General features: G+C 64.5%; 14 protein-coding genes and 2 non-coding genes across 39 annotated transcripts; 9 read left to right on the forward strand and 7 right to left on the reverse strand.

The window, feature by feature from the left end:
- Positions 1-525: 525 nt before the first annotated feature.
- Positions 526-12,366, forward strand: VWA5B2 (von Willebrand factor A domain containing 5B2). The gene is made up of 22 exons (XM_065674432.1): positions 526-706; positions 4,182-4,337; positions 4,712-4,873; positions 5,185-5,398; positions 5,515-5,669; positions 6,105-6,236; positions 6,358-6,482; positions 6,601-6,777; positions 6,860-6,970; positions 7,082-7,284; positions 7,567-7,681; positions 7,764-7,949; positions 8,051-8,201; positions 8,277-8,554; positions 9,695-9,920; positions 10,003-10,350; positions 10,427-10,564; positions 10,641-10,760; positions 10,988-11,065; positions 11,193-11,262; positions 11,437-11,536; positions 11,735-12,366. Exons 2-22 carry the CDS (start codon positions 4,199-4,201, stop codon positions 12,341-12,343), a joined length of 3,837 nt encoding a protein of 1,278 aa, XP_065530504.1. The 5' UTR covers positions 526-706; positions 4,182-4,198; the 3' UTR covers positions 12,344-12,366.
- Positions 12,367-12,772: 406 nt separating this feature from the next.
- ALG3 (ALG3 alpha-1,3- mannosyltransferase) lies at positions 12,773-15,833 on the reverse strand. Its single transcript, XM_065674427.1, has 9 exons — positions 15,589-15,833; positions 15,237-15,336; positions 15,004-15,151; positions 14,690-14,850; positions 14,435-14,555; positions 13,918-14,123; positions 13,584-13,661; positions 13,260-13,403; positions 12,773-13,155 (listed from the first exon to the last, which is right to left on the reverse strand). Exons 1-9 carry the CDS (start codon positions 15,737-15,739, stop codon positions 12,966-12,968), a joined length of 1,299 nt encoding a protein of 432 aa, XP_065530499.1. The 5' UTR covers positions 15,740-15,833; the 3' UTR covers positions 12,773-12,965.
- Positions 14,952-21,688, forward strand: EEF1AKMT4 (EEF1A lysine methyltransferase 4). Its single transcript, XM_065674428.1, has 3 exons — positions 14,952-16,018; positions 16,943-17,226; positions 19,682-21,688. The coding sequence occupies exons 1-3, from the start codon at positions 15,847-15,849 to the stop codon at positions 19,979-19,981; spliced, it is 756 nt and encodes a 251-aa protein (XP_065530500.1). The 5' UTR covers positions 14,952-15,846; the 3' UTR covers positions 19,982-21,688.
- On the reverse strand, positions 20,927-24,906 carry CAMK2N2 (calcium/calmodulin dependent protein kinase II inhibitor 2). 2 transcript variants are annotated; one of them, XM_065674429.1, is made up of 2 exons: positions 24,654-24,906; positions 20,927-21,221 (listed from the first exon to the last, which is right to left on the reverse strand). In XM_065674429.1, the coding sequence occupies exons 1-2, from the start codon at positions 24,820-24,822 to the stop codon at positions 21,019-21,021; spliced, it is 372 nt and encodes a 123-aa protein (XP_065530501.1). In that variant the 5' UTR covers positions 24,823-24,906; the 3' UTR covers positions 20,927-21,018. The 2 variants fall into 2 exon arrangements, with proteins under 2 accessions (XP_065530501.1, XP_065530503.1); XM_065674431.1 differs by having other exon boundaries at positions 20,927-22,211.
- A 5,307-nt stretch (positions 24,907-30,213) lies between these two features.
- Positions 30,214-33,628, reverse strand: LOC136011895 (mitochondrial ubiquitin ligase activator of nfkb 1-A-like). 2 transcript variants are annotated; one of them, XM_065674425.1, is made up of 5 exons: positions 33,553-33,628; positions 32,377-32,516; positions 32,055-32,142; positions 31,856-31,976; positions 30,214-31,667 (listed from the first exon to the last, which is right to left on the reverse strand). In XM_065674425.1, the coding sequence occupies exons 2-5, from the start codon at positions 32,491-32,493 to the stop codon at positions 30,971-30,973; spliced, it is 1,023 nt and encodes a 340-aa protein (XP_065530497.1). In that variant the 5' UTR covers positions 32,494-32,516; positions 33,553-33,628; the 3' UTR covers positions 30,214-30,970. The 2 variants fall into 2 exon arrangements, with proteins under 2 accessions (XP_065530497.1, XP_065530498.1); XM_065674426.1 differs by lacking the exon at positions 33,553-33,628 and adding an exon at positions 32,923-32,997.
- Positions 33,629-33,706: 78 nt separating this feature from the next.
- ECE2 (endothelin converting enzyme 2) lies at positions 33,707-41,955 on the reverse strand. Of its 2 annotated transcripts, XM_065674423.1 has the most exons (19): positions 41,852-41,955; positions 40,133-40,219; positions 39,587-39,731; positions 39,171-39,386; positions 38,953-39,077; positions 38,670-38,816; positions 38,526-38,591; positions 38,175-38,363; positions 37,619-37,761; positions 37,376-37,490; positions 37,026-37,136; positions 36,735-36,833; positions 36,538-36,615; positions 36,239-36,342; positions 35,815-35,925; positions 35,409-35,476; positions 34,656-34,846; positions 34,479-34,574; positions 33,707-34,369 (listed from the first exon to the last, which is right to left on the reverse strand). In XM_065674423.1, the coding sequence occupies exons 1-19, from the start codon at positions 41,891-41,893 to the stop codon at positions 34,193-34,195; spliced, it is 2,310 nt and encodes a 769-aa protein (XP_065530495.1). In that variant the 5' UTR covers positions 41,894-41,955; the 3' UTR covers positions 33,707-34,192. The 2 variants fall into 2 exon arrangements, with proteins under 2 accessions (XP_065530495.1, XP_065530496.1); XM_065674424.1 differs by lacking the exon at positions 37,026-37,136 and having other exon boundaries at positions 41,852-41,933.
- A 1,449-nt stretch (positions 41,956-43,404) lies between these two features.
- Positions 43,405-50,568, forward strand: PSMD2 (proteasome 26S subunit ubiquitin receptor, non-ATPase 2). The gene is made up of 21 exons (XM_065674422.1): positions 43,405-43,587; positions 44,004-44,060; positions 44,415-44,579; positions 44,827-44,948; positions 45,308-45,532; positions 45,630-45,788; positions 46,073-46,217; positions 46,419-46,479; positions 46,770-46,916; positions 47,100-47,206; positions 47,609-47,736; positions 47,814-47,901; positions 48,280-48,442; positions 48,533-48,634; positions 48,722-48,867; positions 49,079-49,162; positions 49,294-49,462; positions 49,561-49,655; positions 49,812-49,938; positions 50,021-50,139; positions 50,221-50,568. Exons 1-21 carry the CDS (start codon positions 43,453-43,455, stop codon positions 50,401-50,403), a joined length of 2,727 nt encoding a protein of 908 aa, XP_065530494.1. The 5' UTR covers positions 43,405-43,452; the 3' UTR covers positions 50,404-50,568.
- Positions 50,569-51,134: 566 nt separating this feature from the next.
- Positions 51,135-69,486, forward strand: EIF4G1 (eukaryotic translation initiation factor 4 gamma 1). 7 transcript variants are annotated; one of them, XM_065674414.1, is made up of 33 exons: positions 51,135-51,240; positions 52,342-52,402; positions 53,643-53,751; positions 53,851-53,937; positions 55,429-55,602; positions 55,933-56,032; positions 57,770-57,882; positions 58,951-59,043; positions 59,118-59,184; positions 59,530-60,411; positions 61,495-61,583; positions 61,789-61,969; positions 62,332-62,465; positions 62,720-62,857; positions 63,048-63,221; positions 63,296-63,493; positions 63,743-63,889; positions 63,984-64,220; positions 64,301-64,405; positions 64,817-64,970; positions 65,072-65,172; positions 65,270-65,372; positions 65,477-65,579; positions 66,182-66,438; positions 66,533-66,648; positions 66,797-66,969; positions 67,130-67,255; positions 67,348-67,429; positions 67,649-67,747; positions 67,870-68,004; positions 68,086-68,167; positions 68,239-68,379; positions 68,497-69,486. In XM_065674414.1, the coding sequence occupies exons 3-33, from the start codon at positions 53,677-53,679 to the stop codon at positions 68,676-68,678; spliced, it is 4,848 nt and encodes a 1,615-aa protein (XP_065530486.1). In that variant the 5' UTR covers positions 51,135-51,240; positions 52,342-52,402; positions 53,643-53,676; the 3' UTR covers positions 68,679-69,486. The 7 variants fall into 7 exon arrangements, with proteins under 7 accessions (XP_065530486.1, XP_065530490.1, XP_065530491.1 ...); XM_065674418.1 differs by having other exon boundaries at positions 65,489-65,579; XM_065674419.1 differs by having other exon boundaries at positions 62,738-62,857.
- On the forward strand, positions 61,628-61,704 carry LOC136012422 (small nucleolar RNA SNORD66). Its single transcript, XR_010611721.1, has one exon. It is a non-coding gene; the product is annotated as a small nucleolar RNA SNORD66 (small nucleolar RNA).
- On the forward strand, positions 62,902-62,974 carry LOC136012423 (small nucleolar RNA SNORD66). Its single transcript, XR_010611722.1, has one exon. It is a non-coding gene; the product is annotated as a small nucleolar RNA SNORD66 (small nucleolar RNA).
- A 1,700-nt stretch (positions 69,487-71,186) lies between the features above and the next one.
- Positions 71,187-76,325, forward strand: FAM131A (family with sequence similarity 131 member A). The gene is given in 7 exon segments (XM_065672628.1): positions 71,187-71,325; positions 71,327-71,370; positions 73,017-73,141; positions 74,007-74,100; positions 74,377-74,559; positions 74,843-74,971; positions 75,373-76,325. Coding segments are annotated over 7 exon segments (1,071 nt in total). The 5' UTR covers positions 71,187-71,269; the 3' UTR covers positions 75,813-76,325.
- A 1,205-nt stretch (positions 76,326-77,530) lies between these two features.
- On the forward strand, positions 77,531-79,320 carry LOC136011902 (heat shock protein beta-7-like). The gene is made up of 3 exons (XM_065674438.1): positions 77,531-77,717; positions 78,399-78,550; positions 78,972-79,320. Exons 1-3 carry the CDS (start codon positions 77,573-77,575, stop codon positions 79,158-79,160), a joined length of 486 nt encoding a protein of 161 aa, XP_065530510.1. The 5' UTR covers positions 77,531-77,572; the 3' UTR covers positions 79,161-79,320.
- Positions 79,283-92,151, reverse strand: CLCN2 (chloride voltage-gated channel 2). 4 transcript variants are annotated; one of them, XM_065674437.1, is made up of 24 exons: positions 92,050-92,151; positions 87,524-87,671; positions 86,892-87,023; positions 86,650-86,778; positions 85,774-85,907; positions 85,619-85,696; positions 85,435-85,513; positions 84,719-84,844; positions 84,567-84,651; positions 84,339-84,440; positions 84,171-84,255; positions 83,938-84,093; positions 83,500-83,569; positions 83,234-83,344; positions 82,784-82,997; positions 82,553-82,686; positions 82,281-82,432; positions 82,098-82,203; positions 81,959-82,032; positions 81,061-81,111; positions 80,510-80,548; positions 80,205-80,309; positions 80,047-80,133; positions 79,283-79,965 (listed from the first exon to the last, which is right to left on the reverse strand). In XM_065674437.1, exons 1-24 carry the CDS (start codon positions 92,098-92,100, stop codon positions 79,759-79,761), a joined length of 2,655 nt encoding a protein of 884 aa, XP_065530509.1. In that variant the 5' UTR covers positions 92,101-92,151; the 3' UTR covers positions 79,283-79,758. The 4 variants fall into 4 exon arrangements, with proteins under 4 accessions (XP_065530509.1, XP_065530506.1, XP_065530505.1 ...); XM_065674434.1 differs by having other exon boundaries at positions 86,892-86,985; positions 92,050-92,139; XM_065674433.1 differs by lacking the exon at positions 81,061-81,111 and having other exon boundaries at positions 92,050-92,145.
- Positions 92,152-94,266: 2,115 nt separating this feature from the next.
- CHRD (chordin) lies at positions 94,267-108,889 on the reverse strand. Of its 10 annotated transcripts, none has more exons than XM_065674445.1 (24): positions 108,767-108,889; positions 102,027-102,294; positions 101,570-101,673; positions 100,961-101,087; positions 100,409-100,555; positions 100,193-100,313; positions 99,220-99,316; positions 98,978-99,137; positions 98,757-98,903; positions 98,156-98,238; positions 97,918-98,065; positions 97,714-97,820; positions 97,513-97,629; positions 97,270-97,426; positions 96,930-97,171; positions 96,727-96,840; positions 96,245-96,457; positions 96,064-96,157; positions 95,865-95,921; positions 95,649-95,752; positions 95,390-95,492; positions 95,132-95,286; positions 94,901-94,994; positions 94,267-94,752 (listed from the first exon to the last, which is right to left on the reverse strand). In XM_065674445.1, the coding sequence occupies exons 2-24, from the start codon at positions 102,148-102,150 to the stop codon at positions 94,685-94,687; spliced, it is 2,883 nt and encodes a 960-aa protein (XP_065530517.1). In that variant the 5' UTR covers positions 102,151-102,294; positions 108,767-108,889; the 3' UTR covers positions 94,267-94,684. The 10 variants fall into 10 exon arrangements, with proteins under 10 accessions (XP_065530517.1, XP_065530516.1, XP_065530520.1 ...); XM_065674444.1 differs by lacking the exon at positions 108,767-108,889 and adding an exon at positions 104,268-104,546; XM_065674448.1 differs by lacking the exon at positions 108,767-108,889 and adding an exon at positions 104,268-104,545 and having other exon boundaries at positions 98,763-98,903; positions 98,978-99,119; positions 100,409-100,546.
- Positions 107,935-111,624, forward strand: THPO (thrombopoietin). Of its 2 annotated transcripts, none has more exons than XM_065674450.1 (6): positions 107,935-108,242; positions 109,183-109,632; positions 110,458-110,585; positions 110,671-110,757; positions 110,956-111,120; positions 111,224-111,624. In XM_065674450.1, the coding sequence occupies exons 1-6, from the start codon at positions 108,140-108,142 to the stop codon at positions 111,404-111,406; spliced, it is 1,116 nt and encodes a 371-aa protein (XP_065530522.1). In that variant the 5' UTR covers positions 107,935-108,139; the 3' UTR covers positions 111,407-111,624. The 2 variants fall into 2 exon arrangements, with proteins under 2 accessions (XP_065530522.1, XP_065530523.1); XM_065674451.1 differs by lacking the exon at positions 107,935-108,242 and adding an exon at positions 108,809-108,967.
- A 338-nt stretch (positions 111,625-111,962) lies between these two features.
- Positions 111,963-114,105, reverse strand: POLR2H (RNA polymerase II, I and III subunit H). Of its 2 annotated transcripts, XM_065672629.1 has the most exons (5): positions 113,945-114,100; positions 113,559-113,642; positions 112,760-112,853; positions 112,567-112,650; positions 111,963-112,439 (listed from the first exon to the last, which is right to left on the reverse strand). In XM_065672629.1, exons 1-5 carry the CDS (start codon positions 114,015-114,017, stop codon positions 112,322-112,324), a joined length of 453 nt encoding a protein of 150 aa, XP_065528701.1. In that variant the 5' UTR covers positions 114,018-114,100; the 3' UTR covers positions 111,963-112,321. The 2 variants fall into 2 exon arrangements, with proteins under 2 accessions (XP_065528701.1, XP_065528702.1); XM_065672630.1 differs by lacking the exons at positions 112,567-112,650; positions 112,760-112,853 and having other exon boundaries at positions 113,945-114,105.
- Positions 114,106-128,152: the final 14,047 nt, after the last annotated feature.

Consider the following 128,152-nt stretch of genomic DNA (forward strand, 5'->3'; position numbering starts at 1 on the left):
ACACCTGGGTTTGGGGTGGATGCTCAGCATCCTCCTGTAACCGGTCCTGTTGTGGTGGTCTCAGGGCAGCTGAGACCTTCCCTAGGGAAGCTGGTTGTGAAATTTGTGGCCCGTGGTATTCGTACTGGAGAGCTCAGCTGACTGATGGAGTTTTGCCCTGGTTTGTTTGGGGGGACACAGGGAATGGCTACATGTCCTGAGCAGCTGAACCCCGTGTTTGTGGGTGCACAGCACCACCCTGGGGTCTCACCAGCGCCCAGGTTTGGCTGGACATTGCCATGCTGCGGATGCAGAGCAGCCCGCAGGGTTGGGCTCTGCTTTTGGCCGGTGCCTGTCACCCTCTGGGCGTGCTGGCCACCCCCTGAGACCGCCAGCGCCACCCGTGAGAGCATCTCCCGGCCCTCCCCGGGGTGGAGGTACCAGGGAGTGTGTCTCTTTAATGAGGCTGGGCTTGGAGCAGCTCTGCTGCTGGCACGGGGAGCGAGGGATGGAGCGAGGGCGGTGAAGGAGACAGTGCCAGAGAGGGAGCCTGCAGCAGGGAGAGGCGGGGAAGGACCGCTCATCCCCCCTGGGTACCGCAGACCCCAGACCGAGGGGCAGAGAAACCCACGGCAGGGCAGAGAGCTCTGCGGAGGGCAGGACCCAGTGGGTGCTGAGCCGAGCCTGGAGCCCCTGTGTCATCCTCCTCCTCCTCCTCCTCCTCCAGGTAAGGGCCAGGGCGGGGGGGAGTCTGGGGCCTCGGGGAGCCGGGACCCCGCGGGTGTTCTGCAGTTCCTGCGTGCCCCGGGGTCGCACCCCCGCTGTCGGGGCAGCCGCGGATCGCAGGAGGGTGAGAGGTGGGGGGTGAGGCAGCAGGGCCACGGAAGTGCTGAAATCACCGCCCGGCACGGACCCAGCTGGGCTGGCGCTAATAACTGCTGGGAATGTGCCCCAGGATATCCGCAGCTCGTCCCTGGTCCATGCCACAAACATCCCGCGGCCGGAGGAGCAGTGGGACCCCTCTTTTCTGCTGTCCTGCCGGGATGTGCCTCTGCCGGGGGAAATCCGTGGGGCTGGGACATTTGTTTTGGGGGTGCCTGCGTTAGGGTGCATCGGGGGCGAGTAACTCCTGCTCCCCGGCACGGGGCTGGGCTTTTCCAGGGGTTTTAGCGGCTCGGGGGGTGGGGGGGGGGGGGGGGGGTTCGGAGTGGCGAGAACAGCAGCACAGGTCCTGGACACGGTGGTCCTGGATGCAGTGCGTGTGCCAGGGCACGTGTGCATGCATGCATGTGTGCATGTGGGGCAGACTACTCTGTGTTTCAACTTCCCCGCAGACGAAGCACCAGTGCCAGCCAGGGAACAGCACCCCCTTCACCCCTTCACCCTGTCCCCTTCGTCTACAGCTGCCGGGGAAATCCCTTTCCCCTCCACTTCTCCTCTTCTTTGGGCTCTCTGCAAAACACGCCCCACGGGCACCGGGCAGCAGCGCTGTCACCTCCTGCTTCTGTGGCCTCCTCCCTGCTCCAGGAGTTGGGATGGATCCTGCTCTCTTCTTGTGCCCCAGCCCAGCAGAGGGATGCGGGGATGTCCCACAGGCAGTGAGGGAAGCAGGGGTAACTCAGCAGCAGGAGGGGCAGCAAAGTCTCCTTGCTCCAGGAGCTACTGCAGAGGTTTGGGCTCCTCTCCTTCCATCCTTCTCTTGTACTGGCCTGTGCATCTGTCACCAGTGGAAATTTCCATTGGGTTTGCCTGTGCAGGGGCTGGCCTCCTGCTTCCCCAGGGTGAGGAGGGACGAGGCGCCCACAGGCACGGGGCTCTGCGGGCGGCTGTTGCTGCAGCAGGTGAAACTCTGACTTCTCAGGCAGCTCAGGAGGGTCGGCTGGGCGGAGGTGCCTGGCTTGCTGCAGCAGCCTCACTGCAAACCCCAGCCTGCCCACGGGTGAGAGGAAACGTGAAGTTATTCTGACCTGCTGGAGGGTTAGCTCCTCCTGGCCTTCACTGAGGGCCTTTTGCTGCTGCTGGCATGGCGAGCTGCCCCCAGCCCCATTCCTGCTGCATCCCCCTCCATATCGGGGATACTGCTGGTTAAACTAGCTCCTGTGGGCAGCAGGTGGGAAGGGAGGAAGAGGAGGGAGCTGTGAAAGCGCTGGCAACCATGCTGGGGACAGGGAGGGGGTTGGGGATGTCTTGGTGATGCCATGCTGGCAGCTGGGGACAATTTGATGCCCTGGAGGAAGAGGACGAAGAGGCCAGAATGAGGACCATCAGGTCTGGTTTTATTCATTACCACAGGGCTTAGAGCAGGCAGCACAAAGCATAGCAGGGACAGATGGGTCCTGTTTACTCTGCGAGTATAAATGTAAAGGGAAGTGATAAAAAGCAGCCAGGACGGCTTCTCCAGTAAGTCCCTGGTAAACAAGCTGGCAGTTCCCCGGCCAACGGGCAGCATGGCAAATAGTAGGCATGTTGCTGAGCATTAAGTCGGTGCCTTGGGAACAAATGGAAGGACTTTGGGGTGAAATCCATCTTTAATGGCTCAATGTGGGTGGGATGGGGGAGTCACCGTCCGCAGGGCCTGGCTGGGTGCTGTGGTCAGAGCAGAACCCGACTGATGGTGTTCTCAGCAGTGGCATGGCTGGTGTAGAGGGAAAAACAGCCTGTGCAGGGACCCTGTGCTGCCTTGTGTGGTGGGAGAGCAGTTTGGGGGGCTCAGCATCCTGCACACAGGGCGGAGGATTGATGGTAGTAGGGAGTGGTTGGGTGAGCAGGACCTGCAAGCATAACTCTGCGATGCCAACTGAGCACGTAAACAGCTTCCCTCCGGCATAATGGACTTACTTTCCTGGGGTGCAGCCATGTTGCTAATGTACTTCCCTGCTTCTCAGGGGCTCTCTGCCTCACACCAGCCAAAGGCTCCATCCTGGTGCTGCCTCCAGGGATGTAGCCCTGCTCTGCTTTCAAGGATGCTCTTGAGAGGTGCATCCTGTGACCGTGGGCAGAGGCTGCCCTGAGCCTCCTGTTTCCAAATGCTCGTACAAGCTGTTCCCAGGATGAAGGCCACCAGAGCGGGGGTACCAGATGGTTCACTTGTACCTGGCCTTGTCCTTGCCCCAGCCACGCTGCATGTTGGAGCACCAGCACACGGCGTGATGCCGGGACATTGCTGCTGTTGGGTTGCAGGCACTTGGGGTGGGCAGGGGATGCAGCAGAGGTGCAGACCCATGCCTAGAGCAGGACCCCACACACGGTCCATGGATAGGCAGGGCTCAGGCTGACCCAAATACTGCATGTGAATATTTGATGGCACAGGCTGGGGGAATGTTGGAGAGATGCCTTGGCTCTAGGCAGTCATTTGGGATGCTGCTTCCAGGTGGTTTTCCAAAGGGAAGAGAGGTGTGGAGTGGGTTGGTGCCCTGGCTGGAAGGCACCCGCTGCCACCCTTCTTCCGGCAGCCAGTGCCGAAGGGCGGGATGCTGGATGCATCCATCTCTGGGCAAAGCATTACTTGCACTGCCGCAGACAGCATCGTCCCCCCAGCCGAGCTCCCCCCCTGCAGTGCTTTCCCCCCTGTGCCTCTCTTCCGTGCAGCGCTGACCTTGTTGTTAATTATTAAACCCCAGCAAACACTGCTCAGGCTTTGTCCCACATACACCGTGGGCTCCTCGCCCTTTGGGTTTTGTTTTTTTTCAACCAATTACCCTGGTAACCTCTGTGGGTGGATGGAGATGGGAGCAGCAGATGCTCCTCTCCCAGCCAGTGCAGGAGATGGCCTGAGGAGGCTCTGGAGCCACTGAGCTGCTGTGGGGTGTCTGAGAGATGGGCTGCATGTGGCTGTCCATTACCTGTCCTGTCTAGGAGTCCCTGCTTGCCTGTCGGGGCTTGGGGCTTGCATGTAACTGCTGCTACCCATGGGAGAAGACATTTCACTGCCCAGGTTTATTTACCTCTCAGGTGGAAGAGCTTTCTGCAGGCTCCTGTGGCTCCAGACCTGGTTTGTAGGTGGGCTGGGGTCCAAGCAGAGACCTGGGTCCAGGCCCATGTGTTTCGTGGGTGCTGCAGAGCAATGCCTCTGGAATGGGGAGGGCTGGGGACCTGCTCCCCTCTTTGCGGGCTGGGCAGATGGAAACGAGTCGCATGCAGAAGCCTTTCCGTGGCAGACCCTGTCCCTGAACACCCAGCGCCTGCCTCCCCTCTGCCCGCAGCTGCCTGCTGAGGGACAATGCCCGGCCTGTACGTCCTGTCCTCCTGGGAGCCTCTGCCCCTGAAGAGCTCCAAGGTGAAGGCTTGTGCCAACGGGTACTCCCTGAGCATCACTGCCCACCTCACGTACACCAACCCCCACGAGGAGCCTGTGGAAGGTAAGGGGGAGCTATGGGGGCTGACAGGGACCTGGGCTGCCTGCACAGCCCCCTAGAAACACCCGTGCTGGAGAGCATCCCAGCCCCACACCTTGCTCAGTTTGGAGAGTAAAGGCGGTGCGGTGGTGGCACCAACACACGGCATCGCCCTGTGGGCAGGAGAAGAGTGAGTCTGAGCAAACCCATTCCCGTTGCTGAGGAAGAGGGGGATTTCATCCTCCCTGCCCTCCAGGCTAGTGAGGCTCTGGGTCCTCCCTGTGTGTTGCCCGTGCACCTAAATCACCCTGCCAGTCAGAGCGCTGCTGCCATGGGCCCTACTGTGCCACAGCGGGGTCCACACCCGGACCTGCCTCGGGGCTCTCTCCTACCCACAGGCGTCTTCATCTACCCCCTGGAGCAGTCGGAGGTGGTGGCCAGCTTTGAGGCGACAGCGGGCAGCCGGCGGGTGACGTTCCAGGTCCAGAACCGGCACCGGCTGCAGGACTGCTGCCTCCAGTGCATCCCAAACCCCAGCCAGCCGCGGCACTGTGCCAGCGGTAAGGGCTGCTGCACAGGTGGTCCTGCTGGGCCCCCCTGGCTGGGAGGCTCAAAGGAGCAGGAATGAAGCGGCGGGGGGATATGAGGGGCTGACAGCCCCTGCCAGGCCACCCTGGTGCCTTGGAGGGGGGCTTTGGGGTGGAGATTTTAGGCTTTCCTTTCCCCTCCCTCCACCTCTCCTGGGGTTTTACCTGTCCCTTCACACGGCCCTTCTTACGCCTGCACTCTTGCCCCTTTGAGAGTAGCTACTGCAGTTAATGGCCCCTCATTTCACACACCACTGAGCCCAAACCATCCCTCCTCTGCCCAGGCCACCTCGTCCTGGACGAAGATGTGGAGCGCTCCACCTTCATCATCGTCACTGGCACGCTGTGCGCGTCGCAGAGCCTGTCCATCACCCTGAGCACAGCGCAGGAGCTGGCCACGCTGCCACATGGGGCCCTGCGCCTCCTCCTGCCGCCCGTCCTCACACCCCGCGTCCCCGCCGACCCCGAGAGTGAGCCGGCAAGCTTGTGTGACGACAGGTTGGCCCTATGGTGATTTTCATGGCTTCCTCAGTCTCCGCCACGCCGGGGGGGGGATGCCGATGCTGAGCGAGCCGGGGGGGGAGCGGGAGCCATCACCACCTCTCCCCTCACAGCCCCACCAGCTGTTTTGGGGGGCCTGGTGCCCGGAGCCAGTCCACCCCCGTGGTGCCTGTGGAGAGTGTGGACGTCTTCCGAGGCCGGACCTGCAACCCTTTTCCTTACGAGTTTGCCTTCGAGCTGCTGGTGAAGGGCCCTTGTTTGCTGGCAGGTAGGGGGGCAGCTCAGGTGGTGGAATTTGGTTGGGCAAAGGCTCCCCAAGACGTGGACACTGTCCTGCTGGTCCCTCCGTGCTTCTAAGATGATGTGAGCCCCCTTCCCCCAGCCTCATCTTGTATTCCCTACATGCAAAGAAGCCCTTTCCCCATCCCACCCCCAGGGCTGGGACCCTCCAGAGTCACCCCACAGATGGCTCTGGGCAGCTCTGGGTCAGCAGCCTCCTTCCCTGGGAGATTTGACGGATGGGTGAGAGGATGAGAAAGGAGGGGATGTGGGTCAGCGGGGACGCAATCCTGGCCCCTGGCCCAGTTAATCCCATTAGAGCTGGCAGTGAGCAGCCGCGGCCACAGTGCCGGGTCCAGCACAGGCGCAGAGCCCAGCAGGGGGGCGGCTGAGGGGCTGCCCTGCTGCCACCTCCTCCCTGCAGGGCTGGAGAGCCCGTCCCATGCCCTGCGAGCCGACGCCGACCCCTGGGCCAGCTCTGCCACCACCACCTGCGTCACCCTGGCTGAGCCCCACCGCTACGACAGGGATGTGGAGATCATCCTCTACCCCTGCGGTGAGGGGGGACGGTGCCCTCGGCGGGTTCGGGGGAGATGGGGCACTGCCCTGAAAGCATCTGGAGCATCCCCCAGCCCCCTGCAGCACAGGGTGGCTCTGAACATCCCTGTGCCCCACAGAGCCCCACCACCCCCACCTGGTGATGGAGGACGGCACCATGACATACCCTGAGTACGAGGCCCTTGTCCGGAGCCGCCGGGATTACATGCGGATTGCCAGGAAGGACAGCAGCGGCGAGAGACAGGTGACATGGCATGGTGGAGAGGAGGAGGAGGAGAGCAAGAAGCGGTGGGGTGTGGGTGAGGAAGACCTTGGCATGGGCCAGGGGGTATGAGAAAGCCCCTGGCCTGCCTGGCTTGCAGGTGGCTTTTGTGCAGAAGCGTTTCCACAAAGACATCTTCCCCAACCCCGTGCTGATGCTGAACTTCTGCCCGGCGGTGGAGGGTGTCCCCGGGAACCTGCAGAGCATCACCCGCGAGGTCCTCTTCCTCGTCGACTGCAGCAGCACCATGAGCAGCCCTGACCTTGACAAGGTCAAGGTGAGGCACAGCCGTGGGGTCAGGGATGCTCCCTGGGTGGCCAGTCCTCAGCAGCCCCCCCTGGTCCCCACTGTCACCTCAGGAGGCTTTGCTGGTAGCCCTGAAGAGCCTCCCGTCGGGAACACTGCTCAACGTGGCCAGCTTTGGTGCCGATGTGAAGCCGCTCTTCCCGTCCAGCCGCCTCTGCAGCAACGTGAGTGCCGTCTGGCAAACCTGCGCCAGCCCCGCTCCGGCTCCCTGCTCCCCGCTGTGGGTCACGGCGTGAGCCAGGGACCGCTGCGAGCCCGGCTCTCCCTGCGGGCAGGAGACGCTGCAGCGCGCCTGCGAGCACCTCGGCCGGCTGCGGGCAGACGCGGGCAGCACCAACCTGCTGGCGGCCCTGCGCTGGGCGCTGGCGCAGCCCCTCCACCATGGCTACCCCCGCCAGCTCTTCCTCTTCACCGACACAGCAGCAGGCAACACAGGCAGGATCCTCCGGCTGGTGCGCAGGCAGGCCAGCACTGCCAGGTATGGCACTGGCACCGTGACGGCGTCTCCTCCATGTCCCCTGGGCTGCTCCCAATGATTTCTCATCCTGCAGCCCCAAATCTCCCCTCCACCAGCGCTTCACCCATCGCATCTCCCAACCGCACAGGCTCAGCTTCCCCCAGGATTGCGCTAACCTGGCACGCAGCTGGGGTGGCACTATCAAACACCCCTACCCATCCCTGCCGCAGGGCTCATCACTGCGCTGCCCAGCCCCAGCAGCGGCCCGGCCATGGCTTCCCATTGCCTGGCTCTCTCCCACAGGTGCTTCAGCTTTGGCATGGGCCCGAGGGTGTGCCGGCGGCTGCTGAAGGGCATGGCCAAGGTGAGCCGGGGCCACGCTGAGTTCCTGAGCCCGGCTGAGAGGCTGCAGCCCAAGGTAATGCCCAGGCAGGGATGGAGGTTGTGGGGGACACGGGGGATGCTGTGGTGCCTGACACTGGCTCCTCTCCCTGCCCCAGCTGATCAAGTCCCTGAAGAAGGCGATTGAGCCCGCCGTCAGCGATGTCACCATCGACTGGTACGTCCCCGACAGCATGGAGGCTCTGCTCTCGCCCACCGAGTTCCCAGCCCTCTACCCCGGCGACCGCCTTGTCAGCTACTGTGTCCTCTACAGCATCGCCCGCTTCCGCAGCAGGCGCCCGCAGGCACGACCCGCACTGCCCTGGCACGGGGAGGACGGCACGTTCCCGGTGCCGCCGGCCTCTCTCTGTGCCGGGCGGTGACAGTGGTGCCCTCTCACCACCAGGGCCGGGAAGGTCCTCGCCGGGGCTCAGCCTTTCCCTCCCAGGAGGATGTGCCCAGCCCCGGGGAGAGCTGCCAGCCGCCCCGGGGCACTCCGGGATCCGGGGACGTCTCCTTTGAGCTCCTCGCCGGGAGCACGGAGGCCTCGGAGCGGAGTGAGTGGGGCTGAGGCTGGGGCAGGGGTCAGGCATGGGGGCTGTGGGCTGACGGGGTGTGCATTTGCCGGGCAGGTGTGGATCCTGCGTCAGGGGGAGACATCTGGAAGCGGATTTACCAGCCGTCCTACATCCAGGAGCAGTACGTCCTGACACACTGCTCCGTCAGCACCGACCGCAGCCGGGGGCTCCTCTCGCACAGCTCCACCAGCAGCGAGTCCACCGGCTCCCGGGACGTGGCCCCCGAGGTCCCGGGCACTGATGCCACCTCCCAGCAGGGCCAGAAGAGCCTGTCCCTCTGCGAGTCCTCCACCAAATCTGCCCCACTGCCCTCTGCCCCGGCTGGCACCAAGGTAAGAATGACAATGGGGTTCAACGGCTCATGCATGAGGGGCTGCTGCCAGCTTACCCAGGGTCTCACTGCCCTGCCGTGGCTGGACACGTGCCTGCCAGGCTGGAAAATGGAGTGCTGCAGCCTGGGTTGTAAGCAAGGGTCGGCCGTGAGAGCCACAAAAAGGCTCCTCAGGTGGTTTTGCCCTACTGGAATGGGATGGCTGGGGACCAAAGAGGTGGTCCCCCAGCTTCCCCAGCCAGTAGTGAGCTGGGTGACTAACAGACCCCCTGGACAGCTCAGCTCCTCAGTGATGCTGCAGAAATCAAGTGAAAATAGCTGGGCCAGCACCAGGTAACAAGCCTGCCAAGCCGGAGGGGAGGGTTGGGCTGGCTAAGCTCCTGTCTGGCTCCTTCAGCCCTCTGCCAACACCACCTGATGCTTCGTTAAGTGATTGGTCACATCCCTGCTGCTTCATACTTGGGTCTGAAACCCAGCCAGGTCGCTGTGGTGGGGAGAGACAGTTCCCTGGGTGATGCTGGCCCTGAGGCCAGGTGAGGCCAGCCGTCACCCGCTCCGGGACACGCTCCTTCCTGGTGACATGGGGCTCCTGCCGCACAACAGCACAGCTGCTCACCTTTGCTGCTGAAATGTCAAGCGTAAGTGATTTCCTTGCAGTGTAAACGATCCTCCCCCAGCTCCCCGCTGATGGGGTGAGAGGTGGCATGGGTGCTGCTGCCCTGCCATAGCTTTTAGGTGAAGGACCTCACTGCGGGGACATCACTCTGCGCTGGGGACTGCATCCCACTGCAGCGTCATCCCGCTTGAGCAGCAGTGCCAAGGCGCCCCACACACAGACACAGAAAAATCCCTGCCAACTCCTCCTGCCTGGGCGTCAGCTTGAGTCAGCCCCAGGGATGTTTGCAAACTCCTGTCTGGGTGCCATCGGGCCTTCCCACGTGCATGAGGAGCTTGGCGAGCATCACCCACTGCCCTGGGAGGCCGCCGGGTGCCATCCTGCGGAGCAGTGGGGCTGGGTGACGGCCAGCAGCTCCGGCCAGCAGCCGGCTGGGGCTGCAGGTGCCCTATCACGGCTTGGCGCAGTCTGGGCTCTGTGCCGGTGTCTTTGCCAGGCTGGCCGTCAGCCTTGCCCCCACCGCAGGTGATGATGGCCCTGAGCATGGAGGAGCTGGCACGGCGGAAGAAGGCGCTGGCACGTGCCGCCCTGGCCAGCCGCAGCTTCTCCTCACCGCACGGGGAGCTGGACGCGCACCGGCTCTACCGAGCCCTGGAGAAGGTGTCACAGAAGAGGAACCAGTCCCTGGAAGGGCAGCTGGATGAGCTGGGACCCCAGGGACGGCAGCTGCAGCCCAGCGCAGTGGAGTCAAGTGTGTGCCGGCTCTGGGGGAGAGCGGAGGGGACGGGGCCTGGTGTCCCTGCCGTGCTGAGCCCACGTCTTGCTGTTCACAGATAACCTCCTCTCACCCACCCACCTGGACTGGGACATGCTGGTGGAGCCCTCCTACCTCTTCAGTGCCTCACCGGTGCCCGAGCCAGGCGAGCCCAGCCCGGGCGATGCCAGCCTGCCCCCGCGCTGCCAGGTGGTGATCCATGCGCTGCGGGCTGGCAAGCCGGTGTCCTGGGAAGTGACGGCCTCGCTGGAGTCAGTGATGCAGCCCCGGCTGGAGGGGCCAGGCAGGGAGGACCGCCCGCAGCGGGCGGGCAAGGCCTGTGACAAGCCGCTGCACCGCTTGGCAGCACGCTCCGTCATTCGGGACAACGAGAACGCGGCGCAGCGGGAAGCCGAGCTGGAGCAGGGTGGGTGCTGGTGTGTGCGCCCCAGCCCCAGCACCGCCCGGCATCTGCCCACCTCTATCTGCTTTGTCCTGGGCAGGTTTCGCCCGCCGGTTCCGCCTGAAAGCTGTGCAAACCAGCAAAGCCTGCAATGTGCCTTCTCTCTACACCCGCCTGGTGCCCGTGGATGGTGCCACACAGGCAGCCCTGCCCGCAGCCCCAGAGGTGTGGGGCACAGGTACAGCCGGGGGCCTGGCACGCTGGGGAGGGGACGGCGATGGGGCAGCGGGCTGAGGTGGCACCGTCCCTTGCAGCCGGTTCGACCAGGCAGTCACGGGCGACTGCAGCAGGGAGCTGGCACCACAGGAGCTCTTCAGCAGGCCTGGGCCAGCAGCGGGATGTGGAAGAGCTGGATGAGGCTCCTGTCACCGCAGGTACTTGTATCGGCTTGTGCTCCCCAGGCAGTGCCTGAGCACTGGAGTCTCTTGGCTCATGGCCGAGTGGGGCATTGTCCTGGCTGGAACACTGGATGCCCGGGAAGAGTGATCTGCCCCATGCTTGGGAGATATGGGGGGGGAGCAGCAGAGCAGCCCCTGGCAGCAGCTGTGGGCCATGAGGGTCTTGGGAGCTTGGGGTCCATCAGGGCTTCGCTCTTTTGCAGAGCGAGGCGAGACCCCCGCGTCTCCAGCCAGCATCTCCTCCCCTACCTATGGCTGGGAAAAGCAGAACTTCTTGAATGGTGAGTCCAGGGTGGAGGGGGCCACGGGCTGGATGGTGGGGAACAGGGGTGCACCCTGGGTGCCAGGGAGCAGGATGCACCTCTAGGTGCACCATGACCTCTCATGCTCAGTTCTCCCCGCTTGCAGGGCCTCCATCCAGCCCTTCCACCACCTCCATGGGCTCCCAGAAATCCACAGAGAGCATCACTGGCTCCAGGTGAGGCTCCGGGTGCAGCTATGCGAAGGCCCAAACATTGCAGGGAGAGGGGGACGGTGCTGCTCGTCCCATGTCCCCTGCCAGGTCCAGCAGAGTAAGAGGGGTTGATGCTCCAGCCCCTTCCCTGCAGCAGGCAGGAATTGTGTGTCACAGTTCTCACCTGTACCCCTGCAGGTTTAGTCTGAGCAGGCGCAGGGGGCCCAGCCTGGCGCTGCGCCTGCAGGGCCTCAGCCCGGAGACCGAGCGCTCCAGCAACCACGACTACCTCCCGCTGGTAAGGACCCTGTCCCCATCCCAGCCTGCCGGGTTGCAGCCGCACCACTCAGGCAATGCCTGGCAGCACTAGCACACAGCACACTGGGCACTGCCTGTGCCCCAAGGACACTCCTGCAGGCCAGCCAGTGGGTGCTGGGGGCCGCAGTGGGCGCGTGCCCCTGCCTCCCCCCCCCAGTCACCTGCCCCGCTATTGCAGGTGCAGCTGCAGCAAGCCAGGGGCCCTTTCCAGCTCACTGAGAGCTTCTCTGACGTGGTGCAGATCCCGCTTGACCGCCTGCGCCGGGCCTCCCCCTACGCCTCCCACCGCGCCAGCCTCAGCCCCGTGTCCCCAGGGGCCAGGAGAAGCCTCCAGGCAGGGCCCGGCAGCGAGGAAGGCGAGGAGCCCGCCGCAGCCCCGCAGCCCAGCTCGCCCCCATCCCAGAGCACTTGCTCTGAGGTGCCCAGTGCAGCTGTGTGGGCACAGGCAGACAGCGGGCACGGCTCTGAGTCCGACACCGGCCCCCACTCAGCTGCTCCCTCCGAGGCTGGCATGAGCTGGCAGGACGTGGGGCCGGAGGACCTGGAGAGTGCCAGCTGGGCCACGGCGGTGGCCTTGGCATGGCTGGAGCATCGCTGCGCTGGCTTCTTCGAGGAGTGGGAGCTGGTGGCAGCCAAGGCGGACGCGTGGCTGCAGGCGCAGCGGCTGCCCGAGGGGGTGGACGTGGCCTGCCTCAAAGGGGCGGCCAGACACTTGTTCCTGCTGCTGCGTCACTGGGATGAGAACATCAAGCTGAACATGCTGTGCTACAACCCCAACAACGTCTGACAGCTGCCAGAGGGGCCAATAAAGGTGACCGGCTTCACGCTGCATGCACAAGTGTCTCTGTTATGGGCAGGGAGGCGTCAGCCCTGTTCAGGTCACACTGGGGCTCACCACAGCCCTGGGGAGGAGGTCACCCCCTTCCCAGCCATCTCCTACAGGAGGGAGCATGCAGGAGACTAGGAAAAGCTGTACTGGAGGGATCAAGTACAGCTTTGGGCTGCATCAAGGCGATTCAAACCTTGAGGCAAAACAGTTCTGCAGATCCTCTCGCAACCTTACCCCAGAGGCTGCTCCCCTGTCCTGGACAGCACTCTCCCAGCATTAGGAAGGGATCTCCCACAGGCTCAGCAGCTGCTCTGCCTTCCCACAGGTGGGGCAGACCAAGGCATGGCCATCCAGACACCATCATGGCACAAAGATGCTGCAGCCGGAGAAGGGCACACTAAGCCCCCTTTATTGGGGAAGTCCTGCCTGCCAGGGGTCCCCACGCTGCCCCCTTTGCACAGTTCCAGGGCTCGCAGTCCCTCCTGGGATGGCGGAAGGCAGCCTGGGAGCCAGGTGGGGAAAGAGCAGGCAGAAGAGGCAGTCCCAGAGGCCATTCCCCATCCTCCGGCTGGCTCTGCTCTCACTGGGCCTTCTTGGAGACAGCTGCGGGCCTCCTGCTTGGCGGGGGGGTGTGTGTCACCGGCGGGGGGGCTGTGCCGTACCACAGCTGGAGCAGGACGAGTCCGTGGCAGATGTGGAGGGAGAGGGAGCTGCAGACCGTGGAGGGGTAGGTGTTCCAGCAGAGCTCGATGACACCCAGCAGCAGCACCCTGCAGGGGGGGAAACTGTGGGTCATCATCAGGGGGACACAGCAGCCCGCTTGCTCCCAGACCCCACCAGCAGATGAGTGGTCCCCCTTCTGGGCAGCACGTACTTGGGCATGTGGGCAAGCTTGGCAGTAGGGGTGCACCACAGTAAGTAGGGCAGTGTGTGGAAATACCAGACGTAGAACTGGTAGTGCAGGGAGCGGCTGCAGCAGACCCCCAGAAAGTTGGAGGAGAAGAGGACGAAGACGATCTGTGCACTGGCGTTAAGGGGACAAAGGCAGGGGGCTGGAGGTGCAATGCAGCAACAGGTCCCAGCTGTACAGCACAGCTCCTCCCCCCAGGACAGGACGGTCCTAACAGCACCAGGATGAGCTGGTGCTGTTCACCCTGTCCTCTCCCCTCTTTCTTGCTGCCCACCCTGCCAAAGGATATTGTTGACAGTCAAGGGAGGGGACGCGTGTTTCCGTTCGGCGGGGTCCTTCAGGAGAGCCAGGATGCTCTCTTTGGACCTGAGGGGGAAGCATAAACATTGATGTCAACAGCTGCTGAAATCCCTTCCCCCCGAACCTTCCCCTGTAAGCCACGCTGCCTGAGCAGTGCTCTCCCCAAAACACGACAGTAACTTGCCCCTACTCCTGCCTGCAACCCCAGAACTGTAGCAGTGTGTGGGCAGGGAAGCCACAGACCCGTATCCCGCACCATGGGGGCTGACTGAAATGGGGTTCCATGGGGGAACCAGCACCCATGGGGAATACCGAGTCTCACCTGTGCCACCGGTGCAGTGCAAAGAGCCCCAGGCCAGCCAGGTGAGCCAGGAGCAGCATGGCATGGAAAGCCCGATTCTGGAAAACCTCTTCTGGGAGGAAGCGCCAGTTTACTGTCCATTTGAACTGGAACTGGCGGCCCAGGTCGAAGGAGCGAGTCAGGTACCCCACAGGGTTCACCAGCAGGAAGGGCAGCCCCAGAACCACCTGACAGAGACACACCAGCAACCTCGCAGCAGCTGCAAGCCAGGTCTCCATCACCCTTTCCACCTCCCGAGAGCCCCAGCAACAGGGACAGCCAGCCAAAGATGGGAGCCCTATGATTTAAATAAGTTGTGAAGCTCCAGCTTGCTGCATGGGGCACACTCAGATGCTGGTGCCACTGTGCATCCACCCAGAGGCCTCCAGCCCCCAGGACACCCAGACAGGATGTTGTGATGCAGGCAGGAGAGCCCTCCACCCCTTGCTGATGGGGCTGCCAGCCTGCCCCTGCAGTGATGTCTTGAGCAGGGACCCACCTGGAGCAGGGCACAGATGCAGAGCTTGGGGATACAGCCCCAGAGACCAAACTGTTGGAGGAGGAGGAAGAGGAGTCCTGGTGCGAAGAGCAGGATGTTCATCTTCACGGACACAGCCAGGCTGAGTGGGAAGCTGCATTACCATGGGTGCCCAGGCAGCCCCTGGACCAAGTGCAGCCTCCTCCCTGGTGCTGAGCTTGTTCACACACACAGCACGCCATGGGGGGCAGCCACCACCTGACCCCAGACCCTCACCTGAAGAAGAAGCATCCCCAGGACCAGCGCTCCTCCAGGAAGAGGTTGATGGCGAGGAAGAGGATGGCCATGGCCACCGGGTCGTTAAAGAGCCGCAGGACAAAGATGGAGTGGATGCGGTAGGAAGCGCAGCACATGAAGAAGAAAACATACGGGGGGACCTTGCGGGGGACAGAGAGATAGGAGGGCAATCAGCAGCCTGTCCCAGACCGCTGGCTGCTGCTGAGCCTCTCCACACCTCCGAAGCCAGCCCTGACTTCCTGCCCTGTGCGAGGGCTCAGCAGAGCAGGACAGCCCCCCCGGCTCCAGGCTACCTTGTTGGTTCGGCAGTAGATACGGAAGACGAGGAGGAGATTGAGGAGGTAGAGGCCGGCGAAGAGGTACTGTGCCAGGCGGATGTCGGTGCCGCGGCCCGTGGCGTAGTACAGGCCCAGGAAGATGTAGACGAAGCCGGCGGGGTAGCTGTGGAGAGATGGGAGTGAGGAGCCAGGCCCTGCTGCCCCGCTGGGACCCCGCTGCGGGCAGCTCGGCCACCCCCGTCACTTACACCAGCGGCCCGGTGTCGCCCTTCAGCCGGCTGTAGTCGAGGGTGCCGTTGGCAAACCCCTCCACCTCCTCCATGTAGGCCTTCCAGTCGATCTCGGTGTCTGCGGGCACGGCGGGGCTCAGGCGAGGGGCGCTGGGGGCACGGCGGGGAGGCTCCGGGGCTCCCGGCCCTGCCCCGCCGCTCTCCCCCAGCCGAAGCCCCGCGCGTCCCCCCCGCGTGTCCCCGGCCCCGTCCCGGCCCCGCCGCCGCCGTGCCCGGGCGCTGCTCTCACCCTGACACCCCGCGGTGCCCAGCGCCCGCTCCGACCCCCCCCCCCGCCCGCCGCGGGGCCGGGCCTGGCTCGGGCACTCACAGGGGACCCTGCGGATGACCCACAGGTTGACGCCGCCCTCCGCCAGGCAGAGGCAGGCGGCCACCAGCGGCGTGTAGCTGGGCTCCAGCAGTGCTGCCCGCCGCTGCCGCCAGGCCCGCCGCAGCACCGCCGCCCCCCGCCCCGCCGCCATGGCCGATGCCGCGCCGTTCCGCTCCGTTCCGCGTTTCCGGCCGGAGCGCTTAGCGCGATGCAACCGCCGATGCCGGAAGGCGCACGTGGGGCGCCTCCCGGCCCGGCATGGAGCGGCGGCACGCGCCCGCCGCCAACCGCCGGTACCGGCAGCGGCGCTTCTGGGACGAGCTGTACCGGCAGGGGGGCGCCGAGCCCCGCGAGTGGCTGGGGGCGCTGCCCCGCTTCCTCCCGCACCTGCAGCCGGAGCTGCGCCCCGCTGACCGCATCCTCGTCCTCGGTACGTGCCCGGTGCCCGGTGCCGGCCGCGCGGGCAGCGCTCAGGGTTCTATCGCCGGGTGTGCTGGCGCCGGCCGCGAGGGGGCGGTGCGGCACCGGGCCGGTACCGGGGCAGCGCCCTGCGCGGCGGGGCCCGGTACAACCAGCCCATAATGCCACCTGCGGGATGATCCAGCGCTGATCCGCCACCCGCCCGGCAGGTTCAGCCGCTCCAGGCGGGCGGGATTAGGCGGTGTCATCACCGATCCTGTTAGCGGATCAGCCGCCGCCAGCTGCGATTAATGGCCCCCAAATCTCCCCCCGCCCCCGAGAGCCCTCTCGGAGTCGCTGAGCCCCGGCGGAGCGGCTCCCCCGAGGAGGTGAAGGGAGGGCAGAGGGACTCTCCCCGTGCCTGTCACACCGGGGACCCGTGTCCTGCTAGGGCCCGGCTGGCACCGGCTGAGTGGGATGCTGGTCCCCTGGGACAGCCGTTCCTCTGTCCTTCTGTCTGTCCATCCCAGTTAAGTCCCCCCATTTTGTGGCACGCTGCCCTAATTTGCTCCTGGTGCCAGCCCCACAGCAGGCTCGGGGGGGGGGGGGGGCCACAGTCATCTCCTGCCCCACGGCACCGAGGGAAACACTTGGGACCCCCTCCCACCACCAGCAAGCCCAGCGCTGCCTGTGCATCCCATCCGGGTGGGGTGTGCGAGGGCTGCTCTCCCCCTGCAGCCCTGCAGAGCCAGGAGCCCAGTGCACCCACCCTGCAAGAAAAGGGTAATTAGGAACTAGCCGAGCACTCGCTAGTTAACGGCAAGGTGATGACCTGCTCCCTCTCTAGTTGCCCTAGCCCACCCACGCCCTTCTCTGGGTCTAAAGGCATGCGGTTGGGGTGCTGGCAGCCCCTCCATGGGCACCCCACACCCTGGCTGAGCAGTGCCCCACACAGGCTGCGGCAACAGTGCCCTGAGCCACGACCTGTACGAGCTGGGCTACACCGACGTCACCAGCATCGACTACTCGCCTGCCTGCATCGCGGCCATGCGCGCCCGCTACGCCTGCTGCCCCGGCCTGCGCTGGGCTGTCATGGACATCCGTGCCCTTGCCTTCCCTGATGCCAGCTTCGACGTGGTGCTGGAGAAGGGCACCCTCGATGTGCTTATGGTGGAGGAGACCGACCCATGGAATGTCTCGCCCCAGGCAACTGCCACAATGCACCGGGTCCTGGCAGAGGTACAAGGTGGAAGGAGCTGTGGGGGGGGACGACAGAGGGTGGACCCCATTCCCATTTTGGGTGGGTGAAGGTACAGAATATGTCAACACCCTGCTTCCCTGTGGATGCTCCAGCAAGTGCCTTGCCCCCCACCCCCAGCTGGTGCTATCCCCTCTGCTGCCCTGTAAGGGGGCACCTGGGGGGCTTCCAGCACCCTTTAGGGTGGTAGACCCCCCCCCACCTTCTCCCCTGGGAGGTGGATAGAGCCAGGTGTGTCCCTGGAGACCCTGGGTCCTGCTGGGTTGGGGAGGACCTGGGTGACCCCTTTCTTTATTTGCACCCTGAATATGAAGGGGTGGCAGAAAAAGCAGACCTCATCCTGGCACGGGTGGGTGTAGGGGCACCCAAGGGTGCCTGGGGGGGACCTGGAGGACACACCGAGGTGGCTGTGCCTGCCCAGGGTGAGGTGAGGACTGCAGGGCTGTGACAGGCGCTCACCCCTCCCCAGCCCAGCTTCCATCTCATTAGTGGGGTCCCCAGCACTCATCTGGTCCGGGGTTGCCATGGCAACCCCCGTCAGCATCGACATGGCCTTGGCGTTGCCACGGGGATAGGCGATGCCTCTGGGCCCTGATTAATTGGCGGTGTGGGAGGCAGGGAGGGGATTGAACCTACCCTGGCGCAGGGTGTGGGTCATGGCAGCCTGCACTGCCCTGCGGGGATAACTGCGGGGGGGGAATGACCACTGTGCCCCATGGCACCCCTGGCAGCAGCAAGGGGTGCTGGGGTGCTTGGGGCTATTTGCCCCCCATCCTCTCTTGCTCCTCTGAGCCCAGGTGGGAGCAGAGCCCCAGTGCTGTGGGCAGTGGGGCTGTCCTCACCACCCATGCCTGGCCTGCCCACAGTGCTGCCTGTCCTTGTCACTCGGCCAAACAGCAAAGGATTTAGTTCTGGGTTTTTTTTCCCCGTTTCCCTTTTTAATCCCCTGCTCAATCCCTGTGCTCCCCCAGCATCGCTGGGCACCGGCCTCCACCCGCGGCTGGTCCCTGCTGGCCCTGTTCCCGGGGAGATTCACTGGCTGCTCCCACCCGCTCACTGCTTTGCCAGGCCCTGTGCAGGGGTCCAGCAGTGGCCGGCACCCCCGTTCTCACTCCCATCCCTCTCCTCATGGCAGGGGGTTCATAGCCTCTGTCTTGCTGTCCCTGGGAAGGGTGGGGAGGGGCAGGGACCCAAAATGCACGGGATACATGGGTGATAGGGATGCAGAAATTCACCCTGCCTGCGGGGATGCCTCAGGGACACCCCTGTCTCAGCCATCAGGGAGCTGTGGGGGGGATGTCAGAGGGGGAAGCAGCCCCCCCCCCCCGCGCCGGCTGTCGGGTGGCAAGGTTTCCTGCACCCATCTCTAAGCAACGGCCATTAGTGCTCTGTTAATGAGGATGGGATGCAGGATGCCTTGCTTGGCTCCAGCTGGAGATCCCTGCCTGCCCCCAGCCCTAGGGACCCCCATGCATCCGGTGCTTTGCAGGAGGGATGCTGAGCTGGGTGCTGGGGGGGGAGTGCAGGGACATGCTTTCCTTTTCCTGACCAAAACCAGTAAGGTTTGGTTTGAAAGCCACTGCCGCAGCAGGGGGGGAGGGACACATACAGAGGCTGGCTGTCCCCTGTGTCCGTTCCTGGCCCCAGCCAGCTCTGAGCTGTGGAGCTTCCCAGCAGGATTAAACCAGAGCTCGGGAACCCCGCTTGGCCCCCAGCCCTCTCTCCTGCTGCAGTGGCTCTTTGCCCTTGCGGGGGGGGAACCTGGGGGTGTCCCTGCCTGGGGCAGGGTGCCGGGGGCGGGGGGCGGATGGGGGGCTGGCCACCCGCCTGCCCCAGGCACTGCTTTTGCATGCCGAGCACGCGAGCACTGGCCATAAAAGCCTTTTGACATTGGATAAAGCCAAGCAAGAAAATTGATGTTCTTTTCCATCCTGTTAGCGGGGGCTTAATTCCAGCAGGGAGAAAATGGTGATTAAAAGGGTCAAGTCCTTTCCTGTCCAAACCTTCCCCCTCCCACCTTGGATGCTGGGTGTTGGGGGGGGGGTGGCACTGGGTACCCTGAGGAGGGGTGGATGGGATGGGGGTCCCGTGCTGCTCTGGGAGGGTCCTGTGCCTAGGAGGGTGAAGCTTTTCTCCACACCGGGGTTGGGTCTCTGCTGTCTGCTGTGCGTAGGGGTGAAGAGTTTTGGGATGCAGGGAGACATGGTGCATGGGGACCCTCATTCCTCATTGCCACTGGGCTGCAGGGGGTCTGGGGACATGCCAGAACCAGGGTGGGTGTCTCTGGGGTGAGCGAAGGTTAGGGGGTGTGATGGGAGAGGCTGGGGGGGATCTTTGGCAGATGGTGATGTGGGTCCCTGGGGACAGGGCTGTCTGTGCAAGGGGGGTGAACCTCACTGTGTCCCCCACCCCGTCCTGGGGATTCTGCCGCTGCAGGTGAGCCGGGTGCTGCGCCCAGGGGGCTGCTTCCTTTCCATCACCTTCGCACAGCCCCACTTCCGCAAGCCCCACTATGCCCAGGAGGCCTTCGGCTGGTCCCTGCGCCATGTCACCTGCGGGGACGGGGATGCCGGCACCTTCCACTACTTCCTCTACGTCATGCGCAAGGGGCAGCCCCTGGAACCCCACGACCTGGCCCTGGGGCGCCATCTGCACCAGCCCCCCCCACCGCCCGATCCACCGCCACCCCCTGCCCCCCCCGACGATGAGGACTACCTCCTTGCCATCCAGCTGTGACCCAGGGGCTTCCCTGGCCTCCCCCCACCCAATAAAGCCTTAAGCTGCTCCGTCTTCATGGGTGGGGGACGGGGGACCAGTGCTCCCTCCCCACCCCACAAGCTGCCCAGTGATGTGAACAATGGGGAGAAGGGGGGGGGGGGGCTGGCCCCCTTCTGGGAGCAGCAGGATGCTCCAGGGTGATGCTGTGCCCCCTCACGGCCCTTCCCTCGCCCAGCTGGAGCACAGCCAGGGCTCCGGGCTTTTTGGACAGCAATGAAACCAAACCGGGTTTAATTCCACCCATCCATCTTGCAAAGAGCAGCTCCCTGTGTCCCACACACCCCGCTGGGGGCAGCTGGGCTGGGGGGTGCCCAGTGTCCTGCACCAGGACCCCTGGACCATCCTCCCTGGCCATGGGGCTGTGCAAGGACACCACGTCCTTGTCATCCCCCAGCAGGGTGGCAGGGGGTCTTGGGATGGGTTGTGCCATACATGCCTGTGTACCCCCTCAATGCCCACTTCCGGATGCAGTGACAACACTGGGGTGCCACACGCCTGGTCGGTGTCTGCCCGTGCCTGGGGCTAGCAGCACAGCGACACGTGTGTGCTGGGGCTGGTGACAGCCGTGCCACCGCGTGCTGGTGGGTGCTGGCATGGCAAGTGGCACCACGGGTGTCCCCACTTGGGCACCAAACCCCCTCGAGGTTGGTGACCCTGATGGGGGGGCGCAGAGGGGACCCGTCCTCGGGGGGACAGCGGTGACACCAAAGAGGCAAAGCTGCCGGGCTGCTATTCCTGGCAAAAGGTGTAAGTGGGTCAAGCGGTGGCTCCCCCTGCACCGAGAGCTGGGGAAGGACTCCGGGCTCAGCCCCCCGCCCCGCCATGCCACCCCATCCCACCGGCACCCCGGAAACCTGCCGGCACCCGGCAGGGACAGAAAGGAGCAGGCAGTGCCGGCCTCGCCTCGGTACATGAATGTATTTTATTCATCGCATTTTGTTCACCAGTACAGTGAAAAATGGCATTTAAATTTACAATGGATCATTCGTAGAACATCATGACACAAGTATCTTTTTTTTTTTTTTTTTTTTTTGCTTTTTTTCGTGTTTTTTCCTTGGTTTTGCTTTTGGTTTGGGATTTTTTTCGCGGTGGTGTGGGGTCGGTTTTCTTTTTTGCGTCGCAGTCTCCATAAATGCCACTCGCAGGTTATTGAAAAAGATGGCGAGTTCCTCATGCACATCTGACCCCCGAGAAGCCTCTTCAAAAATAAAATTAAATTAAAGTACAAAATTAAAAACAACGACTCGGGCCGGTCCCTGCCCCCCCCCCGCTCCCCCCGCACTCGGCGAGGGGCCGGTGCCCGCCGCTGACCCGGTGGGCTCTGCCCGGTGCTCCGGGAGGGCACTGCGGCGGCCGGTGGTGCTGTCCCGCTGCCGGGGCTCGGGCCGGGGGTCCCCGCGCTCCTCCCCACGCCTTTGGCTTTCCTCACGCTCCCTCCATCGCTCTCGCCCCCTTCATTTCCCCCCTCCCCTCGGTTTTTTCTTCTTTTTTTGTCTTTTTTTTTTCTTATGGAAAAAAATATGAACCTTTTTTTTTTTTTTTTGGGGTTTTCTTTTTTTTTTTTTTCCTGGTTTGCGTGTTTGTTTTCTCGGTGCGGTTACTTCGACATCTCAACGTCAGCAGATCGTTTTTAACAAATATTCGGATATAAAAATACAAATATGAGGAGTTTCTGTTTAAAAAGAAGCGTGCCGGAGTGGTGGGGCTGACCCTCGGCCCCTGCACCGGGCGCCCGGGCCACCAAGCTCATGCAAAAAACGATGGAGCAAAAAATGTCTCTGGACAGCAGCGCTCCCCGCTCCGCTCGTGGGGCCGGGGCCGCCCCGGGGTGGGGGGGCCGCGCCGCGGAGCGGGGGGCTGGAACCCCCCGCACCCCCGGGGAGAGGGGGGGGTGTCTTTGCCCAGGGCGGGGGGCTCGGCGGGTCGTCCCTCTCCCGGGGCAGGGGTAAAGTGCATGGCTGGGGGGGGTGGTGTTGGCCGCAGAGCCCCCCTCCCGGGCCGGGGGAGGGGGGGCACTGGCTCGGCCTCCCCCTCCTCGTCGGCGGTGCAGCCAGCATGCGGGGCCGGGCGGGCTGGGAGCGGGGCACGGCCGGCGGGTCCTGGCGGCGGGTCCCGGCTTACACCCCCGGCGGCGACTTCTCCGTCATGCCCTTGAGCACCTCGTCTATCCGGTCATCCTCGATCACCACTGCGGGGACAGGCGGGGGGCTCGTGGGCGAGGGGACGCGGACCCCGCTCCTGCCCCGCACCCCGGCTCTCGCCCCGCTCGCCACCCCAGCAGGGCTCCAGATGCGCCCACAGACGTTGGGGAGCAGGGCCAAGGGGCTCAGGTGGGTGCAGTGGGGATGGGGGGGGTGCCCCCCTTCTCCTGCCAGGTTTGGATAGGGCAGCACCCCCACTCCCCCCCCCGCAGCCAGGCGGCCGCCTCTGAATGAGCGGTTTGGGAAGGGGGAGCAGGAACAGACCAGGAAGGACCCCCCCTCCTCTCTGCGGCAGGCGCTGATGAGAGCAACAGGACTGGAATGGGTAATGACCCAGCGGGGGGGGCACTGCTAGATCGGCGAGGGGAGCAGCCAGACCCCTGCCAGCATCACCCACTACACAGGACACCCCCCACCATCGGCATCAGTGTCGGGGGAGCCAGGCAGGACCCCAGCCCTCATCGGCATGGCAGCCTGCACGGACCCCCAACACCGCTATCAGCATGAGGGGCTGGACAGCCCCCTGTCAAAATCACCCTCCAGACAGACCCCCCCTCAGCATCACTGGCTGGGCCACCCCCCCCCTTCCACCACCATCACCAGTGGGAGGCTGCACAGACCCCATCAGCATCACTGTCAAGGGGCTACACAGACACCCCCTCGCCCCCCAGATCACCATCACTGGTTGGGCAGGTCTCCCACAGCACCATCACCCTCGGGAGTGGAGGACCGAACCTCCCCCCATCATTACTGGGGTGGTCAGCAACCCTCCCCATCTCCACCCTGGGGGTGAATTGGCCAGACACCCCCCCCTCAACACCAGCATCTCCGGGGAACAGCCATAGCCCCCCATCACCAGGGAAGGAGATCTGTCCCCCCCATCACCCCCGGGGGGTTGCTAGACCCAGAACCACCATCCCAAAGGGGGGCAGGTGGAGCTCCCCCGACTCAGGGCTGAGGTGTATTTATGCTGGGGGGGGGGGGGGGGAAGCTCTGCTGCCCTCCCCTTTTGCCCCTGCAGCTCAAAGAGGGGTGTTTGCCTATAGACGTCCCCCCAGGCAGGTGGAGTGGGGGCTGCAGGGAATGTGGGGGCCATTCTCGGGGTCCGTAAGGCATCGGGGAGGATGGACGGTGGCAGATCAGGGTGCAGGGGAAGGGGGGCCGTTTATTTGGGTTCTAATAGAAGCAGGGGAGCTGCTGAAGGGGTCTCTGCGGCAGGGAGTAAAGCGGGGGTGGGGGGGAGGAGCAGGACACACACAGGCTCATGGAGTCCTGGGGCGACAGTAAACGGGGGGGGGGGGGTGTTGTTGATCAGCATCACTGGCAGCTGCTGGTGGGGGTCTCTGCGGCAGGCGGAAATGTGGAGGGAGAGAGGGTGATGGAGCTGGAGGGGCAGCCCCTGGTGATGGGGGGGGGTGTTTGTTTATAGGGAAAGGGGGGAACAGTCCGGGGGGATGTGGGGACAATCCCAGGGATGCTGAGGAGCAGTGCCAGGGGCTCCCGGGGGCACTCGCAGAAGTGCTGTGGGGCAGCCCCAGGGATGCTTGGGGACAGCCTCAGGGGCAGCCCCAGGGATGCTGCAGGGTAGTCCCGGGGGGAGCCCCAGCCTGCCAGGGGTGTGGGGCAGCGCTGGGGGAACAGCGCTACGGTCTTAAGCTGGGAAAAGGGGCTGCTGAGGTGTTGGGGTGATGCCGGGTGCCATTTGCAGAGCTGGGGATCCCAGGGATGCCGGGGGGCAATGCCAGGGATGATGTGGGGCAGAGCTGGAGATTCTGGGATGCCGGGGGCAGTGCTGGGGATACTGGGGGGCAGTGCCGGGATGCTGTGGGGCAGTGTCAGAGGTACCCAGGGGACAGTGCTGGGGATGCAAGGCAGAGCTGGGAGTCCCAGGAATGCTGTGGGGCAGTGCCGGGGATGTAAGAGCCAGTGCCGGGATTACCGGAGATGCTGTGGGGCAGCGCCGAGGATGCTGCAGAGCAGATCCGGGGGATGCCGTGGGGCAAAGCCGGGAACACAAGGGCAGAATCGGAGCTCCCGGGGATGCTGTGGGGCAATGCCGGGGGTGACAGGGATGCACTGGACAGTGCTGAGGATGTCGGAGATGCGAGGGCAGAATCGGGGGTCCCGGGGATGCTGTGGGGCGGCGCTGGGGATGCAAGGGCCAGTGCCGGGGATATGGGGGGCAGCGCCGGGGATGCTACAGTACAGATCCGGGGGTCCCGGGGCAGAGCCGAGGATGCAAGGACAGATCCGGGGGTAGCCGGGACGCGGTGGGGCAGCGCTGGGGGTGCAAGAGCCAGCGTCAAGGGTGCCGGGGATGCTGCAGGGCAGACGCCGGCGTCCCGGGGATGCCGTGGGGCAGCTCCGGGGCTACCGTGGGGGCTGAGGCGGGGGTCGGCGGGGGGCAGAGGCGGGGGGCCGGGCGGTACCTCTCTTGGCGCGGCCGATCTGTCCCAGCTTGGGGGGCCGCTTGCCCTGGTTGCCCCCGAAGAAGGCGTTGGTGTCCTGCAGGCGGCAGCTGAAGGGCAGCTCCCCCGCCTCGGGCTCGGCGCCGTAGCGGCCCACCTTGTCCTCGCCGTAGGGCAGCACCTGCGACATGGCGGGGCCGAGCGGGCCGAGCCGCGCCGCGCCGAGCCGAGCCGGGAGCCGGTCTGCGGCGGCGGCGGCGGCGGCGGGGAGGAAACCCGGGCGGAAGGATGAAGTCATGCATCCGGGGGGAGCGGGGACCCCCCCGGCGGGGGGCGGCTCCGGAGCGCCGCGGCCCGGCCCGGCCCTGCCGGACAGGGACGGGGACCCCCGCGGCTGCTGCCCGGTGCCAGCCCGGTCGGGATGGGGACGCGTCCCCCGCCCTGGCTGCAGCCGCTGCCCCGAGCCCAGCGCAGGACGGTCCCTCCGGCACAGCCGTGCCGCGGCGGTCGCCCCAGCCCGGGGGTGCCCCTGACCACGGGGTGCCCCTGTGGAGTGGGGATCCCTTGGCACAGCCGGGTCAGACTGGCTGGGGACCACCAAGCACAGCCAGGCCCTACCCGAGCACACCGAGGTGATGTCCAACAGAGCCCCCAGCACCATGCTCCAGTCCTTTTCCACCCCCAGCCCTCCTCCAGCAGCCCAGCAGGCTCGAGCCCCCCCGAACCGCCTGGCCAGCTCCCACCCCGGGTCTCCCCAGCCAGGTTGTCCCCACTGGTGCCTGTTGCCCAGCACCCAGCCCGCACTCCCTCTCACAGACTTCCCAGTTTTGGGGCCCTCCCTTGGAGCCACAGCAGCTCCAGCCCTTTCCAGTCCCCTTGGCCCCCACATGTAGGCCCCTGCACATGCGTGTGCGTGTTTGTGCCCTCTGCATGTGCTTGCAGGACTGCGGGGGGCACACGGGTGTGATTCTGCAGGTGCTGTTGAGTGTGACCCAGATGGAGACCATGCCCTGGGATGCCCCTTGCTCCATGGGTTGCCCCTTCCCTGGGCGTTCTCTGTGGACAGGGGGAAGAAGGGTCATCCCCCATGGGGGACTTGCCATGGGTCAGCAAGGAGAGAGCCACACAAATAGCCTCAGTGTCCCCCCAAAGCCCTATTTGTGTCCCCTTTGCACATCCCTACCCCAGCTTTGCGCTGGCCCTTTCTGCCTGCGTTTTCTGCTGCCAGGACAGCGGCGGCACTGACTGCCATTGGTGCCCCTGAGCAGCCTCACCTGGGATCCCCCATCAGGGTCACCTGGGGCTGGCTGGTCCCTGGACTTGGAGTAGCGGCAGTGGCTGGTTGGAGAGGGCCATCCTGTCACGGGGCAGCTCTGCTCCTCATGCTCCCCCGCATCCAGGCCCCACTGCTCACCTGGGTGTGCTGGGTGGTGGCAAAACCAAAGCCTTGTGTGGGAATGGCAAGTACCAGCCCCATGAGAATCCGCCTCTGGGTGTTTCAATGGGGCAAGAGCGGGATTTTTACAGACGGTCCTGTGGTCCGTCTCTTCCATGGCCTGAGATCCTGTCGAAACGTGCTGCAGAAGAGCATCAGCTGGGCTGGTGCATGCAAAAGGGCAGGTACACCTATTTTGGGAAAGCTCAGCCATGCCTCTCCCTTTGTGCCCTGCTCTGCAGAACGCTGCTCGCCGCCATCCCCTCCCAAAGCAGGGACGGGCGGCAGTGCCTGTTCTCCTGGCAAGGCAGTGGGTGCCTTTATCCCTGCCTTTGCTGCGGAACCGGCTTGAACTTTTTCGTGTAACGGCTTCTGCTCCCGCGAAAAGCGCCTGGGAAAATAGGCGAGAGGCCCACGCTGAGATGTGCCCTGCTTTCCCCACTGCCAGCCCCACGTGCCGCTGCCGTGGGCAGGGACAGGCAAGCCGTGGCACGCGCGGGGCCGCGGATGAGCAGGAACAGGAGCAGATGGGGCTGTGTGGGATGTGAGCAGGGCTGGTGCTGCGCACCGGGAGGGCTTCCAGCCCGGCAGGCTCCTGGGAAGGGCTTGAGAGAGGTCACCCCGGGAAAGGCCCCGCTTCCCTCGCGCCTTGCACCCCGGGAGCTCCCTGGCTTGGCTATGGGACATGGGGAGCTCTGTGGGGCTGGCTGGGTCCGGGGGGGGTGGGAGGGACCTCCACCCAGGAAGAGGGCTGGATTCATGCCAGCACGGCCGGGCTGTAGTGAGACTGGGCAGCACTACACCTCCAGGCGCCTCGTCTCTTTGGGACATCTCCAGCCGCTGTCTCCCCATGGGTGCTGCTGGTCACCCCTGGGAGGGGGAAAGGCACCAGGGACCTGAGTGTGGTGGGGGTGGAGGAGGGATCCCACCCTTGCCCCTCATGGAGAGCCAGACTGAGCGCCCTCCTTCCCTGGCTCTCATCCCACCTTCATTATCCGCCTTTTAGCAGCCACGTAATCTCCTTTCTCGCTTCCTTTGCAGACTTTTGTCCAACACAAAGCCAGCTCCAGCGGCTGTGGGAGTGGGAAGCTGGTGGCTCTTCCTGCCCTGGCTCCGTAAAGCTGGGCCACAGCCCAGGAGCTGGAACACCTTGAGCTGATGCAAGGGCTGGGGGCTGGCCATGACCAGTGTGGTGGGTATGGGGCCAGGCGGGGGGCAAGCAGCCAGGCTCCCAGCCACAGTGGGGCTGGTGATAGAGATGATGCTACATTGCCTGGCCTGAGGTGATGCTCTGGGAGCCCACTGGTGCCTGCTGTCACTCAGCCCCACAGCTGGATGCTGCCCCTGAGCCCTGCACCCTTGGTGGGGATTTGAGTGACAGCACTGGGTGCTGTGATGGAGGTGAGGGGTTTCCCTGCAGTCACTGGTGCTTCAGGTGATTTTAGAGTGGAGAAATGTGTGGTGGGGTGCGTTCTGCCCTGGCTCTGCAGGGAGCCCCAGCGGCTGGAGCTGGACTGAATGGGAGGGATGAGTGGTCCCTGAGGCCTGGCAGGGCTGCAGTCAAGCGACCTGTCAGGCAGCGGCCGGATCACAGGGGCCTTAGATGAGGTAGGAGGGCATCGGCCACCAGACCTGGGGCTTTCTCTGCTACAGGTCTGGGAGCTCACCAACGCCATCACTTCTAATGCCTCAGGGCTGGTGGCTGCAGAGGCATGCCTGGAGGCCGGCTCGGGTGCCTCCATCTGTGCTGCTTCCAGCCCTGCCAAGAAACGTGAAATGGCACTTCTGCTCCACGGCAGTGGCAGCCGTGGTCCGGGGGCCTTGCGAAGTGCCAGCCCCCCACTGCCAGCACTGCCGAGCTCCCAAAGCACTCATCCCCAGCCTGGTGTGGGACACTGGCAAAGGTCATCGGCAAGGGCAGGGTTGTGTCCATCCTTGGCTGCTGCTGCTGGCTCTCAGTAGCCAAAGCCCAGATGGAGGTGCTGCTGTGTGTGCTGCCTGTGCTGCTGTAGGGCAGCTCCCTTATACAGGCATTTTGGGTGAGCGGAGATGTGCAGCCAGACTGGGTGCAGGTGGTGGGGATGGCCAAGCCTGCTGATGGTTGTGGAGGCCCTAGTAATCATAGTGAGGAGGTGGTGGGGCACAGGGGACAGGCATCCCGCTTGGTAGCTGTGGGTCAGCCCAGGGCAAGCATGCAAGAACGGTGTGCTCCTCGCCCTGGGCTGTTCCTCCCCATAGCTGGTGATGTGGGAAGATGAGGCTAAAAAGCCCTCCCTTGGAGGGACAGTGCCTTCCCTTCCCAGGGAGAAGGGCTCGAGCCTTTGCAGGGCAGCCAGCCAGCAGGTTGGCACTAGTGAGACGAGTTTGTCTGCCTTGGTGTGCAGGCTGGCTTTGGGAAGCGGGGGCTCCCGAGGGGAATCCAGTCGCTAAGTCGGGGCAGGTGGAAGGGGGATGTAACTGTCCCCATCCCTCACACGAGCTGCCCAGGGCACAGCTGCGGTCCCGGTGATGCCAGGGCTGCACCTGAGCGGGTGGAGCACTCTCAGCACTCTGCCTGGGGCAGCGACTTTCTTTGTGGAGGGTTCCCTGCCCAGACCCGAACAGCCCTGCTGGGGCGTGAGGCTCCATCCCCGTCTGTCGCCACATCTCGGTCACCATGACAACAGACAGAGAGACAGGCGGGAGTGGGCTGGCAGCCCTGGGGGGTATGGATGGGGCCACGGCCATGGGCTGGCACCCACGGGCACCCTGCAGGGTGCGTGGGTCCCTCTTGGGCCCTGCATAGTGGGGCGGAGGCTGGGCAGGGCTCAGTGCAGGACCGCGAGCTCCCTGCTCCAGACCAGAAGACCCTGAGGGACGATGGACAGCAGGTTCGGCGGCGGTGCGGGCTGCGGCACGGCCGGACAGCCCCTGTGCCGGGCGGTTTGGCACGGCCGGTCTTTGGCTGTCGCCGAGCTGAGCGGTTGAGTCACGCTGCCGCCCAGCCCCGCGCCAGGCAGGGCTGCTCAGCCGGGTCCAGGCCACCGTGGGGCTGGCGGCTCCCCCGGGGGGGCAGAGCCCCCCGAGGGGCGTGGGGTAGGGCTGTTCCCAGCGTGCGGTGGTACCCTCCCTGTGAGCAGGGATGTGTTTGTTCCCCGGGCAACCGTGGCCCCCCTGTGGACAGAGGGCAGCGGGGGCTGCGGGTCCCTCTCTGGGTGTCCCTGTCCCCGGGTGGCCGCAGGGCCCCGGGGAACGAGGTGAGCAGTCTCTGGAGCACGGGCACCCGCCGCCCTCCCCGGCCCACGCGCGCCAGCAGCTCTTGGCACACGGGGAGTGTGTTCCTGGCAGCCCGGCCCTCGCCCATCTGGTATTTACCTCCTTCCCGAAATCCCTCCTCGCTGCGGGGGGGTGCCCGGTTCCGGAGCGGGGGGAACACCCGGGCCCCACTGCTCACTTTGCAGTGTGGCACTCGCCATGCTGGCATGGGGAAGAGGCTGAGCTGAGACACTGGGTGGGGTGAAGGAAGGGAGCTACACGGACACCCCTACCCCAGAAATGCACATGGGTCCCAGGAGGTTCTGCTGGGTGTTCTGGGGCATCATTGCTGGCTGCAAGCTATGGGGGCAACACCACAGGGGCACCTTTGCACCAAGCATGCTCCCTGCCCCAAACTGGCAGCAATGGGGGCCCCTGCCATGGGAAGGGGCATCATCCCCTCTTACCCCAACACTGGTGTCTGGCTGCCAGTGCTGCCCTGTTCCCCTCTCCCTGCCACCCCCCGATAAATCCTGGGTGCCCCAAAGCCGCAGGAGCCAGGAGAGCCCGTGGGTTGCCTGGGCAACTGCAGCCAGGCAGTGATGGGGAGCAGTCCAGGGAGCAGTTGCCATGGAGACCAGAGGAGCACGATCACCTTGGCAACAGTCCTGTTTTCCCCCACCTCTGGGGCTGTATCCTGAGGTGATGCAGTCCAGCTGGGGGTCCCCTGCCCACCACTGGTGAGTTTGCTGAGGCCAGCCCTTGACTGGGGATGGAGGTGACGGCACTGACTTGTCCCTTCTCCCTTCCTCCCCACCCCCCACCCCCCCCAACCCCCCCCGCGGGAGAGCCTTGGCTCTTGGCACGCCCCTCCAGTCCCCCGGCTTGATGGTGCAAAGGAAGAGGCGAGGCCAAGCTCCACTCCTTATCTTTATCACTCCACACACCACCATAAGCTGTGCCTGCACTCGGTCCCAGCCAGGAGGCAGGCAGGAAAGCGGGGTGCAGCAGGGGCCAGAGGCATGGGCAGGCTCTGGGGTGCCCCATGGCTCAGCCCCTGCTCCAGGGGAGAGCAGGGACTCTGCAGAGACGGCGGAGGGACGCTCTCCCTCCCTGGGCAGCACTGCAAATGGTGAAGGGGCACACTTCATTGCCACCAGTCCCTGGGTGCTGGGCATGGTCTGGGCAGTGGCTGTAGGCACATGGGACAGGGAGCACGGTGGTGGCAGCAAAGTGTGCCACTGCGGTGACTCAGGGGGAACTGGGTCTCTGTCACTCCACTGTGTCTCACCAGCCCTGGTCTTACCCCTGCCATGCTCCTCATAAAGCCACACACTAGAAAAACAAAAGTCCCACACGGCTTTGGAGGGGTCAGGGCTGGGAAAAGGGGCACCCCAGCATGGGGCAGGGGACTTGGCTCTTCAGCTCAGGCACCGAGCATGTTCTCCCCAAGCCTTCACGTTGGGGGGGCAAGGGCTTCTGGCAGAAAAAGGGAGCATGAGGAGGCTGTAACTCCCCACCCTCCCAAAAAGACAGGGGGAGGCACACCAGGACCCCTCTCTCCCAACAGGAATCACACATCTGCACACAAGGGCCCAGCTGAGATTACTGCAGGCCCCAAGCTTGCTTCGCTTTGTGTTAACAATCTCTGGCTGCCCCCCAGATGTTCTCAGGCCTGGTAGAGGGGCACCACGCGGTCAATGGGCCCCCGGCAGATGGGGCAGAGGCGGGCAGGCAAGGCCTGGAAGCAGCGGAAGCAGCAGCAGATGTGGCCACAGCCCAATAGGACGCACTCGCGGGGTCGCGACAGGCAGATGACACAGGAGTCCTCGAGCCCCCCGTCCCCGGCCTCCTCGCTGTCCAGCTCCTTGTCCTCGCGCTGCTGCCTGAGGCGGGCACGGCGGAAGGCACGGCACAGGGCGTGCAGCAGGACGGCCAGGCCCACCACGGCACACAGCACGGCCGCCCCCTTCCAGAGCCCGCTGGCAGACTCCAGCTCCTCCAGCACCGTCTGCCAGTCCCCCAGGCACAGGAAATAGTCGCCCCCCTGGGATGGTGGCTGGAGGTGCAGGGAGCCGTCGGGGTGCAGAGCCAGCTCCCCGATGCCCGTCAGCCCAGCTCCCACACGCAGCAGTTCCTCTGTCTCCAGGATGCCCTTGGGCTTCTCCCCACTCAAGTACTGCCCCAGCAGGTCACGGAAGCCGTGGGCCGGCTGCTGGAACCTCTCGTACACCACCTCCAGTGGCAGGCAGATGGCTCGGAGCGGGCTCTCCACGCTCACCTGTGTCACCGCCTCAGCGTCCGGCGAGGCCAGCAAGAAGGGGACAGTGTAAACCTGCTCTGAGAGCACCCGCTCACTCTCGCTCCTGCAAGCAGAGAGCACAGCACAGCGATGTGGACAATATGGAGGAACTCTGGACTCCTGGGGCAGAGCCAAGGGTAGGGACTAGAGCCTTTAACCAAGCCAATTTCTGCCTTGCTGGTGGCCCCAGCGTATGGGGGTTTGGAAACACCAATACAAGCCTGCCCCCCTGCTGTCCCTCCCATTGCTCACCAGCTCCGGGCCAAGCTGTTCCAGACCAGCCGATGCTCTTTCAGAAGCAGCTTCTGTATCACACCCTGCAGCTTCTCATGGTAATGGCTTGTCAGTGCAGCCTTGGCTGGCAGCACTATGCCTAAGGACAGGGGAATGCATTAAGGTTAAAGGAGGGCGAAGCCTCTGTCCCCAGTGTGAGGCCACAGGGTCTCCTTACCTTCCAGAGCAACATAAGGCAGGCACCTCCCATCAGCCGCAGACACTAATGCTGGTAAATCATCATCAACCTGGAGCTTTGGAGCCTCCTAAAAGAGCAGAGATTGAGAGTGAACCCGGGCAGGGGCAGCCGGGCTGGCAGGTGGGTCATACATGGCTTTGTGGGGATCTCTGGCAGCATGTGACCTGCTTGGTCCTAGGCATCGTGACATCAGTAGAAGATGCAGCAGGCTGCAGCCATCAGTGAGGTGCGCCCAAATCAAAGGCTCTGGGCAGCAGGGAAGGGACAGTGGGGGCTGAGAGCATCTGAGGGACAGGGCTACCTGTATGCGTGCCACGACTCTGGTTTTCTTCCTGTAGAGGTAGTAGAAGAGGCCGGAGAAGGCGAGGCTGGAGCCCAGACATAGCAGCTCCCCGGGCGTAACGAGTGGCGCGTCCATGGTGCCAGGCTCGGGCAGCACGCCTGCAAGGTGAGCGTGTTGGCTGGAGGGCAGGGCAAGGCACCGGGGCAGGGATGTCCCAGCGTCCCTGTCCCCAGCGCAGGACGCCCCACTGCCCCCGTCGCCAGGACACTGCTGCCCTAGGGCCAAGCCTGTCCCTGGCCCCGGCTGGAGGCAGTTCAGCTCCAGCACCCACAGGAGCTCGGCAGCCCCGGCCCGAGGCACAACCCCTCGCCCAGTCGGGTTCCAGAGGCGCCCTTTTTGCTCTGCACCCAGGGTCGGGCCGGGGCCCAGCCCCCGTGAGCCAGCCCAGGCCCTGCAGCCAGGGTGCCACCTAGCTCCGACACCCGCAGCTCCGGCCCAGCACCCGGCGCTGTCCCGGACCCCCGGCCCGGCCCGGCCCGGCCCGGCCCCGCCTCAGCCGCTCACGCCGGCCCGGCCGCGCTGCCCCCCGCAGCCCCCGAGGCTCCCAGGCCCGGACCCCGGCCCCGCCGCGCTGCCTGCTGGGAAATGCAGTGCGGTCGCCGAGGCCAGGCGGCGGGGCGAGCCGCGCTTGAAACTACAGCTCCCAGCGTCCCTCGCGCCGAACTACAGCTCCCGTCGGGCTGTGCGCAGGACTACAACTCCTGGCGGCCTTTGCGAGCCGCTGTTCTATGCTCCCCGCGGGTTTCGGGGGTCCCAGTGCACACGGAGGGACCGTGTGCAGGGCCGGGCCCCCGGGCAGGATGTCACCCGGGCCCCCCCCCCTAGGGGCAGTGGGTCCCCGTGGCTGGTCTTTACACCGGCGTTCCCTTTCCAACGGGGCTGCGGGGCCGTTCCAGCCCGGCTCCTGCCCTCGGTGACCCGCAGCCGTCTCGGGGCAGGGCTGAGGGTCAGCTCTGCAGCTGCTGCCTCCTTCCCCGCACGCCTGCCCCCCTCCCTCTGCCCCTCAAGACAGCTCATCCCCTGCTCCCAGCCCTCGGTCCCTCGGATGTCTCATCTCCCGCTCCCCGCCCTCGGGATGTTTCATCTCCCTCTCGTCCCCCTTCTTTTGAGTCACCGCCCTGCTCCGGAGCCCACCTCTCCTGCCGCACCGGCACCGGCACCGCCACGGACGCGCAGCCGCCAGAGTATGTGGAAACTGCTTTTAATCGCCAAATAAAGTCAGCAACAGCCACCCACAGCGGAAGGCACCAGAGTCCCCGCTGCCGCCCGCTGGTCCCAGCAGAGGTGGATGGGGAAGCCAAGCCGGATCGGGAGGGGACGGGGGGAGAGCGGAGTCGGGTGGCCCCCAGCCTCCGTCTCCGGCAGGTCGGGGGAGCTCGGCTCTAATGCTCTCCCTGGGACCCCTCTGCCTGCCCGCACGGGGTGAACGTGGCACTGGGGGGGGCTGCGCTGTGCCCGTCTCTAGCACATCAGGGTTGGGGGCAGAGCTGCGTTTTGGGGGCGCTACGGCTTCTCTGCCGGCCATGCCCGGCTCCAGGCTGTGGATGGGGCTGCGGTGGGTGCCCGGTGTGTGCTGGGGAGGGGGGCAGAGATGGGGCGAAGAGGCGCGCGGTGTGTGCACGGTGGGGACCACGATGGACGGTGACTCGGGGAGCGGCCGCGCTCTCTGCCTGTGGGCCACCGCCGGCGGCCGGCGAGGGCGGGGGACACACACACACACACACAGAGAGAGAGCAGAGCATCGTCCCCTCTGTCCGCAGCCCCCTCCCCGTCCCTACCACACCTCGCAGTGCTTGCCGGGGTTCATGGGGGAGCCCAGGGGGCAGCCGAAATGTTCGACAAAGTCCCTGGAGTTGCTGAGGGTGCCGATGACGCGGTACTTGTCAGGGCTGTGGGGGTCGGTCACCAGCCCTTCGTGGGAGCTCTCGGGTGTTCGGACGGAGCACCACACCTGACGGGGCGGGAGCAGCCTCAGGGATAGGCAGGATGGATGGGGGGCTGCGGGGGGCCTCTGAGGGGCAGGGGAAGGATGGGGGGCCCACCATCTGGCTCTGCCCTACCTGCGCGAAGCCCACGAAGAAGAGCTGGTGGTTGGTGAGCTCCAGCGCTGGCAGGCGCTTCTCCTCCCCGTTCTTCTGCAGCCAGGATTTGTACGCCTATGGGAGAGATGCCCTGAAGCCTCAGGGAGGCACGGACAGACAGAGGGGGCCACATCCTCTCAGGACAGTGACACTCACATTGTAGGCTGCCTTGAGCCCGCCGTTGTCAGCTATGTTCTCTCCCAGCGTCTGCCGGCCATTGACCTTCTCGCGGTGGACGGTGTAGCGACTGTACTGCTCCGTTATGCACGCCGTCCGGTTCTTGAAGGCCTCCAGGGAGGAGTTCTGCCACCACGGCCGCAGGTTGCCCTCCTTGTCGTACTCCCGTCCTGTGGGATCATCCCATGGGTGGGACCAGGGGACACTGGTGCTCTGCAAAGCCCCAGCTGCAGGGGGTCCTGAAGCAGTGTAAGACAGCCCAAGCGGACACCGGAAGACCTGGCACCTTGGGTCCATGCCCAGGGGAGATAACCTCCCACTATGCCTGTTCTCTGCACGCTCTGGCTGGAGCTCAGCCTGTGCTCGGGTCCCCAGCCGTCCCCTCATGTATCCCCACTGTCCCAAGCCAGATTTGTCACCCCAAATTCCCCCATTGATCCCATCTCAGCACAGAGTAGAGCGGATGTGAGAGGGACGTGTCCCGCACCCCTCAGGGACGAGGATGAGGGGGGCTGCAGACACCATGTCCTCACCAAGCGGATGGAGCGAAAGCTGCACAGAGAAGCCTGGGGGAGGTATCGGCAGGTGCCACCTGGGGAGACAGGATGATAGAAGCGGGGGCCAGGAGGGCAAGAGCACGCATGATGCAATGGATGGCAAAGCGGAACCCCCATGAGTCCGTGGCACCCCCCCACATCGGGGGGGGGGGCAGGAAGGTGATGGGGGTCTCACCTTGGTCATCGAAAGCATGGGTCAGCTCGTGTCCCATCACCACACCGATGCCACCAAAATTAAGGGCTCTGTGGGGCCACAGGAGAGAGATGGGTAAGTGCAGGAGAATGATGCCACTGCAGCCTGCTGTGGCCTGAGCACCCCCTCCACAAATGGCACCCCATCTGTGTTCAGAGGACCCAGTGAGCCTCTGCTCCAGCTGGCACCTAGCTGGGAATGAGTACTGTTGGGGACACAGGTGGCCCCAGAGGTGGTTGTCTTGGCTGCAGGATGTAAAGCCTGGAGGGGCCCTCAAGCCTCCCAGGGCTTTGCTTTGTGACTGTGGGGGGCTCTGTGGGGTGCTGGCCCTGACCCAGCCCATGCTCCCCCACCCGAGGAGATGCTTCCATCCCTGTGCCAGGCTCACTTGGGGTGGTTGCGGGCGTAGAAGGGAGCCTGCAGGATGCCAGCAGGGAAGACGATCCCGTTCTTGGTGGGCAGGTAGTAGGCATTGACGGTCTGTGGGGTCATGCTCCACCTGGGGCAGGGAGGTGGGACATGGGCAGGCAGGGATGTGTCCCCTGTCCCCACTGCCCCGCCACCCTCCTGTGTTGTCTCCCACCATGGGTGCCCTGTGCTGCCCTGCCCAGGGCTGGCACCTTTACCCTCGCCCATGACCAAAGGATCCTGTCCTGTGGACAAGCCAGAGGCACCCCGGGGGACATACAGTGCTGCACTACCCCACGGGGGCCCTTCCCGCAGTGGAGCAGTGCCACCCAGGCCATGCTGGGGACAGTGCTGTGGCACTGCCAGTGTCACATCCTCTGCTCCCCCCGGGCTCTCTCCCTTACTGGTCGCGGTTGGGGGGTTTCCGGAGCTGGTCGGCCATCACTTTGGCAGAGAAGTTGTAGAAGTTGAGCATGTTCTGGAAGAAGGAGTCCTCCGAGACCTCGTACTGGTGAGGAGGAGGAGGGATGAGGAGGAGCCCACTGGCTGGTTCCCCCCACCATGGCTAGGATGCGCTTGGTACCAGGGTGACTCCACACAAAGCCCCATCCCAAATGGGTCCCCCAAAAAGGGACATTGCCCTGCCAGGACTTGGTATAAGGAGAGGCTGCAACCCCTCCCCACAAGCTGGGTGCTCTCCTACCCCATCATAGACATCATCCAGCTCCTTGTTGTCCAGGATGAAGTCAGGGAAGCCTATCATGTCATAGATGGCATCCGCCTGTGTGGGGAGAGGCCCTGGCAGTGAGATGGAGCTGAGGGCTTACCAGGACAGGGGGAGGTCTCCCACCTGCGCACACCATGTGTCGTGTGTCGTCCCCCCCCCCGCCCCCCAGTCACCTTTTCCTTTGCAGCCTGTCTGGTTGCCTCATCCATCCAGTCCAGGTGGTCCAGGGACCCCTCAAAGGCTGCCCGGATCTCGCTGATCATTTCCTCAGCCTGGGGAGGAAATGAAGCCCCTCTGTCCCCACAGCCCCTTGGACAGGGACAGGGTGGGCAGAGTGGGACCTTTCCAGGGCTGGGGGTCCCATTTCACTGCTCCATGCTTTCTAGCCCTGGCGTATGGGTGGGGAAGGGGAGGAATTCCCATGAATGCTGATGGGGAAGGGACAGGGGAAGAAGTGTCCTCACAATAGCTTTGCTGTCCCGGTCGAAGGTAGCTTTGACAAAGAGAGAGCCCAGGGCAAAGCCCAGTGTGTCGTCTGTGTTGGAGATGCAGGTTTGCCAGCGAGGTGTGCAGGACTGTGGGAGCAAGATCGGGGTCTGTGAGACCCCCAGTCCCCTCCCCTGCTTCCCTCCTTCACCCAGCCCAGCTCTGCCCCCTCCCCAGGGGGGAGACGCTCAGTGGCTAAAACCCCCACCCCAAAAGATGATCCCTGGCTTCCCTCTGCAGCATCCAGAGCATCCCAAGGGCATCCCAAGGGCAAAGGTGGTTCTGACTTCTTCCAGGCTGAGGGCAGAGGGGGCTCTGTCTCTGTTACCTTCCTGGTGCCATAGAGCGTCTCCAGCAGCCTCTCCTGGGCTGTCTCAAAGCGCTGGTCCAGGCTGGAGGCCGTCTTCTGCACCAGGTTCCAGATCAGGTAGTTGTTTAGGATGCTGCGGGAGCAGAGCGATGCTGTGGCTCACTATGCGCTAGCCTCCAAGCCACCGGTGAGCCCACGGCGTGCCCCCACCATAGGGACAGCCCCAAATGGGGCCTGGCCAGCTGCTCAAGGGGGCCTCACCTCCTGTCAGTGCTATTGATGAGGTCGGAGACCTGCTGCAGGTAGGTGTCCCCATACACCACCACAGGCTCTGTGTTCGCCAGCTCCAGCGGGGCCAGAGCGTAGGACAAGTAATCCAGCCAGTCGATGGTGGGGGCTAGGACCTGGAGGGGACGTGGGGACACAGCACTGAGGTGCTTGGCATGGCTCTGCCCCATCCTGCCCAGTGCTGGGGGAGCCTCTGGGGCAGGGTCTGGGCTCCCTGGGAAGGCCCGAAGGTCCCTCAGCACTCCAGATCCCTTCTCTGCCCCAGGCTCCCTTCTTGTGCCTCCTTGCTGCTCTCAGTGCTGCTCTCAACCCCCCACCCTCCCCCCCATGCGGGTTGGCAGCTCCCCCAAATCGTATTGACCAGAGGATGAGCCCTTCATTCCAGCACCCAGAGCATGTCCCAGAACAGATGGGGCTGCCCAGGGTGTCCTGAGAAGGGGGGCAGCAGCTTGGACCCCTTGGTGTCCCACTGGACAAGCCCCACTCGTGTCCTCAGAGGGTTCCCCAAGCCGCGCTGTGCCGTGCCTACCTGCAGCTCTGCAATGCTCATCTTGTGGTAGATCTTCTCGTCATCCCGCCGCTCAGCCTGGGGCACAGTGATGTTGGCCAGCTGGGTTTCAAAGTCCAGCACCTGCTGCATCTGGAGGCGGGTGGGCTCCGGGACCCCCCCCAGCAGTGTGCCCAGCTCCACCATGTAGTCCAGGTATGCTGCCAGGACCTGGTGAGACCCCGAGCCCACACTCAGCACTGGCCACAGCTCATTCCACCTCCCTGAGCACTGTGACACCCAATGGGCAGGGTGCAGGTGCCTCCCAGCACTGCTTGCACCCCACTGCTGTGGGTTTCTCCCAGTCGCAGTGTGCCCTGCGCCCAGCCTCACCCTCTCGTTGGCGGTCTTGTTCAGGTAGTAATCCCGGGATGGGAGGAAAAGCCCCGACTGGTCCACCTGGAGGGGGGAGAGGGGCAGCACGGGCAGCGCGGTAGGCCCCCGGTGCCCGCCGCCCCTCCGTGCCAAGGTACCAACCTGGATGACGTTGCTGTTGGAACTCTTGGAGTCCGGACCCACGTACACCGTGAAGAAGGGGGTTGCCCGGTACGTGCCTGACACCATCTTGAGTACCTCCATGAAGCCGGTCTGGTTCCAGGAGCCAGTGATGTTCCACCCCCCGATCTGCCAGCAGATGGACCCAGTGCCTCAAGGAGGGGTAGGATCCGACCCCGAGGGCTGCCCCCTCTCCGGTTACATGAAAAGCCAAGTGGGAAATGTGCTGGGCTGAGCTCAGCTCACGCGTGGATGGCTGCCCCACCTTATCGATGAGCTCTACGAGGGGCTGGGAGCCCAGCTCCTCTATCCTCTGCTCCTTGAGGCAGGACAGGTAGTACCGCTGCGTCTTCCGCTCCGCCTCGCTGCTGGAGTTGAAGGTGGTGTTCTCTGCGGGAGGCTGCGGGTCAGCCCCGCGGATGCTGGGGCTCTGCCTGCCTGCGCCCAGAGGTCACCCCCCGCCGTGAACCGCGTGGTGCCCACCTAGGAGATGCTTCATGATGGCCTGGTTCTGGTCCCAGATGCTATTGAAGGTGCTCCACTTGGAGCGCCCATTGGGCAGCGGGTTCCTCTTGATCCAGCCCCCGCACGAGTACTGGTAGAAGTCCTGGCATGGATCTGTCTCCACATCCAGGGCCTCCAGGATCTTGCTGGCCACCCGCACGCAGGCATCCGTCAGGCACGTGCTGTGAGAGGGATCTGGCAGGGAAGGCATGCCCAGGGCTGTGCGCATGTGCCGGGGGAAACTGAGGCACGGAGCTGGGACAAGACCTGTCTGCACCCAGGGGTGGGCAGAGCACCCAAAGCGGGAGCCCCGAGCTGACCTGTACCTCCCCATCCTGCCATGTTCCTCCCAGGTGTGGGAATGCCACCGCCACCCTGGCAGGGCCTCTCCCTACCTCTGCGGTACTGGATGGCCAGGGCGACGACAACGATGCCAAGCATCAGGGCCAGGAAGATGGCGATGACGCAGAGCACCAGCTCCAGCTGGCTGCGAGAAGCCAGGCGGCTCAGCAGCGGCCCCGGACCCTTCCGAAACCCCACCTGGGCAGGAACAGGACCTGCAATTGTACCACGGGGGGACCAAACCTCGCCCCTCCTGCTTCACCCTCCCCACTCCCATGCCTGGCTCAGCTGCATGATGAGGTGCAGCATGACGAGGTGGGGACCAGGGCATCCCCCCGCGGGTCCCCAGGGCACCAGCCCCGGCAAGCTGGTAGTGGGTGCTGGTGACCCCCAGCCACAAGGAAGGACAGTGGCCCAGGCACACTGCTGCGTCTTGGCTGCCTCCCAGCACATCCCTGGGGACAGCCAAGGCTGGCTTGGCTCCCAGCTCTGCTGCTGCTGCCCCCCACTCGGCTGCAGGCAGGTTCTGGCTGAGGGTGAGGAGAGGGGCCAGGGAGGATGGAGAGGGAAAGGATGGAGGGGGTCGGGGCAGACCTCACCTCCATGCTGTCGGGAGAGGCGCTGCCATCCCCCGCTGGCTCCGACCCATCGTCTTCCTGCAGTGTGGCACGCTTGTAGTCGGGCATCTGCCGAGGGAGGCAGCGGGCTAAGACGAGGGGTGGGGATGGCTGCCCCCCGCCCTGCCCCCCCTCCCGGCTCTTACGGCGACGGACGGTGCCTGCCCAGCAAGTGCACGGGGGGCCGGGACAGCCCCTGGCCCCCCTCGGTGTGCCTCTACCTCCCCCAGAGGTTGTCCCCAGTCCCCGGTGGCTCCGGGGAGCACGGGGAGAGCTGCTGGTGAGGGGCTCAGAGGCTAGCGCCCGAGCATCCCTCCGCGTCGCCATGGCATCTGTGGCATCAGCCCTGCAGACAGGTGCCACATCGCCACGGAGACGTGGTCCCCGTTGCTGAGCAACCGTTGCCTAGCGCTGCTGTCTCACCCCTCCTCCCCTGCCTGGAACTTTCCATGCAGATGTGCACCGTTCCGAAACATCTGGAAACACCTCCTGCCCTATTCTGGCCCAGGGCGCAGGGTCGAGCCCATGCAGGCAGAGACTGTGGGGTAGAGGGGGCACTACAGGGGCTGCAAGTTGACAGGGATGGGTCCCCTTTCCTCCTGGCCTGCAGAGCAGCTTGGCAGGGGCTCTTTGCACCGATCCAGGCATGAGAGCTGCCAAGGATTCAGCCAAGAGGAAAGTGGTGGAGCTGAGCCAGCAGCTTTGGAAGGGGGGATAAGCTGGAAGAAAAAGCTGGAGGCTTTGGTTGAAGAGAATCAGCAGTGCTGCTGGTCATGAGCCATCCTTTGGCTTCAGACTGATCACCCGAGTGGGTTGCAGCTCTGTGCTGCAGGCTATGGTGGATGCCCTGGGACTGCCTGCAGGGCTGGTATCAGAGACAAGGAATGAGCAGGAAGGATGATGGGTAGGGGGTGAAGGAGAGCAAGTGCCCCATGCCCAGCTCTGCCCAGTGCCACACCACCAGAACACGGAGGGGGCTTCACCAAGGGCTGCTGCAGTGGGAGGGTGCGAGGCTGGGATTGACAGCTGGCAGAACCCCCCCGCCGAGCTGTTGGGAGGGACAGCTTGGCATCCTGTGGGAGCTCAGCCAGCTGGGCACCCCCACACCCCCAATGCTCCCCTCTCATCACTCGGGTGGTCCTCATCCTCCTGGGCACCAGCTGGCAGCACCCTCTCCCCAGCACCTCTTGGCACCCTCGAGGCACGAGGAGGACGTGCTCCTGGAGCTCCTCTTGCCCACTCTGTGGGGCTGAAAGCCGCAGGAGCAAGGCTTTTCTGCTCCTTCCAGGAGCGCTGCCTTGAGGGGCACCCTACGAGCAGCATCACTGTACCCCAGGTGGGCTTCATCCCCGGCAGAGCAAGGTCTATAAACCACCCCAGCTCCTTCTGCCCAACCACAGGCAGGGATTTAACGTGCCTCTTTCCCCTTCTTCCCCCCACCGTGGGGCACGGGGACCCTCCAGCCATGCAGTTCCCCCAGTCCCGGACCCACACAGCCCCCTGCATCCCACAGGCTCTTGTCTCCCGCAGCCCCTCCAGACCTTCCATCTCCCTGAGCCCTTCAGCCCCGGGGCTCTCCTCTGCTCCGACCGTCCCCCCCCCGCCCCGATCCGGTGCCCCCGGTCCCCGTCCCCGCCCGTAGCTCCCTCCTTGCTCCGCCGCCACCTCCGGTCCGGCCCCCGCTGCTGCCCCGGCACTCACAGCGTGTCCGAGCTCCTGGAGGGCCACGTTCATCCTGGCCATCCCGGGCCGCCTCCCGCTTAGCTCCGCTCCCCGCCCGGGCCGCGCCGGGCCCCCGCCGCCGCCGCAGCGCCGCCTGCCTCCGCCGCCGCCATGGCCCTTACCGGGAGCCGCGCCGCCGGCGGGACCGGGACCGGGGCTGGGCAGGGATGGGGCCGCGCCGGAGGGATGGAGCCGGGGCACGGGAACCCGAGGAGCGCGGCCCGCAGGCACCGGGAGCGGACGGCTGGGGCCGGCGACAGGGGGGTCGCTGGAGCAGGGGCACCGGTGCCCAGCCCTGTCGCACCGCACCGCACAGCTCCGCTCCGCCCGGCTCCACCGCCAAGGTGACCGCCGTGAGCACTGGGGGAGCTCCGCACCTGAAGCTGCACCGGTGCCTGCACCGGCACTGCCACACGCACCCCCACCGGCACCTGGACGGGGAGTCGCACCGGCACTGGAACTCAGACCAGCACCCACACCGGCACGGGGAGCAATCGGGCTGACAGCCGGGCACCCGCAATGGGCACTGGCACACTGACATGTGTACCAGCACTGGCATACGTTTTGGCACCGGGGAAGCCACACCTGTACTGCACAGCACTGGGTACCGGCAGTGGGGTGGTAGTGGTGCACAGCTGCAGCAGTGCACCCTTCTCTGGTGCCTGGGGATGTGCACACACACACACACACTCTGACTGACACCCCCACCCCGGTACCCCCAGGCACCCCGAGGTCATGCACAGACCTGTGCCATCATTGACTTGTGGTGTGACACACGGTTGCATATACGCAGGCGTCCACGGCCACAGTCACTGCCGTAGTGAAGGCCTCACACCCTGCCTTGAAACCTCTCGACCCTGCGCCACTGCTTCAATGGGCAAGGTGGGACCGGCAGGTCACCCACCGGGTGCCCAGGGTGCTGCCTGTGGGGCAGCGATGTTTGGAGTGTCCGAGCGCAGATACGCTTGTAGGGTGCCCCATACCCTGCGGGGTGCAGGACACGCAGCAGCTGTGGGCGTGTCCAGCAGCGCAGCCTGGAAAGAGGTCGGTGGGAGACGCCTGGCAGCACTCCCGTTGCCCCGGGGCTCCCCGGGGGGCACAGCCAGGGGTGCCCGGTGGGGCTCGGCCAGACAGTGCCAGCTGCCTGCCCTGGGGGATCGGGGATGCAGAGTGGCACGGGTGGGCAGGAAGCGTGTGCGTGTGCGCACGGGTGGAGGACACAGGGGTGCTCACGGGTGTTCGCGGCGTGCTGGGGTCCCGCCGAGCCCGCCAGCCCCGGGCAGCGCTACCTCGCTTGCCCGGCTCGGGTGGCACCGGTGCCCCGCGTCAGGGTGGCGGAGCTGCGGGCCCCCGGCCCCGGCTGCGGCCGCTCGCCGCCTCCCGCTGCCGCCGGGGCCGGTACCAGCGCACCGCCGCGACACGTGGGACGGCCCGGCCCCGCCCCGCGCCCTGCCCCCTAGCCCCGCCCCGCGCCCCGCCTCCGGCGCGCGACGGCGCCGTCACGGCGGCGCCGGGCGGCGATTGGCTGTGGGCGTGCGCGGCGCGCAGGCGCGGAGCGGCCGGTCGGCGGCGGAGCGACCATGGACGCGGGAGGCGGCGGCGGGCAGAGCCGGGTGCAGGGCGGCCCCGGGTCGGGCGGCGACGAGAAGCCCACGCCGCCATGGGGCCGGGACCGCCGGGAGCAGCCCGCCGGGCCCGAGAAGGAGCAGGAGCTGGTGAGCGTTCGCCGCCTCTGCGGGCCCGGCAGCTGAGTCACGGCACGGCCGGCCCCGCGTGACCGGCGGCGCGGGACGTCATCCCACGTCATGGGGGCGGCCGGCACCCCTTCGGGGGCGCCCGTGGCGTCACCGCGGGCTTCTTCCGGCGTCACGACGTCACCGGCGTGAGGGGATTCCTCCCGGGGGAGTCTGTGACGTCACTGAGGCGAAGGGGATCACTCCGGGGGGGGGGCCGTGACGTCTTGGGGGTCCCGCGTGACGCAGTTGGCGGGTTTCTGGCGTGGGGGGTGCTGGGGCAGAGGGTCCGGTCCGGTGTCACTGGGGAGTGCTGAGAGCACCCCGGGGGGTCCCGCCGCGGCCCGGGTGATGGCCCTGGCACCCTTAACGCTGCGTTCTCCCGTGCGTTTCGGCAGTCCGAGGAGGACAAGCAGCTGCAGGATGAGCTGGAGATGCTGGTGGAACGCCTTGGGGTGAGTCTGTGCGTGCCCCTCAGGGGGAGCTGTGAAGCATGGAGACCTGACTGTGGCTTCAGTCCATTTGTCCCTCGCTTATGGTTGTTGTGCGATGGAGATGGGCCTTTATTCACTGTGGTCTGTTCCCCCACCTTAATGCCTGTCTGACCTGTGCCCAGGGGACCTCTGCTCTGTCTTGTGTGGGTGACTTTCTGGCTCATTGTGCTCTCCCTCCCCAGTACTTGGGCTGAAGGAGGCAGCCCAGGGCAGGGGTTGGCTTTGCTCGGAGACATGGCTGTGTTTGGGGACTGCTGGTGGGGTGGTGGTGAGAGAATCAGCCCCTGCTCCCTGACAGGCAGCTTCTGTCTGCAGGAGAAAGATACATCCCTCTACCGCCCAGCCCTGGAGGAGCTGCGGAGGCAAATCCGCTCTTCCACTACCTCCATGACCTCTGTTCCTAAACCGCTCAAGTTCCTACGCCCCCATTATGGCAAGCTGAAGGAGATCTATGAGAACATGGCTCCAGGAGAGAACAAGGTAAATGCTCTTGGCCCCACCATCCAGTGTGCCTGAGGGGCAGTGCTAGGGCAGGCGATTGTAGAGCCCTCCAGACGCAGTGGTCTAACATCAGCCTCTGTGACTTGCTCCAGTGGATTATAACTTGCCAGAGCTGTGCCTTTGCCACCTGTGGTGGCTTGTGGGTGTGGGGAGGGTGTTTGTGTGCCTGGCTGCCCCTGCTTCCCTGTGCCTGGCCTGTATCTGGACCTCTGCGCTCTTTCCCCAGCGCTTTGCAGCAGACATCATTTCTGTTCTGGCCATGACCATGAGCGGGGAGCGTGAGTGTCTGAAGTACCGGCTGGTGGGCTCCCAGGAGGAGCTGGCATCTTGGGGGCATGAATATGTCAGGTAAGCCTGGGTGGGAGGAGGACCTGGGGGAAGCCGAGGGCTCAGGGGGATTTCCCTGAGTGCTTTGGCCTGTCTGGGACATGTCCTGACTTGCTGGGCTTGTGTTCAGCTGCCCCTTTCATGCCTGCACATTCTCTATCCACAGTGATTTGCTAGCTGCAGAGATCTCACTGCCATGGCTTTTGTAATCTCTGCTTTTAACACTATTCCCTCTCTGGGCTTGTCTCCCGTAAGGTGTTGCAGTAGTATAGAGCCCCAGTAAGCAATACACAGCCCTGACTGACTGGCAGCAGTTGCTCCCTACCCCTGGGCTGCATGAAGCTGGTTTCTGTGGTGGTGATTGCCCTTTGTCTGCACAGGCACCTGGCAGGGGAGGTGGCCAAAGAGTGGCAGGAGATCGATGAGGCTGACAAGGCTCAGAGGGACACGCTCCTCACCCTTGTCAAGGAGATCGTTCCCTACAACATGGCCCACAATGCAGAGCATGAGGCCTGTGACCTGCTCATGGAGATTGAGCAGATGGACATGCTGGAGAAGTACATTGATGACAATGCCTACTCCAAAGTGTGCCTCTACCTGACCAGGTGAGGAGGCTCAGCACGGCTGGAGGGGGCCTGGTCACTCACTGGATTGAGGTTGCCTGACATGGTTGCCACCCTTGTGTTTGTTCCCTCCTCAAAGCTGTGTAAGCTACGTCCCAGAGCCCGAGAACTCGGCTCTCCTGCGCTGTGCTCTGGGCATCTTCCGCAAGTTCAGCCGCTACCCTGAAGCCCTGCGCCTGGCTCTGATGCTCAATGACGTGGAGCTGGTGGAGGACATCTTCACCTCCTGCAAAGATGTGTAAGCAGACACCCATTCCCTGCCCTCCGGGGCTTGCACCCATCATGGTGTGGTGCAGCTCCCTGTCTGGGCAGAGTTGTGTTGGATCCTGCCACCACCTGAGCTGTCTGGGGGCTGGACTGAGACTTTTGGCCCTGAAATCGAGACAGGCAAGAGTGGGTCACCTACGGGCTGCTCTTGTGTGCTTCTAGAGCACAGCAGGTTGGCTCACTGTGTGGTGAACGTGTGTTTGTGCTGGGTGTCCTGGGGTGTGGGCACTTGTGAAAACTCTCCCTTCCATGCAGAGTTGTGCAGAAGCAGATGGCCTTTATGCTGGGCCGCCATGGGGTCTTCCTGGAGCTGAATGAGGATGTGGAGGAGTATGAGGACCTGACTGAGATAATGTCCAATGTCCAGCTCAACAGCAACTTCCTGGCCTTGGCCAGAGAGGTGGGTGTCACAGCTGGGAAAAAAGTGACGCTGCCTCCAGCTGTGGCTGCCCTGGCTGCTGGGCAGTGTGACAAGATCTGGGGAGAGGTCTTTCATCCCTATAATCTTTGCGAAGTACCTCCAGGAGAGGTTGCTGTGGTAGGGCAGCTGCCCTGACGTGTGCTGGCCAGGAGGTAACCCCCTTCTCCCCTGTCTCTGTAGCTGGACATCATGGAGCCCAAAGTGCCGGACGATATTTACAAAACCCACCTGGAAAATAACCGTAAGGGGTTGTGTTGTGCTCTCTATTGTTCCTGATTGTGGGGTGTTCCTGGGGCTGCAAGGCACCTCTGGGCCAGTGCAGTCATCTGGGTATCCTGAGGTGGGCACGTGGCCTGCTTACTGTCTCTGACATGGTGTGGGGCAGAGCCAGCTGCCTGCTGTGGATTTGGGCTTTTCCTTCCAGATGGTGGTGGGACAGGTCCTCGTCCCACCATGGTGTGGGATAGCTGTGTGGCATGGGGCTGGTAGGGCTTCTCTTGCTGCCTGCCTCACCCTGACATTGTATCCCAGGGTTTGGGGGGAGCGGTTCCCAAGTGGACTCAGCCCGGATGAATTTGGCTTCCTCCTTTGTGAACGGCTTTGTGAATGCTGCATTTGGGCAGGACAAGCTGCTGACGGATGATGGCAATAAGTGGTTGTACAAGAACAAGGACCATGGTGAGAGAGCCAGCTGGGCAGGGGCTGGAGGTGCCCGTGGGCTTGGGGTCTGTACCTTGTCCCTTTTGGGGTGCTGCAGGGCATGGCTGCCTCTGGGCTGCCCCATGTCACTGGCCACCACAAGCCCCAGGCCTGGTACATCAAGTCAGGGCTGACATGGGCTCTTCTCCCCTGGAACTGCAGGGATGCTGAGCGCTGCAGCCTCTCTGGGTACGATACTGCTGTGGGACGTGGATGGGGGACTCACACAGATCGACAAGTACCTGTACTCCTCGGAGGATTACATCAAGGTCTGTGGCACCGATCCCAGCGCGGGCTCTGCTGCTGTGTGGGGTGGCCCTGCTGTGGCCTGGGTATAAGGCTGGCTGGGGGAATGGCTGACCTTGCTGTGGGCTGCTGCAGGGCTTGGTTCGTGCCTGGAGAGGTGGTGGGTGCCCTGTGACCCAGGTTTCTGAGCAGATCATGGCAAGGTGGGGAGCTCTTGCGGACTGCCCGAGACATCTTTGGGTGCTCTGGTGTGACAGAGCTATGAGCTTTGGGACACTCAGCTGGATCCAGTGTGGCATTGCTCACTTGGTACTGACTTGCCAGTCCCAAGGAGTGATTGTAACGTGTGGTGTGACATTAGTCACCGGCTGGCAGGGAGCTTTGTGCATTGGTGGCTGGTGTGTGACAGTGCTTCTGCATTGCAGTCAGGAGCCCTTCTGGCCTGTGGCATCGTCAACTCAGGGGTGAGGAATGAGTGTGATCCTGCCCTGGCCCTCCTGTCCGACTACGTCCTCCACAACAGCAACACCATGAGGATTGGAGCCATTTTTGGGTAAGGGCCAGGCCCTAGCGTCCCCGTGCTGCACAGGGTGGTGCAGCACCCCTCACACTGCCCTTGACTTTCTGCAGGCTGGGCCTGGCGTATGCAGGCTCCAACCGTGAGGATGTTCTGACTTTGCTGCTACCTGTGATGGGAGACTCAAAGTCCAGCATGGAGGTAGGGAGCAAGGCAGGGTCTGCCTGTAGTTGCTGCTTGCTCACGTAGTTGGCAACAGCTCCTGGGAATGCAGGGGCTGTCCTGCAGCTGGTTTGGGCTCCTAAGAGCAAGGCTACATGTCTCTGCTCAGTACTGTGGTGTGCCAGAAGAGCGCAGCCCTATGTTCCTTATCTGAGCTGCTCCCATGATGGGATTGCAGTGGAAATGGGAGGATAGGATGCCAGTAGCCCAAATTGTCTCACGAAGTGGAGAGCAAGGGTACGCGGTGCTCTTTCAGGCTGGACAGCTGTCAGACTGTGCAGACCTGGGCGCAGGCTGTGGGCCAGCTCACTCTGTGCTGTCCCCATGTACAACATCTCTCTTTCCTTCCTTCACCAGGTGGCTGGCGTGACTGCCCTGGCCTGCGGGATGATATCAGTGGGCTCCTGCAATGGGGATGTCACCTCAACCATCCTCCAGACCATCATGGAGAAATCGGAGACAGAGCTGAAGGACACGTATGCGCGGTGGCTGCCGCTTGGCCTGGGCTTGAACCATTTGGGTAAGGCAGTGCCAGGGGCTCATGGGCTGAGGGTTGGGGTGGGAGCATCCCTCCACTGCTGTCCTCTAACCACTGCGCCTTCCTTGGCAGGGAAGGGAGAGGCGATCGAGGCCATCTTGGCAGCACTGGAGGTTGTGTCGGAGCCATTCCGCAGCTTTGCCAACACGCTGGTGGACATCTGTGCCTATGCAGGTGAGTTGGGCTTGTCGAGGTGGGGGAGGCAGGAGTGGGTCCTGGGCCCTCTGCCTCCCCATCCTGGCCCTCTGCTCCCCTCCCCAGGCTCGGGGAATGTCCTGAAGGTCCAACAGCTCCTGCACATCTGCAGTGAGCACTTTGACTCCAAGGAGAAAGAGGAGGACAAGGACAAAAAGGACAAGAAAGAGAAGGAAAAGAAAGAGAGCTCAGCTGACATGGGGGCTCACCAGGTGGGGACTGGACTTGCATCCAAGGAGCAGCAGCTGGCTTTGGGGGGGGTCCCTAAGGCCCTTGTGTGATCAAAGCTTGTGGAAAACAGCCCCTGCCCACATTCCCTGCTCTCCCTGTCCCCCTAGGCTTAGGGTGGATGCAGGGGCTAGGAGAACTTGGATTTTGGGCTGTGTGCTCCCTGCTTGGTCGTCAGTGCCTGTGTCCCTGCAGGGTGTAGCAGTGTTGGGGATCGCGCTCATTGCCATGGGTGAGGAGATCGGTGCTGAGATGGCCCTGCGCACGTTTGGTCACTTGGTGAGTGACACTGGAGACAGCACGGAGCTGGGAAGGGACCTGGGACTAGAGACTGGGTCTTGGCCTTGCATCTCTTTAGCCCTTGCTGCCCTTGGTAAGCTGGATCTAAGAACCACCTCCTCTCCATGCAGCTGCGGTATGGGGAGCCCACCCTCCGCCGTGCTGTGCCCCTGGCCCTGGCTCTGATCTCTGTCTCCAACCCACGGCTCAACATCCTTGACACCCTCAGCAAGTTCTCCCACGATGCTGACCCTGAGGTCTCATACAACTCCATCTTTGCCATGGGCATGGTTGGCAGCGGTGAGTCTGGGGGACGGCCCTGTTTGGGGCTCATGTTGGGGGAAGGAGGGAGACCCAAGTGTGTACTCTGCTTTCTGCCTACCCCCCTTCTTTCCCAGGTACCAACAATGCCCGGCTGGCAGCGATGCTGCGACAGCTCGCCCAGTACCATGCCAAGGACCCCAACAATCTCTTCATGGTGCGGTTAGCCCAGGTGATAATCTTGTGCTTGCTGCTCGTAGTGGGGAAGGGGCGGGTTGGGGTCCCTACCCTGGATGGGAAGTGGTGCCCTGGAGGTGTCACCAGGCAGGGTTGGGGGGGGGGGGTCCAGTCCCCTCGGGTCTCTCACAATCTTTCTCTGCCACACCAGGGCCTGACCCACCTGGGCAAGGGGACGCTCACCCTGTGCCCGTACCACAGCGATCGCCAGCTCATGAGCCAAGTGGCTGTGGCTGGGCTGCTGACCGTCCTTGTGTCCTTCCTGGATGTGCGCAACAGTGAGTACTATGGGCTCAGGCCCCCTCTGCCTGTGGGGTGGGCAATGTCCAGCCCCTGCACTCACTTCTGTCTTCCCTCCAGTTATCCTGGGCAAGTCCCACTATGTTCTGTATGGCCTTGTTGCTGCTATGCAGCCTCGCATGCTGGTCACCTTCGACGAGGAGCTACGACCTCTACCCGTGTCAGTTCGGGTAGGACAGGTAAGGAGCAGCCAGAGCTGGGGCCGGGGTGCTCTGGCATCCTTATGTGACCCCAGCATTTACGTCGCTCTTCTTGTGCAGGCTGTGGATGTGGTGGGCCAGGCGGGAAAGCCCAAAACTATCACCGGCTTCCAGACTCACACAACGCCAGTGCTTCTGGCACATGGGGAGCGGGCCGAGCTGGCCACAGAGGAGCACGTGCCCGTGACGCCTATCCTGGAGGGATTTGTTATCCTACGCAAGAATCCCAACTATGATGTTTGAGGTGGGGGGGGTGGGGGGGTGGGTAGGTGGTATGGGAGTTGGGGAAAAAAACCATGTTTATTTCTTTGTTTTTAAGAGTCAAGAAAATAAACTGCGTGTAGACTCCAGTGCTGCCCAGCCCTGCTTGTGCTGGGAGTGTGGGCTGGGCAGCAGGGTTAAAACTGATCTTGTGCTGGAGGCCATAAGAGAAGTATTTTTAGGAAAGAGAAGGAAACCCTCTCCTGTTTCCACAACTGGCTGCGGCTGGGGCCTGCCCCACCCCACCCGGGTGGCTGGGGGAGGCTGTGTATGGGGGGTGTGTGTGGGGCTGTAGGGTGCTGGGGGAGGCTGGGGTGGGTGTGGGCTGCCAAGCGGGGTCGGTGCGTGCCGTGGGAGGGTAAGGGCCTGTGCCCTTTGGTGCTGTGTTCAGCCGGCCGGGTACGAGGGGCCGGGAGGGTCCTCGGTCGGTGCAGCCCCGGGTGCAGGGAGGTACCCGTGGGCGCTGTCGCCGGCGCTGCCGTGCGGACGCGGGCCGAGTGCGGCGCTGTGCCACGTGCTCCCGCACCGAGTGCGCGAGGGACACCGGGACCGGGAAGGAGGGGGGGGGGGCGTGGCCTAGCGCGGGATGGGGGCGTTCCACCCCCCCCCCCCCACCCGCCCCACCACGTGACAGCGGCGTCACGTGCCGCGGGCGGTGCCCAGCGCTGCCTCAGGCGCGGCGCCCGGAGCCCCGCCCCCGCGCGCCCCTCCCCCGCGGCGGCGCGCGGCCCCGCCCCTGCGCGCGGCGCGGCTCCGGAAATGGTCGTGCTGCGCTGCGCTGCGGCTGCGTCGGGCCGCGCGCGCTGAAGGAGACTGAAGGTAACGGGCGGGGGCGGGGCGGGCGCGCGCCGCGGGGGGGCGGAGGGGAGGGGGGTACCGGTACCGGGCCGCGCGCCGCCACCCCGGCCCGCGCGCCGCCGGGCCCCGCCGCGCCGCCGCCGCCGCCACCACGTGGGCGCCGCCCCGCCGCCGCCGCCGCCGGCTGCCCCCTCCCCCCGCCCCTGCCCTGCCCCGTTCAGCTCCCGTTCGCCGCTCGGCCCGGCCCGGCCCGGCCCGGCCCCGCGGTCCCGCGCGGCGCTTGCTGCGCCCCCACGTGCCGGCCGGTGCGCCCCGCCGTCTCGCACGTGCTCCCACCGCCGCGTCCGCCTAGGCCCGCCGCCGCACGTGGTGCGTGCCCTGCCGCCCCCGCCCCGCCGCGCCCGCCCGTGCCGCTGCCGGTGCCGGCGGGGCCGCGGGCCATGGCTGCGGCCGGCAGTGACACGTGTCCTTGGCAGAGGCCGCCGCCGCCGCGGGGGGGAGCGGGGCCGCCGGATGCCGCACCGGGGCCCGCGCCGCGCCCCGCCGGCCCCCCCCCCCCCCCCGCTCCCTGCGGCCTTTCCCCCTGCTTCTGTGTCGCCAAGATGGTGCCCGCGCCTCCTTGGGCCTGCCCGCGGCCCCGATATGGGGCCGGCAGCGGCAGCCGTCTGGGCCGCCGCCTCGGCCTGGGGGCGAGGTCGGGCTCGGGCCTGGCTGCTCCCGGGCCAGGGCTGCGGCCTGGCCCGGCCCCGCCGCCGGGGACACCCGCTCCCTCCCCCGGGCTCCCCGCGGCTGAGCCCCGCCGTTGTGGAGCCCGGTCTCCATGTCCCGGCCATCGCTTGGACTGGGCCTGCCTGCCCCTGGCCCCCAGGGCCCGGTCTCGGGCAGAGAACCGCCGCCCCGGCTGCTGGCCCAGCGCAGGCCGAGGCCTGGCCTGTACCTGCGCGGGGGAGGCAGCGGCTGCCGCGGCTCCTCCCGTTGTCACCCTTCCATCCTCTTGGTAGTTCCCCTTCCCGGGTCGGGACCTGTCTCGGCCCAGGCCGGCCGGGGCACTGCGGGGCACGGGGGGGGCTCCCTGCGGCGGGCCCGGGCTGACCTCTCTCTCCCCTCCCTTCTCTCTCCCAGTCAGTCGGATGAACGGTCTCTGCAGGCCCGCTCAGCCGGCCCAGGTTTTTCCCGCGGGGGGGTGAGTATGCTGCTCGCTCCCGGCTGTGCCGGCAGTGTGGGCTGGGGGGGCCGGGGATGCCCCGGGTTTCCCCGTTCGCGGTGTGACACCAGCCCCATCCCCTTTCTGGGGTGCGCAGTGCTAAGGTGCCCCGGGTGCTGGGCACCTTCCCTCGTGAGGAGGGGTTGGAGGGAGCACTGGTGGGGTGCAGCCCAGCTTCCGCCGCCTCCTGAAACCCCAGCAGGGCCCGTCTCTGCCGGGTTGTGACTGGGCGGCCCCCGTGATGGGGTGTCACCCTGCCGTGCCGGGGTGCAGCCCCGGGGGGTCAGGGCAGCCCATGGCCCGGCAGTGCTGCCATGGCCTGGTGTGGGCTGGACGTGCCTGGTGGTGCCCATGGCGGGCCGGGGGCCGGCGGTGCTGCCGCGGCTGGGCTCGGGTTACAGGAGGCTGCTGCCTTGCGTGCGCTGGCCGGCCGAGGGCTCACCGGGTGCCGTGGGGTGCGGGGGACCCTAACATGGCGCAGCGTGGGGGGCACCGCCTCTTCTTTCTGCCCGGTGGCCTTTGCACTGGGGCGGGGAGAGCGGCACCGGCTGCCAAGTCCCTCCTGGGACAGCTGGAGGGTGCCGGCGGTGGGGGGGTGTCCGCGGGCTGCCCCGGGCAGGGCAGCAGGCAGGAGCCTCGGCAGCACGGGGGGAGGCAGGACCTGCTCCCTGCCCTCCCTGCCCCGTAGGCGTTTGCAGCGTGCGCCGGGGACCCGGCACCACTGGCAGGAACAGGTTTGACTGGCCAGGGGAAGCGCTTAGTAGGTCAGCCGGGGTGGAGCTGGCCCAGCTGACGCTGGGGTGCCGCCGGCCCACCCAGCCCCCCGGAGCTGGTGGTGGCTTGGGTGTTATTGGCAGGTCACGGGCACTGGTGTCTGCTTGTTCGGGGTGCCCAGCCAGCCTCTGCAGACCCACCTCAGGGAGTCAGTCCTGACAGTAGGCGTGGGTTCAGGGCACAGTGGAGGGCTCTGCTCTGCAGGGTGTGAGGACCTGCCCTGTGTGGGTGGCCTGGCAGTGCCCATCTGTGCCCCAGTGGGGCAGGAAGGGGTGGCTGGGGGTCTGTGCCTTGATGGGGTGCTGTCTGTGGGGCATGGCTGGTGCCTGGCTTTACACTGGTGGTTCTGGAGATGCCCTTTTTTCAGGGCTCACACAGACAGTAGACACAAACCTTGGGTGCTCCCATCTCCTCCGGCTTATGCCCCTTGTCCCTCTCCCCTCAGATAGCGAGGGGATCCTTATGCACAACCCCATGAAATGAACAAAGCTCCACAGCCCACAGGAGGAGCCCCGACAGCCCCGCACCCTGCCCCTTCTCCCGGACTGCCGCAGGTAACCGGGCCTTTCAGGGTGGGGGGGACCCAGCTTTGCCCTCCCCAGTGTGCATGGGGGGCGGCGGTGCCATCTCCTTCTCTCCCTGCCTCCCTCCAGCCGACATTCCCACCCGGTCAGACGGCACCTGTGGTTTTTAACCCGGCACCGGCCTCACAAATGAATACGCCTTCTCAGCCGCGCCAGGTAAGGGCTTTGCCCTGGGTTGGATGGGGAAATCCAGCAGCTTTCAGCCTCCTGGCCAAGTAGCCCCTACTGCTGTGGTGCCTGTGGGTGCCAGGAGCCCTGCGGTGCCCCTGGGGCTGGCATGCGCCTGCGAGGGTGAGCGCGCCCGCGATCCGATCCGGATGGACCACAGCCGCTGCCTGGGGACCTCCTGGCCCTGGGGTGGGGGGGCAAATGCCTCTGGCCGGGGATGCCCACCGAGTGACTGCTCTTCTCTCCTTCCTCCCCTGCCCCAAACCTCCCTCTCCTCCTCTCTCAGTTTCCAGCAGGGCCTCGGGCTATTCACCAGCAGGTACTAACCCGCATCCCCCAGCCCGCATGCTGAGCACCCTGCCCTGACACTGCACGGAAACACTCACCCTGGGCACGAAGGGGCTGGGTAGCGCGTGGGGACCCGAGAGCTGAGGGACAGGCTGGTCTAGGGAAAGTGGGGGACACCCACTTGACTTTGGGGGGGTTTCCATGCAGTGTCTCCCCAGTTTTCTCCTTGCATGAAGCCTGCAGCATGTGGCTGTGCCTGTGCTAATCCTGGCCCAGGCTGCTGCTTCTGCCTGTGCCTTTCCCCGTCCTCCTCTTTCTCCCCACTTTGGGGAGGTCTCCCAAGGCCCTGCAATGCTGTGCAAAGCTCTGGATCTCTGTCAGCCCTCTTGTGTAGGGGAGCTGCTGGGGACAGATCTGGTGATATCCCTGGCTGTGCCAGCTGGGAGCCCCCCAAACTCTTCCCTGCCCCTTGTGAGGTCCCTACAGGGGGACAGGACCTTGGTGGATTTGGGATGGGGGCACTGGGTTCTTCAGCCTCCTGCCCCCTTCTTTGCCAGCCACCCTGCGTCCACACCCCTTCCCAGTGCGGGTAACTCCTCTCTGTCTCTTTCCCCTTTTCCCTCTGTGCGCGCTTGCTAACAGGGAGGATTCAGGTCTCTTCAGGTAACGCTTTCTCCTTGCCCCAGGGTGCGTGCGCGGACCCTTCCTTGCCCACTTGCTGCCGGGCTTGAGCTGCTTCTCCCGGGGATGCTCCTGCCCGGCAAAGAAGCTGGGTCGGGATGAACAATAGGAGCCAGTGGGGAATAGCTGGCTCCGTGCTCCCTGGCTGTCCAGCTCTGGCTCGGCACTGCGGGACTACAGGTCCCAGCATTCAGTGCGAGCGCCGGGAGCCGGTGCGAGGCACGCCGGGACCCGCTGCTGCCAGGCTGCGTGCGGCCGTGGCTGGCTCCGGGTGCTGGAGCTGCCGGCCCCGGCGGGCTGGGCGGGCGCTGCGCCGGGCATGAGCTGGGTCGCATGGACCCAGGCGGTCCCGCAGGTGTGTGGGGACAGGACGGGGCTGGGGGGCGTCTTGGGGAGTGTGTGTGGGGATGGGGGGGGGCTGCATCGCGGTGGGAAGTGTCCCCCTGTGCACGGGGGTGCTGGGTAGGGGTGCTGTGCTCCACCTGATGCCGTGCTCCGTCTCTCCCCAAGCATTTCTACCAGAACAGGGCGCAGCCTCCCGCTAGCGCGTCCCGCGTGCAGAGTAACACCACGGCCCGGCCCGGCCCCCCTGCCCATGTGTATCCGGCTGCTTCCCAGGTGATGATGATACCCTCCCAGATATCCTACACACCTTCCCAAGGAGCCTATTACATTCCCGGACAGGTGAGGGCCCTACCCTGGGCTATGCGGGAGGGGGCTGGTGTGGGCAGAGTTGGAGCTACGGTCTGGTTTGGGAGGGTGCAATGGGTTCTCCCGGGCTCCCTTGAGCACCCATTGATTTGAGCGGGGTGTTGCCCAGCTCTGTAAGAGAGGCAGCAAGTGGTGCTGGTCCTTCTCCCTGGCAGCCCTTTGAGGCTTCACTTTGCGTGCATGCTGCTCCCTGCCCTAGCGCCCGGCTGGTTCACAGGCAGGTTTGGGGGCACGTCAGTGGTTTGGGGGGTATGTTTGTGTTCTGCAGGAAGGGTAACTGACCTTTCTTTATCCCCATTGCAGGGTCGCTCCACATACGTCGTCCCGACCCAACAGTACCCGGTCCAGCCCGGTGCCCCTAGTTTTTACCCTGGAGCCAGCCCCACAGAGTTCGGGACTTACGGTACAGATAGGGGTGTTGTTCTGCGCCCTGATGCTCTTCCAGCCCCTACACTCCATCCTTTCTGTGCTCCCCTGCCTCTGGCCTCGCTGCAGCTGCCTGCGCTCAGGAGCTGAGTACGGGTCCCTTTGCCAGCTTGCAGGGGCTGTCTCCGTGACTCCATTACAGGCTGTTTTGGGGGGCAGGGGTGTTGCCAATGTCTCAGCAGCACTGAGGGCTGCACATTGTGTCCCACTGGTCCAGCCACTCCTGTTCTTTTCCAAATCAGGGCTATTTAATGTTTAACCCTCCTGGCGGAGGGCTGGGGCAAACTTTATTCACTCTTCCCCCTTGCTCACCATCAAGGTGAGCAGTTTAGAGTTGGTGACCCCCCTCAGCAGCCTGCTCCCTAAGGAGCTGAGCTTGGAGTGCTGGGGCCACTCCATGCCTGCCCTCTCCCGGCTCTGGGGAGCGGTGATGTGAGCAGCTCCCCCCTTCTTCCCCCCGCTCGCATGTGGCCACCCGGGCTGTGACTATATTTAGGCTTGGTCCTGGGAGGCCTGGCAGACACAGAAATGTGAGCCGAGGCCTCCGACCTAGCAGCAAAGCATAAACCAGGCAGAGATGGGCTTCTCCTGAGCCAGGTACGTGCTGTCCTTCCTCCTTCCCTCCCTCCTGTGCTGGGGCCCACCCAGCCCTTTGGAGGAGGGAGATGGAGCCCAGCAGTGTCCAGCTCCTGCATGCTGGGCTGCTTCTTTGTGCCCAGTGCTGGGGCATCCCCTTGGCTGTCTGTGTGGGTTCCTGGGATGAGTTTGTCCTCTGCCTCTACTTTGGGACTGTGGCTGTTCCTAGGGGAGCTGGCAGCACTGTGCCCCTTGCCCACAAGACTATATGAGTGGCCTGGCATGGTGTGCCCCTCGATGGGTGAAATGGGCTGGCCTTTCTGGTGCTGAGGGCTGGGCAGCTTGTGGTCTCCCTCCCTGGCACATCCCAGGTTGCAAGGCTCGTCTGGTGGCCCTGCATCCCTGCCTGGCAGAGCAGAGGGGTCCGTGGCTTGGGGACAGGGCAGTCACCAGAGCACCATGGGCAAGTTCAAGGCTTGGCGCAGCTGTGAAGGTGCTGGAGCCAGAGGGGGCTGGGGCCCGTGCCCAGCTGTGCCTGTCCCAGATCCTCATGGCACCGCTCTGGTGTGGTGTGATGCTTGCGGATGCCCTGGGAGGAGCAAAGCACCTCTCGGGGCTGTGCCAGCCCTGGATGGAGTCCAGCTCTGCCTCTGGCCCCCGGCACAGCTCCCTCCTCTGGGCTGGGCTTGCCGGGGGCTCAGGCTGCTCAGGGAGCTGGAGCCCCTCAGCCTGGGTGTGAATGGAGGGTGCGGACCGGGCTGCCTGGTGCCGCCCTGGGGCTGGTGCTGGGCCTGGGGAGATAAGGGCTCCCTGCGGAGCCGGGACACCCGTACCTGGCATGGCTGAGCGTCCCCGTGGGGCCACCGATGGCGTGGAGCTGGTGGGCACGGCGGGTGCCTGCGGGGCCTGGCTGGGTGTGGGGATGGCGCGGGGACGCTCTGCTTCACGGGGAAGGAATTCGGTCAGGCCTGTCAGGCGGGTTGGGACGATCCGGGCCGGATGCGATGGGGGTTTGCTGCAGAGCAGCACAGGCTCCCCAGGCTCCTGACAGACCCCTGCGTTTGGGGGATCCGGGGGTCCCCTGGGCGGACGTGCAGGGTCTGGGTTGGCCGGTCTGACGCTCTCTCCTCTCCTCCAGCGGGTGCTTACTACCCGGCGCAGGGGGTGCAGCAGTTCCCGGCAGGGGTCCCCACTGCGCAGGTCATTGTGAGCCAGCAGCCTCCGATCCCCACAAAACGAGAGCGCAAGACGGTAAGGAGCCATCTCCTCCAGGCACGGGGGCGGGGGGGGGGGTTTGAGGCTGGCATGCAGGAGGGGCCGGTGCCAGCCCTGGTGCCTGCAGCGCGCAGGATGGGACGTGGTGCAACACGCCAGGGAACGGGGCCCGTGTGGGGCCATGCGGCCTGGGCTGGGGGGCTCGGTGAGGGGCTCTGGGGGCGCGGTGGGTGCCAGCGACCTTGGCTGTCCCGGCGGGCAGCGTTGTGCTGAGTCATGGCTCCTGAGGGGTGGGGGTGCCGTGGCTGCCAACTGCTGTCTGCTCCCGGAGATGCCGGCACTCGGAGGCCTCGTATGGGGCCTATTTATAGCAGGGAGACTGCCGCGGCGTGGCCCTGCACTGGGGCAGGGGGTGCTGCCGTGGAGGGGAGGTGCTTGCCTTTCCTCAGCAGAGGGGCCTCGGTGCCCGTCGGGCTCTGTGCTTGCTGTCCTGGGAGCAGGTCATGAGCGGGGTGGGGAGAACAAGGCCTCTGGCTGCATCGTGCTCCCCCCAGAGTCCCGAACCCACGTGTCCTCCCCACTTCCTCCTCCCAGCACGGTGCCCTGTGGCTCCTGCTGCACCCATGGCAGGCATGTGGCCAGTGAGCCTGCAGGCATATGGGCTGTGCTGGGGTGGCATGGAGCTTGCCATGACTTTTGAGTGCCAAGGCTGGTCCCTTGTGCTGTCCCTCAGGCAGAGAGGGGTCCCCACAGCTCCTGTGCCAGCATGGTGATTCCTTGGGATACCCTGACCCCTGGAGATGGGCACTGACCTGGGGACATGGTGCTGGCTCTGGCTGCCTGGCATGACAGCTTGCAAGGCATCGGGACAAGCTGGTGTCTGTAGGGCACCGTGCCCTGCGTGGAGGGAGGGGAGGTGCCACCTGTTGGTGCCCAAGCTGCATGTGGCCGGAGCAGGCACAGCAGTGAATGAGCCTCACTTGCCTCTCCCTTCAGAGAAGGGGCTGTCCTGAGGGTGTCTGGCCCAGGAAAAGGGGGTGGCCCGTGTGCTGTGTCCCCCACCCTGCTAACAGCTTTCCTCTTTCCGCCCTGACCCGTGCAAAGATCCGGATACGAGACCCCAACCAAGGCGGCAAAGACATCACTGAAGAAATCATGTCCGGAGCAAGGACCTCATCCACTCCCACCCCTCCGCAGGTAAGGGGACCTCCCTGCCTGGGGCGGTGGGATGTTCACAGGGCCCTGCTGAACTCCCTCTTTCTGCCCCCCAGGCTGGAAGCGGTTTGGAGCCCCAGGCCAACGGAGAGACCCCCCATGTAGCAGTTATTGTCCGGCCAGGTAAGTGCCTTCACCCGGTGCTTCCAGGATCCCTAATGTTGACGCTGCAGGGTGCAAGATGCCAGCTCTGCCATTCCTCAGCTCACCTGGGGCTTGTGGGGTCAGACGCATTCCCTACATGCCTAAGGACTGGTGTCCCCACGTTTGGCCCAGGAGAGTTTATGGGGGCTGACTGTTCATCCCAGCCTTTCTGTGGGCACTGGAGGATGCCTGTTGCCCGTCACCTGTTTACAGTGTGGATTGGCACATCTGTCCCTACCCCTGCTGCAGACAGGGGGCTCGGAGGGTGGTGTGCTGGGTGAGGGGGGGTTGGAGAGCCCCTCGGTAATGCCACCTACCTTGCAGATGACCGTCCGAAGCCTGCACTGGTGGTGAGCAAGCCCGTCTCCCTGGAGCCCAGCAAGTCGGCGTCCCCGTCACCTCCCCCTCCCCTCATCCCCGAGGTGGAGCCCGTGGTGCTCTCGGCCATGACGCTGGTGCCAATGGAGCCCCCCATGGATGCGGACACTAAAGTGGAGCTGGGCGAGGCGCCGCCCGACCCGCACAAGACGTTTAGCGCCATCACTACAGTGCCAGGGGCTGTGGAGCTGCCCCTAGTGCCCGCGCCCGACATGGACACAGTGGCTGTAGAGGAGGAGGAGGAGGAGGAGGAGGAGGTTGCCATTCCCCTCCCAGAACCCACCCCACAGGCGCCTGTGCCCACTGAGGCACCACTGGCTCCTGTTGTCCCCCCGATGCCAGCGGTGCCCCTGGTGCCGGCCGCGCCGTCGCCACCACCCGTCATACTGCAGGCCCCTGAAGCGCCCGCCAAACCTGCCTCCCCCAGCCCCCCGCCGCCCCGGGAAGAGCCCTGCCCCGAGCCTGCTGCCGAGGCCAACGGGGTCTTGGAGGAGGTGCCCGAGCCGGTCCCCGAGGCACCTGTGTGCCAGCCAGCGCCGGTGCCCGTGCCGGGGCCTGCGCCCACCCTGGACTCCCCCGTTGCCCAGCCTGAAGAGCTGCCCGTACCCAATGGGATGGAGGGCACTGGCAAAGCGGAGCCAAGCGAGGAGCAGCCTGAGTCGGACGTCAGCCCCATCTCGGAGCCTGAGGAGCCGGCCCAGTCTGGCACCCCTGCCTCACCCCCGGCAGAGGAGGAGGAGGAGGAGAGTGAAGGCCCTGGTGAGGCCCAGGAGCGGAGCTCAAGCCCGGCCCCTGCCCCTTCGCAGACCTTGGAGGCGACTGCGCAAGGTTGGGAATGCTGGGCTGGGGTGTTTGGTGATGTATGGGGGTCACCTAGATGCGGTGCGAGGCATGGGAAAGGAGGATGGGGTTAGGTGACCCAGGATGTGTGAGTGTGGGGTGCTGAGGGGGTGTACAAGGTGCCCATGGGTGGCAGAATGGGGGAGTGCATCCATGTGCAGGAGTATGTGGTGTGTACAGAGGGGGGTGTGTGCTGTGTCCTGGGGAGTGGGGTGCCATGGGGGAAGTTTATGTGACACCTTCTGTGGGGGTGGAGGGCAGGTGTATTGGGGTAGTATCTGAGAGCTGTCCCTAGCTGTTCAGGGACACAGCAGGGTGCAGGAGGGATGCAGAGCTGTAGCTGTGTGCGGCACTGTGTGTAGGGGTATGCAAGTACCTACGTGTGAGTGAGGAAAGTGACATGCCCTGCAGGTGTGCTGGGGCAAAGATCTATGTTAATGTTTTTAAGCACTCTGCATATGAGTATGGGGGTTACATAGAATTGCTGGTGGGAGGATGGGGGAGATGGGCGCACAGGATGTGTTCCTATGGAGCACTCTGCAGGGATATAGGGGGGCTGTAGGAGGATGATCTGGGAGCAGATGTGCTTCTGGGGAGCACCTCTGTATGGGGTGCTGTATAGGGGTGCCAGGGAGGGAGGTGTATGTGGGGGCAGAGGTCTGTATGGGGATGTCCCCCTAAGGGCTGCCCTGCAAAGGGGGGTGGGTATTTTGGGGATGCCCTGAAGAGAATGGGGAGCGCTGTGCTATGGAAGAGATGTGAATGGGGTGAGGAGGCACACGGTAGATCAGGGTGCAGCAGTCAGATCGGGAGAGGTGCGAGGTGTGCCTACATGGGGTGCTTTCTGGGCAGCAGGGTGCCTCGGTGGGCTGTGTGTAGGATCCACAGGGCTGCAGATGCCCAGGTCAGTACATGGCGTGTTTGGGTGATGGGGGCAGGACCACATCCTCATGGCCCATCCTGAAGCTCACCTGGTGTTACTGGGGCATTGCTGGTGACCCTGAACTGGTGTCAGGGTATTCTGGGGACTGGGAGGGTCCCTGTCCTTCATCTCCTTGCCTCTCTTCCCAGTCGCCGTGTCGGTGCCAAAGAAGAAGCGGCGGATGAAGGAGCTGAACAAGAAGGAGGCAGTAGGTGATTTGCTGGATGCCTTTAAAGAGGTGAGTGTGTCGAGGTGCCTGGGAGTTACCGTGTGTCCCATCTCCTCCTGTGATGAACTCTGCTTTGTGCCATCGTGTCTGGGCCACTGATGCTTCATGATGGTAATGAGGATCTGAGGGGGGACGTGGACGCCTGGGTGTGTGGTGAAGGGGGCAGGACCAAGCTCACGGGGGGTGACTGCTGTTCCTCCTGATGCAATCTCAGATCAGTGACAGTGCCTCAGAGACAGAGAACAAACCCCCCACGTCCACTCCTGCCCGTGAAGCAGAGGACATGGCCCCTGCCCGTCCACAGGAAGACTCTGAGGAGACGTGGGAGGAGAAGGAGGACAAGCTGGCCCCAGAGAAGGGCAAGGCTGCCGATCAGAAGTACCGCTACAAAGAAGGTGAGCCATGCCTTGGCCCAGGCCTCTGGTGGGAGCCTCTGCCTCTGCACTCAGTGGCGGGGACTGTGGGGGTTGCATGGTCCAGCTGTCCTAAGCCTCACGCTCCCCTCCCATCTTGTCCCTGAGCCTGGCATGGGGTGGTGAACAGAGGCCTCGGTGTGAGGGTCCTGGGAGGAGACAGGGAGCTGGTGGCATCAGCCTCCAGCAAGTAAGCAGTGTCGTGCTCACGGCATACCAGGCTGGAGCAGCTTTGTAGTTGTCTACATCCCATCTTGCTGGTCCTTGGAGGGCTTGGACTTACCACAGCTCAGCGTGGAAGATGTGGGACAGGCCACATCAAGGCCTCTTTCTCCCCACTGCAGAGCAATGGAAGCCACTGAACCCTGAGGAGAAGAAGCGCTATGACCGGGAGTTCCTCCTGGGGTTCCAGTTTATTTTTGCCAGCATGCAGAAACCTGAGGGGCTGCCCCAGATCACGGACGTGGTGCTGGACAAGGTTGGTGCGGCCCTGGAAATAGGGGAAGTGGGGGTGGTGGCCAGGTTGGGGGTCTGGATCCTGTTGTGACTTGTCAAGGCAAGGCAGGGACTTGCCTGCTGTGCTTGGGGTCCTGTTGCAGCATCTGCAACAAGCCTTGAGCTTGGGGGTTGGTTTGTGGGGGCACCTCTGGGGCCTTCTTTCCAGTTCCTTGTCCCGGCGCTGAGGCTGGGGGATGGATCCATCCCGCTCCTCTGCCCCCTGGGCATCCTCAGCCCTGTGTACCTTTGCAGGCCAACAAGACCCCACTACGGGCGCTTGACCCCATCCGCCTCAGTGGTATGAACTGCAGCCCCGACTTCACCCCCTCCTTTGCCAACCTCGGCCGGCCTGTCATGGGCAATCGGGGCCTGGTGAGTATTTCCTCTTTTCACCCTTGCTGTTCCCCTCTGCCTCTCTGTGATGATCAAGCCTTTGAGCCGCTGTGTCTGGGCCACTGATGTTCATGATGGAGCTGAGGATCTGAGCAGGCAGATGGGGACACCCTGGGAGCTGGCTTGGCTGTCCCAGAGCAAAGAGCTGAGTTTGTTTTTGCTGTGCCAGCCCTCAGGGTTGGGTCCCCGCCGCTCCCAGCAGAGCCAGAGGAAGGAGCCCCGCAAAATCATTGCCACTGTGTCCCTCAATGAGGATGTTAAGCTGAACAAGGCTGAGAGGGCCTGGAAACCCAGCAGCAAGCGTGCTTCGGAGGAGGAGGATCCTGAGAACATCAAGACACAGGTGGGAGCTGGGGCGGGTGGTGGGATGGCAAAGGGGAATGTGCCTGGCTCTCGCTGACCTTGCCGTCCATGCAGGAACTGCTCCGCCGCGTCCGCAGCATCCTCAACAAGCTGACACCCCAGATGTTCCAGCAGTTGATGAAGCAGGTGATGGAATTGTCCATCGACACGGAGGAGCGGCTCAAGGGTGTTATCGACCTCGTCTTCGAGAAGGCCATCTCGGAGCCAAACTTCTCTGTTGCCTATGCTAACATGTGCCGTTGCCTTATGGGGGTGAGCAGGAGCTGGGGAGTCTTAACTGAGCTGACAGGGGTTTGTCTGGGTGCCTCGGCTGAGCTCAGCAGGCTGTGGGCCATTCTGTGTGAGGTGGGATGGAGGACCATGTCCAGGGTTGTGTCAGGTGTAAAGTGTAAGGTGGAGCATGGCTGTTTCCTGGTTTGAACTGTGCCTGCGCCTTAGCTGGCCGGCTTTTGTTGGGGGCACGACTCATGCTCCTTGCCTGGGTTGTACCTCTCCCTGCAGCTCAAAGTGCCCACAACAGACAAGCCCACGGTAACTGTGAATTTCCGCAAGCTGCTGCTCAACCGCTGCCAGAAGGAGTTTGAGAAGGACAAGGACGACGATGAGATCTTTGAGAAGCGGCAAAAGGAGATGGACGATGCCAGTGCTGTGAGTTGGGGTGGGAGCCTGTGGCTGAGGGCTGGTAGGGGTGTCCTCGGGGCAGCTCTGGGCTCTGAGCTGCGCTGCTGTACCTTCCCTGCAGCCCGAAGAGAAGGCGCGCATGAAGGATGAGCTGGAGGAGGCGCGGGACAAGGCCCGCCGGCGATCCCTGGGCAACATCAAGTTCATCGGGGAGCTCTTCAAACTGAAGATGTTGACGGAGGCCATCATGCATGACTGCGTGGTGAAGCTGCTCAAAAACCATGACGAGGAGTCTCTTGAGTGCCTTTGCCGTCTGCTTACCACCATTGGCAAGGACTTGGACTTTGAGAAGGCCAAGGTACTGCTTGTCGTGCACTGCCTTGTGTGCTCTGCCCTTGCTTTTGGGAAGGATGTGACCGTGACTCTATCCCTCTATAGCCCAGAATGGACCAGTACTTCAATCAGATGGAGAAGATCATCAAAGAGAAGAAGACATCATCCCGAATCCGTTTCATGCTGCAGGATGTGATTGACCTCAGACGGGTAAGGCATGTGGCCTGCTATTGCTTGGGGACTGTCCTCTGTCCCCTGCTCGTTCCCATGGAGCTGTTGGCCAGTGTCCTCTTGAGTGCCAGCAGTCCATGCATCACTGGGAGGGGGGAGGTGGGTATGTAAGCTGTGTCCAGCCCCAAAGACACTATGCTAGCCCCCCAGCTCTTGGTTAGCGTGGTAGTGTTAGTGGGCGTAAAGTAACTGCAGCTGTTTAATACAGGGGGCTCCAGAAATTGAGCCCTTTTGTGCCAAAAGCTGCCACAGAATATGGGGAGCTGTGGTGGCCAAGGCAGGACAGCGGCCTGAGGCTTTGAGGGTGGGATGGCTAGGAAGGGGGAATGTCTCTGTCTCCATCCTCCAGCCAGCTCAGTGCCCTCTTCTTTCCTTCCCTGCCCTCTGCAGAATAGCTGGGTGCCGCGGCGAGGAGACCAGGGCCCCAAAACCATCGACCAGATCCACAAGGAAGCAGAGATGGAGGAGCATCGGGAACACATCAAAGTGCAGCAGCTCATGTCGAAGGACAAGAGGAGAGGTCCCCCCGGGCCATCCTCCAGCAGTGAGTGCCTGGGTTTGGGGGCAGCTGGGGCTGCCAGGGCTGGATTGAACCCACTGGGCACCGCTAGGGCTGTGCCTTATGTCTGTCCCCCTTGTACCCAGGTGGGCGCGGGAGCTTGGTTGCAGATGATGGCTGGAATACTGTGCCCATCAGCAAGGGCAACCGGCCTATTGACACCAGCCGGTTAACAAAGATCACCAAGGTGAGGCTGGGAGTGTGGTGTGGCAGCTCAGTGGCTGCCTGGCCTGGATCCTGCCCTGGTGTGGGGTTCAAAGCTGACTCTGCCTCTCCACCTGCAGCCTGGATCTATCGACTCCAACAAACAGCTCTTTGCGCCAGGCGGGCGGCTGAGCTGGGGCAAAGGCAGCAGTGGAGGGTCTGGTGCAAAGCCTGCAGATTCAGGTATGCGGCGTGGGGGGCTGGCTGGGAATGTGGTACTGGGTGGGAGGGGGGATCCTGTACCAGGGAGGTGCCGAACTCTGAAACTCCCCTCTTTTCACGCCCAGCATCTGATTCAGGGCGACCAGCCACAAGCACCTTGAACCGCTTCTCAGCGCTCCAGCAGTCAACCCCTGCCGAGAGCCTGGAGTCCCGCCGTGTGGTGCAGAGGTGAGGGGCCAGTCCTGCTGCAGCTGTGTTGGCCTGCAGCCTGGGGTGGCACCCTGGAATTGGGCAGTGGTGGGGTCAATACATGGCCCCTGCAATACTTCTCTGTGGTGAGATGGGGCCTTCGGGGGGCTCAGAGTTGGTGACCAGTCCCTGTGGCAAAGAAGGCTGACTCTCCACCCTGGACTTCTTCCTGTTTGGCATTTGGGGACCACACCTGGGTGCTTGGTCTAGTCTGGGGGTCCTGGGACCAAACAGGCTGGAGGGAGTCCCTGGAGGCTGGACTGCAAGGTCCCCAAGGAGGGTTGGGGTTGAGTTTATTTGGGACATATGGAAAGCAAAGGGGGAAGACCACAGTCTGCTGCAGGGGGAAGGTGCAGTCAGGATGGGGTCAGGCTCTCCTCAGCTGTGCCAAGGGATGGAGTGAAAGGCAAAGGGCGTGAATTGTAACTGGGATAAAACAGGGAGAAGTGTTCTCCCCTGCTAGAAAAGGCCCTGGAAAGGTCTGGGTTTGGAATGGGATAGCCTTGCCTTGCAGAGCTCCGCAGTCTGGCGTCAGGGAGGGTGGTGATGGGCTCTTAACGCTGTGTCTGTCTTCCACCCAGGAGCAGCTCCAGCCGTGACAGGTCAGAGAAGGCTGGGGACAGAGGGGAACGGGAGTCGCGTTCAGAGAAGGGCAGCGACCGCCTCGAGTGTCCCGACCGGGGGGAGCGGGCAGACAGGAACAGGTCTGCCCTCACCAAGCGGAGCTTCAGCAAAGAGACAGAGGACAGGAGCCGAGAACGGGAGAAGCAGGGTGGCTCCGAGGCCGTGCGCAAGGCTGCTAGCATGTCGGAGGAACGGGACAGGAGCCGAGAGACCAGTGAGCAGGAGGGCAATGGTGTCCTGGGGATCTCTCTGTGCCCAGGGGCTCTGCTGGGCCTAACTGGTGCCTCATCTTTGCTCTCGCCTTGCAGATAAGCAAGAGCCAGCAGCTCCTGCTGCATCTCCCAAGCCTGCGCTGTCAGAAGAAGAGCTGGAGAAGAAATCTAAGGCAATCATAGAGGAATACCTGCACATCAATGATATGAAGGTGAGAGGAGGGGGGTGGTCAGGCACAGCACCAGGTGGCCCCTGTAACATGCCATTCACTTCTGTGGGCAGTAGACCTGCTGGTCAGAATGAGGAAGAGGGGAGCTGGGACTGGCTGTGGGGCAGCACTGACCCCTTTTTCCCCACAGGAGGCCCTGCAGTGTGTACAGGAGCTGGGCAGCCCCTCCTCGCTCTACATCTTCGTGCAGAACGGTATCGAATCCACGCTGGAGAGGAGCACCATCTCCCGCGAGCACATGGGGGTCCTGCTGTGCCAGCTGGTGAAGGCAGGCACGCTCTCCAAGGAGCAGTATTACAAAGGGTGAGGGACTGGGGCGGCCTGGACACAAGCTGGTATTTGCTGGGTTTTGAATGTGGTTGGCCCTGCCCTGAACAGGGCTTATCACTGGGACCTGCTGAGGTCCCTCCCAGCCGCGGGCAGGAGGGCTGCTGGATTCCAGTGGCCTCCCTCTGCACTGCAGGCTCCGGGAGATCCTGGAGATCGCAGAAGACATGGAGATTGACATCCCACATATCTGGCTGTACCTGGCTGAGCTCATAACCCCCATCTTGCAAGAAGAAGGCATCCCCATGGAGGAGCTGTTTAGGTGAGGGCTCTGCCCTTCCACAGGGCTGCCATGGGGTGCCAGGAAGGCTCCTGGGGGGGAGGTAGCTCAACCAGGTCTCTTGTGCCCTGCAGGGAGATAACAAAGCCTCTGGTGCCCATTGGGAAGGCTACCACACTGCTGGTAGAGGTGCTGGGCTTGTTGTGCAAGGGCATGGTAAGTGCATGGGGCTCATGTAGCTGCCTTGGGGACTGGCAGTGTGCTTAGGGGGGGCGGGTTGGCAGGCAGGGACTCTGAACTACTCTGCCACCAGAGAGATGGCAGGGTGAATCCCCTGCCACATCTGGGTCATGGGGGTGGCATGGCCAAGCTGCAGTATCCCCCTCCCTGGAGATGGAGGGCATGGGGTGCTGATGCTGACTGTCTGTTCTGTAGGGCCAGAAAACCGCAGGCAAGCTGTGGCGGGACGGGGGCCTGAGCTGGAAGGAATTCCTGCCCGAGGACCAGGATGTCAACAAATTTATCACAGAGCAGGTGGGAGCTCAGTGGTGGTGAGGGATAGAGACAGGCCCTGTGGGGACCCTGGAGGGTCCTGCTGCTGGGAACATGGTGTTCCTCATGCTGACTGTAATAGCTTATCTCTGCTGCTCCCCCAGAAATTGGAGTACACGATGGGGGATAGCTCGGACACACCGAGCTGCAAAGAGCTGACCTCGGAGGAGCTGTGCAAGCAAATGGACAAACTGCTGAAGGAGAACCCGAACAACCAAAGAATATATGACTGGATTGAGGTGAGGTGCAGCGCAGGCACGTCCAGGGGCTCCCTCCCAGCTTCCTCTCACCTCACAGCCCCTCTGCTCTCCCTCTTCTAGGCCAACCTGAGTGAGCAGCAGGTCTCGTCCAACACATTTATCAGGGCCCTGATGACATCTGTGTGCCACTCAGCCATTGTCTGTGAGTATGAGGGTGAGGCGGGGGGGTCCCCTTGCCCCCGCCACCACCCTCTCATGCCCCGTCTCTCTCAGTTGAGAACCCCTACCGCGTGGATGCCCTGGTGATCCGCAACCAAGCCAAGTTGCTGCAGAAGTACCTGCGGGATGAGCAGAAGGAGCTCCAGGCACTCTACGCCCTGCAAGCCTTGGTGGTGAAGTTGGACCAGCCTCCCAGTGAGTGTTGTGGGGCGGGCAGGCAGGCTGAGGAGGGGGGTGGCAGGCGTGTTACCACCCCAGCAGTGTGGCTGGTGGCTGGGCAATGGCAAGGGTCCTTCTTTTGTCTCCCCCTAGACCTGCTGCGGATGTTCTTTGATGCCCTCTATGATGAGGACGTCATCAAGGAGGAGGCTTTCTACAAGTGGGAGTCCAGCAAAGACCCGGCTGAGCAGCAGGGCAAAGGGGTGGCTCTCAAATCGGTGACAGCCTTTTTCACCTGGCTCCGGGAAGCTGAGGATGAGTCGGACAACAACTGAGCAGCCATGAGGAGGAGGAGTAAGAGGGCAGAGAGAGTGGGGCTCTCCTGGGAGCGACTCCATCCCCTCCCACCCGTGGCCCCCCTGGACTTGCTGATGCGAGGGCCGAGGGACCTACGCTGCCCCCTGCAGCCCCCCTCTCTCTTTTCAGTTCTCCTCCTCTCCCTCTTCCCCACATCCCGGTTCTGTTTGTGAGGCCTGTACTAGTTTGTCACGATGATAATAAATGAATGCTGGTGGAGGCGGCTATTACGGTGGGTCCCCTCAGGGTCCCTCCACTCTCCTCTCTCAGCACAGGCACACCGGGTCTTTGGGAGCAGGGCAGAACACCCCTGGACTCATGTCATGGGGAGGGGGGGCAGGATGGGGACCTAACTTTCCCCTCCTCTCCTCCCTTGTCTTTCCTCCTCCCCACTTCTTGCTGAAATATAGAGAGATTATATATATATAAACTTATTAAATTTGGTTTGGGGACAGGAGCGTGATTTCTCCCCCTCCCCTGTCCTCTCTCTGTTCCTCCATCACTGCCTGGACCCCCCCCCCATGGTTTTTTATTTTAAATATAAATCATTCCCCCCCCAGCTCCCGCTCTGACACCTGGGGAGGGTGCCGGGGAGGAGGGGGGGTGACCCCTTCTCTCTGGGCCAGGCTGAGTCCCCTCCTCCTCCCAAAGCCCCCATCCTCCTCCCAAACGTTTAAGGCCACAATTGGGCAAGCGACAGGGCGGCCCCCATCCGCGTCCCCTGTATTTATAGAGCGCCGGATGCGATGAGCCGCATGTGTAATTATTAAAACAAGGATTCAATTACTGGTCACGTGAATTTGTAAATAATTTTTTTTTTTTTGCCTTTTTTTTTTTTTTTTCTTTATGGAGTATTTAATTGAAGATTTAAAGGCATCTTTTCACCTTAAAACTGGAAATAAAAGAACATTGCTAAATAATGCCCCGTGTGCCGCTCTTGCCGCCCCATGTCCCTTGAGCCTGGGCTGGTGTGGGGGTGCCAGCCTGGAGCCCAGGAAGGGGCCAGCCTCCTTTGGCACCCCGAGGCAGACGGTAGGTATCCCCCACCCCAGGGCTGGGAGGGTGGCAGGGGGATGTGCCTGGAACAGGGACCCCCCTCACCAGCTCTGCCTGGCACAGGGTGTTTCCATGGTGGCGCAGGCAGCCCTGCCAGCACCCTGCCTGCAGCGCAGAGCCCTATGGCCGCAGGCATCCCATTTCCCATGGGCACCAAAGTGGCAGGACCTGTGTGCTCTTGCTGGGCTCTGCTGGGAGATGGGTGCCATGATCCCCTCATACAACTTCCATTGTGGGGGTCTTTTTCTCTTGGCACCCTCCAGTCTTAGCTTGCAGATGGGGTGGAGATGGGCAAGACTGGGAGCCCCCAGTGCAGTGTCGCTCTTGGGGCTGGAGGCTAGTCTTTGCTGCGTTGGGCTGCCTCTTGCTGAGTCACACTGGCCATGGCCCAAGGGAACAGAATAATTAACTGGAGGCTGTTCCCCAGATTAGAGGCTGAGCTGTCTGAGCTGCAGCCCTGGCAGCTCTAATGCTGGGAAGCAGTTGGCACAGAAAGGCCAGCAGGGCCAGGAGAACGGCGGCTGGGGGCGATACTGGCCAAGAGCTCCCCCTTCCCCTCAGTGAGTGAGTGAATAAAGAGGGAGGCCCTTGGGCTGTTCGGTACCTTGCTTGCCAAGGGGCAGGGTGCCACCCTGGCAGTGCCCCTCTGTGCCAGGGGAAAGGTACTGCAGCAGTCATTGCCACCAGTAGGTTTCAGAATGAACAGAGGTCTGTCTGCAGGTTAACCCCTCAGCCTGGCACCGGTGCTGGCCTGGATCTCCTGATGTGGTGCCCAAAGCCTGCACCCACCTGCCCTGCACCCCGGTTCAGCGAGGGGGTCCCTTGTCACAGCTGTGTGCTTCCCTCCCTGCTGCCATCCTCTTGGGGCGGTGGGGGGGGACGGGCAGGGCCAGAGCCACAGCCCTCCCTTCGCGGGCAGGCCCGGGGCTGAGGGGTCCCTGCCCCGGGGGCCCTGGGGGCAGCGGGGCCCCGGGGCCGGGCGGGCCGGCGCTGTCCGCGGTGCTGGCACGGCGCTCTCCGCGGTGCCCGGCCTTCCTCTGCTCCTCAGCCCCCTCCTCTTCTTTCGGCCATTCTCCTCCTCCCCGCGCCCCCCTGCTCTTCCTTCAGCCCCCTCTTCCTCTTCCTTCAGCCCCCCTCTTCCTTCATCCTCCCCGGCTGCCTTCATTCCCCTTCTCCTCTACTCATCTCCCCTTCCTCCTCTTTCCTCCAGCCTCTCTCCCACCCATCCTTCTCTTCATCCTTCATCCCTCTCTGCCTCCTCTTCCCTAGCCTTCCTCCCGCCCTTCCTCCTCCTCTTCCTCTCCCTCCTCCCTCTTCTCCCCATCCTCCTCCTCTTCCTCCTCATCTCCCTCCCCCCTCCCGCTTCCCCCTCTCCCTCCTCTTCCTCCCTCAGCAGTGACGTCTCTGGACGTGCTGCTCCCCGGCCCGGCGCAGGCACCGCTCGGGGCTCCGGCACCGCGGCCCAGCCCGGCAGCAGCCTCCGGCGGGACACGGGCGCTGCCCGGGGCCGCCCATGCGACCGGGGGACGATGCGGGCGGCGCGGAGCCGGCGGTAGTGCCCGCACCGGGCTCCCCCCGGGAGCATGGGCTGCATCGGCTCCAAAACCACCATCGGTGGGTGAGCAGCACCGGGGGGGTGTCGTGGAGGGCGTTAGAGTATGGAGCGTGTAGGGGGATGTGGATTGTATGGGGCGCGGAGGCTGTGGGGAAGCTGCTGGGGGTGGCCGGGGGTATGGGGGTGATGCTATGAAGGTGTCGGAAGGATACAGGGGTGGGGGGATGTGGGAAGGTGGGGGTCGAGGGGATCTGGGGTATGGGGTGGTTTATGGGGGAGGCTATGTGGGCTGGGGGCTGTGGAAAGGTATGGAGGTAGGGAGGGAGACACGGAGGATTAGGGTGCCTAAGGATGGGGGAGGATACAGATAGCTTGAGGGCTTTGGAAGGTTTGGGTACGTATACGGGGATGGGGGCTATAGAGAGATGGGGATCTGGGGCCAGGGGATGCTGCTCTGGGCAGCTGGGTAACCCAAAGGTTGCAGGGAGTTATAGGGGGTGAGATTGGCAGGGATTGGGGGAATTTGAGAGGCTGGGTTGCAGCTTTGTGGGAGCTGGTGGGTAATGGGGGGGATGACAGGGGGCTGAGAAGGGGGTGTGGGGCTGGGGGTGCTGGTCAGAGGCCTGGGAGGGTATAGGGGGTGCTATAAGGGGGATAGAGGTGTTTAGGAAGCTATTGGAGGCACTATGGGGGCTGGCAGGGGTGCGCTGCGGGGGTGTGGGGTGCTGTGGGGTTGCTATAGGAGTGCTGCAGATGTCCTGGGGGTGCTGCGGGAGGGATGGGAGCGATGGGGGCTGTAACCACGATCCGAGGGTGTTCTGGGGGCTGGGATGGTGCTGGGGGTGTTGCAGCACAGCAGGGAGGCCCTGGGGGTGTTGTTGCTAGGGCGGTAGGGGTGTTGATGCTTGGGCATCATCACAGGGTGCCCCTGCCCACAGCCGGGGGTGTGATTGGTGCCATTGGGAGTTTCTCCGGGAGCCAAAGGCTACCCAAAGATAGGGGTTGAGGGGGGAGCCCTGTTCAGCCCCCCCCCCCCCCATATCCCACCTCCAGGATGGTTTACATAAGCTGGGCCCACCTTGGTGCAGGGAGAATGAAGCTGCTCAGGGACATCATGCTCTGGCCCCTTGGGGGCTGGCCTGGCTGGGGGACTGTGACGACTGGCCCTGAAGCTTGGGAGTCAGTGCCTAGGAGGTTTGGGGTGCCAGTGCCAGGAGGTCGGGCTGCTGGGGGGGGAGGATGGGAGCGGGTGTTTTTATCACCCCCATCCTTTTTTCGCTCCTTTTCCTTTTACCTTTCCTCTTTCTTCTTTCCTTTTCCTCCTGGGGAACTGGGGAGGGAGATTTTGGAGGAGGAGCAGCAGCCCCTGCAGCGCCACATCCCCCCTTGCACCCAGCGCCTGGCTCAGCCCGTCCCCCCCAAGCCTGGTCCAGCTGCCCCCACCCCTCCTGAAACAGTGGCCAAGCTGGGACGGGAGCCCGGTCCCCACTGCCTGGCTGGGGCTGTGCGTTACCGCTGACACAGGCAGAAGAGTTGCCTGGGTGTGAGTCACCTGTGCCGCAGCTCCCGGCCACTCCGGAGCACCTCTGCAATGAGTTCTGCCTGGTCTCAGACCAGACAAGAAGCAGCTACCCTGGCGGGGGGGTGGCTGAGCTGGGTGCTGGGGACATGGATGTGCTGATGCCAGCCCTGGCTCTTCCCGCAGTGGCTGTGGACACGACGCTGTGTGTGGAGTGGAAAGAGGTGAAAGCGCTGTCTCCGCTGAGCGCCGCTCGCCCGCTGCCCCGCCTGGTGCGCCAGGCCTCCTTCGACAGCCAGGACTTCCTCCAGGTACCCCGGCGCCTCACAGCGGGACACCCTTCCTGGGGTTTTGGGGTGCGCAGGGCCCCGCTGCCCCCCAGTCTCCTGGCCACTTGGACCCGACAGCTCGCAGCGGCTTGGGGCTGCTCTGACGTCAGCCACGAGCCGGGCTGTATCCTGGGAGAAATCAGTCCACGGTGCCTCGTTGCCATGGCAATGCAATTTGTTGCGCGCCTCCAAATCCTGCATCGCTTCCCCCGTGGCCATGGGCTCCGGGCCTGACATGGCTGGGACGGGCAGCAGGGACAAGCAGTGGGATTGGGATGCTCTGGCATGGCAGTGGCCTTGCACGAGCACGCGTGTGTGTGTGCGCACAAGCCAGGGAGGACACTCAGTGGCCCCCAACTAGCACGGACCGTGCACGTGTGTGTGTGTGCGCGCAGGTACAGGTTCCGTGTGTGCGTGCACAGTGAGCACGTGTGCGCGCAGTGAGTTCACGTGTGCGCATGGTGAGGAGGGCCCTGTGTGTGTGAGTTTGCGTGTGTACGAGTGCCTGTGCATGTACCTGCAGTTACATGAGCAGGCATGTGTACACTGACCACGTCTGTGTGTGCACGTATAAGGGCGCAGCGTGCGCAGCAGCGTATGGGTGTGCTACCACGAGAGCATGCACACAAGCACAGGTGCGTGTGCGTACCTGCCGCCCTGCCTGCACTGCCTGTGACCATCCCTCTGCACATGGTGCACGTGATTCTGCAGCACACGTGTGTGCACAGACAACCCAGCCGCAGGGGGTGGGCATCAAGCGGGGCTGAGCCCCACGCAGTGGTGGTGGCGGCAGGCTGCAGGCAGGTGGGGTGGCTGGGGACCGTGACATCCTTGTCTGCCCCGGCAGGTCAATGTTGAGGACACTGTCGAGATGCTGCCCAAGTCACGGCGCGCGCTGACCATCCAGGAGATTGCTGCCCTGGCCCGCTCCTCTCTGCACGGTAACTGCTCGCCTGGCCCAGGGTGCGGGGAGCCCGAGGGTTCACTCAGGGAAAGGGGGTCTCCTATAGGAGAAGGGCCTGTGCCTCTTGGGAAGGACATTAGGGTCACCCCTCTGGAATGTGGGGGTCAAGGTGTCCCTGGGTCCCTGGTGGTACCCAAGAGTAGGGCACGGGGCTGCCAGGTCTGAAGGGTAGTAGATGGGGGTGCCGGTTCGTGGACTCATGGAGGGCACTTGGAGTGCTCGGGGAGCGCTGACGTGGGAGCACATCTCGCAGGCATCTCACAGGTGGTGAAGGAGCATGTGACGAAGCCGACGGCCATGGCACAGGGCCGCGTCGCCCACCTCATCGAGTGGAAGGGCTGGTGCAAGCCAGTGGAACCACCCACTGCCCTGGAGAGCGCCTTCAACTCCTACTGCCACCTGAGCGAGGGCGAGCAGGAGGCGCGCTTCGCTGCCGGTGGGCACCGCGTGCGGCATGGCCGGCGGGCACTCTCCGCCACAGAGGCCAAGGGCAGGGCTGGTGGGGTGGGTGGTCCCCATCCATCTGCCCACCCCTCCATCCACCCCTCCATCCACTCCTCCATCCACCCCTCCATCCATCCCTCCATCCACCCCTCCATCCACTCCTCCATCCACCCTTCCATCCATCCCTCAGTGCACTGTGGGCACAGAGCTGCTGGGGCAGGGGTATTTTGGGGCACCTCCTGCTGTGTGCGTGACCTGTGCTTGTCCTGTGCCAGGCGTGGCGGAGCAGTTCGCCATCGCTGAGGCCAAGCTGCGCGCCTGGTCCTCGGTGGATGGGGACGACTCCAATGACGAGTCTTACGATGAGGACTTCATGCCCTCCACAGAGAGCTCCCAGCCCACCGGTAAGTGCCATGGGAGGGGGTACCCACTGGGTGGGCAAGGTGTCCTGCTGCTGGTGTTGGTGTCCCGCTGCTGGTGTTGCTGTCCCGCTGCTGGTGCCAGGGGCTGAAAGAGTGGGATGCCCATGCCTGGCCACATTCCCCCATTTTGCGGCCGTGCTCCTGCCCTGCACCGTGGCAAACGGCGCTCACGCCAGGGATGCGAAGCCCTGCACTGTCCCCAGTGCCAGAGCACACTTTGCTTTTCCTGCGGTGGTCACCGGCGCCACACACACACCAACGTGCGGGCAGAGGAGGCATGGTGCCTGGCGGGGTGCTCGCACCCCCTGGGGCACGGGATGAGGGGCAGTGGCACCCCCGGTGCATCAACCCTGACTGACCCCGGGCACCCCGGTTCCCTGCAGAGCTGCCCGGCTCGGTGCCCGCCAGCGCGCTGCTGCGAGACCTGCTGCAGGGCCACCTGTGCCAGCTGGGCGTGCGGCACGGCTCCTGCGAGCCCGAGAGCGACTCCTCGCACACGCTGTCCCCCGAGACTCTCTGCTCCAGCCTCTGCAGCCTGGAGATGGTGTCCCCCTCTGAACTCACTGCCAAACTGCTGGGCTCCCTGGGCGGCGAGGACCTGCTGCTGCCCAAGCTGCCCCCCCCGGCCAGCCAAAGTGCCTTGCGGGGCCTGGCACGGCTCCGGTGCCAGGACTCCTTCTACTCCGTGTCCTACGCCGAAGCCTGCCTCTCGCCCGCTGAAGACGAGGTGGTGCTGAGCAAGGACTTCCCGCTCCGACGGAAAGTCTCCGACGTCGCATCCTCCGGGGTGGCATCGCTGGAGGAGGAGGCCGAAGAGCCCTGATGCCCGCCCTGGGGTGCCCTGCCTCTCCCGGCGGGGGTCCGCCCTTCTGCCGGACCCTGTGCTGGGCAAGGGACAGCCCTGCTGCTGCGCCCCCTCACTATCCGGGCACAGGGGGGTTTTGGGGGGCTGCTGCAGGCCCCCCCGGCCGTTGTGCCCCCACCCCGCTTGGCCATATCGTTGCCCTCCTGGATTTTTGCATGAGAGCGGGGAAGGGGCACAGGGAAGGGCTTGGTGGGGTCCGGCCCCCACCGTGATGCCCAGATGTGCCCCCTAAAACTGACAGGACTGAAACAGTGGGGCTGGTTGTTCGCATGTTCCCCCCCCAGACCACCCCTGACTCCCCTTTTGAGCACGGGTTCCCCACTGGCGTGGCTGAACCTCTCCGAGCATCCCGTGGTGCCCCTGCCCCATGCCAGCACCCTCGGCTTGGGGCGGCGGGGGGAATGTGGGGCACAGGGATTCCCCCCTCTCTCCCCAGCCAGCTTCTCTCGGACTGAGTTTTAAACTGTGAACTGCTGCCTCGGGGCCGGGGGAGCGCGGGGGGCGCCGGGGGCTGCGGATGTGCCGTGTGTGGGGTTTCTATACTTTTGTACGTGTGTGGGGCCGGCACGGGAAGACTGCGGGGCCGAGGCGGGGCATGGGCCCCAGGCTGGGGGCTTTGGGCCATCTGTGGCAGCACCCTCAAGCCAGTCCTGTGGCAGGGGGCTCAGCCCAGCCAGGGCCCCCCAAGTCTGCTGAGGGGCAGTGAGGGGTGGAGGTGGGAAGGGGCAGCGGGACCGACATCGCTGACCCCGGGTCACTCACCCCTAGCAGGGAACCAAGTGCCTACATGAAGGGCGACCATTCCCCCTGTCCTGATCGGGGTGGCACCCTGGCTCGGGGGCCCCCCAGGGCCGTGGTGGGGGTCTGAGCACGCTGTTTGGGGGAGGAATGCTATTTTTTGCCAACGCTTGTGCCCCCCTTCCTGCATGGCATGTGTTCTTGTAGGGCCGCTTGCCCGCTGCATGCTGCTCCTTGCCCATGGCCACGGCACCCCTGGCCCTGCACCCCCGGGTGCCCCAGCACCTGCTCCAGCTCTGCTCCTGTGTGCCCCCCAGGATCCCCATCAACCCCCGCCAGGGCACAGCACCCATTCCCTCTCCCTACCGTAGGGTGCCCGGCATAGGTCTGGCTCCCCTATCCCTGCATGGCCAAGCTGTGAGGGGGTGCAGGGGCCAGCAGGCCCGACGCCATGCTGATGGGCTCCCTGCCATCACCCTCTTTCTGCGGACAGCGGATGCTCCCCGCGGCGCTGGGATGGGCTGCGGGGACCGGGGTGCCTGCGGATGGGTGCAGGGCCTTGCTCTGTGTGTGTGCGCGTGCGTGTGTTTGCGTGTGCACATCTGCAGTGTACATGCACATGCACGTGTGTTCATACCCACAGCAACCTGAGCCCCCACCCCGCTGCGGCGCTACCCGGGGGTGCCCGCCCCAGCACCCCCTCCTCCATCCCACCACGTCTCCAATAAAGTCCATCGTGCGAGCGCTGCGCCGGGTGCCTCTTCTTGCGGGTGGGGGCACATCCTCGGGGGGGGGCAGGCTGGCCCTGGTGGCAGCCACACGTCCCCTCCTTGGCCCCACGGGGCGATGGTGGGGCCTCAGCCTTTATCTCGCATTCCTGGGGCCGGGTGCCTAATTATGGGCATGTGTCGGTGGGGGCGGGCGGGCGGGCGGCCCCCTCCTCGCCGCCAGGCCCTTGGTGGGCACAGGCAGCAGGCGCCATGGCCTCGCTGGGCTCAGCCTCCTCGTACCGCACCGAGCGCATCGGCACCTATGGCCCGGGGCATGGCGAACCCCGCTTCGAGGGCGACCTTCGAGGGCATGGGCCCTTCGGGGCGCTGGCACACGAGGCCTTCGGGTTCCCAGGTACCGGGGATGGGGGGCGGGAGGGAGTCCCTGGCATCCCGGGGAGGGCTACGGCAGAGTTACCCCCTGCAGTGTGCCGGGCACATAGGGGATCCCTTCCGCAGCACAGACGAGGGGGCATGGCCCCTCAGGTGCCCCACGGCTCTTGGACTGTCCTCCAGCCCTCCCACCCCCCCCAAGCCCACGGTACCCTCAGTGTCCTTGTTGTCCCCTGACCCACTGTGCCTCCAGCTTCCCCTATGCAGACCCCTCTGTGTCTCCTGGTAGCTCCCCCCTTTCCCGTACACCCCCAGATTAAACCCAATGCCCCCCCATCCACTCTCCCTAGGTTGTCCTGTTTGTCCCCTGCGTCCTCAGCCTCCTTCCACCGCTCCCCTGCTGTCCCCAGGTCCTTCAGTGCTCCCAGACCCCTCGGGTTCCCCCAGAAACCCCATGGCCTCCTGCTAATACTGGGCCACTCTATACCCCCATACGCCTGCTAATACTGGGCCACTCTATACCCCCATACGCATGGGAAGCCCCTCTCCCCCTGCAGCCCCCCAGCATCTCCAGTGTTCCCAGACCCACAGTGCCACCGGCCACCCCCAGCCTCCCCCCAGTGGCACCCACTTCCCACAGCCCCCAGAGCCCCAGCCCTTAGGCCCCTTGCCCCCGTGCCTGGCAGCCCCCTGATGCCCACAGGGTCCCCGGGTGCCGTGTGCCCCTGCAGCCTGGGCACCTGGGTGCGTGCCCAGGGTGACACCTACCAGGTGGTGGCCGACGTCAGCCAGTTCGAGCCCCCGGATATCGTGGTGACGACCTCCAACTGCCACGTGGCCATCCAGGCCGAGAAGGTGAGGCACGCCAGGGCGGCAGCATTCCCACCCCCTGGCCATGGAGCCATGGGGATCCTGCACCGTGGCACCCACTCCTGCAGGGGTGGTAACTGCGAATGGCCCCTGCTGGTGTGGGGGTAACTGGGAACTCCGGCCCTGTCGCATTCTCTGCCGGTGGGGGCAACTGGGAACAGTCCCTGCTGACACTGGGGTAACGGGAAACTAACCCACCCCCACAAGGCTGAGGCAAGTGGGACCTGGTCCCTCCTGGCAATGGAGTAACTGGGAATTGTCCTTGAGTCACCAGTAACTCTGCCCTGTTGAGCTCCCTGCTGGAGCCGCGGCGACCGGAGCTGCCACATTGCCAGCACTGGGGTAACTGGGAGCGTGCTGTGTACCACCATGCTGCGCCCCAGGCACCGGTGCTGCCTTCCCGCAGGTGGCCGAGGATGGCACCGTCTGTGACACCTTCACCCACAAGTGCCAGCTGCCTGAGGACATGGACCCGCTGTCGGTGAGCTGTGCCCTCACCGAGGCCGGCACGCTGGTGATCACCGCGCGGCGCCGTGCCGCAGCCCGCCCCGGCGAGCCCCCGCAGATGCTGTACCGCAGCGAGGCCACGCTGTGAGCAGCGCTGGGGGAGGATCGGCTTCTTGCCCCGAGCGATGCCAACCTCGGCACCATGGTGTAGGTTTGGTTGTGCCCATTGGCAGTGCCCCCTCCCCACCTCCAGCCCCTCAGTGCTCTGGCTCTGTTTATAAAGTTCTTTTATTAAATTAATATAAAAATCTCTGTATTTACATGGGGAGGATGCACAGCAGAGAGGAGGCAGGTTCCCCACTTCTCAGCCATGAGGTGCTGAGGAGAGGGGCAGTGCCCACCCGTGTCCCTGTGGGCACCCTGGCCTGCTGCCCCTCTGCCCCCTGTGCTACCCTGAGCAAGGACAGTGTGGTGCCCGTGGTGCGGGGTGAGTGCAGTGGCTGTGCCGGGGGGCACCAGGGGCTTGGAGGGCAGAGGTAGTGAAGTGGAAAGCCCCAAGAGCTGGCAGGGGGTGGGGGGCAGAGGCAGGCTGGAGGGCACCCAGCCAGCCCCTGGCACAGGGAGGGGGCAGTGGTTCTGGATTGAGGGTGCCACCCCTATGATGAGCTTGGCACAAGCGGGCATGGGGCAGGCAGCCCCCGGCACCTGCCGGGGCCCTGGGGACAGGGCGGGTGGGCACCCCCATCTCACTGTCCTTTGGGGCTGTCGTCATCATCATCACCGCCGGGACTGGCCTCGCGGGGCATGGGGTGGTGCTGGTGGCGGTCCCAGAGCTGGTGCAGCGCGGTGGTGTCGGGCTCGCCGGCACTGGCAGTGCTGTCACGGAAGCTGGCGAGTGGCGGGCGCACCTTCACCCCCTTGGCTGTCAGTGAGCCCTCGATGGCCTTGCGCAGCTGCAGGCACCCCAAACGCATGGGCAGGTGGCTCTGAGTGCCCCCTTGAGCCCCTCCAACCCCACACCGGTCCCTGCTCACCTCCTTGAGGGACACCATGCCCACCAGGCGCCCGATGCTGGTGACGTACGCGTGGTCCAGGCCCAGCAGTGAGAAGATGGTGTGGGTCTGCAGGAAAAAGGGTCTGAGCTGGGGATGTGGGAGGTCAGGGAGAAGGTCCCGGGGGGCTGCAGACGCACCTTGTGCAGCGAGGTGTGCTCCACCAGCTGGAACGGAGCAGGGTCGATCTTGGCGCTGCTGAAGTCCACCAGCTGGTCCAGCTGCTGCTCTTCCCACTCCAGGATCTGGGGAGGGATGCCATGGGGCAGGGTGAGGGCACTTGGCCGCACAGGATGCCGGTGAGGACCCTCCCCTGCACTCAGCTTTATGGGGATATTGGTGCTGTCCATGTCCCGTCCCCCCTCCACTGCCCACCTTCTGCCTCAGCACCGCATTGGTCCCCTGTGGGCAGGAGGGTCCTGCCTGCCCCTGCCCACCCCCTCACCTCTGCCGGGGTCATCCTGTCACCCAGATCCATCTCCTCCTGCAGAAGAGGTGAGTGTGAGCGGCCCGGCAGGGCAGCAGGCAGCATGACCGCACACGAGCCACAGGCAGGGAGCAAGCAGGGTACAGGCAGGAGCGACGGGGCTGTGGCAGCATGGGTAGGGTGCAGGCAGCACGTGCAGGTGAGGTAGCGTGATTGGTTGAGAGGACGTAAGTCACACCGCGACTGGCTACGGTGGGGCAAGCCAGCTTGTGATTTGCGGGGAGAATGCAGGTTGTGCTGTGATTGGCTGAGCGAAGTGGGGCAAATAAGACAGCAGTGACTGGCTGAGAGGCTTCAGGTCACACTACGATTTGCCAGGAAGATTCGGGATCGGGAGGATGCACACTGTGATTGGCTGAGAAGAATCAGGGTGGACCGATTGGCTGCACACACAGAGGCCGAACACGATTGGCCAAACGGAATTTTGCCAGGCCCCTGATTGGTTCCGACATCCACACTGGGCTCTGATTAGATGAACCACGCCCAGCCTGCTATTGGCTGCAGCTTACCACGATGGAAATGCGGACGTGTTTGGCCTTGCGATAGGCTGTGCCCTCGGCCTGGCACCGCGTGGGGAGAGACAGCGGTGTTAGGGCATGGCGGGGTCGTGCCATGGCAGGGACGGGCAGGAAGGGGCAGGAAGGGGCAGGGATGGAACAATGGCAGTTCTATGTGCCATGGGCAGGGATGGGCAGGGATGGAACGATGGCAGTTCTGTGTGCCATGGCAGGGATGGGCAGGAAGGGGCAAAGACAGGCAGGGATGGAACGATAGCAGGTCTATGTGCCATGGCAGGGACGGGCAGGAAGGGACAGAGATGGAACGATGGCAGCTCTATGTGCCATGGCAGGGATGGGCAGGGATGGGGAGGGGATGGGGAGGGATGGAACGATGGCAGTTCTATGTGCCATGGCAGGGATGGGCAGGGATGGGGAGGGGATGGGGAGGGATGGAACGATAGCAGTTCTGTGTGCCATGGCAGGGACGGACAGGGATGGGGAGGGATGGGGAGGGATGGGGAGAGATGGAACGATGGCAGTTCTATGTGCCATGGCAGGGATGGGCAGGGATGGGGAGGGATGGAACGATGGCAGTTCTATGTGCCATGGCAGGGATGGGCAGGAAGGGGCAGGGATGGGGAGGGATGGAACGATGGCAGTTCTGTGTGCCATGGCAGGGACGGACAGGGATGGGGAGGGATGGGGAGGGATGGGGAGTGATGGAACGATGGCAGTTCTATGTGCCATGGGCAGGGATGGGCAGGAAGGGGCAAAGACAGGCAGGGATGAGAATTGGTGGGCAGGGATTGGGAATGGGCATGAAGGGCTGCAAAGGAGCTGGAGTGATGGGAAAGGATGGCAGTGGGTAGAGAAGGCCAGGCAGGGCTGGGCAGGGCCGTACGCTCACCTCAGTGGGCTCTGCGGTGGGGGTGGCACAGAAGAGGCTCTTGAGGGCGATGCCAGAGTGGTCGGTGGTGCCAGCTGTGGGTGGGGAAGGGTGTCAGTGGGGGTCACGGTGGGCTCAGGGGGGGCCTGTGCTGACTCACCTGGGGGGCTCTCGGCTGGGCCGCTGGGCACCCGCTTCAGAGCTGGCTTCAGGGGCTTGCGGGGGGTGGCGCGGGCAGGGGTGCCCGACGAGGCCTCCGTGCTGATCTGTGGGGGAACGGGCGGTGGGGCACAGCGGTGGGGGCACCCTGGCCAGGCAGCCCCCGCGGTGGCCGCCCCCTCACCTGGAAGCGGATGCTGGCGTCGGACAGCCGGTGCCCGTTCTCGGCCAGTGCCTTCTGCTGCAGGGCCTGGAGCCGGCGCTGGGGGCTGAGCTGGTGGCTGAGCAGGGCCCCCACCTGCGTCCGCTCAATGGAGCCCAGCAGGATCATGGACTCTGATGGACGCAATGAGGGGCCACGTTGGCTCCTGATCCCCTCTTTGCCATCCCCAGACACATCCCGGAGCATCACCCAGCTGAGGCAGGCGCCAGCAGAGCCTCCTGCCCACATCTCACCGGCCGACTCCACCAGCGGCAGGCTCTTCAACTTGGTGCTGTGCAGAACGTGCTGCAGGTCTCGGTACTTGCAGTTGAGGGTGACGTAGCGGATGTCCCGCACCATGATGTCCTCCACCCGCACATTGTATTTCCTGCCCCAGGAAGGTGATGGTGGCCTCGCTGTGATGCCACCCCTTACCCTTGTGCCTGCTGAGGGGCTTGGGGACAGAGCAGGGGACACACACTCACTCGTGATGGCCCCAGCCCAGCTCAGGGAGGTAGGGCAGCTTCTTGATGCGGATGATGCTGTCGTAGAGGGAGGGCTGGAGGCTCTGGGCCACGGCGTTGGCCAGGATGACGGCGATCATGACGGGCAGGATGTGAGAGATCTGCCCCGTCAGCTCAAAGACGATGACGGCCGTGGACACCGTGTGGGTGACGGCGCCCGACAGTGCAGCTGCCCCTGCATCCATCCCGGGAGACAGAGGGGCCACTGTGAGGTGCTGCCTGCCAGGCTGGGGCCCCATCCCGTGGGCATCCACCCGCCCAGAGCCCTTGGGACCTGCCGGGGGCACCCGCATGGTGGTGTCACTCCCAGCCCATGGGGATAGCACCTCAGCCCTGGGGAACCCAGCAGCTCCTTTGTAGGTTGCCCAAGGGATGCCCACCATAGTGCCCCTGTGCCAGCCCAGTGCTTACCCACCACGGCGTAGCCCCCCGGCACAATGCGGTAGGTGTTGCTGTCGGTGTGGATGCCATCGGGGAACCAGGCTGCCATGCTCTCCCCCACCAGGCGTCCAAAGGCTGCTCCTGCCCGCAGAAAACAGCTGGCAGCAGGCACAGGACTCTCCCAGCACCCGACCCAGCCTCATGTCCTCTCCTCTACCCCAGAGCTGCTGGGGAGGGGACACTGGGGACACCCATAGCTATCTCCCGCTGTGCCTGCCTGGGGTAGGGGTTCTCACCTATGACAAAGACGGGCATGAAGGCTCCGCAGGGCACGGGGATGGTGGTGGCCAGGGCTGACATCCAGAACTGTGTGGGATGCAGACACACATCCTGTTAGTTTCCACTCCCCATCCCAGCCCTGCCTCTTGCCCCTGCCATGACCCACAGCTGGCTGGTGTTGTGCAACACATGGGCACCGCACTGTGCCATGGGACAGCCCCACTCCTCCCTGTGGGCACCTTGCCAGAATCTCCCTGGTGGCACCTTGGTGCCTCCCAGCCAAGATCTCCGATGGCATGTCAGAGCACCCAGCCAACACCTGCGTGGCCTCTGGGAGCAGCCACCCAGTGCCACCTTGCTGGCAAGCATCTGGCACCTCCCTGGTGGCATCTAGGAGGCCCTCTCCAGAGCCTCCTGGTGGCACCCGGGGGCTAGCAGGGGCAGGAGGCACTCACCTTCATGAGGATGAAGACAACAAGGGTGACGAAGACGTTGGAGCGGGGATGGTGCCAGGCCTCCAGGATGCCCAAGTACTCGAACTCGTTGCTGAGCCCTTGTTTGGCCCACGTTTGGTTATCGAAGAGTGTCACCAGGGTGTCCTTCTGGGTGAGCTGGTGATGGGCAGGCGTCAGCTGGGGCTGGCGGAGGCCCTGGGGTGGGGACCAGTGTGTCACCCCATGGCAGGTACCTGGCCGGCCATGAACTGTCCGAAGCCGGGTGGGAAGGTCAGCGTGGAGATGAGAAGCGTCACCAGGGCAGGGAAGAGCAGGCGCCTGGCAGGGTGGCATGGGGCGGGAGTGACCTTGGTGCAGCCCCAGCTGCACCACCCCAGTGCCAGGGACCGACAGGCACCTACTTCTTCATGAGGAAGCGGTTGATGGTCTTCTGCCGGCGCATGAACTGCACGATCTTGCGGTTGAGGTAGACAAAGAGCGCGCCCCCAAAGCCGCTGGCGATCCTGGCCAGAGGACGTGTGAGTGCTTACCCAGTGCCACCACTGCCACTGCCACCACCATCACCACCTGCCAGCAATGCCTCTGCCGCCCCAGGGCCATGGCACGGGTGCCAGGGTGGCCGAACTCACCCGATGACGGCGAAGGCAGGCAGCTCCTGCAGGTCGAAGGGAAAGTCGAGGCGGAAGCGGGTTTTGAACAGCGCCGTGATCGTCTCTGGGGGATGGCAGGGGTCAGGGGGCTGGCGGGGGGCCCCCCGCGCCCCCCACCCCACCAGGGATACCTTCATCTTTGTTCCAGACAGCGAGAACACGGAAGATGAAGGCACTGAAGGTGGCGGCGAAGAAGCCACGCCAGTAGTTGCGGACGGCAAAGAAGGTGGAGGTGACCTCGATGCTGAAGAGGACGCCTGGCACCGGGGGGAAGCGCACAAGGGAGACGGCGAAACCCAGGTGGGCCCCCCGTGCCTGGCATGCTTCCTGCCCCGAGACCACGCTTGTGCTGGGTCCGCAGGGGTCTGGCCAGCCCCACAGACACACTGTGGGGTGGTTCAAGGGCTTCCCTGGCAAAGCACATGGCCAGTCCCCAGCTGGCTGCAGTGGGCACGGCGAAGCAGCAGCTTGCAAGAGCAAGAGGGTAGCACAGAGACATGAGCAGCAGCATGGCGGGTGGCACTGGGGTGGGATGGGGCGCACGCAGGCAGGCAGACAGACATCAGGCAAAGGGCAAGGAAAGAGTTAGACACATCACCAACCTACGGGCAGGGCTCAGCGGGGCTGGAGCAGGGGGCTCCCTGGAGCGCAGCGCGGCAGGGAAGAGGACGAGAGCAGACGTTACACCTCCAGGAGGATGGCGCCCGCTCCCCCCTACCTCCTCCCCGCTAAGCGGCACTGCCCTCTCCCACGCCAGCTGTCCTGGGGGCCCTGCTTGCCTTACTGGGCAGACCCCGGTGCCCGGGTGGGAGGTGTGGGGTATGCGGGGGGCCCAGGGTGACCCTACCTCCGATGGGGGCAGCGAAGCAGCAGCCGACCCCGACGGCGCAGGCGGCCGCCAGCATTTCAATGTTCCTCGCCTCGTTCTGCGGGAGAGCCAAGGGTGAGTGGGCACTGCCCCTGCCCCAAGTGCCGCCAAACCTGCTGGAGGGCACCGGCAGAGCCCCCCGGGGCCAGCCTCTGCTGCTCACCTTGTAGATACCCCCAAAGAGGGAGAGGAAGCGGCTGAGCAGGGCTGCACACATGCTGGCGATGTGGACAAAGGGACCCTGCAAGGACAGCAGCGGAGCTGAGGATGGTGTCCCTCCCACTCCCCTGCCTGCTGTGCCCCGGGCACTGCCCTCACCTCCTTGCCCAGGGGCATGCCACTGCCCAGGGCGCACGTCAGCCCGATCACCTTGGCCACAAAGGTCTTGAAGGTGAGGTACTCCTTTAGCACGACGCCCCGCAGGATGGTCTTCATCTCAGGGATCCCTGAGCCTAGCACCGTGGAGACAAGCTTCATCCATGGCCATAGAGCGGGGGCACTGGGCAGCCCCAGACCCGTAGTTCTTGGGGGGATCCTTAACACTCTGCCACACCCCAGTGCCATACGGAGACCCCAGAGAAACCTCTCCCCACAGCCCCACGTCCATATAGGGATAGCTCAACCTATAGCTCTCTGGGGACCCCAATCCCATAGTCCCCAAGAGACCTTATGGAGGCCAGCTCTTAACCCTAGGAAGACCCTGTAGCTCAGGACATCCACACCTTAACTCACAGGAGACCCTCTGAAGACCAGCCCATAGCCCTTGGAAGACAACCAGCCCCAGGAATTGGTGAAATCACTGTCCCTGGAAGTGTTCAAGAGCCAAGTAGATGAGGCCCTTAGTGAGAGGGTTCAGTGGTGGCCTTGGCAGTACTGGGGTAAAGGCTGGACTTGATGACCTTAAAGGTCTTTTCCAACCCAGCTGATTCCATGATTCTATGACATCCACAGGCCTCAGAAGATTCTCTGAAGACTAGCCCATAGCCCTGGGAAACTCCCCAGGGCCCCCAGCCCTATAGCCCCCATCCACCCCATAGGTCACAGGAGACCCTCTGAAGTACAGCTCATAGTCCTTGGAAGACCTCCAGGACCCCCAATCCCACAGACCAGAAGGAAACCCAGACAGCTCCCAACCCATAGCCCCATGGAAAGGACACCCCGTTGGGGTGCAGGCACCCCCCTCCAGTGCCGTACCCACAGCCTGAGGAGCGAGGATCTGGGTGAAGCCAGCTGAGAAGGTGATGAGCACAGTGGGGTAGGTGACCCAAGCCAGGTACTGCAGCAGCACGTTGGTGTCCAGGCCCCCATACATCCACTTCTGGGCTGCGGGCACATCCAGCCAGCCGGGTCACAGGTAGCAAGGGCACGGCATGGCACTGCGACACAGCCACCCCACGCCCCACCACGGCCCCAGGAGCCCACCAGTGCCCACTCACCTTGCAGGCAGGTGGCGATGGCAAAGTCCATGGCCCAGCTCACCAGTGCCATAACCAGCCCCAGGAGGATGAGGAAGACCCAGTCCTCGCCCACCTTGGAGAAGAGGAACCGCCGGCACTGCAAGGCGCAGACTGCGGGTACAAGGATAGGCTCAGGGCCAGGCGCCCCAGGGGTGGGCACACCGGGGTGGCAGGGCCAGGCTGGCAGGGACACAAGTGCTCACAGCCGGTGGCACCAGCCCACCACCACTGGCACTACCCGGTGCAGGAGCACCACGATGCCACGCCACAGCCACTGGCGGACAGGAGCGGTGGGATCAGCGCGCTCTGGCCGTGCACAGCCGCACACGGAGCGCACCTCCCACCGGCACGGCCCTCCTGGCACGGCCCCAGTCAGAGGGGCTGGGGCCCCCCGGTCCCTGCGGCATGCCCGGCTATTTTGGGCCATTGTGTCCCGGCTGCCCGGCAGGCAGGTGGCATTGTCCTCGGCGCCGGTGTCCCATGACAGCCAGAGACACCCTGCCTCCCACGGCTGCGGCAGGGTGGGCAGCCATGCCCAGACCACAGGTTGCCTTGAGGCTGTGCCCACTGCTGTCCCCCACGCCCGTGCCCCTGTCACCCGTGGCCCTTACCTCGGCAGGGCGCACAGCGGCCCTGGGTGTACTCCAGCAGCTCGGAGGGGCGGCGGGGCCGGGGGGTGTCCCCCTCCCCGTGCAGCCGCAGCCGGGCCGCCTCGTCCTTGGCGAAGGTACCCAAGTCCTGCGTGTAGCGCCCATACATCTGCGGGGGAAGGAATGGGCAGGGGGGTCATGGTGGGCGGGCACCCCGGCTCCTGCACACAAGGGGGGAAACTGAGACAGGGGAGCATGGGCACGCTGGCATGGCCATCCAGCAGTGGGGAATGCCAGGCGACGGGACAGGCAGCCGTGGCACCCCAGGGGAAGGGGTGGTGGTTCCTCTGCGGCTCCTGGGCTGCCCGCAAGTGTGTGGGAGTGGGCTGGGCAGATAAGGTGTGCGGGGATCCATGGCGATCGTTCTGCCCACACACCCAGAGCAGGCAGGCGGCACCGCTGGTACCAGCCCCAGCCCTGCCCAGGCACCGGCTGAGCTGGCAAAGGGTGGGGAAGGGCCTCCGGTGATGGGAGCAGGGCCAGCCTGGCCGGAAGACTCTCTGAGGGCTGGTATTGGGGTTGTGCTGGCACTCTGCAGGCACCTCCCCTCGCCATCACTAAAAGCAGGGCCAGGATGCCCCCCCGGGAGGCAGCCTCAGCTTTCTACACGTGACGTGAGCTGGCCGGTCTCAGCCGGCAGCAGGGAGGCAGGAGGACAGCGGGGGGCAGAGCATACCCCCAGTGCCAGTGGGGGAGGTCACAGCATCAGGCATGGGGTAGTCCCTGGGCTATGAGGAGGGGTTTGGGGAACAAGGAGGTTCAAGGGGGACCCCCTCCTCCTGAGTGCCTCCTGCCTGCCCGTGGCACGTGGCCTGGCCCAGGCAGGGGGTGGTTCTGGCAGTGCCCCCCGTGCTGGCCAGGAGCTCTTTGTGCCTGTCCTCCCCGCCGAGCCGGGGACATTTGTCCCATGCTGACGGGCACTGCCAAGGACTCGGTTGCTTGGTTTCCGCCTCGCTCCCCCCAGCACGACCTGAATGCCAAGAGCCAGAGGTTGGCCCTGCACAAAGGGAGGCTTCAGGGCTGTGGGGGCCCTGCCAGGCTCCCACATCGGGGTGACGTGAGCCCCATGCCGATGGCATGCCCACCCGCTGTGCCGTGCCAGTGCAGCGCGTGGCCGCCCAGCCAGGGCACTGCCCGTGCCAGTCCCGGTGCCCGGCGGAGGGGCATCACCACGGATGGGCACCGTGCTGGGCACGTGCGCAGCCCAGCCCCGGCTGCCTGGGTCCCGTTCACACCCCCCCAGCCTGCTGGCATGTGCCAGCTCCCTGTGGGGATGGCGTAAAGGTGCGTTTCTCACGCAGCAACACTTCTGCCCAGGTCCCTTTGGCAGGGAGCAGAAAGCAGCCACAGCGGCGCCAGCTGGATTCTCTGCTGTCTAATACCTGGGTTGTGCTCAGCAGTGGGAGGGAGGGTGGGGAGGCAGGCGGTGGAGGGGGTGCACATGCATTTCCATTGCTTATCCCCCTCCTAGCATGGATTTCCCCCCAAACTCCAACTCAGCAGTTTCTCGCCCTATGAAAATGTGCTGGGGGGAAGACACAAGCAAGGCAGAGATGCTGACACGGCCACCTTGGGGCCCCGGATCCGGCACTGGCTGCCAGAGGAGGACCCCAGCCCTGCACGGGGCCCAGTGTTCAAAGGCTCCCTTCGGGCGAAGCTTGTTTCCTCTGGAAGACAAAATGGGTCAGCTCCCCGAGGAGTGCTGTCCCCCTGCCAAGCACCCGCCTCCCCTGACCCCACTGCTGCCCCATGGCTGGCCCTGGCCGGGACTGAGCGCCCCCAGACTAGCTCCATTCCCACCTCCTGGGGCTGTGCTGGGGGCCGCCACACTGCCCTCCAGGCATTGGGGTACCCTGCAGGATGCCCAGGCCCAGGGGGTCCAGCCTGCTTGGGGAGGAAGGATTTTGCTTCCCCTCTCCCCCTGTTTGCAGCCAACCCCACCTGCAACAACAGGGATGTAACCGAAGGGACTGTGGCACCCCGCTACCACCTCGTGCCACCCTGTGCCACCCCTCTGACCCTTGCCGTGGCCCCACAGGCAGGACATGGGACCCCGGCCCTCAGCCCTGGCAGGGGGGCTGTGGTGAGGGCCAGTGGTGGGCTCTCCCCTTCCTCCTCCTCCTCCTCCTCTTCCCGCTCGGGTTATTTTTCCACAAAGGCCTTTTGAAACACAAACAGCCCCGGGACTCCAGCCTCCGCCGCGAAGCAGCTGAACAATCACAGTGCTGGGCAGGCAGGGAACGGGCACGGGGAGGGGGGTCTGGCGAGGGGCACCCGGGGACACGGGCGCAGGCCAAGGCTGCTATGTGGGTCTCAGGCTCTTGCACCGTGGGCACCGGCTGTGCCGCAGCCCCCAGGCAGTGCCAGCCCGAGGTGCCCGCTGTGCCCAGGCGATGCTGCGCCTGGGGCGGGTGCTGGCATCTGGCACTGCCATGTCCCCGTGCCACCCTGTCCCATAGCACCCAGCTTGCCTGGCAGCAGTGCCCACCTCTGCGATGCCAGCCAGCCTTCCCCCCAAACCCTGACCCTGAGGGGGATATTTTAAGGCGGGGGGGGGGGGGGGTGTCTCCTGGGCTGGCAGCGGGCAGGCAGAGGCTGGGGGGTGCGTGTCACGCTGCCTGTCTTAACTAGGTTCTAATCACCCTGAGTGGCTCCACTTCGAACAAGGGAAGTTTGTCAAGCTTAATCCCTCCCTTCCCAGGGGCCCTTTCCTCCCCATCATGCAGCCTGGCATGTGGGGGCATTGGGGATCACATGCACCCTGGCACCCTGTGGGCTCAGCCAGAGGTTCGCATGGGTGCTTGCCCAACGTGGGGTCTCCGGGGAGTGATGCTGCAGCCTGGGGAGACCTTTAAGGCTGGGGCTGTGCCAGCCCCTGTGGCACCATGCCCACGGCACACAGAGCTGGTGAAATCTGGTGGAGTAAGGACGTGGGGTGGGGAGGGGGCTCTTCAGGCATGGCTGGGCACAGTCCTGCAGCCTGGCTGTGATGCCCTGGCTTTGGGCACGGGCAGCAAGAGCTGTCCCTAGGGCTGTCTGGCTCAGACTAGCCTGTGCCAGGCTCCAGCTGGATCCCGACCCTCCTGGCAGGTGCCAGCAAGAGCTGGTGGTGGTTCAGATGCACTGGGGAGGGCTGGGCACCCCTCCTGCCCAGCATGTGCCCAGGCAGCTCCCAAAAGCCAGGCCTGAGGCTATGGGACGAGAGCTGGCACCCAGACTCACCCATGAGCCCCAGGTGGTTTCATGAGACTCACCGCTGCCCAGAGGCCATGGGGATGGGCACCCTAGGGCACCCCGGGCATGGGTGCTACCGCACCCTGAGGAAGGGAGGGCAAAGTCTGCTGGCACCATGCAAGGCTGCCCCGATGCCAGTTCGATGTGCTTCTCCCTCCCACACTGGCCACAGACCTCTGTGCCCCGCGGTGCCCAGCTGGGCTGTCCTTTCTGCCCACCAACCCTGGACACAGCACCGAGGGGCAGTCGGGTGGCAGGCGGAGGGGGGAGAGGCACCCCCACTGCTCACATCCAGCAGTGCCACATACCCCTGCTTGTGCCCCCAACTGCTCCCTGGCTCAGCCCTGCCAGGGAGGCACCGCGGGGCTGATAAGATCATGGAGATGCCAGCACAGCCAGGGCTCCCATGGCCAGCCAGTCCCCCCCACAGCTACCTGAGAGCAACAGGAAAGGGGCACTGAGGGGCACCCCCAGTCAGGGGCTTTGGGTGCTTGCAAAGACGCGCGCCTATGTGCCAGGTGGGCAAGCCTCACTAGAGCCAGCCCTGCTTGCAGCAACCGGCCCGGGGTCTCAGCAAACTCGGGCAGCAGGGGGCACAGGTACCCTGCAGCAGCTCAGCCCCTGCTTCCCTGCCCACCTCCCCAGCCCTGCCTGCCTGAATGCCTTTGCCAGGGCAAAGTACCCATTCGCTGATTCGCCCTGGGCACCATCCCAAGTGGACGCCAAGGAGAAGCACCTTTGCCCAAGATGTCCAAGGGCTGCGGGCATGATGTGGAGGGAGGACACCCCTGGGTCATCTGGGCACCCGGGTGCCAGCGGGGCGGCCTCAGAGGGGAAGGAGTGGTAAACATGAGGCTAAGATTGCAGGTGGGGGAGATACCGGGAGAGATACGCTATCTTGGGGGCAGAGGGCTGGGGACACGCAGGACAGAGGGTGAAGGGTGCGCAGGCGGTGCCTCTGGGAGCCCTCAGTGTGGGCATCACCTCTCCAGCGATGAGGGATTTTGGGGAGGGGGTGGGGTGCGTGCCGAAGTCCTTCCCTGGGGCTGTGGGCTCCGTTGGGCTCCTCCACCGCCGGGGGGGCTGCGGGGTGGCACCTGCCCAGCCACAGCCTGGACACGGCACTCCAAACCCAGCACAGCGGAGCTCATCAGCACCGCAACCGCGAGCGGAGCTGCGCCCCCGCCCCGGCCCCCGCCCCCCGCCGTGCCGCCGCCCGGTGTCCCCCGGTGCCCGGTGCCGGCCGCACTCACCAGGGTCTGCTCATACTGCAGCGCCCGCTGCGCCTCGCTCTCGGTGGCCATGGTGCCGCCGCTGCCGCCGCTCCTGGCCGTGCCGGTGGCCCCGGCGGCGGCGGCTCCTCCAGGGCAGTGCGGGGCGGGCCCGGGGCACTGCCCGGGGGAGGGACCGGCAGCGCTCCGCCTCCGCCAGCAGCACCGGCACCCAGCGCCGGGCACCCAGCGCCGGGCAGCGTGACTCTGCCCGTTCCACCCGTGCCTTCGCCTACGGGCTTCCCAGCGGAGGATGGCACCCGCGGGCAGCCGATGGGTGGGTAAAAGCTGGCATGGGGTGGCCGCCGGTACATGGGACGCATTGCTCCCTCTTCCCACGGGCACAAGGGGCTGGCTTGGGGCTAACACTGGTCCCTGCTTCCCCGTCGTTTCTCCCCGGTGGGATGTGGGCATAAGGGCAGGGAGGACAGCGCTGAGGGCACCACGGGCAGGCAGCCCCCAGGCTCATGGCCGTGCCTGGCTAGGGATCATATTGGGGTGGCAGGGTGCCTGGAGGTCTTGGCGCTGAGGGTACAGGGGGCCCGTGGATGCCCATTCGTGACGGGGCACTTTGACACACCGGAGTTATCCCCAAAGCTGGCAGAGAGCTCGTCCTTACCGTGGTGCTGCTCAGTGCTCCGTGACTGCCAGCCCCATGAAAGGCAGATGGGCTCCACTCTTCGCTGCTGAAACCGCTGGGCAGCAACAGCTCAGCCCGCTCTGGAGGGGCACACGGGCAGAGTTTGACGCCGTCAGCCCTTGGGAAAGGTGCTCCAGCATGGCCGGCTGGTTGCCGGGACCCTCTGTCTCCCTGCGCCGCGGGCTCACGGGCAGCTGGCAGAGCCGAGCTCACCCTCTGCCATGCCCTGGGGCACGGCACCTTCGTGGCAAGAACTGAATGCAGGGAAAGACGGAGCTGTGGCACTGCTGGACTGGTGCTGTAGGACCAGGAACAGACTAGTCCTTGGCGGCCGGGTGCCACCCTCCGGTTTGACGTTGGCACCCCCAAGAGTGGGTGATGATAGCCAGGCTGGGGGTTGGGTTATGTCCTGCGCCAGCCTCGGAGGGTTCATTGCCGGACATGAACCAGTTTGCGGCAGGGAGGTGATAAAATGGGCTGCCCACTCATTGTGTCCTTGGGTACAGAGCTCCCTCCTTGCCTGTCAGCTCAGGGCTGAGCCAGGATACTCATCTAGAGGGGCAGCCCTGTGCCAGGACACATGCTTTGTCTGCTGCTGACAGTATGTTCCGATGTGGGCCACCAGCATGCTGCAAGGCCACCGTGGGTGCTGTGACCCTGCTGGCACAGGCACCCATGTAGCTGTGGGCATTCCCAGGGCAGGACACCCGGATCAGCACCCAGGACTCTGTCCCAGTCTAGTGTGCCCCAGTGTCACCCTTCTGTTACCATACCATTAGCCCAGTGTTGCCTCTGGCACAGACTCCGTACAATCTAACACTGTCCCACCATGGTGTTGGTATTATGCCAGCATGACTCAATACTGTCCCAGCAGAGACCAGTGTTACTTCCCCTACAGCTCTGGCACTGTTCCAATATAGCCCAGTATAGCTCTGGTGCTGTCCCAGTTTCCAAGTCTGTCCAAGTTTTCCTGCACTGCACAGCGATGTTCCCAAAGGTGCCCCAGTGCCCTGCACTGCGGACCGAAGCGCAGGTGGCAGCACTGCAACTTCCACGGGCCCCATGAGCCACGTGAGGTCTTAGTCCAGTGTGGCTGTACTGGGGTGGCTGGGGAACGCTGCCCCAGCATGTGTGCTGGCACAGGTATGGGTGGCTGCGCGGCACACCCAGCCCTGGGCACTCAGTTTGCTGTGAGCAGGCACCCCTGTGGGCGGCAGCTGACTCAGGGCCGCAGGCTGGGCTCTCCGTGCCAGCACGGAGGTGCAGGGTGCAGAGCCCAGCTGTCCCTGTGCCAGCACACACCGGCACCCGGCCCTGCAGCCACAGCCCCCACCGTGGGCACTGGATCCTGCTCTGATCCTCTCCAGTGCCACCTTACAAGCACCACCCCTGGTGGCTCCAGTCTGGCACTGGCTCCCAGACCCATGTTCCCCAGTTTCCCCTCCCAAAATATGCACCCCCAAACTCAGCAAGGCCTGCAACTCCCACTGGAGCCCAGCGTGGGATGCAGAGACACAGCCCCGCAGCTGCTGTTAGAGAGAGAGGCAGGGAGCCAGGTGGGCAGTATCTCTTGTTTTAATAAATACATCAGGACCCCCGTCCATGGGCACCATAAATTACGTGATGAGCCCGGCCAAGCCGGGGTGGGGGGCACAGGGAGACGGGGGCTGGAGGGATTTTACACTATGTACAAGGCGGGCACCATGCCCACTGTGCCCACTGGCCGAGAGGGCTCGAAACGGGAGGGCAGTGGGTGCCTCCACCAGCCCAGCCACTGCCCAGGGGCATTGGTAGGCAGGACAGCCCTGGCACCGTGGCCGCGTCAGGAAGGGGTGCCCAGGCTGGGTGCCTGGCTATGTCCACCCTGCCCTGCTCCTCTGTGCCCCCTGCCCTGCTTGGGGGCGGTGGGCAGCCAGGACTCCCCCCAGCCGCCCAGCCTCGCTGCATGCTCGCCCCACTCTGGGCAGCAGTCACTGCTCAGCGGCTCCGTGCCTCTGCCCTGGCCTCATGAACTTTCTCCTGTGCATCCACGGGGGCATCCGGGGCTGCAGGGGAGGGGAAAGTGGGGCTGAGCCATGGGCATGGCAGGTGCCAGGAGGGCATTTGGGCTGGTCACAGCCCTGGCTCAGCACCAAGGGAGCTGGGAAGGTGCAGAGGCCACAATAGGGTGTCTGGGGGAGCAGTGGCACTCACCACGGCACTTGGCGCAGCAGGGGTTGTCCCTCCTGGCAGGGCTGGTGCAGGCAGCTGGGGGGCACTCCTGGCGCTGGCAGTGTGTCTCCCCCGACTGTGGGGCAGAAAGAGGGTCTGAGCATGGGGGTTTGGTGGCTGGCGGCTCCTCAGGACGTAGCTACCCTGGGCTGGTCTCCCATCCCCGAGGTACCGTGGACTGGCACACGGGCTCCTTCCCCTGCTGCCACTCACCACACACCAGCACAGGATACACTTCATTTCTCCAAAGGGGGGCACGGAGGGATGCCAGCTCTCATTGTTGAGGTACCAGCGGCGCCCAAAGCGGCATGCCCGTGGCCCATCCGCCTGCATGGTGTCGGCCAGCTCAGGGACACTCTTCTCTGGGGCTGCAGGGAAGGGCACTGGGAAGCTGCCGGGCCTCATGGCACCACCAGTGGTGGCATGTAGGGGCTGTGCTGGGAGACCATAGAGCAGGGGTGGTGCAGGTACCTGGGCACTGCTTGCAGCAGTCAGAGGGGCTGGCGCGCACAGGGTTGGCACAAGTGAGCCGTGGGCACTGCACCTTCTCGCAGTGTACTTCACCCGTGGTGCCCTGCAGGGAGTACACTGGGCAGTCAACACAAGACCCTCTCCCTGGTTTGAGACCCTGCTACAGTGACCGGTAGCTGTGGGCACCCATGGGTCCTGGAGCAGCTCTGCCACCAGAAGCAGGTTGTGGGGCAAGGGGGGAGCTGGGACTAGCACTCACCTTGCAGGTGCAGATGGCACATTTGATGAGGCCGAAGGGGGGCACAACAGGGTGCCAGCGGGTGCCAGAGCCTCGCCATGTCTTGTCCCCATCGAAGTAGCAGCCTGGGAGAGGAAGAGAAGAAATAGGAAGGAGGGGTGGGCTCAGCCTTCGTGAAGATGCCAGGGAGGCCAGAGGGGCAGAGCTGACCCTCAGCCCATGCCTGCTTGAACTCACCCTCACTACTGTCCCGTGCCCGCTCCAGCTTCAGCTCCTCCTGCCCAGTCTTCTTCTCTGCAAGGAAAGATTGAGGAAGGCCATGAGGTGTACACAGTGCCAGCAGCAGAGGCTCAGAGAGGGACCCCCCACCTTGCTCCCATAGGGAAGCCCCTGCTCCCGCAGCCCCCTGGCCTGGGACCCCCTGTGCCCCAGGTACCTTCGCAGATGGGGCAGCACAGCTCCTCGGGGTGCACCTGGCGGGTACAGTTGAGGGGCTGGCACAGGATGGGGTCGCAAATCACCGTGCGCTTCTGGGGGCAGCAGGTCAGTGCTTGTCACAGGGGGCACTACTGACAGTGCTGCCCCCCACTCCCCCGGCATGCACCCCTAGTCTGTACCTGGCAGCTGCAGATGGAGCACTTCTTGTCATAGTCAGGTGCCCAGCGAGTGCCGTGTGCCCGGTGCTGCCCCTCAAAGAAGCAGGAGTTGGGGTCCTTCTTCAGCTGCTCCAGATCCCTGGTCTTGGTGCCCTCAGGGAGCTCGGCCTCCCCCAGGGCTTCCCCCGGGGCCAGGCGCGTCCCTCCTGCATGGCACTGGTTGGGGATGTGCACCTGGAGAGAGGCAACAGGGTTGGCACTGCCTGGGGATCCTCTCCCCATACCAATGCCCAGATGCCCTCCATGGGTAGTGCTGGTGGACGAAGCACCCATGACCACAGGACACATCACACTGGGCTGCTGGGACCATTCCACAGCATGGCCTCCTTCCTGTGCCCTTCCCACCCCGCTCCAGGCGGTACCATCTATCTGAGGACCCCAGGCAGCGGTGGGAGTGGGAACAGATGTGTGTGATGTGGACCTGTGCAGATGATAGGACCTACCCGTCCTCGCATTTCTCCATTAGGGTGGGCTTTGGTGCTGACTTGCAGGAAGGCAGTGCCCTGCGCCAGGTGCTGCAGCAGGTCAGCATCCAGGTCCTTCACCACCCCCTGAGCCTGCCAGGGTGAGAAAGGCACCAGAGGGAAGCACATGAGGGCTGGCTTGACCCCTGCCATGGAGCTTCCCAACCAGGTACCCGCCTCACCTCGGTGCTGTAGAAACCCTTGAGCAGGCGCTTGTGCTGGTGGGGCCGGGTGCCCATCTCGCCCAGCTCAGCCACGCCATGGAGATGGGCGCTGATGGTGCCATCGGCCGGGCGGCCCAGCCCCGCCACCGAGATCTCGTAGTGCAGGTGGCAGTGCTCATCCAGCGAGAGCCAGGCGTGCCCCCCCGCACCGCTGCCCACCGGGGGGGACACCAGCTGCCCCGCCAGCACCACGGGCATCTCTGTGTACAGACAGGAGCCATGGGAGGCAGCGGGGGGGGGGGGGGGGGGCTGTGCTGCCCCACTGCCCCCCATTACCACCCTCAGTGCTCCCCAGTACCTGTGTAGCGGGCAAGCAGCCCGCTGTAGGGCAAGGAGATGACTTGGCCCCGCAGCTCACCCTCCGCCCAGTCCTTGGTGGCCACGTTGAGGAAGAGCTCATTCTGCAGCAGCATGTGGGCATCGCGGGCACTGGGGTTCTGCCAGGTGCCCCAGGCCTGGTACCACAGGAGACCACACAGGTTGGGATGGGGACTCATCCAAAGTTCCCGTGTTAACCCCCCCAGTGCCACTCAGTGCTCACCAGCCCGTCCTTGTAGCTGGGTGTCATGTCAAACAGGATGTTCCTCTTGCTCTTCCGCCGGGGTTTGGTCTCCAGCGTGATGCCCACCACCTCACTGGCAGTGCCCACCACCTGCACCTGTGGGCAGGGTGCTGAGGAGCAGTGCCAGAGGGAGAGATGCCCCCTGGGATCCCCTGCAGGGACGCAGGTGCCCCAACTTACCTGGTACTCCAGGGTGCCATTCTCGTGCAGTGCCAGCTTGGCCGAACCTGCAGCCCCTGTCTTGGTTGGCAGCAAGGCATCTGCTCCACACAGCACGCTTTGTATGGCTTCAACCCAGGGAGAGAGGCACAGGGCAGGGGAGAAGGTTGGCATGGGGGTCACAGGCACCCCTCCTGTGCCCTAGGGTGCCTGCCCCATGCTCACTGTCACAGCTGCGGCGGGTGGTGATGGTGCCTGCCAGCTGGCGTGCGTGCCGGCCCTCTGTCTCAGCCACGATGCGGAGCTGCCCCTGCACCAACCACTGCAGCTCACGGGCAGAGAGCTCGCTCAGCACCTCCGCAAAGTCAGGGTCCTGTCAGGGGCAGTCACAGTATCATGGCTCAGCCCGGGCACGGAGGGCACTGTGGCTGCCGGGGCAACATGGGGGAAAGGAGGGCTTTACCTCCACGGTAATGTTGGCATGGACCTCCCGCAGTGTCTGGCCCTGGTGCAAGATGCGCACCCGCAGCGGAACCGAGGGGGATTCTGGCCATGGCAGATGGAGTTAGACCCACTGGACGGGGCCTGTGACCACTGTACCTCTGCCCCCCAAACCTACCCTCTGTGTCCACCGCCACCACCAAACCCCAGCACCCAATCCCCACTGTCCTGCATGCTCAAACACCGCGCACACAGTGACTCCCACCATTCCCCTCTGCACTCTTCAGATCCTTGCACAACCCACATCCTAAACCCATCCTTCTGCATACTGATCTCCCCATCCCATATGCCTTCCAGCATCCCCTGGGCCCATGGCCCCCCATAGGTACACACCACACACACCCCAACCAGTGCAGACCCTAAGTCATGCAACAACTTCTATGAACACCTCACCCCCACCTCTACCATTCACAGCCCCTATACCCACCCTGAGCCCTACCCCCAGCCCATGCACCCACCCTGACTCCCGCACCCCAAGCTACATCCATGCCATGGGCTTCCCAGCCTTACTCAGCCCCCCCTACTCCAGGCAGTGCCAGGACCCGCAAGGTGCTTGTGCCCACCCTCACCCCCGGCACCAGGCTCCAGCAGCCCCCGGGCCATGAGGATGAAGTGCAGGTTGTTCTCTGCGTCACTCAGCGTCAGCATGGCCATGCCCCCAGCACCCAGGTGTGTGGGGTCCGATGAGGTCAGGATGGCACTGAACGTCTCTGTGTGGGGAGAGGCGGTGTGAGAGGCATCATGCTGGTCACTCACCAGCTGGGCAGGCAGGAGCAGGACTGACCAGCAAAGAGCGCCCGGTGCTTGAGGATGTGCCCATGGACCTCTCCAGAGGGCTGTGTACGGGTGACAAGGGACACTCGGAGCTGCTCCCCCCTCAGCAGCTGGACGTTGGCCTTGGACACTGTCCTCCACATCCCGCAGAGCTGCGGGTGACGGCAGGGCTGGGCAGCGGCCGGGGTCACCGCATACCCAGGGAGGGAGAGGAAGGGGTACCGTGCCCTGCGCCCTCCATTCCCCTCTCACCATGCCCTCCTCGGAGGCAGCGGTCTTCTGCACGGGGTGTTCGAACAAGACATTGCCCTCAGGGTCACTGAAACGCACCCGGCTCGGCCGCCCCAGCCTGTGGGCACCCAGGGGGTGAGCAAGGACTTCCTGCCCGGCCCCGTGTCCCCCGGCACCACCCTCGCTCAGCACTGGGCACAGCGGTGCCTCGGGGGGGGCACGCTAAGGGATATGGGGTGGGCAAGAGAAGGGTGAGATCCCCTTGTGGGGTCCCAAGCGCCACGCTCTGCCAGCCCACACCCTGCCTGCCGTCCCGCCGGCTGCCAGCTCGGCACCGGTCCCCTGGGCTCCCCTGCCCCGGAGAGGTGCCAAAGCGGCTCGGCGCAGGAGCGGGGTCCCCACCGGGAACGGCGGCGGAGCAGGACCCGCCAGGAGCCGAGCGCTTGGGCCCAGCTGTAAATTAGGAGCATTTTCGGCTCCGTTTGGCTCCCCCGGTTGGAGCTGGAAATTAGTCACCACTTTACTATGCAAAGGGGCCTGGAAGCAAGGCAGAGCAGAAGAAACTGGAGCGGGAAGGAGGAAGGGAAGGAGAGGAGCGGCTCGGCCGCCGCCGGGCATCCGGGGAGGGCACGGCGAGGACGGGGGATGCCGGCGGCAGAGCCTGCGGGGCGGCACAGCGCCTCTGCCCCGCTGCGCCCGCGTCCTCCGTGGAGCCCTGGAGCCGTTCCCGTTTGATCGCGCTCCAGACCTGGAGGCGAAGGGGTGAGGCCCGGCCGGCGCCGTGGGTGTGCCGGAATCCCGGCTGCTCGCCCAGGCTGGACCCCCAGCACACCGACCCCTCCCCACATCTCTCACCCTGCCGGGGCGAGGCTGTGGCACCGCAGGGGGAGGTCGGAAGGGAAACTGAGGCACAAGCACTGCTGCATCCCCCCCTTTTCCGGGCGATGGGTGCCCGCTGCGATGGCCTGGGCAGAGAACAGGGAGCAGGACTCACCGCTCGTAGCTGATGGAGAAGAGCAGGTAGGAGCGCAGCAGGGTGAAGCGAGCCTTGGCCACCGCACTGGACGTCGGGTGCCACAGCTCTGAGCCACCGCTCGTCAGCAAGGCCACGAACTCTGGGGAGAAGATGTTGAGGACGGTGGGGAGCACGGGGGGGGGGGGTGTGTGTGTGTGCCAACACCGCTGCTGTCTGCCTGGGTGGGCAACTCACCTGTGCGGGCATCATCACGGGCCAGCCCCTCGGAGCTGAGGTAGGAGCGGTCATTGTAGGGCTTCTCCAGGTCATCCTCCTTGTCCTGGAAGTACTCGAAGGTGTCGAGGGCAAGTGCAGAACTCTTCTCTGGGGGTCCTGGCAAAGCTGGCATGAGATGGGCACAGGAGGGAGACCACTGCACCACGCTGCTTGTGCCCAAGAGCTCCGAGGCGGGGGAGGCAGTAATAAATACCCCCTCCAAAGACAGACTGAGATGTGCCCTGTGAATCACCGTGGGGCTCTGAGCTGGCATGTGGGGGCATACTGGGCACCGGCAGATGGACAGGCAGGGTGCTGAGCCCTAAGCACCCTCCTGGCACCTCTCCCAGGGTGGTGTGGGGACAGCTGTTCCCACCAGGATTTCCACATGACCACCACCTCGCAAGCATCCCGCAGGGCAATGACAACCTCCACAACAAAGCAAGCAGCCCTTTTTGGAGGTGTTCGTGCAGTGCCCCCTTCCCCAGCCCACGGAGGACCCTCCTGCAGGGAGGCTGCCGCCGGCCTCACCTTTGGGGCAGGTGTGGCAGCAGTGCCCGGGCAGCAGCGTGGCCCGTGGGCAGGCTGGCACCGGGCAGTCCTGCTTCATGTTCTTGCAGTTCACTTTTCCTGCTGGCTTCCCTCGGCGGTTCCTCTGCTGCGGGAAGAGCCCGGGAGAGCCGTGTCGATGTCTGCCCCCCCGGCCAGCGTGGATCCCCCGGCCCAGCCCATCTGGAGCCCCCGCGGGCAGCGCGGACACCTTGCGCAGCCCCCAGCTGCTTGAACGGCAGCCAAGCCCGGGCCCCCTCCCCACGGCCCCCAGCCCCTTGCCCAGCTGTGCGCGGCCCCGCCAGCCCCGGCCCCGGGGGGCTGCTCGGAGGGAAGGAGGGGGCCGGGGGCCATCCCCGAGGAGGTGGAGGAGGAATGAAGCCTGATCCTTTAAACCCCCTTCTCCCCGCTGCTGCCGCGGGGGAGGACATCCAGGTGTCCGGCTGGCTGGAGGGATCCCCGCTTCCCTTCTCCGTGAGGAGGGGCTGTATTGGATGAACGGGTCGAAAACTCCCCCTCTTCCAGTTCCCTCCCAGCAGGGCCGGGTCCTGGAGGGATCTCCCTTTGGAAGGGGGGTACAAGGGCACTCACCGGCTCGCAGTGGCAGATAACGCAGCGCATGACCCCGAAGGGCTCCCCCAGGTCCGGGTGCCACGTCTCCTCCAGGGCATAGAAGTGACCCCCGAAGGCGCAGCCTGCGGAGACCCCACCGCCGCCACCACCACCGTCGCCCCGGTCACCTCTGGGGCGCGGACACCCCCCTGCCGCAGCCCCTGACAGCGGCCGGCACCGCCCCGCCTCCCGCTGGGCACGGAGACCGCTCCCGATCCCGCTCCCGGTGCCGGTCCCGACCACCCGGGGGACCCGGAGCGGGATGCGCGATGCAAGAAAAGGGGAGGAAAGGGAGGTGCAGGCATGCGGTGCAAGGACGGGGGTGCGGGTGGCGGGGAGGGGGCGGACGAAGCGGGACATACGAAGGGGGGGCGCGGCAGCGGCTTGATAGAGGACGGGGGGTGGCCGGAGCGGAGGAGGGAAGGGGGTCTCCTACCTGCCGCCCCTCCGGGGGGCAGCGGGTCCGTGTCGGGCCGGATGGGCAGGGCGAGCTTGGGGCGGGCGGCGCGGCCGGGCAGCAGCAGGAGCACGGCGAGCAGCAGGAGCAGCGCAGCGCGCATCGTGCCGGCCGGCCGGGGCGGGCAGGCGGCCGGGGGCGGGGAGGGGGGGCCGGGAGCTGCCGGGTGCTGCCGCCGCCTCTGCCCGGCCGCCGGCTCCGGCTCCGCTTTATAGGCGGCGGCATGGGCAAGCGGGAGCTGCGAGCCCTGTGCAAACAAAGGCCCCGCTAATGAGGCGCAGGCAGCGACCGGTCGGGGGGGGACGCGCCCCCGCCGCGCTCTGACACCCCCCCCCCCCCGCCCCGGGCACCGAACCCGCCGGGCACGGGCCATTCCGCGGCACCCCGGGGGGCGCAGCTGCCCCGCCGGCCACGGGGTAACCTCCATCGGGGTGTCCTGGGGACCCCCCCCCATCCACTGCCCCCCTCCCCCGGGCTTGGGGTACCGCCGGGTGCAGAGCATCCCCGCTCACATGCCAGCCCCAGGGCATGTGAGGGATGCCTTCATCCACATCCTCTGAGGGATGCTTTCATTCACATACCCTCCTGCAGGGCACGGGGCACACCCAGGAGCTGGGCATCTTGAGGACACCCAGCCGTGCAATCCACATAACACCCCGGGACACAGGACACTGTGGAGACACCGCTATCCACATTCCTTCCACAGAGCTCAGGGTGTTCCTGGGCACTGGACTTCCCGGGCATGCCCCCATGCATAAGAACCACTAGGGAGTCCCTCATCCACATAAGCCTCCTCTCCTTGGGAATAAGGCATCTGAGGGGCAACCTCATTCAAATGCTCCCCTCCTCAATCCATATACTCTTCCCTAGCATGGGGCATGTTCTGGGCACAGGGCATCCTGGGGCCTTCCCATCCGTATAGTACTCCCAGGGCTTGTAGGGCCCCCCAGGAATGGGACAGCCTGGGGACTCCTCCGTCCATTCGGCCCATTCTTAGGCCACTTGGCACTCCAGGACACGGGGTGCTGCAGGGCACTGTCCAGCCACACTGTTCCCTGTGGCACACGGACCCCCTGCAGATCTCTCCCATGCAGCCAGCCTTTCCTCAGGACATAAAGACCCTCCATCCTCAGCAGCTCTGAGCATGGGCCCCTGAAGCATGCTGCACCCCTCCAACCCACACTGCATTCTGCAAAGTCACATGCACCCCACAACTTGTGCCCTCGAAACCCCTAAATGCCTCTGGCTGATGTCCACCTTGGGCAGAGGAAGGCTTCAGGACAGGACACCGTGCTGCTGCCCACCAGTGACAGTGGCTGCGGTGGGATAGAAGCCTGGGTGCCTGGGTTACCTTGCCTGGGGAGGGGAGGGGGCGGCTGTGGAAGAGGCTGAGAGAGCAGCACCCAGCACCAGTCCTGCTCATCACCCACATGTGCCCGAGCTGGCGAAGATGGTGGGCAGCGAGTGCACACCATGGAAAAGCCTGGGGAGAGCATCATCCATCTGAGGAAACTGAGGCACACGCTGTGGGGAGGGGTCGTTGTGTGCCACCCGTGTCCCTGCCTTGAGACCTCCACCGAAGGTAGCAGGGACGGGTGGCGGGTGTGTGGCGGGCAGGCGCCCCCGGAGGGGAAGGCGCATGGGGAAGGGAGGAGGGGGAAACGCAGAGCTGCCAAAATCAACTCCGGGCGGTACAAACACCCGGCCAGCTGCGCAGTGTAGCTAGGGAAACACGGCACAGCTGGAGCACAACGGGCCCCTGCCTCCCTAGAAGGCTCCTCCTGGGCCTCCCCACGGCCCAGAGAGCAGCTGGGGGGGTTACAGCCCACTGCCTGTGCCCCCGATGCCAGCCCGCATAGAGCTGCCTATCCCCAGCTTGGCTGCAGCCGCCCCATCCCGTTCCCTGACCCTATTTGGCACGTATCCCTGAGCAGTGGGCACCTCTCCAGCAAGGGCAGCGGGGCTCTGGGGCCTTGGCCATGCTGGGGATCTGCCCACGGCAGGAGCTGGTGCTGGCAGGAGGCAGTGAGGAGCAGACGGTCTTCCCCCAGTGGGATGGCCCACGGCATCGCCAGGGCTGGGCCGCTGCCAGGGCCTCAGGCATCCCTTGGGCACGGCAATGCCCACTTCCAAGAACTTTCTGCACACGGGGACCATGCCTGATCGCATGGTACCCCCTGGCCCCGTGCCCTCCCTGCTGTCTCCCACAGCGCCACTGACCTGTCCCCGCTCCTCTCTCCCCGCGTTCCCGCTGGCCTGCGATCCGGCAGCACGATGGGCAGGGGAAGGCTGGGGTCTCCGAGGCCGTGCCAGTGTCACAGCACGGTGTCCACTGCGGCACGGCAGCGGCCCTGGGGAACGGCGGGACGCGAGCAGGGCCGAGCAGGGAGGAGGCGGGCGATGGCTCCCGGACGCTCCGCCGGTGCCAGGAATCTGTTGCTGGCTCCGCGAGCCCAGAGCTCGTCACAGTCTCCTGGCTCGGCTGCGGAACGCAGGGAAGCAGGGAAGCGGCAGGGGAAGCTCCCTCCCCTTTCCCAGGGAAAGGAAGGAGAGACAGGGAACCCGCCTGTCTGCAGTCCTCGGCATGGGGGAAACTGAGGCACAGGGTGGCAGCGCGAGGGAAAGGGGGGCTGGGAGGGTGGCCTGGCACTGCCAGGCTGGGACAGGGGCCGTATGCTGGCACAGGGCCTGGCGGTGCAGGAGGGCAGCCCTGCTCGGGGACAGGGCACTGCCACTGCAACAGGGGTGAAATGGATAAAGGGGTGTCCCAGCCGTGCCTGGGTGTCCCTTATCCACAGCCCCGGCTGCCCCTGGAAATGCCATGGGGTGCCTCCATGTGAGGGCAGGGGGTGGCTTGCCAGAGCCTCGGGGGTCTCTGGGCTGGTGGGGAGGAGGATGGCGCCGGCACTTGGGAAAGGGTCCCGGTCCCAGCAGCTGCTTCCCAGCACCCGCACATGTGTGCCGGCAGCGCCCTGCACAAAGGCGGCTCTGAGGCACTCCAGAGCCAGGCCTGGCGCCGGCACATCCCCAACGGGGCTGCCGGCTGTGGGCAGCTGGAACCACATGGGGATGGAGCTGGCTGGCCGTGGGCAGCCCCGGCCACCCTGCCAGGCACCCGCACCCTTCAGCACCTCCACCAGAGCACGCACCCTGCTTGTCCCTGGGTGGGGAGACGGTGTCCCCTGTGGGTGCCAGCCTAGCACAGGACGGGTGGGACGCCCTGATGACACCCTCCAGAACAGCCACCAGGGCCACCAGGGCTTTGTGGGCACGTGCCCTGCCCGGCGGCAAGGGTCCTGCGGAAGGTCCTGTGGGCCGCGGTGCCAGGGCCGTGCCTGGCGTGCGGGTGTCACAGAGGCCCTCGCCAGCCTCCTGCCCCACGCAGCTCCCTATTGTCTGGCCTCATTAGCTGCTGCCTGCTTGCGGCTTTGAACATGAGCAGGGCTCCGGCGGCAGGAAGGAGCCTCTGCTCCCCGGGGATGGGGTCGAGGCAAAACCGCACACCCCGGGCCCCTTCCCACCGCCTCCCGGGCACCCAAGCGGCCGTGAGCCAAGAGCCAGGAAGGCGCAAGGGGCGCTCCCGCTTGCCAAAGGAGCACCCCCCCCCCCCCCTTCACCGGCCCAGGGTGCAGAGAGCTGTCAGCCTCCCCAAAGCTTTGAGCCCATCGCGGCTTGCGCCGTGACTAATCCCCCCGGCCTCGCACACACGCGGCGGGGCGGGGAGGGGGGGCTGTCGTAATGGGTGGAAATATCTCATAATTCACGTTGGACACGGGGATTACAGCCGTTCCAGCAATATTTGCACAACTGGTAGGCGGCTCGCAGCGCTGGGCTGCCCCAGACGAAAGACAGGGGGGTCTGGGGATGGAGGGGGTTTTGGGGGTGGCAGGTAGGGGGATGAGGATGCAGTTTGGGGGAGTGATGGAGGACGTGGAAAGTGGCTGTTTTCTGTCTGCGAACACATGGACTTTATTATGGAGGGTGCATTGCTGGCATGGCAGGGATGGTTGGGGCTCTCGTCTTCATCCTGGGCTGCTGCAGCAGGCACAGCTCAGGGAGCAGGATGCAGACCTCAAAGCAGCCTTCTCTGCCATGCCAAGCAGATCCTGGCTTTGTCCTGGAGTACCGTACCTGCTTCTAGCACCCGTCAACTCCATAGAGCTCCCTGCTTATAGGAGCACCCAAAGGTGCTGGTGTCTCCTTGGCCCCAAATGTCTCCTCCTCCCCTTGCTGTGGGGCAACCCCAGCAGGGGGAAGGTGGGGGGCATGCAGGGCATGGAGGGCTGTGTTTGGCATGGGGATTAGCAAGCTCCCAGAGCGATGGTGGTCTCCCCCCTCCCCACCGGACATGCAGGCAAATATTTGTGCCCAGACTTCGCAGGACAGCGAGAAGGAATTTCATTCTTGCGCCCACCTGCGGCTCAGCCGCCTGGCATTAACCCCTTCACCACCCCGTGGGATGGAGGGAGAGGGCTGAGGTGCCCTCCCGGCACCCCCTGTGCCACTCACTGGGGTGGGGAGCTCGGCTGAGGAGCAGGATAGGAGGGGAGGACACAATGGGGTCACTCCGAATGCCAGCAGAGCCACTGGCACAAGGTGAAAGGGAGCGGATGCAGGGCTCGCCCATGGACATCCTCTGGACAGCACCCAGGGCTTTGTGCTGGGTGCCGAGCAGCGTGTAGCCTGCTGGGAATTAGGAAAGATGGGGGAAACCCTGCCAGCCTTCACCCCGTGAGCTGCAGCCCCCCGGCCAAGGTGCCCTTTGCAAGCCCATATGCCCGGCAGCGCCGTGGGACGGGCTGGCAGGGAGCGGAGCGTGGTGCGGAGGGCAGCGGAGCAGGATCCGACCACGGATGTTTATTGGCAATATGCAAATGTGAAACGGCCCGGAGGGGTCAGGAGACACCCAGCCCCCGGGGCTGCCCGCACGCAGGGAGCGGACCGGCGGGGGTAGAGGGTCCCCCACAGCCCTGCTGTGCTCTTTTCCCTGGTCCCGGGGCCAGCTGTGCCCTGAGCAAACGGGGCTGTTTGCTCACGCCGGGATTAGCTGCTTGCTTTGTTCCTTTGACTTTCTCCTCCCTTTATGCCGGACCCTTTCATGGGGCTTCAAAGGGGGCTGGGACCCCCCTCTCTGTCCCTGGAAGCCCAGGTTTGCTTCCCATGCCCCCCCCCCCCCCCCCCCCCCCCGCACTGTCATCCCTGGGGGTGCCCACCGAGCACATCTGGGTGGCCTGCGGGTCAGCAGCTGTGCCACACGTCGCCCCCCCCCCCCCCCTCCCCTTCCGCCTGGCACCTCCGGCTACCGTCAGCACCTCGGCGAAGTGGGTGCAAACAGCCGCCCCCCGCAGTGGGATTCCCGGCACTTTGCACCCTGTAAGGAGAGGTGGGAAACTTGGCACCAGGACCTGGCCAGCTGCGCAGCCCCGCGGCCCTCCCCCCGCAGCTTCCTGCCCCCTGCCAGATACCTGCTCATCTCAGCCAGAGCCGCCGTGCCCCGCCGAGCTCTGACCCTCACTCACCACCCCCACCCCGCTCCCCTCCACAGCACGCAACATCTCTGGGTTTGGGCTGTGGAAACAAAGTGGACCAGCAGCAGGGGCTCCCCCCACATCCCCTTCTGTCTGTCTGCCTGCTGTGGTCAGCAAACACTGGCATTGCCCTTCTCAGCAGAGGAATACCAGGCTGCCCACAGGAACGGGCTCCTGCTGCCCACCAGCTTCTGGCACGGCTGAAAAAGAGCGTTATGAAGTAAAGGGGCTGCTGAAGGCAGCTTGGATGCCTTGGTGCCCACTGGTGTCCAGCAGACTTCCAGTTTCCAGCAGCTGTCTGGTTTCTCGTGATGGGTTCGTTTGCCTAGTGATGAGGACAAGCAGGGAGCGCCGGGCACTGCGGCTCTCCAGCCTGGCATCATCGGGGGCGTTGCGCCCTGGGAGGGATGGGGACCTGCGCACGGCAGGGACTGACACGGGGCCAGCGGCAGGAGCAAGGCCAGGGGCTGAGGGTGCTGTTAGGCGTGTTTGCAGCCTGTCACGTCCGCAGGGACGAGGCACGGCCGAGCAGGGGAAGCCTGGCGGCGTTTGACCCCTGTGCTCATGGCTCCAGCCAGCCGTGCCCCACGCGAGCCGGGCTGCCAGCCTCATCGCTGGAGACACAGCACCCGCTGGACCCCCGTCCAGGCACCCCGCGACCTGCAAGGTGGGCTCTGGGGGCTGAGCAGGGCACGGGGCAGGCGCAGGGGGGCTGAGGTGTTTACTCCGGCTGTTGTCACCCAGCCAGGCGCTGCCGGGAACCGCTGGCCACAGGGACAGGGGTGGGAGCGTGCGAGAGCTGCGGTGTGAGAAGGAAGCGCAAGGCTGCAGGGAGACCAGGAGCTAGAGGACATCGGCTGGAGGGGTCCCCGGCCAAAGGGAAGCGTGTGGAGCGCTGCCTGGCTCCCAGAGTTATCTGAGCGCGCATCCTGACGCGTGCCGCAGGAAGCGTGCGCGCGCACACGTGGGTCTGAGGGTGCACGTGGGGGGTGGTTGTGCGTGTGCTGTTGGGGCACACACGTGCATGTGTACACAGGTACGGGTGTGTGCATCCCCCACCCCAGCAGCCAGGGTGCTCTGGGGCAGGGGCTGGGTTTGCCAGGGAGGATGTGACAGCCACACCAGGGCCTGGTGCTGGGCAGACCCCCAGTGCTTCTCCTCCACAGGGAGGGGGTATCAGTGGGTACTTACCCATCCACATCCAGTTCTTCTGGTGAAACAGCCCCAGGAACCGCGTGCCAGACAAACCCCTGGACGCCATCACCTTCCCTGGCTTGGAGGGGTCCCCACGCACCACAGCCGCACCACAGATCTCCAGGATCCTGGGTGCTGGATGCAGGGAGCAGAGCCCACCCCTGGGCAAGGTTCACTGGGGCTTGGTTCCACCTCTGGGTGAGGATCACTAGGGTTAGGGCTCCCCCCTGCATAAAGTTGACCAGGGATGAGGTCTGCCTCTGGGTGAGGGTTGCTGGGGTTGGACCCCATCTCCAGGTAAGGGTTTTTGGTAGCCTTCGTGCCTGGCTGCCAAAGCCGGGAGCAGGAACCTGCCAGGAGTGATGATCCCAGGGTCACCCAGCTCGGGGTCACCCATGCCGTCCGTTCTGCAGGTACCAGGGCCACCTTCACCGGCTGGCCAGGCACAGCTGAGGTGCCGACCACCGGAGCGCCAGCAGCCAAGCGCTCAGGCCAGGCGCCAGGTGAGCAGCCCCAGGGACGCCCTTCCCGCGCCCCGCGCCAAGGGAGGAAGCGGCCGGAGGCAGGAAGCCGTCCCCCGGGCCCGGGGCCCCCGCTGCAGTTTTGCTTGAAGGTCAGTGGCGACACAACAGGAAATCGCGCTGCCTCGGCTGGGCGGCCAGGCCGGAGCCAGAGCGCCGCGCCGTGCTGTCCCGTCCCGGGGGCAATCCCGGCCCCCGGCCCTCCATTCCCACTGGGCTGCTCGCGGGGAGCCCGCGCCACCACCGCCCTCCATGGAAGGGGGACGGGAGGCAGGGAGCGGTCGCTGGCCCCAGGGTGGAAGATGCAGGGCCGAAGCCCCCAGCTGAGCATGGAGCTGAACAGTGAGTGCGCAGCCAAAAGGGGGGACGGGAGCGAGCAGGAAGGGGCATTGCTTTGGCAGCAGACACCATGGCTCTACGACCCAAGCGTCCGCTGCATGGGTACCTCAAGAGATGAGTCCCACAGGTGGGCAGCAAACCCCCAGTGTGGCTCTGGTTTGGTTGGACCTGGCTCCTACCAGTGCTCAAGGGCAGGCTAGCATCTCTCCATGCCTGCCCTAGGGAACAGACTGTGCAAAGGCCTTCTGGGGACAGGTGTAGTGCCAAGGCAGGTGGATGCACAGAGGGTGTTTGGAGAGGAGATGCCTAGTGCCAGGATGCTGCAGCTGCCTGGCCAGGAGACATCCTTGGCAGCAGCGTGCCAGCAGCGCTGGGGAAGGCGAGCTCTTGGCCAGAGCAGCGGTGAGCAGCCGTACACTGCAGGATGCTGCAGGCAGGGATTCCCCATAGTGCACGTGACACCCAGAGCTGCTCCTGGCATAGATCCGGAGGGCTGGCCCTGGCTGCACAGGGAGCGTGGCTCTGCTCCCCGCTAGCAGCCCAGCCCAGAGCGGAGCTGAAAAACCTGGTGCGGATGTGGCTGTGTGGACCTCGGCACACACCAGCAGCACAGAAATACTGGCTCTTCCTGGCACCTGTGCTGACTGACAGGGGTGCAGCACCTCACGCCCTCCCTCAGCCCCCCTACACCTCTCCCTGCACCCCCACCACTGGGCCAATAAAGCTGCCACCAGGCAGGGGTGAGGGTTGCCCGCGCAGGCACAGCCCCAGGGCTGGACCTGCACAGGGAGGGGGGCATGGTGACCCAGGTAACCCAGTCTCCCCCAGGACTGCTGCTCCTCACATCCTTTCTCCTGCACATGGAAGAGGGCCATGCCAGCTCAACACGGCTGGTCTGTGACAACAGACTCATCCAGAAGTACATTGGGGAGGCCAAGGACATGGAGAAGACAGTGGTGAGGATACAGTCCCCCCCAAACCCAAGACGAGTGATGGGCACAGCTCCTGGTATCTCACCTCAGCATCTCTTGTTCCCCACAGGGCCAGTGCCAGGTGCTGCCTGCACTCAGCTGTCCTGCAGTGCTGCCCTTGGTGGACTTCAGCCTCCAGCAGTGGAAATCCAAATCGGTGAGAGGGGCTGGGAGAATGGTGCTGGCACTGCGGTGCTCATGGGGCTGAAGGAAACTCTAGTTTGGCAGAGGCACCGTAAGTGCCAAACAAGATGTCTGTGGGCACACAGGGGGCAGAGAACCCCCCTCCAGACCTAGGGTGGGCATAGGAATGAGCCAGGCCTGGGGTCAGCCCGCTTGCTGCCTGCTCCCACAGAACGAGACCAAGCGGCGGGAGATCCTGTGTGACATGGCACTGCTGGTGGGCGCTGTGGTGGATGCCCAGGGCCAGGTGACCGAGCCGTGCGGGGCCAGGCAGCTGAGCCAGCTTTACCAACACGCCAACTCCTTCCTCCTGCTCCTGCAGACCTTCAGCTGGGAGGTGAGGCCTCCCACCTTGAGCCAGAATACCCTGGGGCAGTGCTGGCTGCACTGCACTGGGTATGGCGGCATTTGTCACCTCTTGTCACACTCTCAACCCTCAGGCAGGACCCTGGGAGCCAGGCTGCTCCCCACGCTCCACGGAGCAGACTGACATCACTGGCATCTTCCTCACTTACCGGCAGCTGGTGCAGGGCAAGCTGCGCTTCTTCTTCCATGACCTGGCAAAGGACTTGTGCAAGCAAGGCCAGGCAGGTGGCACAGACCCTCGGTGCAGGTCCCGATGAGGCTCAGCACGGGGCTCGCAGCCAGATGCCTAGCTGTGCTCTGGGTACCCAGGAAGGTGCCCACAGGGAAAGGGTTGGCTGCTGTCTAAGCCTGCAGTGCCCACGCAGCCCATGGACACAGACAGCAGCAACACCCACGCACTGGGCACACGCTCAGCTCCCACCCAGGCAGGCACCTCTACTGTGAATGCTTTACAATTAAAGAGCTATTTTTATAACGGGCTGTTTGTGTCTTTTCCTGCTGCCGCTGTGGCCCTGGCAGGGGCCCACACACCCCCGGGGGCATCACCCAGTAAGCGGCAGCCGCTCCGGGTCTCCCCGCTGCACCCAGCTCCCTCCCGCAGCAGCCGACAGCGCTGCAGGGTGGGCAGGCTCCGGCCGGCACCTCACCACATGCATCTGCCTGCTGGTCTCTAGCCCCAAGGTGCAGCACCAGGACAGCCCGGGGCAAGTTTGTACTGCCCATCCTTTGGGAAAGTGGTACAGGCTCTCTCTGCCCCCCAGCACAGGCACATCCACTCCCCAAGAGCCCCATCTCAGCCAGCACAGACAGATCTAGAAAACACATCCTAGTTTAATCAACAAGCCCAGCTTGCCTCAGGATGATTCCTTAGGAAATGGTGCCCAGCCCTGAGGCAGAAAGGTGGCTGTCTCAGTCCAGCTGCCCCTGGCCAGAGCCAGGACTGCAGAACCAGCTGGTCTCCACTCAGCCATGAGGCACCCCTCTCCTTGCAAGAGGGGCCTGCAGATCCCAAGAGTCAGAAGAAGCCAGGATTTGGAGGAGGACTGCTCCCTCATCCCCAGTTCCAGAAGGGCCAGACAACATGGACACTGAGGTGGGATTTGGGATCACAGGGCTCCTGTTTGCTTGCCAGCAGAACATCTCTGGGGCAGCCCACAGAGGCAGGAAATTTCCTAGAAGGCCAGCTTCTTCATCAGCAGGTAAACTCGAGAGTCCACTTCAAACCCGTGCAGGTTGTTTGCATCTCCCTGCAGCCGCATGAGCAGCCCCCCATAGGACACGTAGGCAGAGCTGGGGTAGGAGAAGAGGAGCAGTTAGAGTGAAAAATTCCACAAGAAACCTGGACCAAGATCCCAATGCCTCCCCCACTCCACCCCTGGAGCTCCACATCCCCCTGCTCCCACCGATAAGCACTTACAGGCGTGTGGCTGCCTCTGTGGAGGTCTCATCCCCCTCAATCCTGTACACCTTGCCGTACATCACATACTCGAACTGGTCTGCCCTGGGAAGAGTCAAATTCAGGTATTCCCCCAGCTGAGCCTTCTTGGAGAACAGGAACCTCAGCACCTCACCCCGCTGGCACACCCGTGTTCCCAGCTGGACCCCTATACCTGGACGGTCTGTCATCTGTGGGGTTGTACTCGCCATCGTCCAGCGTGCCATCTTCATACAAGGTGCTGGCAATAACCAGGCGGAATTTGTCCCCTGGGAAGAGAGGGAAGAGGAGCAGTGAGAAGGTGAGGGTGCAGCTGCACCAGATCTCAGTGTGGTGGCAAAGAGATGTCCTGGCAGGTTTAGCACAAACCCGTCTCTGCCTTCAGTTCTCCAACGGGACCAGGGAACAAGGAAAAAGTCATCCTGGATCATGTCTCCCTGCTCCCCATGGACACTGGTCACCACCACAGAGAAAACAGAGCCACCAGGGCACCACTGCTGCTGTTTTCATGGTATGCAATAAGATATTCTTGGGGAGAGTCCCAGAGGACTTGGCTGAACCCTGGGCAGCAAGTGCAAGACCCTGCAACAGCAGCACCAGCTCTTCTGTGCTTCACTGACGATAAGACTCTTTCTCACCTAATATATTCAGTCACAGAAGCTCATTTTTAAGGTCTCCCTCAAAGCTTTGTTGCCACCAGCTGAGGCAGTTTCATAGACAGCATCTCTGGGAACAAGCCCAAACACATTCAGTGAGGCAAACCAGAACCCAGTTCAACACCAGCATGCTGAGAATGCCCAGCACCTCCTGGAGAGAAACACAGGGGCCCAGGGAAGTGTGAGGCAGCTCATTCCTTGCTCACAGCTAATTTGGCCACCCTCCTCCAAGCACCAGCACGCCCCTCTAACCTCACCCACCAAAGGTGACACCGGCTCAGGCGAGGCACCCTCCGGACTAGCAGCCCAATGGCTTACCGAGGTCCACGGGGTAGATCTGGATGTTCACATCCAGGATGAGGTCCATCTTGAAGGACTCGCTCTCACAGTGCAGGCGGGACACTGCGGAGAGCAGCAGTTAGGGGCGAGCACAGAGCAGACCCCCGTGGCTGGGTGGGAGCGGGGCTCTCCCCCCCCCCGCGGCTGGCACCGGCGGAAAGGGGTGCACAGGGGTGGGCTCGGGGCTGGGTACCGGGGCCCGGGAGCAGGCCTCGGGACGCACAGGCAGGGAGAGCCACGGGAGCGGCACGCACCGGCGAGCGGCAACCCCCGGCGGGCCGGTGCCAGGCACCGCGAGGGGCCGCCACCGACGGGCGGGGCGGAGGGGCCCGGCAGGCTGAGGGCGGCGGCGCGGCCCCACTCACCGCGGTCGAACTTCTTCCCCTCGGGGTCGATGTCCTTCACGTCAAAGATGTCCTCGAAGAGGATCCCGGCCATGGCGGCGGCCCCGCTCCCCGCACGGCGCAAACCACCCCCACACACCCACCGCACAGGCGCCCTTCCGCCCTGGGGAGGAAGTAGCCTCGGGACACACGTGACGATCGCCGCGCTTGCGCACTGCCGCCGCCCGGCGGCGGCTCTCCGCGGTGCCGGTGCCGCCGGTTTCCGCTCCGCGGGTTGCACTGCGCGCCCTGCGGCCGCGGGGGGCACTGCAAAGGGGTGCGGTGGGACGGGCAGCGCTGCACCGGAGCCCCGCTGCGGGGAGGGGGCCCTGCAATGGGGAGGGCTGCCAGGGTGCCCTTGCGGCACGTGTCGGCAGGGGGAGCTGCGAGGCCGCGGATGGCACCGCGCACGCCGCCGCGTCGGCCGCGGCTGCTGCCGCAGATGGCCCGGGCCCGGAGGCGCTCCAGCCAGCGGCCGCCGCTTGCGGGGGTCCGAGCTGCCCCTCGAGGGCTTCGAAGCCCCCGTCCGATAGCCCCGAGGCGTGGGACAGCGGGGCCTCACCGGGCCCTTCGAGGCTGCATCGGTGTCATGAGCTGCGCAGGCTCAACCAGCGACGAGGCGCGGGGATGCAGCCTCCGGCGGCTCCTTCCCCCTCTCACAACGGCTTTTTGGGGGGGGAGGGAGGTGCGGCGGCCGCCACCCGTGTCCTGCCGATGAACCGTGAGGGGAGCCGGCCTCTGGCAGGGCTGGGGGCTGCTCACACCGGGTGCTCGCCCGCCTGGCATCTGGTGGGGAGCCAACGGCGCGGGGTCGAGAGTTCATCCTTCCCCCCACCCCCCCTTCCCCCGGCGCCTCGATGCCACCGCCCGCCTGCCTTAGCCGGGCTTTCCCTGGCTCGGGTGGGACGTGGCAACCGCGACCCTGTGCCCCATTTGAGCAGGGGGTGCCCGCCTGGACGTGGCATGGAGGGGGCTGGCATGGAGGTGGTTGGTGGTGTCCCGGTGTGATGGGGACTGGGGAAGGCGGGTGGCACAGCACTGTCCGCACGGCACATGGCAGCAGCTCACTGGCGACCATGAGGCCGTGAGCATAAACATCCGTGGGACATGGGTCCCCGTGGGTGGCCTTGGTGTCTGCAGTGCCCGCTAACCCCGGGAGCCAGGCATCTCCGGGACATGGCTTGGGGTGGCACCCAAAGCCGAGGTGTCTCCAGCATCCGTGCTGGGATGCCTGCTACAGGATGTCTGTGGTACCCAGACCCACCCAGCTGTGACCTCTACACAGTGTCCCCCCCCGGCCCCCCTGACTTGCTGCCAGCGCACCCCTCACGTGTGCGTGCAGTGCAGGCAGTGGGACGGGGCAGGGTGGTGACATGCGCTGGTGACGTGACGGGGGTGCTGGTGCGAGGGGCTGGGGGCCCCTCGGGGGGGTACACGGACGGTTCACGGAGGGGTCACCCTGCGGCAGTGGCGCTCAGCAGGGACAGCCTTAATGCGCTGCGACATAACCTCGGCTCCTTCTAATCACCGGCTGCGCGAGAGACCCCCCCCAGCCCCACGCCCCCTTCCTGCTGTGCCCACCCGGGCACAAGCCCATCTGCCACAGCGTGGGGACATGCCCAGGCACCCAATTTGACAGTGCAGGGCGTGTGGACCTCCCAAAAGCGCCCTGTGCCCTCCCTGTCATCCTGGACCCTGGGGTGCCCCTGCCTGCTGTGGGGAGTGCGGGGCTGGGCTGTGGGGTCCTGGGCACCCCTGCGTTGGACGCTGTGAGGGGGATCTGCGGCTGTGCACGCTGCCAGGGGGTGGCAGCAGCGCACCGAGCACGGCAGAGCACCCCGGGGTGTGCCGGAGGGGAGACCCCTGCCCCCGCCAGGCTCACCAGTCCGGCCGGTTGCTCCCTCCAGCACCCCCAGGGTGCCATCCTGGAGGGATGTGACCTATCGGTCCGGAGCCAGCCGGCCGGGGCCCATGTACCCGTCCCGAGTGTGCTCAGGGGTACCCCCCGGGAGCCCAGTACGATTCAGGCAGGGAGGCCCTGGCACAGCCGTGCTTGGGCTTTGGCAAGGCCAGCGCGGGGTGACGCAAAGGGCTTATCCCACCCGGCTGTCCCTGCCTGCCCCTGCTGAGGCTTGGCAGGCCCGGTGCAGGCTGACGGGCAGCCGGGGCTGTGCTCACCAGCCGGTGATGCTGCTGCCCGCAGAGCCTGCCAGCCAGCAGTGCCGTCTGCTTCCCTGCCCTTGTGGGGCCAGGCACACCTGAGCCTCGACCCCGAGCGCCCGCGGGCATGGCCCCATGCAAGGGTCACGGGCACGCAGCCACCCGCAAGGCCAGCTGGCTGGGGGCAGGTTTCCAGGTGCCCTCCAGATGCCACAGTGGCAGCAGGAGCCTGGCACAGCCCTGCACCTCCGGGCACTGGCTGTGCAGCACGGCCATGGTGCCAAGCCCCCTCCTCGGCCCCACACCCAGGCAGCCCGTGGGGCAGGATCAGACAGGGGGCTGGCCCTGGCGTAAATCCAGCCGGGATTGGCAGAGGATGGCATACCCCACTTTTCCCTGCACTACAACCTCAACTACCCTCACTCTGCCCATGTGCTTGCTGCCTTGCTGACCCCGTGTCATGCTGTGCCATGCTGTGTCATGCTGTGCCATGTCATGCGGTGCTGTGCCACAGGAGTGTGGGTGGTCAGAGGGACGACTAATGCCAGGCTAATGCCAGCCCTGTGCTGCTGGGTGGGGAGCAGATGGTCCTGGGGTGGGTGCAGGGGGGTCAGCACGGCCTTTGGTGCTGTTGCCTGGGGAGCGCCCGTTTGCCAGCCAGGTGCCTGGCGTCACCTCCTTATCTGGGATTAAACAAACCCTTCCCAGATCCGGCGCCAGGTGCTGCCCCTGTACCCACAAGACCAGTCCTCCCCTACCTCAGCTTCCCCCCATGCCTGCTGCTCTCCCCATGCTGGGCTGCAGAGGCACCCAGGCCATGAGTCCCTGGGGTGAGGAGCCATCCAAAACCTAACCCCAGGTGACCTGGATCTGGTCCTGCCTTTGCCACTGTGGTCTCTGCACATCGGGGCACCCAGGGAAGACACGCTTGGGAAGAGGGAGCATCCAGCCAGTGCCTCCAAAGCAGGGCACAGGGTGGCACTGTTTCTGCCCCTGCCTTGGGGCAGCCCCAAAACATCCCAGTGGAAAATGGGACCCACCGGGATGTCCCCGTGTCCTGCCATGGCCAGGGAAGTGCCCATGCCCCCAGTGTGATGGATCCGGGCAGCCCTTGTAACTGTGGTGCCTGTCTCCCTGGAGCGGGGGTGCAGTTCCTGCCCCCCCCCCCGCCTTAGCTGTTATCTCCTTCCGATAAATTATACAACTGCGCTCCTTTGAAACGCGGCCAGGCCTCCATCCGGTGGGGCGGCCTTTGGGTGCTCAGCATCAGCCGTTTCTGGGCTGCCTCCAGCTGCCTTTGCTGGGGAGGGGGACAGGGATGTGGTTTCTGGCATTGCCCTACCAGGGGAGTGCTGGGGATGGGCTCCTGGGCTGCAGTGTGACCCTGAGGGCAAAAGCAGAGGAACAGTGGGCTGGGAAACCTGCCTGCACCTCCGCACTCCGTGCCCACATGCGCTGCTTGCAGCCCTGCCGGTACTGCCACCCATCCCTGCTTGGCATTCCTACCCGTACCCCTCGCCTGCCCCCAGGGCTCTGCCTGCCTCCCTGCCTGCATCCCTTGCCTATACCCCACATACCTGGTGCCCAGTTGGGGTGTCAGCGGTGCCTGGCTGCCAGCCGGTGCTTCAGAGGCGGCGGTGGACCCTGTTATCTGCCAGCACAAAGGAGCCGAACTGCCATAGCCGTTATGGGTACGGGAGCAAACAAGAGCAAGGGTGAGGCCAGAGGGTGGGCAGCCGCCGGCACCTGCAGCACCCGCCCTGGTGGCATCACTGCTGGCAGCAGGGCGAGGGGCAGGGTGGCACTGCCCCCATGCCCAGGCATAGGGGTCCCCCCTATGCGCCCTGGTGTCGGGAAGCAGAGGCCACGGGCCTGCCTAGGGCAGGGCTGCCTGCCTGTGCGTGTTGTACACACGTGCGTGCACACATGTACTCTCCCACCAGTTCTGTGGGTGCCCCCATGGACTGCAGCAATGGGGTGTACTGGCCTTGGGATGCCCATCCCTGCACCCTGCTGGGTTGGTCCCCACCTGGGCTGGGGGTTGGCAGGAAGAGACTGAGCCGAAATTAAGCTGTTAATGAGCCTGTCTGTCACCAGTCCACCAATTACCCAGGCTGGGAATTAGGAGATGATGAAGGCTGGCATGGCTGGGGGAGGGAAGCAGGATGTGGGGGTCCACAGCTTAGGGGCAGCTCAGAGGTGTCATCACGTCTGGACAGCTTCCCCACCACAACCTACCCCTGACCCTCCCAGGGGCCGGCAGCCATGTCCGGCACTGTGGGGAGCAGAGGGGACAAAGGGGTGGTAGGGCCACAGCCATACTGGGAGCCCTGGGGGACCTGTGTAGGGATTAGACCCTTCTCCCCCTGCTGAAGCCCTGGGTACAAAAATGAGGTTCTGGGGAAACAAACCCCAACCACTGTCCCCATCTGACACAGGGGGTGTCACCGGTGTCATGAGCAGGCTGTTCTCTGCACTTGGGTCATGGAGGGGCACATGGGAGCAGAGAGAGTACCCCGGGGATGCTCCCAGGCCTTCTGGCTGCTCCTGGGAAGTGGTACAGCAAAGAAGGGATTTATACGTGTGTCCCTCCACATTGCCTTGCTCAAGGCTGCTGTGGTGCATAGCGGAGGCCCCTGTCCCTGTCCCCAGCTGGGATGGGCCAGGGCAGCCAAATTCCTTTGGGCTGATGCTGATGTCAGTTCTTCCGCGACACCTCTGTGGAGCGGGGCCGGGTGCCTGGTGGGGCTGGCGGAGGACAGGCCATCTCCCCAGCTGTCATCGCGCCCGCCTGTCCCCACGATGGCCCTTAGCGGCACTGGGGGACCTGGGGGTTGCTGGAGCCTGGGCTTGGAGCCTGCTCCCCCATGGTGGCAAGGGGCTCTGTGCTGGGCACTGGCAGCGTCTAGCAGTGCGTACCATGCCCCTGCCAGCCCCACTGAGCCGGACCCAGCTGAGCCGGGGGGCAGGCTAGGATTAGAGCATGGGGATTTCACCGGGCTCTGAATTAACGGCTTTGGAAGACAAACAGATTAGGGAGCTGTGGGGATAGGGGCGAGAATCAGCTAAATTGGAAGCAGAGGCAGGCAGCAGCATCCTGGCCAAGCCCCGCTCTCCCTGCACAACCCCCCACCCAGCCACATCCCTGCAGCACCCCAGCCTATCACCTCCCTACCAACCCTTGGTCCCTCCACGGGTTCCTCGCAGCCCTCTCCCGTGGCCAAGCCAGTTGCAGAGCTGGTCAGGGCAGGCTCTTGCCTCTAGCCCGGCTCTTGGCTGTGCATCATGAGCGTGCCGGTGTTGCCTTCCCCTCCCCTTTCACTGCCCATCCCTTTCCCACTTTCTGTGCTGCCTCTCCCTGCCATCCCCTTCGCTGGCATGCTGCATCCCTACCAACATCCGCACCCTGGCTGTGTCCCCTCACATCTCTCCTCGCACGCCACGAAGCTGCTGCTGAAATAAGCAGTCCTGAAATAAGCTTCCTCCCGGGGCCCCATAGATATCGGCAAGCACCAAGTCAGGGAGCCAATCCTGCAGCCCCCTTTGCTGTCAGGGCGCCTGGTCCCCACCATGCACACCAGGAGGGTTTGGGGCTGTATTGCCACCCCAATAGCCGCGGGTCCCCAGGACAACCCTGCTCACAGGAGATCAGATCACTGGTAATGAACAACATCTGGATATGGGGGCTGGGGAGAGAGGGGATGGAGGGGACAGCCCTGTTCCCCTCCAGCATCCAAGCACGTATCTGGGAACACTAAGCAGTGCCAGACCAATGGGCTTTGCTGCCCGTTTTGGGGTGACACCCCCATGGCAGGACACCCAGCATCATTTGCACCCTGAGCCCCACAGGTCTCAGCCAGGCTTTGGTGGTACAACATAGTACAACAGGGACAGGGTGGCCTGGGGGTCTCTGAGGAGGAGGAGGCCCCGGCGAGGAAGGCTGGGTGTGGGGGACAACCTCCTGCTGCCGCAGCCCCCCCGGTGCCCCCGACCCCCTCCCACCACCGCTTCCTGCACAGGCGGCTCGGGGAGGCGATGAAAGCAGCCCCAGCAGATGTTTCTGGCTTGTTTTCATCTCATTAACCGTTTCCTCTTTTATTATGGGATAAATTATTAATTGTTCGTCACGAAGAAGAAAGGAAAGAGAAATCCTGACGGAGAACCCGCAGGCCCCGGGGAGGCCAGCGGGCAGGGGCTGGCACAGCATGGAACAAGGGGAGGGCAGGGGGGATTTGGTGTCCCTGCCGCGGAGGCAGCCCCTTGCAGTGCCACCAAACCCCAGATCCCCCCATAAAAGTGGGGCGATCAGGGTGGGACGCTCCGGAGCAGGGCGGGGGGGGGGAGCTGCGGGGGGGCTGCCGGCACCTGGCTTCTGTCAGCAGCCAGTGGGAAGTAACCCAGGAGACAGGATGGCGGCGGGGCCGGGTGCGGGGCGCAGACCCCCAGGCACCCGCCTGCAAGCCCCAGCCTGGAGTTCCCCAACCCTTTCCCCCTGCCCCCTCTGGCCCCCGAGGGCTGAGAAGGGCCACACTCACTGCACCTCTCAGTCAAGGACTGGACTCAGCCCCAGCCCTGCTGACCTCCTCCCCATAGCTCCCAGGCCCCTGCCCCTCTGAAATATTCATGGACCACAATGATGAGTTAATTTAATTGCCCTGATGAGGAGCTGAATAATTTACACTCTTTGTGAGTAGGGTGAGAGACATCATTAGCAGCTGATCTCAGAGCAAGGAAGTGGCCAAGCCCCCATCCCACTGCTCAGGGACACCAGGTGGGTGACAGGGACCCAGAAGTGTCCCCATCCTGGTGACGCCATGGCTGGGTGACATGTAGAAAGGTCCAAAGCAACAAGCCCCCTGCCCACCCTATGGCACTGCAGCGCAAAAAGATGGCCTCAGCCCCGTGCGCCACGGCTGCCCCAGCCCTGGGGTCCTGGTGGGCTCTGGGGCACAGCCTCCCTCCATCCCCATTGCCCCTGCTTTGGTTCGCGGCCAGCAGCGATGGCTGGGATGAAATACGGCTGGGAGAAGGGGCTGGCGCGCTCCGGATTCCAGAGATAATGGGGACAGGCTGGACAGGGACCTTTATTTACATTTTTTCCTTGAAATTTCGTCTTCTCTCTGGCGAGACCCCATTTGGCTGCCATGAAGATAAGGGGGGCTGGCGATGGGGATTGTGGGGGGTCAGGATGTGTTTCAGTGGGCTTATTCCCTGCCAAACCCGGGTGCTCACCCAGTCCATAAGACCCCGTATGGATGGGAGGCACAGCTGAGCACCAAGGTGGGGCTACGGAACAGCTCCTTCCCCATAAAATCCATGCTTCTTCATCTGCACTGCTGTGACTGGGACCTGGGGGTCCTGATCCACCCCTTCCCCTCACCGCTCAGGGTCAGGGGGAAGCCGTGTCCACTGCCGGCCCGGACCCCCCCAGCGGAGAAGGCAAAGCCCGGGATAACGCTGTTGCGGTGGCCATGTCAGGAAACTTGGGGCCAGAGGCCGCGGTGGAGGCAGGGGCTGCAGCCGGCCGTCGGTAGCGCCTGCGTTTCCTCCGGCACTGCCCGGCGTCCGGCCGGTGGGGAGGGCTCGGTGTGGGGCTGCAGCACCCTGCCCCCAGCAGGAACTGCCCCGGGGGGCATAGCGCAGCCCCGCGGGGGTCCCGGCACTCCAGCAGTGCTGGGGGCCCAGGGTGCGCCCCTCTCGCAGCGCTGGGGGCATCCCGTCCTGCAGAGGCACACGGAGAGGGGCTGCTGCGGCCCGCAGGTGCCTCCTGCACCTGAAGCCCCCGGGGAGGGTCCTGTCCCCGCTGCCGCCCCCAGCGCAGGGCTGGCCCCTACGGGGTCACTCAGGGGAGGCGTCCTGGGAGGGCCGGCTTGGCCTGGGGGGAGCAGAGCCGGGACCCACCGCAGCCACCCGGGTGCTGGGGCTGCCCATGGGGGGCTAACAAGGCGTCCCCACACAACACATCCGCACACACAGATACTCACAGGTTCACTCTCCTGCGTGCGCCACTGACATCCCACATGCGCTCACAGACACAAGCGCACGCTTCTCCACGGGCTCAGGCACACACAGATGGCATGCACATACCGCTGTTTGTGCCCGTGTGCGCATGTGTGTACATGCATACACTCACACACTTACACAAGCACATGCAGATGTACGCATCAGCAGACATGCAAGCGTGCACTTACACACCCGCATACACGCACACAGCCTCCCAGCGAGTGCACACACACAAGTCCGCAGGCACACGCATATGCGCGCATGCTGCACGCTCACCCCGGCGCGCACACACGTGGTCCCTGTGCACACACACAGACATGGACTCAGACACCCGGTCCTGCCCGGGGTGACCGTGGCTGCTCCCCACGCAGCCCCGGCCCCCCCCCCCCCCCCCCCAATCGCACTCTGCAGTTTAGGAGCGAGGAGGAATTTTAAATGCATTGACCCCTGACCCAGCCCTGCCTGCAACGGGAAGCCAGACCCCGGGCTGTCCCCGGCCCAGCCGGGGGGGCCGGGGGGGCCGCAGGGGGTGCTGAGCCCTCAAAGCGGGCAAGGGGAGCAACCTGCCTCACCCCCCTTTTCCTGCAGCCCGTGTGCCTGCCGCCTTGGGGAGCACCAACAAAGGGCACCCCGGCACCCCGCTGCCTGCTGGGCATGCCGCAGCTGGAGGCCCCACACCGCGCGGGTTCTGTGGGGACTGGGTGCCCCCACCGTGCCCTCTGCAAGGGGTCCCGGGCCCCCTACGCTGCTCCGGGCCAGCTCCTGGCATCCCTGCCTCCTGCACAGAGGGGCTGCCGTGATGGCGGTGTAATTAAAAACGCAATTAAGCGCTGCCACTTAGCAGAAAAGTCATACAGTTTGGGGATAATTATCTGACAATATAACAAGTTGCCCAACATTAATCAGGCTCTGATCTGCTCCAGCAGCTGCGCTCCCTACTCCGGCCGCTCCTTTAATGGCATCCTTCAGGAGGCAGCAATCAATCAGGCCCTTACGGGAGCCCCGGGGGCAACATGCTGTCCCCTGCCTGCTCCCTGCCTGCTCCCTGCCTGCACTTGGGGTTTTTTTGAGTGCCAAAGCAGCACCCTCCCCACCCGTCTCCGGGGTGTTTCTCTCCTCCTGTGGGTGCTGAGAGCCACCCGGGGCTGTGGGGCTGATCCCAGGGTTTCAGCCCTCACCCCAAGTGGGGGGGTGGGGGGGCACCCCTCAAAGGAGACACCCTGGGTGAGATGCCCCTTCTACGCTGAGGGGCAGCAGCACCCCCTGCTCTTCCATGGGATGGAGCTGGCAGAGGGTCCGCAGGTGGTTGAGGGACACGAGCTGGGATGTGGGCACACTGGGTCCCTAGCCCATCGGTGATGTGGGGAATTAATGGGTACCTATGGCTTGTATTTGCCAGTGTTAATAAAGTCTTTGCACTGGAACAATACTGTCTCTGAAGCAGAGGAGGGTCCTCTCACTGCATCCCCCTTCATCGCCTAGGGACCATCCCCACACCAGGCAGCCGTGGCCATTGCCTTTCTAGTGCTGTGCCCTGGACTGAATGCTTCCATGCCAGTGAGACCCCTTGGTGCCACATCTGCCTGGCCTGGAGATGGGCCCCTTTTCCTCCCCTTCCCCAGACTAGCCCCATGGTCAATGTGTTGACACAACTTGCTCGATGCCGGTTCCTTCCATGCTCCTTTCCCACAGCCTCAGGCTCTGCCCATCCTTGTCCCCATCCCTGTCCCAGCCTGCCTGTTTTCAGAGGGGGGCGGACACAGCCCTGTACAGCTCCAACTTCTAAGGGCCAGAGATAAAAGCAGAGCTCGTCGCCTTTGTTTCAGCTCCGGCCGGCGTGGGCCGGGTAGGGGGAACCAGCCAGAAAGAAACCAGCAGCTTAACACATTCACTTCACCCCTAATTTGCCGGTTCTTCCACAAAATCCCATTACAAAGGGCTTAGTGGCTGCGCCCAGGAAGAGGTCACCGCCGGGGGCCCCGAGGAGATTTACTGGCCACAAAAAGTGCGAGAAAAGAGCAACCCCAGCTCCCTCAGGAGCTCCCTGGCACGGCGAGGGACGGGCACTGTGCCCTGGGGTCCCACCATCCCCTGCCTGTCCCCTCCACCTCGCACCTGGCAGCGGGGAAGAGCGGTTGGGTTGATTCACCTTTACAGCTCCAAAAGCAAATAAACCGGGGCTTGGCATTGATCTGCGGGCATTGAGCAGGGCCATAAAACACCGGTGCTAACCAACGGGCACTGCCTGAAAGCTGGCCGTGCCGCACCAGGCTGGGTCCCTGCCATTCCGTGGGAGATGTGGCTGCAGTGGCCTCCCAGAATGCCCCAGAGGGATGGGGTGACCCCACACTTGGATACACAGGGAGGGTACTGGGAGCTGTGGGGAGCCCAGAGCCACTCACGGTGTCCCCGTGCCGTGGGGACTGTCTGTGCCAGGCTGGGCAGAACCCCTGCCAGCCCGGGGCGCCCTGCTCAGCTGGGATGGAGCGACCTGGGAGAGCCAGAGGGCTGCGAGCGTGCACAGGGGTGCAAAAAGAGGGGGTGCGAACGGTTGGAGCTGACCATGGGTCGGTGTGTGTGCACAAGTGGGTGCACCCATGCAGCAAGTGCGCTCTCAGCCGCACACCTCCGACCGCGGCGGCCTCTGCACGGGTCTACGGGAAACCCTTGCTGGGCTTCGGAGGGGCCGGCTCAGCAGCTGCGGCGCGCAGCAGCGGCGCACACAATGGCACGGCATGCCGGCGGCGCGGGTGCGAGCCCGGGATGGGAACCGGGCCGGGCCGCAGCTGCGGGCCTGGCACCGCCTCCGCCGGGCTCCGGCAGGCGGGCAGAGCGAGGAGCGAGCCCCGGCGGCGCTGAAAGGAGCGGGGCGAGGGCCCGGGCAGCATGGAAATGAGCCCCCAGGGGTCCGCCGAGCACAAAGGCTCCCGCTGGGGTGGGCCGAGACCTTCCCAGCCCCTCGCCACAATGTTTGCAAATACCGGAGGCCACTTGCGGCGGGGAGGGAGAGGGGGGCTCCCGGCATCCCCCTCCGGCCGGGTGTCCCCGAGCGCTGCGGCGTGCTGGGAAGCAACGCTGGGCACAGAGCCCAGCGCCGGTCCTGGCAGTGCCCCACAGGTGCCCCACGGCACCCCAGATGGCGGGGCTGAGGCAGGCAGGGGCTGCCCATCGCCTTTGTCGGCAGCCCCGGCTTGGGAACCAGGGGAGCAGGGAGCAGTGGGTAGGAATGTCCCTCTCAATGCCCACCATGCCGGGGCTGACAGCCCTGAAATCGGACTGTCACATCCCGTCTGGGCAGCCGTTCACCTCCATTTGTGGGGCAGTTGTTCTGCTCCCATTGCATTCAGCCAACACAAACACAGCACTTAACCCTCCGGCTCCCACCTTCCCGGGGTGCAGGGCCGACTGGCCCCAGGCAATGCACTGGGCACCGGGCTGTGCCATGCCAACACCATCCTGCTGCAGCATCCACAGCGATGAGGTGAGGTGCCCCCTTGCCAGGCTCTTTGAAAAGAGTGTTTTGGGGTCCCAACGACCTCACCCCATAGCACTGATTGATGCCCTGAGACAGGACCTGGTGCCTTCCCCGGGATGGGGGGGCCTCATACAACCCCTGTGACACCCTTCCACCACTGCCTCCCTCCGGACCGCACGACCACCCCGAGACCCCTTCGCACCCCCCCGGGGACACCCACCCCAGCCGTGGATGAAAGCAGGAGCCTTTCCTTTGACACAATTAAGCAGCCCGAGGTCCCAGGGCCTCGCCTCGCCGCAGTGTGTTAAATTAATGTAGCAGAAAAAATCATTATGCAGGGACACAGATGGAAGTGACCAAGCAGAAAATGCGATGTGCAGCGGCAGAGGACCCCTCTTACCCATGTAAACACCACGGGAAGGGCAGGTTTCCCAGCTCCCAGGCGAGGAGGTGACCGCAGCCTGCCGCGGGGGCTCCCCCCCACATTGCTGCTGGGGCAGACCTCAGATGGAGCCGGATGCGGGGGTCCCCGTGTGGGTGAGAGGAGCGGATGGTGGGGACCCCCCGGGCAGTGGCTAACCCTGGTGAGGCGAGGGCTGGGCTGCGAGCCGGGCAGTGCGTGTGGCCGGGCCTCCGCTCGCAATTACCATGTCATTATGTGCCGGCACAGCCCTGGCTAACCGAGCAGAAAAGCTCAGCACCGCGGGGAACGGGGTGAGGAGGCTCTGGAGAGCCCACGAGTGCACCCAGCTACACATGAGCATGCACCCATACATGCACCCAAAGCATCCCCCCGGGTGGGCGTTGGTTCCCTGAGCACCACCAGTGCTGGGGATCTCTCCCTGGGCGCACACCCCCGTGTCTCCTGCCTCTGTGGCCCCAAGGGCCCCACACCCACCCTGGGGACCCCAAGGGAGCTGCCCCAGAGAGGGTTTCTTCTTCTCAGGGAGATAAACCCAGAGCAGACAAGGCCCCAGGGCTCAGCTCTAAGCCATTCAGCAAACACTGAGGGCTGCAGAACTCTTCACTGGGACCCTGCACACTGGTAACCCCAAAAGCAGGCTGGAGGGTCCCCACACCAGGGTCTGACATGGGGCACAGCAGGACGCAGGGTGGATGGCGGGGTGCTGAGCATGTGGAAAACACGGGGTGTGATGCCACCAAAGTAACCCTCCCCACTCCCACCAGGTCTTACCTACTGCTTGGACAGAAGCTGCAGCCACTCAGTTTGAACTCATGGGTGCTTCAGGGGCTGGAGCTGCCCCTAGCACAGGAGTGGTGGCAGAGGCTCACACAGCCCCCAGGAGCCCCCCAGGCAGCCCAGCTCCCCTGCTGGCCAGGCTGACCTTACACCCCACCGGCTCCTTCAGCCTGGATTTCACCCCAGCTGGCACCCTGTGCCAAACGAGGGCTAATTATACACTTGCCTTCGTTTGCAGAGAGCTCCTGGGTGTCCGCGTTTGGGTGCTTCCCATGCCACCTCCCTCCTGGGTTCGTGATGGTGGGACATGGGGACGGATGGGTGGTCAAGGGGCGGCTGGAGGCGGCTGTCTGCCCCGGTGCTGGCAGGGGTTATCGCACTGGGGTGATTGGGATGATAACCAGAGCTCCCTCCTGTCGGCACTGCAGGGTGTGAGAGTGGGATGGGGACAGGGACGGTCCCAAGCCCCCATCCGCTGCCTCGAGGATGCCTTGTGATGGTGGGGTTCCTGCTTTCTGCTGCCTCCCGTCCAGCTTTGTTTCCACAGGGCTGTGTTCCCATGCGCCCAATATTCATGTGGGCCCCTTCCCTCCCTGGGGGGCTGCTAATCCCCCCCAAAACTGGCCGGGGGATTGTTGACCGAGCTGCCATATCCCTTGAACAAGCAAACCTAGGCCTCGCAGCTGCTGCCGGATTAAGAGACACCCTTTCGCTGCCACAGCCCCCACACCCAGGCACCCGGCCCCCCAGCATGATGCTTGGGGGACGGGGGGGGGGTGCCGGTGGGAGGCCAAGGGGATGGTTGCTCAGGGCAGGCTGGCAGTGAACGCTGACAGGTTAATGTGGCTCCCCCCACACCCAGATCTGCTGGGTCTGGTGTGTGTTGGTGGTGCCCGGGCTGGGGGGCTGGCGGCGTTCCATGGTGCAGGGCTGAGGCCAGGGAAGGCACGTCTGCTGGGTGGCACCAGCGCTGGCAGCAGTGACTCCCCGGTCCGTCCCCTCTCTGCTGCCACCAGCCCTGGCATAGGCAGAGATGTGCACGACAATGGCAGAGCGTGAGGAGCCGATCTCACGCTCCAGAACTGCGGGTCATCGGAATTAGATTAATTAGTGTGTGCTAATGGCAGCTAATTAGCACCTGGCTGTGCTGATGCAGAGCTTGCTAAGCTGGGCACCTGCCCCTTGCCCTGCTGCCTCAGTTTACTCACCTGCAGCGAGCATGGGTAAGCCTGGCACCCGGCTATCCATGATGCCAAGAGACACCAAACCGACAGGGAATACTGTCGCAGGGAGAGGGGACCAGCTGCTGCCTTGTTATCGGGGCCGGCCCTGCCAAGTGCCCCTGGCCGGG

Source organism: Lathamus discolor, chromosome 3 (assembly GCF_037157495.1).
Source record: "Lathamus discolor isolate bLatDis1 chromosome 3, bLatDis1.hap1, whole genome shotgun sequence".
Lineage (NCBI taxonomy): Eukaryota > Metazoa > Chordata > Aves > Psittaciformes > Psittacidae > Lathamus > Lathamus discolor.

Coding starts and splice junctions, on each gene's coding strand:
- LOC136011902 (XM_065674438.1), top strand. CDS start 77,573: ATGGCCTCGCTGGGCTCAGCCTCCTCGTACCGCACCGAGCGCATCGGC. Junction 77,718..78,398: donor CGAGGCCTTCGGGTTCCCAG/GTACCGGGGATG, acceptor TGATGCCCACAG/GGTCCCCGGGTGCCGTGTGC. Junction 78,551..78,971: donor TGGCCATCCAGGCCGAGAAG/GTGAGGCACGCC, acceptor GCCTTCCCGCAG/GTGGCCGAGGATGGCACCGT.
- LOC136011895 (XM_065674425.1), bottom strand. CDS start 32,493: ATGGACGCGCCACTCGTTACGCCCGGGGAGCTGCTATGTCTGGGCTCC. Junction 31,977..32,054: donor GCCTTATGTTGCTCTGGAAG/GTAAGGAGACCC, acceptor CCCTGTCCTTAG/GCATAGTGCTGCCAGCCAAG. Junction 31,668..31,855: donor AACAGCTTGGCCCGGAGCTG/GTGAGCAATGGG, acceptor CTCTGCTTGCAG/GAGCGAGAGTGAGCGGGTGC.
- CLCN2 (XM_065674437.1), bottom strand. CDS start 92,100: ATGGCCACCGAGAGCGAGGCGCAGCGGGCGCTGCAGTATGAGCAGACC. Junction 82,687..82,783: donor CTGGGCTGGGGCCATCACGA/GTGAGTGTGTGT, acceptor TTCCTGGGGCAG/GAAATACAATGTGCGGGTGG. Junction 81,112..81,958: donor CCACCGCAGAGCCCACTGAG/GTGAGCGTACGG, acceptor ACGCGGTGCCAG/GCCGAGGGCACAGCCTATCG.
- ALG3 (XM_065674427.1), bottom strand. CDS start 15,739: ATGGCGGCGGGGCGGGGGGCGGCGGTGCTGCGGCGGGCCTGGCGGCAG. Junction 14,556..14,689: donor TGGGGATGCTTCTTCTTCAG/GTGAGGGTCTGG, acceptor CTTCCCACTCAG/CCTGGCTGTGTCCGTGAAGA. Junction 13,156..13,259: donor AAGCTTGCCCACATGCCCAA/GTACGTGCTGCC, acceptor CCCCCCCTGCAG/GGTGCTGCTGCTGGGTGTCA.
- EIF4G1 (XM_065674414.1), top strand. CDS start 53,677: ATGAACAAAGCTCCACAGCCCACAGGAGGAGCCCCGACAGCCCCGCAC. Junction 60,412..61,494: donor CTTGGAGGCGACTGCGCAAG/GTTGGGAATGCT, acceptor CTCTCTTCCCAG/TCGCCGTGTCGGTGCCAAAG. Junction 65,173..65,269: donor GGTTAACAAAGATCACCAAG/GTGAGGCTGGGA, acceptor CTCCACCTGCAG/CCTGGATCTATCGACTCCAA.
- EEF1AKMT4 (XM_065674428.1), top strand. CDS start 15,847: ATGGAGCGGCGGCACGCGCCCGCCGCCAACCGCCGGTACCGGCAGCGG. Junction 16,019..16,942: donor TGACCGCATCCTCGTCCTCG/GTACGTGCCCGG, acceptor TGCCCCACACAG/GCTGCGGCAACAGTGCCCTG. Junction 17,227..19,681: donor TGCACCGGGTCCTGGCAGAG/GTACAAGGTGGA, acceptor CTGCCGCTGCAG/GTGAGCCGGGTGCTGCGCCC.
- CAMK2N2 (XM_065674429.1), bottom strand. CDS start 24,822: ATGTCGCAGGTGCTGCCCTACGGCGAGGACAAGGTGGGCCGCTACGGC. Junction 21,222..24,653: donor GATCGGCCGCGCCAAGAGAG/GTACCGCCCGGC, acceptor TTATTTTTGAAG/AGGCTTCTCGGGGGTCAGAT.
- POLR2H (XM_065672629.1), bottom strand. CDS start 114,017: ATGGCCGGGATCCTCTTCGAGGACATCTTTGACGTGAAGGACATCGAC. Junction 113,643..113,944: donor GGGGAAGAAGTTCGACCGCG/GTGAGTGGGGCC, acceptor TGCTCTCCGCAG/TGTCCCGCCTGCACTGTGAG. Junction 112,854..113,558: donor GATCTACCCCGTGGACCTCG/GTAAGCCATTGG, acceptor CTCTCTTCCCAG/GGGACAAATTCCGCCTGGTT.
- ECE2 (XM_065674423.1), bottom strand. CDS start 41,893: ATGGCCAGGATGAACGTGGCCCTCCAGGAGCTCGGACACGCT. Junction 37,762..38,174: donor TGAGCATTGCAGAGCTGCAG/GTAGGCACGGCA, acceptor CGTCCCCTCCAG/GTCCTAGCCCCCACCATCGA. Junction 36,343..36,537: donor TGGATGATGTCTATGATGGG/GTAGGAGAGCAC, acceptor CCTCCTCACCAG/TACGAGGTCTCGGAGGACTC.
- PSMD2 (XM_065674422.1), top strand. CDS start 43,453: ATGGACGCGGGAGGCGGCGGCGGGCAGAGCCGGGTGCAGGGCGGCCCC. Junction 47,207..47,608: donor CCTCGGAGGATTACATCAAG/GTCTGTGGCACC, acceptor TCTGCATTGCAG/TCAGGAGCCCTTCTGGCCTG. Junction 48,443..48,532: donor CCTGGGCTTGAACCATTTGG/GTAAGGCAGTGC, acceptor CTTCCTTGGCAG/GGAAGGGAGAGGCGATCGAG.
- CHRD (XM_065674439.1), bottom strand. CDS start 101,950: ATGTCCCGCTTCGTCCGCCCCCTCCCCGCCACCCGCACCCCCGTCCTT. Junction 101,088..101,569: donor TTATCTGCCACTGCGAGCCG/GTGAGTGCCCTT, acceptor CTCTTCCCGCAG/CAGAGGAACCGCCGAGGGAA. Junction 95,753..95,864: donor GGCACGGGACAGTAGTGAGG/GTGAGTTCAAGC, acceptor TTCCTCTCCCAG/GCTGCTACTTCGATGGGGAC.
- THPO (XM_065674450.1), top strand. CDS start 108,140: ATGGCTCCAGCCAGCCGTGCCCCACGCGAGCCGGGCTGCCAGCCTCAT. Junction 110,758..110,955: donor AGCAGTGGAAATCCAAATCG/GTGAGAGGGGCT, acceptor CTGCTCCCACAG/AACGAGACCAAGCGGCGGGA. Junction 111,121..111,223: donor TGCAGACCTTCAGCTGGGAG/GTGAGGCCTCCC, acceptor CTCAACCCTCAG/GCAGGACCCTGGGAGCCAGG.
- VWA5B2 (XM_065674432.1), top strand. CDS start 4,199: ATGCCCGGCCTGTACGTCCTGTCCTCCTGGGAGCCTCTGCCCCTGAAG. Junction 6,971..7,081: donor CCAGCCGCCTCTGCAGCAAC/GTGAGTGCCGTC, acceptor CCCTGCGGGCAG/GAGACGCTGCAGCGCGCCTG. Junction 10,761..10,987: donor TGAGGCTCCTGTCACCGCAG/GTACTTGTATCG, acceptor GCTCTTTTGCAG/AGCGAGGCGAGACCCCCGCG.